The sequence below is a fragment of the Capra hircus genome, chromosome 3 (assembly GCF_001704415.2).
Source record: "Capra hircus breed San Clemente chromosome 3, ASM170441v1, whole genome shotgun sequence".
NCBI classification, from domain to species: domain Eukaryota; kingdom Metazoa; phylum Chordata; class Mammalia; order Artiodactyla; family Bovidae; genus Capra; species Capra hircus.
The window spans coordinates 76524301-76668479 of NC_030810.1; the positions used below are offsets into that span (position 1 = coordinate 76524301).

The 144179-nt window shown below is 38.4% G+C and overlaps 1 protein-coding gene across 1 annotated transcript; it reads left to right on the plus strand.

Moving 5' to 3' along the window:
- On the plus strand, positions 8361–59182 carry PLPPR4 (phospholipid phosphatase related 4). The gene is made up of 7 exons (XM_005678056.3): positions 8361–8776; positions 37840–38025; positions 44724–44853; positions 46985–47180; positions 48951–49008; positions 49741–49914; positions 55307–59182. Exons 1-7 carry the CDS (start codon positions 8699–8701, stop codon positions 56633–56635), a joined length of 2151 nt encoding a protein of 716 aa, XP_005678113.1. The 5' UTR covers positions 8361–8698; the 3' UTR covers positions 56636–59182.

Genomic DNA, 144179 nt, shown 5'->3' on the forward strand with positions numbered 1-144179 from the left:
CTCAAGATTCAAGTTCCTGCAAGCATAGCCCAGCTGTTTACCTTGGCTCACCATCCGCTTCCCAACTCCAGAGAAGACTGAGCGCCTTCATTCCAGGCCCAGTCCTGACCAGCAGGACAGTCCATCAGGAAAATTCAAGAAACAAGCTCAAGAAGAATGAACGACAGATCTTGGACAAACAGAAACAACAGATGTTCAATATAAGTCTACTCCATTTTTTAGGTGAGGAAACTTGAGTCGCTGAGGTAAAATGTTCTTCTCCACAGCCTCACTGTTAGTCAGTGATGAGGCCAGGACCAGAAAATTCCTTTACCATCTTCCAGGATGTTCCTCATTTCAGTACTTTTTCTCCTTTACAATCTGTATGTTCAGTTCTTTTAAACCTCTGTCTCTTAGGAAAATGAAATAAAATCTTACAGTGTCTCCTCAAAATACTGTGAAGTGAGCTGATTTCTGGGAAATACATTACTAAATGAAACACACCTTTTTATGATCTTAAAGATAAATGTCAGACAAATATTCTGAGGATGAATAGTTGCCAGGAAGCTGAAGAGGGGTTTGTATTTGGCTGTGGGCAACCAAAAAGGATATATAGAAAAGCTGCTTCATTCTTATCTCTGGAATCTGACAGTGTTAATGATGATGTCAAATGCATTTTCAGGCATATTTTTCCAAGTTATTTGTGCTGGGAAGTACACTGTCTTGTGAAATGTCAGAGTGCAGCTTTTTCAGTGGGAGCCATTTTTCATTTGAACGCACTGAAACAGGATTTTCATGGAAAATATTCAAGTTCTGCGAGGCACCTTAAATTATTTCTAATGCCACTGTAATTATGAGGACCTGCAGCTGGCATACCTGAAGCGATATTCAACATATGAGTTCTATCCTTGACCTACAGGTGGATTTACATGGTTTGAAGGTGTGATGGAGCATATTTTTCAGTTCAGGACCATCCTGTAGTAACCTCAATACTATAAGCAGGCTTGAATGTCGGCTCCTCCTAAGGTCTTCCTTGGCCATCATACTTAAGTTTCTCATAGCAATTATAACTGCATTCTAATGTTTCTTCAGTGGTGTATAGCACAAGATCTAATTCTATGTTTGCGAAGAGATGCCCTATGTGTAGCCCTTAAGATCCCAGAACTGAAGCAACCCACTGAGCTCAAAATCTCAGCTTCACTAATTACAGTCATTATACTCGTTGCACTTGCATAACCATAACTAACCTCTCCAACTCTCAGTTTCTTTTACTGAAAAAATGTGGGAGGGTGGTACCCATTCTTAAGGATGTGGTGAGAATTAAATGAGGTTAACATGTGCCAAGCACTTTTAACAGGGCCTCATCTGTGGTGAGCATCATGTAAGTGTTTTCTTATTGCTGTGATTAATGTATTATCTGTGTCTCTCTCCTCTCCACCTGCGTTAGACTGTGAGCTCTGTGAGGGCAGGAACCATATCTCTTCTCTCCAGCAGATATTCAGAAGGAAAAATACCTCTCACACGGTGGAGGGGCAATCAATATTTGTAGGTTGAACGGATAACTGTATAAATGGATGGGCCAATTTGATCATCTACCAATTGCATTCACACACATTTGAGCTAGAGAATGGTGCTAAATACTTTTCTCACTTTACAAGTTAGTAAACTGAAGCTTCAGTTCAGTTCAGTTCAGTTCAGTCATTCAGTCGTGTCCAACTCTTTGCGACCCCATGAATCTCAGCACGCCAGGCCTCCCTGTCCATCACCAACTCCCGGAGTTCACTCAAACTCACGACCATCGTGTTGGTGATGCCATCCAACCATCTCATCCTCTGTCGTCCCCTTCTTCTCCTGCCCCCAATCCCTCCCAGCATCAGAGTCTTTTCCAATGAGTCAGCTCTTCACATGAGGTGGTCAAAGTACTGGAGTTTCAGCTTTAGCATCAGTCCTTCCAAAGAAATCCCAGGGTTGATCTCCTTCAGAATGGACTGGTTGGATCTCCTTGCAGTCCAAGGGACTCTCAAGAGTCTTCTCCAACACCACAGTTCAAAAGCATCAATTCTTCAGCACTCAGCTTTCTTCACAGTCCAACTCTCACACCCATACATGACCACAGGAAAAACCATAGCCTTGACTAGATGGACCTTAGTCGGCAAAGTAATGTCTCTGCTTTTGAATATGCTATCTAGGTTGGTCATAACTTTCCTTCCAAGGAGTAAGTATCTTTTAATTTCATGGCTTAGAGTTATTAAATGACTTTCTCAAGAGCAGATTTCAAATGTAACAAGTCCTGGGCTTGAACTCAGTTCTTCTGAATCCAAATCTCTTTCTCTGCTGAATCAACCTTTTATTCATTTATTTATTTATTTTTCATCTCTGAATCTTGTCTTCAAGACTTTTCCAAAAAATAGGGGGAAAATTGTCCTGCTTATTGCTTTGTTTGAGCATCAAAAGTTTAAGTAGGTAAAATGCATTAAACTATTACCCTAATATAGGCATTATTACTCTGTTTAGTATTTAAGGGATTGCATGAGTAGCTTGATTGCTTAGTGAAATGATTTTACACAGGAAAGACTATTTTAAAAGAAGGGGGAGAGAAAGAAAAAGAAACTGGGTAAGAGAGTGAGAAAGAATTTGAAATAGGAATGGGCTTTGAATTCTGAAATATTTCTTGATCCCTGACCATGTGATCAGGTCAAGTTGGTCAAATAACCTAGTGAGGAAAGGAGAGTTCCTTTCTGATGTCTCAATATATTCCCTAAATTATTGAGGTGCGGTCAGGATGTGTCTCTAGTATTTTGACACATATTTTAGCTTCTGGCCAATGACATTAGGGAGCTATAGTTTTAGCCTTGTGTTTTATTTACCTTTATATATAAATGCTGAGTTTCCAGGATGATAAATTCAGGGAAGTTCTAACTTACTTTTCAATATCTACCAAGAATTGTAAATTCTGTCTAGATATTGAGAAAGTTGAAAAGAGACTACTCACACACACAAAGTAGCTTTGGTAGTAATGAGAAACACATCTGGTTAATAACATGATAATTAATAATGGAATAAATTAACATTATTGAACATTTAGTAGATGGGAGAAGCTGCTACATGATTTTATGTGCATCACTTAACAGACTCATCCATGTTTTTAAACAAATATTTACTGAAGATCTATTATTTTCCAGAAACAGTTCCACTAGCTAGACACATAATGATTTTTTTTTTAAGTGCTCAATATTATAGAGCTTACATTCTAGTGGGAGAGAAGGCAATGAAAAAGCTGGGCAATCAATACTTCATAAGCTATCAGATAATTATAAGTTCTATGAAGAAAAAGAAAATAATGTATAAGAATAAAGAATAATGGAGGCCTGGGATGATTAATTGGAGAAGGAAATGGCAACCCACCCCAGTATTCTTGCCTGGAAAACTCCATGGACAGAAGAGCCTAACAGGCTACCATCCCTGAGGTTGCAAAGAGTTCAAGTCCCTGAGATAGTACAAATAGTCCTTGAGATAGTACAAAGCTAGACTGGGATCGCCAAACCAATAAGGCACAAAGCACTGTGAATGAGGTCCATGAGTCAGGCAGGGTACCTGGGCTTTGAAGAAGAGGCTTGGATTTTCTCCTGAATGTGATGGAAAGCTCTTGCAGGGTTTGGGAAGAATGACAAAATTAGATTTACTTGTCAAAAGATCTTTCTGGTTGCTGCATGGGGACTTATTTGTAGGTTATAAGGGTAGCAAGGGAAGAAGCTGGTAGAACACTTGGAAGCTACGGAGCCAGTCCAGGAAGGAGACAGTGGTGCCTGTGAAGGATGGAGGTTGGAGGGAAGTAGTCAGGTTTGGAAGAAGGCAGAATTCTCTTCTGATTAATTTCATTCTCTGGTTAAAATTCAACTCCAGCTTCTTTGGCATTAGTGGTTGGGGCATAGACTAGGATTACTGTGATATTGAATGGTTTGCCTTGAGAGCAAACAGAGACCATTCTGCAAAAGTAGGAAGTCAAGAGATACTTGTAGTAATAGGCAAGTTTGGCCTTGGAGTACAAAATGAAGCAAAGCAAAGGCTAACAGAGCTTTGCCAAGAGAATGCACTGGTAATAGCAAACGTGCTCTTCCAACAACACAAGAGATGGCTTTACACATGGACATCACCAGATGGTCAATACCCAAATCAGATTGATATATTCTTTGCACCCAAAGAAGGAGAAGCTCTATACAGTCAGCAAAAACAAGAGCAGGAGCTGATTCTGACTCAGATCATGAATTGCTTATTGCCAAATTCAGACTTAAATTGAAGAAAGTAGGGGAAATCACTAGGCCATTCAAGTATGACCTAAATCAAATCCCTTATGATTATATAGTGGAAGTGACAAATAGATTCAAGGGATTAGATCTGATAGAGTGCCTGAAGAATGATGAACTGAGGCTCAGGATATAGTACAGGAGGCAGTAATCAAAATCATACCCAAGAAAAAGAAAGGCCAAAAGGAAAAATGGCCATCTGAGGAGGGCTGACAAATAGCTGAGAAAAGAAGAGAAGCAAAAGGCAAGGGAGAAAAGGAAAGACATACCCATCTGAATGCAGAGTTCCAAAGAATAGCAAGGAGAGATAAGAAAGCCTTCCTAAGTGAACAATGCAAAGAAATAGAGAAAAACAATAGAATGGGAAAGGCTAGAAACCTCTTCAAGAAAATTAGAGATACTGAGGCAATATTTCATGCAAAGATGGGCACAATAAAGGACAGAAATGGTATGGACCTAAGAGAAGCAGAAGATATTAAGAAGAGGTGGCAAGAATACACAGAAAAACTATACAAAAAAGATTTTCATGACCCAGATAACCATGATGGTGTGATCACTCACCTAGAGCTAGACATCCTGGAGCGTAAAGTCAAGTGGGCCTTAGGAAGCATCACTATGAACAAAGCTAGTGGGGGTGATGGAATTCCAGCTGAGTTATTTCAAATCTTTAAAGATGATGCTGTTAAAGTGCTGCATTCAATATGTCAGCAAACGGAAAACTCAGCAGTGGCCACAGGACTGGAAAAGGTCAGTTTTCATTCTAATCCCAAAGAAGGGCAGTGCCAAAGAATGTTCAAACAGTAGCACAATTGTAGTCATTTCACATGCTAGCAAAGTAATGCTCAAAATTCTCCAAGAGAGACTACAACAGTATGTGAACTGAGAACTTCCAGATGTTCAAGCTGGATTTAGAAAAGGCAGAGGAATCAGAGATCAAATTGCCAACATCTGTTGGATCATAGAAAAAGCAAGAGAATTCCAGGAAAACATCTACTTTTGCTTTATTGACTATGCTAAAGCCTTAGATAGTGTGGATCACAACAAACTGTGGGAAATTCTTCAAGTGATGGAAATACTAGACCACCTTACCTGCCTCCTGAGAAATCTGGATGCAGGTCTAAAAGCAACAGTTAGAACTGGATATGGAAAAACAGACTGGTTCAAAATTGGGAAAGTAGAACATCAAAGCTGTATATTGTCAACCTGCTTATTTAACTTATATACATAGTACATCATGCGAAATGCCTGGCTAGATGAAGCATAACCTGGAATCAAGATTGAGAGGAGAAATATCAATAACCTCAGATATGCAGATGACACCACCGTTATGGAAGAAAGCGAAGAGGAACTAAAGAACCTGTTGATGAAAGTGAAAGAGGAGAGTGAAAAAGCTGGTTTAAAACTCAACATTCAGAAAACTAAGATCATGGCATCCTGTCCCATCACTTCAAGGCAAATAGATGGGGAAACAATGGAAACAGTGAGAGACTTTATTTTCTTCGGTTCGAAAATCACTGCAGATGGTGACTGCAGCCATGAAATTAAAAGTCACTTGCTCCTTGGAAGAAAAGCCATGACAAAACTTGACTGTGTATTAAAAAGGAGAGACATTACTTTGCCAAGAAAGATCCACCTAGTCAAAGCTATGTGTTTCCAGTAGTCATGTATATATGTGAGAGATGGACCATAAAGAAGGCTAAGCACTGAAGAATTGATGCTTTTCAACTGTGGATTTGAAGAAGACTCTTGTGAGTCCCTTACACTGCAAGTCCAGGGACCAAACCAGTCAATCCTAAAGGAAATCAGTCCTAAATATTCACTGGAAGGACTGATGTTGAAGGTGAAGCTCCAATACTTTGGTCACCTGATGCGAAGAACTGACTCATTTGAAAAGACCCTGATGCTAAGAAAGATTGATGGTGGGAGGAGAAGGCAACGACAGAGGATGAGATGGATGGCACCACTGACTCAATGGACAAGCAAGCTCCGGGAGATGGTGAGGGACAGGGAAGCCTGGTATGCTGAAGTCCATGGGGTCTCAAAGAGTCAGACGCGACTGAGCAACTGAACAACAGAACTGAATGAAAGCAAGTTAAAGCCATTAGCTGAAAATGTCAAGGTTTGAAGAGACTAGAGGAGGTATGAGTTTGTCCTCAGAGAATAAGAAAGTGAATATACTAAGGCTATGTGAGAAGTAGTAGGGACTATTTGAAGTTTGTAGTCCTGAGTCTGATCTGGCACAAAACCACACGGTTGTGAGTTCTCCATCCACGTTCTGGTAAAGGCAGAGAATTGGGTGTAACTGTGCTGGGGTTTTGCCAGGTGAGTGTGGTGAACAAGAAGTAGGAACTGAGAGATTATACTTTTGAATTCTGGGACCTAAACCAGTAGGAGAAAGTAATGGTATGAGATGGCAGTGGCAGTGGCAGGTCAGAAATGTGGACATTGGTAGATCGGACTGTCCTGATGCTGCCAAAGAGCGCCTGGAGTGTGTGATGGACTGAGTATTTGTGGCCTCTCAAAATTCATATATTGAAACCTAACCCCCAAGATGACAGCATTTGGAGGTGTGATCTTTGAGGGGCAGTCAGATTTAGATGAGGTGATGAGGATGGTTTTTCTAGTAGTCATGTATGGATACGAGAGTTGGACCGTAAAAAAGGCTGAACACCGAAGAATTGATGCTTTCTAACTGTGGTGTTGGAGAAGACTCTTGAGAGTTCCTTGGACTGCAAGGAGATCCAACCAGTCAATCCTAAAGGAAATCAACCCTTAATAGTCATTGGAAGGACTGATGTTGAAGCTGAAGCTCCGATACTTAGGCCACCTGATGCAAAGAGCTGACTCATTTGAAAAGACCCTGATGCTGGGAAAGACTGAGGCAGGAAGAGAAGGGGGTGACAGAGGATGAGATGGTTGGATGGCATCACCGACTCAATGGACATGAGTTTGAGACAGCTCCAGGAAGATGGTGAAGGGCAGGGAAGCTTGGTGTGCCACATCCATGGGGTCAGAGAGAGTCTGACACGACTGAACAACTGAAAAATAACAACAAACTAGGGCAGTGCCCTCATGATGGATTAGTGCCCTCATAAGAAGAGATCAGAAAAGTAGCTCTCTTTTTCCTCTAGGTAAGCATACAGCCAAAAAGAGAATCCTCACCACAACCTGATCTTGCTGGCAGCCTGAACTGGCACTTCTAGCTTTCAGAATGGTGAGAAACTGTTGTTTAAACTACCCAGTCTATGCGTTTGCTTGTTTGTTTGTTTTACAGAAGCCCAAACTAAGACAGGCTAGCAATTGGAGTGAGTTGAAAAGTGCGGTGGGAATTGGCTCTCAGATGCTTAATGCGGAGACTTTGAAATGACCAGGGCCATGTAATCCTGGAAGTGGGTTATCTTACTTAGCATAACACAGTATTTTATATTTTTGAGTTTTTTCTCCTCTATATCATTTGACACCTCTGGGTTGCCAAAATAATCCTAAAGTTGAGACAAGCCAAGAACATCACCAATAAAGTGAAGGACTTAATTTAGATTGTCAATGGCTGCGAAGTGTCTCCTTTTACGGTGATGACTGTAACATTGACGTGGTTCCGGGGGTGCGATGATGAGGTAAGACCATAATATCTTGGCTTTGGGGCTATATGAGGATGCCCACACATCCGCCTTCACCAGTGCCTCACCATTCCCAGACAGGCAATAGTGAAAGTTTATCAGCAGATTAAGTCTGTGTCCTAGGGAGCCAGGGAGTCTCCTAGGCAGAGAATCCTCAGTCGGGGAAGTCATTCCTGGATGGCAGCCAGCTCTCAGTGAGTTCCCACCACGGCCTACTTTTCAGTATGGGATCTAAGTTTTAATCTCTCGCAGGTGGAGGTCGGTTTTCGCGCTGCGGGTCAGTGCGCAAGAGCTGAGCTTCCGCTCTCCAGCAATCCTGAAGTTAGAGTTCCTGGAGGGATCCAGGAGGCTTCCCGGGGGGCCGTGGGTGTCTGGTCTCCTCAGCCTCTCTGCTGCAGCATCCAGGGGTGCTTCCCCCTTTGCCGATTCTTGACGTCAAGCCCCGACCGCCACGAAGCCTCGCCAGGGCTGTGGAGAGCAGAGGGAGGGTGGCGGGGAGGGGAAGCCATTGCAGCAACAGCTTGGAGGAAGGAGCTGGACGTCTCCGCCGAGCAAAACCGGGGGTGGCAGCCAGAGTAGAGGAGGCGGAGGACCTGCTCGCTCTGGGAGCCGCTGGGTTGCTGCAAAGAGGGGCGGGGAGAGGCGGGGGCGCTGCCTGCACCGCGCTGGCTCCAGCGGTGCCCGCGGGGAATGTGACATCAGCGGCGCCGGGCGCTTGCGGCTGGAGGAGGCATCTCGCCTTGGCTGCGCTGTGCACACCTCGCCCCAGGGAGGACGCATCCCGGGCAGGCGGCAGGGATGTCGGCGAAGGAGAGGCCAAAGGGCAAAGTGATCAAGGACAGCGTGACCCTCCTGCCCTGCTTTTATTTCGTGGAGGTGAGTTGGCCCAGCGCCTTGGCGTAATGCAGATCCTCCGGGGGGCTCCAGAGCCAGTTCGGGTCCTGGGAGGTGTTGGAGGCGCCGAGACCGTGCTGGGTGCGCGCTGCTGCCCCCAAATGCCCCCACGCTCCCCTTTCCCCCTAGGTTTCTCGGGATCTCCCCGGAGTGTGCCTGTGAGTGCCCGCCAGCCAGGGCTGGTTGCCAGTAGCGTTGCCACTGCTAGGTGGCCTGCAGACGGGGAGATACCTGTGTGAGTGAGTGTGGGGCTAGTTCCCTGGCCCTCCTGGACTGCCCGTGTGCACAGCGTCGTCCCTGGCCCGAAAGGGCCATGATGCTGATATTTTGGGGTTTGTGTCCTCAATCTACGAATACCTGTCTAGAACTCTGTGAGCTTTCTCAGGGAGTTCAAATACACAGTCATGCCCTGGGTGTCTGAGGGCTGGGGATGTTTATATAGGATTACGAATATCGATTGCTTTATTACACAAAAACAAAAACAAAAAGCCCCTCCCCTATTAAAATTACTATGATGTTCATATCTGCTTCTAAAATTGGGCCCACATCTCTAGGTATCAATCTATTGGCTTTTTTCCATGGTTAACAAAAATTATATGCATATATACATGTATATGTATATTTATGCATATGTATACGTATGTATAATATTTTTAAAATAAATGACATCATCTGATTTTACATGTTTGTACATGTGCATTTATTCTGTGCTGAGCAGTATCACAGATAAGCAGTTAGCATGCAGATATATTCATAATGAGCGTCTAAGTTACCAAAATGCGGTATTTAAGGGAGGAACAATTTATGGGAGGGTTATAAAGATTGACAGGTCCAGTGATTCCATGCACTGTGGTCCATTGCATTAGGAAGACATTTTTAAGCAAGAGGTTTATTAAATCATAGGTAGAGAAGAGATGTGTTGGATATGTTTAGTGAAATCATATGTTTTTTAAGCATAAAACTATATTCTGTGTAATTAGAGCCTGGATTGCAGAGAGAAGTATAAGACCATTGCTGAATTATAAATATCCTTCCTTGGCTGTCTTTTCAGCCAAATATGGAGGTTTAGCACTTACAAGTACAGATAGTAGATTCTGTATCTGATGATTGTAAGGCTTATCTGTGTTGAGGTATAGTCACTGTTTTGAAACTTGGGAGAAGTGACATTGTCAGATTGTTTTTATAGATAACAGTATACCTGCAAGTTTCTGTTAGGTTTTGCAAATTTTTTAAAAAATGGTTTCAGGTTTAAGAAAGATGTACATGATTTGCATAAGTCTCAGAGAAATGATGGATGATTCCTTCATCCATGACCCATAGAAAAGAAGGGAAAAAATTGACCTGTTTATTTAAAATAATTAATTGATTCATTTATTTTTGTCCTTTCTCTTTTCACAAGGGATTTTGAGGCCACGGTTTAGATAATTTTGTTGAAAGCTTATGAAGAGTTTTCCCGAGGAAAAAAATGTGGGCACAGAAGATTCCATGATGAACAGGGTAAAGGGATAGAGAGATGAGATCCCTGCCTTCAAGTTAAATCCTGTCAGGCCACTTGTCGCATTGCTAATCCACTGTGGTTTTGTGCAAAAGCACGTTCATTCCCTTCTGGATCTATTACATCTGTCCAGGAGAAATCAGTTAATTGCTGGCTTCTGCCTCCAGGACAGAGCACACCTGAGGTCAGCTAGAATCTGACCACATTTAGATTGCAGCTGTATGGCTTCGAGGAAAACACTTTCATGAAAGAGGATGAAACCAGAGAATTAAGGATGTACCTTAAAAGAATCTATGTGTACACTTTTGAGGTGCCTTTAATAGGAGTACACTATCGTTTAATTTAAAATTTTAAAAGTAAAAATGCCTCAAAAGACATTTGAAATATGTTCTATAGGAACAAACATCTCACAAATGTTTGCTCTTTTCCATGAATGGAAACAGCCCAAAATCATTACCTTCACTTTGACCCATTCAGATACCCTCTATGGATTCCCTAGTAGGGGAAGCTATAGAACAATTGCTTGAAAACAATTCATGGAGCCTGGATGTGCACTTATGACATTATGTCTTGAGAGTAACAGATTTCAAAGGAGGAGCCACAGAACTGGATTGCAAATGATCGCTCTGAAATTCATATTCATGATGAACCACTAAAGAGCCTCTCAAAATTGGGAGGAGACATTAGTACACCGATTATTTAAAGAGTAATGGCACTTTGCTTTCCAGCATAGTTTCCCCAGACCTTAGTAATTAAAATGGAAGAACGAAATTAAGTGAGTCTTTCACCACATATCAACCCAAAGCACATATTCAAGTCTTTTCTGCTACGTCAGACAATAACGTCAGGAATAAAAAGGTAAAAAAAGCCCAGAAGTTGAGGAGAAAATGGGGCCTAAGAATTAAGTTAGGTTCCTACCATATCCCATACAAAAATAAATTCCAGATAGACCAATAATTTAAATTTTAAGAAATGGCTAAAAACTAAACAGTAACAATAGCATAACCATATATTTTTTTAGATTTTACAGTGTGAAAGACCTTTCTCAACATATAATTAAAGTCAGAAATAATATAGGAAAAGACTAACACATTTTCCTACCATCCCAAATAAAGTTTCTCTATAACAGAAGATAAATTTTAGAGAAAAAGTCTCTGGGTCTCAAGTCAGTGATACCATGGACAATTTAAACTTTGCCTTTCTTCTTGGAGTTCAGGCTGTTTTAAATTGCTATTCATGATAGGCATTAAATATGAAAAAACTAGGTCTTCCTTGGTAGCTCAGTTGGTAAAGAATCCACCTGCAATGCAGGAGACCTGGGTTCAATTCCTGGGTCAGGAAAATCCCCTGGAGAAATGAAAAGCTACACACTCCAGTATTCTCAGGCTTCCCTGGTGGCTCGTATGATAAAGAATCTGCCTGAAATGCAGGAGACCTGGGTTCGATCCCTAGGCTGGAAAGATCCCCTGGAGGAGGGCATGACAACCCACTCTAGTATTTTTGCCTGGAGCATCCCCATGGACAGAGCAGCCTGGGTCCCTGGGGTCACGAAGAGTCAGACACGGCTGAGCCATTAAGCACAGCACAGCACATGAAGAAACTAACTAGGGAAGTGAAGAACAACATTCATTCCAACCAGAAGGGGCTGAAATCAGGCTAAACTGAACTATGGCCAGAAAGCCTGGTCTGATAGACAGGCTGACCTGGTTCATATACCACCTGTTCTACATACTACTTGGATAATTCTGGCCAAGGTACTTCTCTCATCCTCAATTTCTACATATGTGATAAAAATTATATGATATGACATAAATATGTTTATTCATATGTACTAGAAATTATAATATCCATGTATCTTAGAAAATATTATGCAGTTAAAGCATGAAATATACCAGCTATCATACCTGAGCTAGAATATGCACTCAGGATGTATCAGGTGCTTTTGCATGGTGACAGGGTATAGAAATTATATCCTATATACAGGCTGAGGTACTCAGTCAGTAAAATCAAGTAATCATGTCTCAGGTGATGTCCAAACTTGATGGTAAGCAAATGGTAAATTAATGGATAGAATTCATTTTTTCTTACATTTTTGGTTTATGCTGCCAATTGTTTATGCTGATAAAGGGGTTTATGGTTGACAGTAATTAAATATACCAATATTACATGTTAATTTGAAAAACAAAAATGATTTCCAACATGGTACCTCACTTTATGAACATGTTTGACAATTCAATTTTGCACTGTTTAATTTGGGAAGGGAAAAGTCAAGTTATGAAAGGAACTTTAAAACAAGCATACCCTAGGCCTTATCAGGTTAAACAGAAAAGCAGGTGAAAAGGAACATTCCACTGAAGAAAAGGTTTCTCTTGCCTTTAAAGTTCCAAAGCCCTCTCCAAGTGATGGTTGTATCACTTACACTGCAATTGCAGCCAGCAGCACACCTCAAATTAATAAAAGGTGTTGTAGCTTAGGAACCCAATATTATACATGAGAAGGCTGGTTGTGTGCCTAATTCATTCCCTTTATGCAGTGCTTAACAATGGTTCCACCTGTGCTCAGACTCACAATTTTGTTCTCATTAGTCATCCTTTTCCAAGATATGAGTTCACATTGACTCAGTATCTACTATAAACAAATGACAAATTAACCTTGAAACCAAAAGTTGCAAGTTCTTAATAAATAAATGGGGAAAAGACTCTCTATTCTTTGAATGTGAAATAACTACCTGAAGCCAATTCAAAATATTTTAAACATGACAGGCTTGAAATCATATAGAAAATTTTCACTAATTGAATATTGTACTTAATGGATATGTTTCAGGATTTTGTTAATGCAGGTTAGTTACTATAGTTTAAATCAATATCTAGACATTGTGTTCAGGAGTAAAAGCCATCATTTCTCTGTTACTTTCCTGCCTGAAGAAGTTCAAAAGGCCTTTGTTTAAGCAAACAAAGATACCCTGGTTAGTTCAGTCTGAACATCATGCCTAGACATTATTGTGTCTTGACAGAACCTTAATATGTTTTTATGTTTTTCCTCACTGGAAAGTGTCCACTGTATCTTAATTGTAGCAAACATTAATTCATAAGATTTCTGTTTAGCTCAAGATCTATGTGAAAATTTTATAACTCACACGATCTTCCTGGGAAATATAGCTAGCTGATTTCCTTTTACATAAACTTTAGCATCAGCAGGAAGTACAAAATGACAACATTTCTGCATCGCACATACCAAAATAGTAGTTGTAGGATTTTTCCCTTTTCAGCGTGGCATAGGTGGTCCACTCAAAGAAGTAGAAACCCTACCAAGAGAGACAAGCTGACAAATCTTTCTTCCTTTTTTAAAGTTACAGTGCAGAGTCCTTTGGTGAAAAACGAAAAGGAAATAGAGACAATAATAGAGTCCTGGGTTTTAGAGACACTAAATGAGGACATTTCCACAAATACTGAAACCAGGTCTGAACATAGAACCAACTGTTAGGGAATCCTATACTATTCCTAGGTTGCTCTACTTTATGGTCAAGTCACTCATAGTAATCCCTGTCCTAGTAGGGAAAAAAATGGGTGCCTTCTACCAACCTTAAAGGGATGTTAATAATAATGATAATAAGGAATAGTCGATTTCAAGCCTCCTTTAGATTACAGACTCTATGTGTACATTATCTTTAATCCTGAGAACTACTTTAAATGGTAGTATGATTTGTATTTAGGTAGTATCAAGAAGGGGCTTCCCTGTAGCTCAGCTGGTAAAGGATCTGCCTGCAATGCAGGAAACCCCAGTTCAATTCCTGGGTCAGGAAGATCCCCTGGAGAAGGGATAGGCTGCCCACTCCAGGGTTCATGGGCTTCCCTGGTGGCTCAGACAGTAAAGAATCTGCCTGCAATGCAGGAGACCTGGGTTTGATCCCTCGGTTGGGAAGATCCCCTGGAGCAGGGCATGACAACCCACTCCAGTATTCTTGCCTGGAGAATCCCCATGGATAGAGGAGCGTGGCAGGCTACAGTCTGTGGGGTCACAGAGGGTCGGACACGACTGAGCGATAAAGCACAGCACAGCAAGAAGGCAGCATTATCCGTATTTTTTAAATCAATATATTGTAACTCAAAGAGCTAAATGTCTTTCTGGGGGCACAGCAGTTAAGTGAAGAGCCACGATTTGGGTGCTTGTCCATCTTCCTCTTGCATTACCATCACCCCCCGTCTACCTCACAATGACTCTAATAATGCTGACCTTAATGAGGGAGTGGGTTGGGGAGACCTCTCCTGTGACTTGGCTAGCTTTGTGATCTTGGAAGTCATGTGTGTGGATGATGTCTTGTGGGGGTTTTCTCTTCATTTAGCTACTGAACTTGGCTTTGATAGTGTTATCTTCTGCAGAGAGCAACTGGTTTAATTCTAACACAGATGTGTAGATGGCACAGGGGCTATCTACCCAAAAAGATGCTTCCTTTGGGAAAGCGCAAGTGGTACCTTTGAGACTCCTGTGAAGGAAGAGGGAACATGGAGCTTTGGGTAGACTGAGAGGGCAGAGTCGGAATTTTAAAAAAAAATTTAGAAAAATAGATTGTGTATGTCTATGAGAATAAAATCCCATGGATGGAGGAGCCTGGTAGGCTGCAGTCCATGGGGTCGCTAAGAGACTGAACGACTTCACTTTTACTTTTCACTTTCATGCATTGGAGAAGGAAATGGCAACCCACTCCAGTATTCTTGCCTGGAGAATCCCAGGGACAGAGGAGCCTAGTGGGCTGCCGTCTATGGGGTTGTGCAGAGTCAGACACGACTGAAGTGACTTAGCAGCTTAGCAGCATGAGAATGATAAAGCACAGAGGAAAGAATTCCTCATAGAAGAGAAATGGAGGGAGGTTAGACCAAGGAGGGTTAGGAGAAAAGGCACGTGAAGGCAATGGACATTGAATCTGTGAGCAAGCCACGGGGATTCCTTTAGGGGATTGAGTTGTCTAAATTGGCTTGTTAAATAAAAAGCATTAAGGGTGCAATTTTTAGTGTTTACTTTGGGAATCTGTTACAAATATTATCACAAAGATTTCTTCCCTTCATGTGTATACATCACAGGCTATTTCTCATGCAATGTATTAACAACAAAATGTAAGGAAATGTCTCATTGCTGAATTAGGTCTAATAAAGTCATGTACTCCCAGAACACTTGGTTTGAGTCTCCTATCACAAATGAGAAAACTGTGGCTTGAAAAGGCTAACTGAGTTACCTAAAAACACTGTGGTTAATATCAGACAAGAATACAGCCTGTCTCCCCACTGCTGTTCTAGTGCTCCTCTCTGATTATACTATTTCTAGAATTCCTTACATTACGGGGTTTCCCTCTGGATTATAACACAATATAGGTCATTATAATTCTACACATGAACAAACTGTGTTCACTTTTTGAACTTTATGTCTAAATACCTTTACATATTTCATATCACATTGCATTAGCAAGTTAAAGCAATTATGAATGGATCTTCTGCTTTTCCAAATTGTTAGGCTTGTTGAAAAGCATGTTTACAGCTAAAAATTATAAAATTGTAAGTGATGGTTTTATTTCTCATTGCCTAATTGTCTACTTATCATTTCGCAATGACTTCTCTGGACATGATGAGGTCTCTGACAGACAGGAAAGGAAAGTGGAAACACTGAAAGGAGTGAGGATATAATTTACAATATCAGTGACAAAATAACTGAATTTTCTTTACAGTTTGTTGTTTTTTAGTCTCTAAGATATGTCAGACTCTTTGCAACCCCATGGACTGCAGCAAGCCAGGCTTCCCTGTCCATCACCAACTCCCGGAACATACTCAAATTCATTTCCATTGAGTAGTGTTGCCATCCAACCATCTCATCCTCTGTCACCCCCTTCTCCTCCCACCTTCAATCTTTCCCAGCATCAGGGGCTTTTCAAATGAGTCAGTTCTTCTCATCAAGTGTACAAAGTATTTGAGTTCCACCTTCAGCATGAGTCCTTCCAATGAATATTCAGGACTGATTTCTTTTAGGATTAAATGGTTTGGTCCCTGGACTTGCAGTCCAAAGAACTCTCAAGAGTGTTTTCCAACACTATAGTTCAAAAGCATCAACTCTTCAGTGTTCAGCTTTCTTTATAGTTCAACTCTCACATCCAATCATAGCTTTGACTAGACAGACCTTTGTTGGCAAAGTAATGTCTGCTTTTTAATATGCTGTCTAGGTTGGTCATAGCTTTTCTTCCAAGGAGCAAGCATTTTTTAAGTTCATGGCTGCAGTCATCATCTGCAGTGGTTTTGGAGCCCAAGAAGATAAAGTCTCTCATGGTTTCATTGTTTCCCCATCTATTTGCCTTGTGGTGACGGGACCAGATGCCATGATCTTAGTTTTCAGAATATTGAGTTTTAAGCCAACTTTTTCACTTTCCTCTTTCACTTTCATCAAGGGGCTCTTTAGGTCTTCTTCGCTTTCTGCCATAAGGGTGGTGTCGTCTGCATATCTGAAGTTATTTATATTTCTCCCAGCAATCTTGATTCCAACTTGTGCTTCATCCGGCCTGGCATTTCGTATGATGTACCCTGCATGTAAGTTAAATAAGCAGGGTGACAATATACAGCCTTGATGTTCTCCTTTCCATTTGGAACCAGTCTGTTGTTCCATGTCCAGTTCTGACTGTTGCTTCCTGACCTGCATCCAGATTTCTCAGGAGGCAGGTAAGGTTGTCTGGTATTCCTACCTCTTTAAGTTTTCCACAGTTTGTTGTGATCCACAGTCAAAGGCTTTGATGTAGTCAATAAAGCAGATGTTTTTCTGGAACTCTCTTGCTTTTTGATGATCCATTGGATGTTGGCAATTTGATCTCTGGTTCCTCTGACTTTTCTAAATTCAACTTGAACATCTGGAAGTTCTCGGTTCACATACTCTTGAAGCCTGCCTTGGAGAATTTTGAGCATTACTTTGGTAGCATGTGAGATGAGTGCAATTGTGTGGTAGTTTAAGCATTCTTTGGCATTGCCTTTCTTTGGGATTGGAATGAAAACTGACCTTTTCCACTTCTGTGGCCACTGCTGAGTTTTCCAAGTGTGCTGGCACATTGAATGCAGCACTTTCACAGCATCATGATTTAGGATTTGAAATAGCTCAACTGTAATTTCATCACCTCCACTAGCTTTGTTCATAGTGATGCTTTTTAAAGTCCACTTGACTTCACATTCAGGATGTCTGGCTCTAGGTGAGTGATCACACCATCGTGGTTATCTCAGTCATGAAGATCTTCTTTGTATAGTTCATCTGTATATTCTTGCCACTTCATCTTAATATCTTCTGCTTCTGTTAGGTCCATGCCATTTCTGTCTTTTATTGTGCCCATATTTGCATGAAATAGTCCCTTGGTATCTCTAACTTTCTTCACGAGATCTCTAGTCTTTCCCATTCTATTGTTTTCCTGTTTCTTTGCATTGATCACTGAGAAAGGCTTTCTTATCTCTCTTTGCTAGTATTTGGAACTCTGCATTCAGATGGGTATATCTTTCCTTTTCTCCTTTGCCTTTTGCTTCCCTTCTTTTCACAGCTATTTGTAAGGCCTCCTCAGACAACCACTTTGCCTTTTTGCATTTCTTTTTCTTGGGATGGTCTTGATCACTGCCTGCTGTACAGTGGTGTCATGAACCTCCATCCATAGTTCCTCAGGTGCTCTGTCTATCAGATCTAGTCCCTTAAATCTATTTCTCACTTCCACTGTGTAATTGTAAGGGATATGATTAGGTCATACCTGTATGGTCTAGTGGTTTTCCCTGCTTCCTTCAATTTAAGGCTGAATTTGGCAAGGAGTTCATGATCTGAGCCACAGTCAGCTCCAAGTTTTATTTTTGCTGACTGTGTAGAGCTTCTCCATCTTTCGCTGCAAAGAATATAATCAGTCTGATTTCTGTGTTGGCCATCTGGTGATGTCCATGTGTAGAGTCTTCTCTTGTGTTTTTGGAAGAGGGTGTTTACTATGACCAGTGCATTCTCTTGACAAAACTCTGTTAGCCTTTGCCCTGCTTCATTTTGTACTCCAAGGCCAAATTGGCCTGTTACTGCAGGTATCTCTTGACATCCTACTTTTGCATTCCAGGCCCCTATAATGAAAAGGATGTCTTTTTTGGGTGTTAGTTCTAGAAGGTCTTGTAGGTCTTCATAGAACTGTTCAAGTTCAGCTTCTTTACCATTACCGGTTCCAGACATAGACTTGGCTTACTGAGATATTGAATGGTTTGCCTTGGAAATGAACAGAGATCATTCTGTCATTTTGGAGATTGTATCCAAGTACTGCATTCAGACTCTTTTGTTTACTATGATGGCTACTCCATTTTTTCTAAGGGATTCTTACCCACAGTAGTAGATATAATGGTCATCTGAGTTAAATTCACCCATTCCAGTCCATTTTAGTTCACTGATTCCTAAAATGTTCATATTCACTCTTGCCACCTCCTGTTTGACCACTTCCAATTTGCCTTGATTCATGGATCTAACATTCCAGGTTCCTATGCAATACTGCTCTTTACAACATCAGACTCTGTTTCCATCACCAGTCATGTCCATAACTGGGTTCTGTTTTTGCTTTGGCTCCATCTCTTCATTCTTTCTGGAGTCATTTCTCCGCTTATCTCCTGTAGCATACTGCGCACCTACTGAACTGGGGAGTTCATCTTTCAGTATCCTGTCTTTTTGCCTTTTCATGCTGTTCATGGGGTTCTCAAGGCAAGAATACTGAAGTGGTTTGTCATTCCCTTCTCCAGTGGACCTCGTTTTGTCAGAACTCTACACCAAGACCTGTCCATCTTGGATGACTCTACACTTCATAGCTCATAGTTTCATTGAGTTAGACAAGGTTGTGCTCCATGTGATCAGTTTGGTTAGTTTTCTGTGATTGTGGTTCATTCTGTCTGCCCTCTGATGGAGAAGGGTAAGAGGCTTGTGGAAGCTTCCTGATGAGAGAGACTGACTGAGGGGGAAACTGGTTCTTGTTCTGATGGTCAGGGCCATGCTCAGTAAACCTTTAATCCAATTTTCTATTGATGGGTGGGGCTGTGTTCCCTCCCTGTTGTTTGACCTGAGGCCAAACTATGGTGGAGGTAATGAAAATAATAGGACCTCCTTGGAGAGGTCCCATGCAGGCATGTCACACTCAGTACCCCTGATTCTGCAGCAGGCCACTGTTGACCCTTGCCTCCACCAGAGACTCGTGGACAATCACGGGCAAGTCTGGGTCAATCTCTTGTGAGATCATTGCTTCTTTTTCCTGGGTCCTGGTGCACCCAAGGTTCTGGTGTGCCCTCCAAGAGTCTGTTTCCCCATCCTGTATAAGTTCTGGCAGCTCTATGGTGGGTTTAATGGTGACCTCCTCCAAGAGGCCTTATACCATGCCCAGGTCAGCTGCACCCAGAGCCCCTGCCCCTGTGGCAGGCCACTGCTGACCTATACCTTCTCAGGAGACACTCAAACACAGTTCTGGTCAGTCTCTGTGGGGTATCTGGGTCCTTGTGCTCACAAGGGTTGTTTGAGCCCTCTGAGCATCTCTGGTGAGTAAGGGATTTTGATTCTAAATTCGATTTTACCCCTCCTATCGTCTTGCTGTAGCTACTTCTTTGCCCTTGGACGTGGAGTTTTTTGTTTTTTGTTTTTTTTGATGGGATCTAACATTCTCCATTTGATGGTTGTTCAGCAGCGAGCTGTAGTTTTGGAGTTCTCGCAGAAGATGAGTGCAATTCCTTCTACTTTGCCATCTTATGCCACAAAAAAACTGAATGCCAAGAAGGAACCCTTCCTACTCACACCTCCCAGGGACACCTTGGGCCTGGTTTTGAAATCAAGATGGCTTCTGTACATTCTGCTAAAACTGACATTAGGCCATTTAGGTACAAATTAAAGAGAAGAGGAAATAAAGGTAATAAAAATCAATGTATTTTCAGGAAAAGGTGAACAAGTTATCAGTACATTTAATGGACAGTTGTTTGTGAGTAATAACCATGGAAATATGTGGGGATGTATGGTCTACCACTTAATGTCCTCACCAAAGCCTGTGCTCTAGGAATGCTTTGGTGGTAAAATCATCATTTAATTAAGTTCTATTCATGCCTCAGAAACTGGGCCTTCATGGATGGTCTAAAAGAGACCATTCTTATATTAAAGATACTCCAAAATGGGTACCAAAGTAAAATAGCAGAGTGTATTCTGTTTGTACTTTTATGAAAATTCATTTATTCATTTAATAAATACTTATTGATTGTTTATTATATGCTAAAAAGTTAAATTAATGGAAATAATATGGAATCATTACTGGCATACCTTCTAATCTATAGTAGAATTTCAATAAAGTTCTATTGAATGGATGGAGTAAAATAGACTAATAGTTATGAACATAATTGTTTTTCTTAACTTTCTTTTCTCAGCCAGTGGTGACATTTGTATATGAAAAAGTTGTGATGAAGGTTAAGATTGAATCAATCTCTAAGATTTCTAAGTCCTCATTCTTAATTATATTTTTGCTCATTTATGATCTGGAGCATTCCTACAGATTATTTGAGATTTGCAGCTTCAAAGAGAGGCATATTTAAACAAAGAACTTGTAGTTTTAATTTTCATAGAAAATTATTTGATATAAAGTACACATGCCAGCAAAGGCATTTTTTTATTGTTGCTTTGGGAGAATAAATTATTAGAATTGTTAGTAATAAAATGTGTTTCTTTGTGAGAGATACTTTTATCCCATATTAGATTTTATTTCTTTTATATATTTTGTTCATAATTTGACTTTTTGGTGCATCATCTCACAATGAAACACATAACAATCATTCTTAATTTAATCATACCCTTAGGATGTCGGAAAATTAAAGTTATTAATGTCCCACATTAACAGCCCCCCTTCAATATCTCTTATTCATCAACCCCTTTTATAGACATATTCAAGTAAATAAGGTCTTAAGCAGCCTTGGAAAGATTTTAATCCTGAAGGTTGGCCTATAATGTGCATTTAAATATGATCTAAGAGTCAGACATGACTTAGCAACTGAGCAACAACAATTATATAGGAGACAAATTTGAAAAGACAGTGGCTAATGATATATTGCTGAATTATCATCTCCCAGAATAGATTAGATCCCTTCTCTGGATAACTTATGGATTGAATGAAATATATCAGGCACATGGTATACACTCAATAACCATTTGCTAGATAAACTAATTAGTTACTACATAATATAAAACATAAACTTTTATAGTCCTTAAATAAAATGGTTTATTTGTAACAGCGTGGATGTACCTAGACATTATCATTTTAAGTGAAGTAAGTAACAAAAGAAAGATAAATACCATATGACATCACTCATTTGTGGAGTCTAAAAAAAAATGTACAAATGAACTAATTTACAAAACAGAAATAGACTCATAGACCACAAACTTATGGTTACCAAAGGGGATAGCTGAGTGAAGGGAGATAAACTAGGAGTTCGGGATTATTAGATGCACACTACTATATATATAATCAACAACAAAGACCCACTGTATACAGGGGACTGTATTCAGTACCTTATAATAACCTACAATGGAAAGTAATCTGGAAAAGAACACACACACACACATATAATTGAGTCGCTTTGCTGTACACCTGAAACTAGCACCATATTATAAACTACCTATACTTCAATTTTAAAAATGGTTAAAGAAAGTGGTGGAAACTACATTTTGAATAAACTTTGAAGTTAGTATGACATGAAATGTTTTAAGGACAAATTTGATACTTAACTTGGTAAACAACTCAAAAGAAGTAGTTTACAAATACTGATGTCTCAAAGTCAATAATTATGTGTATATAACTTAAGATTGTCACATTAAATATCAAAATCAGAAATTTGTTTCTCTTATTCCATATCTCAAATAGAGAACTTTTAGTTAATTTTATTACTCTGACATCATTGAATATTTTTTCTACTTTTCCATTACCTCCTATTTCATTCGATGTTAAGACATATGTGTTGGATCCCAAAATACTATGTGTTCTTTTATTAAACTATTCAGGTCCAAATATATATGTTTTTTCTATATGAATAAAATAATTACACTAATAGTTAAAATGTTATTTGAAAGTGAAGGTGAAGTCAGTCAGTTGTGTCTGACTCTTCCTGACCCCATGGACTATATAGCCTGCCAGGCTCCTCCATCCATGAGGTTTCCCAGGCAAGAACTGGAGTGGGTTGCCATTTCTTTCTCCAGGGGATCTTCCTGACCCAGGGATTGAACACAGGTCTTCCGCATTGCAGACAGGCTCTTTACCATTTGAGCCACCAGGGAATCAAAAAATACTATTTAATCAAAAATTACTATTTAATCTGAGTTTAATGAAGATCTTACTTTTTTTAGGAGTACCACTCACAGCAGAAATTGTAGGATGACATTCATAGTATACAAAGAAAAAATGTGCATTATATTAATTTATTTTCTGCTATTTCTCAATTTCTGCTGGAGAGTAAGATCAGTGGTAAAAATTTTTAGCAAGAGGGAGTTGGCATACAAACATGAACTCAAATACTAGATTTCTTCATTTTATAATCTAGTTAACAAACTGTATAATGTTGTATAAACCATGTGATACTTCTGTGTTTCCGTTACCTCATCAGTAAGATGGGGATAGTAATAGTACCTTCATCAGATGGGTGTTTTGAAGATCAGATGAATTCAGAAATGTAAAAGTATGAACTTTAAATGATACCTGTCAAATATTAGTAGCACTAAGTTGTGATTTATGCTCATGTTTTTAAAAGACAGGTATATGTTCTATGGGCAAAAAAATTATAGCTGTCAAGGCTATGGTTTTTCCAGTGGTCATGTATGGATGTGAGAGTTGGACTATAAAGAAAGCTGAGTACCAAAGAATTGATGCTTTTGAACTGTGGTGTGGGAGAAGACTCTTGAGAGTCTATTGGATTGCAAGGAGATCCAACCAGTCCATCCTAAAGGAGATCAATCCTGGGTGTTGACTGGAAGGACTGATGTTGAAGCTGAACTCTAACACTTTGGCCACCTGATGAGAAGAGCTGACTCACTGGAAAAGACCCTGATGCTGGGAAGGATTGAGGGCAGGAGGAGAAGGGGCAACAGAGGATAAGATGGTTGGATGGCATCACCGACTCTGTGGACGTGGGCTGGGTAAACTCCGGGAGTTGGTGATGGACAGGGAGGCCTGGTATGCTGTGGTTCATGGGGTCACAAGGAGTCAGACATGACTGAATGACTGAACTGAACTGAAGAAAATATTTCAAAGCAGTTACTTTTAAGAATTGAAAGACGGGTCTCCAGCCTCAGGTCTTAGTCTCAAATTAGCTTTAAAGAACAAAATGCTTTCCAAGACAGTACATACACTTGTGTAATTATGTAAGAGGAGCAAATCAGAACCTGAGGTTAAAGCTGGTGACTACAAGCTTAGTTGAGTTCAGTTCAGTTCAGTCGCTCAGTCGAGTCCTACTCTTTGCGACCCCATAAATCGCAGCACGCCAGGCCTCCCTGTCCATCACCAACTCCCGGAGTTCACTCAGACTCACGTCCATCGAGTCCATGATGCCATCCAGCCATGTCATCCTCTGTCGTCCCCTTCTCCTTCTGCCCCCAATCCCTCCCAGCATCAGAGTCTTTTCCAATGAGTCATCACTTCGCATGAGGTGGCCAAAGTACTGGAGTTTCAGCTTTAGCATCATTCCTTCCAAAGAAATCCAAGGGCTGATCTCCTTCAGAATGGACTGGTTGGATCTCCTTGCAGTCCAAGGGACTCTCAAGAGTCTTCTCCAACACTACAGTTCAAAAGCATCAATTCTTTGGCACTCAGCCTTCTTCACAGTCCAACTCTCACATCCATACATGAGTACTGGAAAAACCATAGCCTTGACTAGACGGACCTTAGTCGGCAAAGTAATGTCTCCGCTTTTGAATATGCTATCTAGGTTGGTCATAACTTTCCTTCCAAGGAGTAAGCGTCTTTTAATTTCATGGCTGCAGTCACCATCTGCAGTGATTTTGGAGCCCAAAAAAATAAAGTCTGACACTGTTTCCACTGTTTCCCCATCTATTTCCCATGAAGTGATGGGACTGGATGCCATAATCTTCGTTTTCTGAATGTTGAGCTTTAAGACAACTTTTTCACTCTTCTCTTTCACTTTCATCAAGAGGCTTTTTAGTTCCTCTTCACTTTCTGCCATAAGGGTGGTGTCATCTGCGTATCTGAGTACCCCAATCTTCATGCTAGATCAATATTCAGGTGATAAAACCACCTGCATAATAAAAGAATCCTGCTTTGCAGACTTGTTCTTTACCAGCTGAGCCACAAGGGAAGCCCGAGGATACTGGAGTGGGTAGCCTATCCCTTCTGCAGTGAATCTTTCTGACCCAGGAATCGAACCAGGTCTCCTGCATTGCAGGCAGATTCTTTACCAAATGAGCTATCAGGGAACCCCAATAAAACAAGCACATACCATTATTTAAACTTTACTGTTAGATCACAGTGATTTTAACTAGTCTTTTTAGATCTGTAAAGATATAATTTATATTTGGGCATGAAGATATAAAGGGTCTTCCCTGGTGGCTGAGTGGTAAAGAATCCACCCGCCAAGCAGGAGACCCAGGTTCAATCACTGTCAGGAAGATCCCCTGGAGAAGGAAATGGCACCCCACTCCAGTACTCTTGCCTGGAGAATCCCATGGACAGAGGAGCCTGGCGGGCTACAGTCCACTGGATTGCAAACAGTCGGACACAACTTAGTGACAGACTTCACTTTTCATAAAGACATACAATACATTTTCCTCCTTAAACCTAACATATATATTAGATTTGTTCTCTCTTTCCTATCAATTACCATTATTATTAGAAGCACTCAATTTGAGTTTCTTGTGTTCTGTAATGTTGAAAAGAAATTATTAGAATTCTAGAAATTCACAGTAGGAGCATTTTCTACAGTAGAAGTAAACAAGGTCTTTTAACTCGGGGGTTTTTCTTTAGTCACATTAACTACACTTATAAGAACCATGTAAACATTGACATCTCTATTCAAATCATCCACATATGCATTAATTTGGTACATCAGGTTTACCCAGTATGGCAGGTCCTCCCGTAATACTAGGCCCTTTGGATAGAGAAGTGAATGGGATCATTTCCCTGCTCTTCACTGAGTAAGAGAGAAAAGCAAAGGAACAGCTGCCATCCCAAATGACAGTTGCTATGTCAGAGGCACTCACTGGGCCATCTCTGTGCAGTCAGAGAAAGTGATCCAAAGGAAACACGATAGGAAAGCATCTCGGGAGCTTGACATGTGCCAATTCCTGGTATCTTGTATTTGAGTCATTTGCTATGGAAAATAGAAGTGAAGATGAAAGCCAACCATGTCCAAGATATAATTAAAGTTCTTAAGATATTAAAAAAAAATTAGAGAAAACTGAACAGGAAAAAAAATAATCAGGACCTTAGAATACCATATAATTAAGAGCATGATTCAAAAGTTCCTGGCACCCCTTTGCTCTGGGTGTCATTAAACCTCTTGTACACATGGCCATCTTGAACTTCTGTCCTCTGATCTGGCATTTCCACTAAAGCCTGCGGCTATTCTTTCCTGAAAAGCACCAGAATAGTGCCAGATGGCCGTGGTGACATGTACCAAAGTGGCAGCAGGGTGTAATGGGACTCATGCTTCCAGGAATTTAACAGATTGGGTTCCTACAATTGGCCTGTACTTAGAATCCAGGCATGCTGTTCACCTTATCTTGAGCAGGGTCTTCATCTTAAAGTATATCTTAAATTCCCAGAAAACTTATGGGAAAATGTTTAAATAAAAAGTCAATATATTCTTTTTTTTTTTTTTTTTCAGGAAGAAATGCTCAGGTTTTTTTTTCTGAAACATAATGAAGAGAGCTCTAGTAAAGATAGATACCAGATTTGCTCGAAAGAAGCAGTTTTCATGTTTGAGTGATAAAAAATCGGCAGAGAAACTGTTAAGAGTATTTAAGCATTAAGAGCAAGGGGGGGCGTTTTCATACTGCACACTTCCTCTGCAACACCCTGTTCCCATTTGGGAATTTCAGCCATTGTAGCAATGTCGAGAAGGAAAGCAGTTTGAAACCCAGGAACAAAGCAGTTTAGAGCGTTTTTCCTACACTTAGGCACTTAGGCAGGAATCTGGGTGATCCCCTTTACCTGCTTTGTGACCACTGGCCAATTTATGTGACCTCTCTCAGTTTCCTCATCTGTAAATTGGCCATACCAATAGATGGTATATAGGGTTGCTAAACCGAATGCAGCAGTCTATCATAGAACTAGCCTAGTATCTTTCACCTAGGTCCTCAACACATTCTATGTACTACTAAGAAGCTGTCCATGTTTTCTGTTTGTTTAATAGTAATATCCTGATTTCTTTCAATTAAATTCGGCAAGCATTTTATTGGACACCCAAAATTTTCAAAGCACTGTGTGAATTACAAAGGTCTTACTTTGTAGTACCAGATCTTAAGACAAAGGCTGATAATAAATAACTACAATCCAAGGCAGACTAACAGGTCCTACAATAAAGATATACATAAGCACATGAGGCAAAATCTTCAGTTCTGAATGGAGACCATGAGGGAGGTTTCAGGGAGAAAAAAGTTATGTGATCTCAGTTTCTACGAGGATAGTTTTTATGGGAAGCAAATGTGAAAATGTAAATCAGAGGCTTGAACATGTCTGTCTGGGACATAAGTGTAAGGGGGTCATAAGTGTTTGTGGTTGAGCAAGTGAAGAGTAGGTACAGAGCACAATTAAACAAGAAAGGCAGATGGAAGTTGTAATATGAAAGATCATGTATAATACAAAAGGTTATTCTGGGAAATTTGCATTTTATTTTGTAATTAGTATGGAATCATGAAAGGCATGATTAGAGGTGAATTCCAGAAAAATTAGACTTGAAGTATTGTGGAGGATGAAACAAATTATAGAGAATAGAGGTAAAAAAAAAAATCTAATACCTTATATGTGGTAGTAAGAGTATAAAAGAAGTGTGAGGGATGATTTTTACATCATGACAGCACATAGAGAATTTTAGATCTAGATGACAATATTAGAAGCCCCCCATTTCAGTGATGACACATAAGGCCTAGAAAGTTTAAGTGACCTGCTCCAAATCCCAGAAGCTGTGTATGCGCTCAGTTCCTCGGTTGTGTCTGACTCTTTGGGACCCCATGGACTGTAGCCCACCAGACTCCTCTGTTCATGGGATTGTCCCAACAGGAATACTGGAGTGGGTGCCATTTCCTTCCCCAGGGGATCTTCCCAACCCAGGGACCAAAACTTCATCTCCTGCACTGCAGGTGGGTTCTTTACCACTGAGCCACCAGGGAAGTCCAAAAGCTAGTGGAATAACTGAGGGAAGAAACTGAATTTTTCTGGTCCTGAGGTCAGCATTGATTTCCCTCAGTCACACTGTCCTGTTTTAATTTGTATCAATGCATGTCATTGATATAAGCCACATCCATTCTATTTGTGAAAACTTGTTTAGATTTCTAGACCTTGAATATGTTATAGACACATTCTGACCTACTCGTAATGACGTTGCAAGTGTTAGTATGCTTTTCATGATCTATATTCTTGGGGTTCATTATAGTTAACCTAAATATGCTACAATTATGTTGAAGATAAACCATAAAGCCCTATACCATATTACTAGTTATTATTATTTTCAGTATTTAAATAAAATATTTATCTCTATTAACTATAAGGCAAAAATGCTAAGGAATATCATTAAAGGTTGCACTATAGGAAATGGAAAAGTCTATCACTGTGTGTTGACCTATGACCACATTCTTATTGGCCACCAGTTTTAATAAAATTACTTTCATCTGCTAATATTTCTTCCATTTTGAATTTCATTTGAATAGAATGTGTGTTTTAAGTTTCATATTTTGTATTACTGGGGGATACTTGAATTGATTCAGAGTCTGACATTTAAACTTTGTTATTAAATAAAAATGTTCTTTTTCTCTTAAATTATCTCTTGCATATAAGTGGTGTGAATATACTCAATTATATTCTTTGATTCTTGTGACATTATTTGTATCAAAACCAAGTTAATTTAAGTTTGAAGTTTCCTGTGCAAGTGGTGCTTTTCAAAACTAAAGGTAATGGTGTTCAAATCATCCTGTATCAATGACATGCAGCTTTCTCCCTGCAACTTTGGACTCTCTTTAGACCCAGATTGGCATCTTACTCTCTTCTTGCTATTTTGATAACTGAGAGGCATCTCAGTTTGAATATTTCCAAAACAAAGCCTTAGGTTCCTCCTAGTTAAGCTTCTCCCAGCCTTCCTCATCCTAGTAAATGACACCCCCTAGCCCAATCACTCAAGCCTCCAATCCTTAAAATCAACCTTTATTGTTTTCTTTTCAATAACCAGCTCATCAACAAGCCCTGTCATTTTTGTCTCTAGAGTCATATCCAGAATCTGCCAGCATCTCTTTGTCTCAGTGTTGTGTGCTATGTCTTATGCTAAGTCGCTTCGGTGGTGTCCACCTCTGTGCGACTCTATGGACTGTAGCTTGCCAGGCTCCGCTGTCCCTGGGATTTCCCAGGCAAGAACACTGGAGCAGGTTGCCATTTCCTCCTCCAGGGGATCTCCCCGACCCAGCGATAGAACCCATGTCTCCTGCATTTGCAGGTGGATTCTTTACCACTAGTGCTGCCTGGAAAGCCCTAGCACATGCTAGGCACTCAATAAGTATTTGTTGGGTTTTGAAGAGCCTTCTAATTTTCACCCTGCTTTTACCTTTGACCCATCACAATCATTCTCAACTCAACTGCCAGAGTGATCTTCCTAAAATATATTTTGAGTCTTACTACATCTCTGCTTAAACACTCCAAAGTTATTTCCAAATGTGCTTTGAATGAATAAAATATGAACGCCTGCCATGGACTTCAATGCTCTGCAAAGTCTGGTCCCAAATCCACCTCTCTGACTTTAGCTTTCCATTTGAATATACCTTTTATCTGGTTTTTATATGGTTAGTTCATTCTTGCCCACTCGAGTCTCTGTTTTAAAGATACTTACCTAGGTAGGTCTTCCTTGATCTAAAATAGCAATATAGGCAATTACCACAGCCCCCTGTCTTGTCTTATAATATGTGTTTTTGCTGATATTGTAATTTTTATTTTTTATCTGCATTCTTCAGAAAGAATGAAATCTTCATCAGATAAGGACTTTGTCTTTTACCACGTTGTATTCCCAGGATGTAGAACAATGCCTTGAACTAGTAGGCTTCAAAAGACATTTGTTGAATGAATAAATAAATGAGGCATGGATACAATGTATGTAACTGACCTTCTGTTACCATGATCCTACCAGTTTATGAATATCTCAGTGGACTCCAAATTTACCATGTCTGTGTAAAAGGAAAAGAATGGAATTGATAGGTCTCTAGGCTAAGAGCAAGTGAACTCCCTGAATGAGAAAAGTTTGTTATTATCAAGATGCTAAAAACAAGTAAGCTGTCTGACCTAGATAGAATGTCATGATAGATTCCATAAAATGTTTCACTAACATTGATGTACACCTTGTATCTGTCTTTTTCAAGTTGGCATTAGAAAAATCAATATTATCTAGTAAATGCCATCTTTTGAAATACATTTCTTTTGTTTGCTCTGTTCTCTAAACTATTATAATTTTTTCTCTAAAAATTGCCCTATTATTTTTCTCACAAGTCTTGTATCAGAGGATAATTATAAAAATCAATCTTTTCCTTTTGAAAACCACGTTCCCAATCTTCAGATAATTTCCCTTCTATGTATTGCTGCATAAAAATAGTGTGGTTCACACTTTTTCCTTTGCTCTGACATAACTAGAAAATAAAATTCTTAATACTTAACTATATAAGACTTTAAAAATCTCTTTTTAAATCTCATCTTAAATGCAATCAAAATATGTCTGTGTGATTTTATGTATATATACCATTTTATATATATATATCAATTCTATATCTATGCCAAAGTTAGCACATACTGTTAAATTTCTTACATTCGAAAGAAAATTATTGTTGTATACTTCAAGAGGTAAAAATAATCTTTGAAGATAAGTATGTTAGAAACAAACATTGCCATTTAACCCACTGCACTGTCCAGTAGTAAAATACAGTATAGGAAAATGATGTCTAAAATTACTTTTACCCCAAATATTTTAATAAGTATTTTGTTTAAATCTCTTTCATAAAAACCAAAATTGATATAAAAGGCAAAGAGTAAAAGATACCTTTTTAAAAAAGTCAGAGAAACAAATATCAAAAGGGAATGAAAATATGATTCTTATTTTGAAGACAGATGAAAGTCTTGAAACATGCTTCAATAGAACCATATAAAAGATATTAACATATGGATAGAAAGATATACAGATTAGAAAAACTGGAAAAATTAGCCATTTCAAGAAGGCTAATGTCTTAAAAGGCTAAACTGCATAATATTAATAATGAAGGAAATTATTTTCACACATATTTGTTTATAATATATATGCATATATATTTGAAAGACACTATGATATTATATTATTAGTTTAAATATTAAAGTGAATAAGCTTAGGCCCCATCTTAAGGATATTTTCATTGGAGAAGCAGAAGAAAGGCTATAAGTAATCTATACCAGATCACTGTAATAAAGAACAGTGTGTAGAAATTTCCAAAGACAAAGTAGTGGGAAATTAAGAAAGAGGAAATTACTCTCAAAAAGGATTACCAAGTAAGGTAAGTGGGAAAGGTTACATTTGAAAAGTGTATTATTATTAATATGTATAACAGCAACAACCATCTCAAACATGACTCCTGGTTAAAACATATATGTACAAGGTCTAAAATATGAACTAATGGCATCAAGGGGAGAATGTAGATCATCAAATCTGGTTAAATATTTGACATTCAAAATAATTGAGGGATTTTTTTTTAATTTATTGAAACCACATTTCTAAGATTATGTTTATGCTCAGTGAAAGTGAAGGTGAAGTCACTCAGTCGTGTCCGACTGTTTGCAACTCCATGGACTGTAGCCTACCGGCTCCTCTGTCCATGGGATTTTCTGAGCAAAGGCACTGGAGTGAGTTGCCATTCCCTTCTCCAGAGGATCTTCCTGACCCAGGGATCGAACCCAGGTCTACCTGCATTGCAGGCAAACGCTTTACTCTCTGAGCCACTAGGGAAGCTAGTGAAACTTACTGTTAACTACAGATTTGCAAATATAAACTCTTATTTAAACAGAACTGCAGGTTAAACAATACCCCCATTCATTGATGCTAACTGTATTTCAGAATACCAGACCACCTGACCTGCCCCTTGAGAAATCTGTATGCAGGTCAGGAAGCAACAGTTAGAACTAGACATGAAACAGCTGACTGGCTCCAAATAGGAAAAGGATTATGTCAAGGCTGTATAAGGTCACCCTGCTTATTTAACTTATATGCAGAGTACATCATGAGAAACGCTGGGCTGAAATACAAGCTGGAATCAAGATTGCTGAGAGAAATATCAATAACTTCAGATATGCAGATGACACCACCCTTATGGCAGAAAGCAAAGAAGAACTAAACCTCTTGATGAAAGTGAAAGAGGAGAGTGAAAAAGTTGGCTTAAAGCTCAACATTCAGAAAACTAAGATCATGGCATCTGGTCCCATCACTTCATGGCAAATAGGTGGGGAAACAGTGGAAACAGTGTCAGACTTTATTTTGGGGGGCTCCAAAATCACTTCAGATGGCAACTGCAGCCATGAAATTGAAATACTCTTCCTCCTTGGAAGAAAAGCAATGACCAACCGAGACAGCATATTAAAAAGCAGATATGTTGTTTTTTCCAATCCAAAAGAAAGGAAATGCCAAAAAATGCTCATCTCACATGCTAGTAGAGTAATGCTCAAAATTCTCCAAGCCAGGCTTCAGCAATACATGAACCATGAAATTCCAGATGTTCAAGCTGGTTTTATTAAAGGCAGAGGAACCAGTGATCAAATTGCCAACATCCACTGGATCATCAAAAAAGCAAGAGAGTTCCAGAAAAATATCTATTTCTGCTTTATTGACTATGTCAAAGCCTTTGACTGTGTGGATCACAACAAACTGTGGAAAATTCTGAAAGAGATGGGAATAGCAGACCACCTGACCTGCCTCTTGAGAAACCTATATGCAGGTCAGGAAACAACAGTTAGGGACATGGAACAACAGACTGGTTCCAAATAGGTAAAGGAGTCAAGGCTGTATATTGTCATCTTGCTTATTTAACTTATATGCTGAGTACATTATGAGAAATGCAGGGCTGGAGGAAGCATAAGCTAGAATCAAGATTGCCAGGAGAAATATCAATAACCTCAGATGTGCAGATGACACCATGCTTATGGCAGAAAGTGAAGAAGAACTAAAGAGCCTCTTGATGAAAGTAAAAGATAAAATGAAAAAGTTGGCTTAAAGCTCAACATTCAGAAAACTAAGATCATGGCAATTGGTCCTATCACTTCATGGCAAATAGATGGAGAAACAGTGGAAACAGTGGCTGACTTTATTTTTCTGGGCTCCAAAATCATTGCAGATGGTGACTGCAGCCATGAAATTAAAAGATGCTTACTCCTTGGAAGGAAAGTTATGACCAACCTAGACAGCATATTCAAAAGCAGAGACATTACTTTGTCAACAAAGTTCCATCTAGTCAAGGCTATAGTTTTTCCAGTAGTCATATATGGATGTGAGAGTTGGACTGTAAAGAAAGCTGAGAGCTGAAGAATTGATGCTTTTGAACTGTGGTGTTGGAGAAGACTCTTGAGAGTTCCTTGGACTGCAAGGAGATCCAACCAGTCAATCCTAAAGGAAATCAGTCCTGAATATTTATTGGAAGGACTGATGTTGAAACTGAAACTGCAATACTTTGGCCACCTGATGCAAAGAACTGATTCATTTAAAAAGACCCTGATGCTGGGAAAGATTGAAAGCGGGAGGAGAAGGGGACAACAGAGGGTGAGATTGTTGGATGGCATCATCTATTCAATGGACATGAGTTTTAGTAAATTGAGTTAACTCTGGGTGTTGGTGATGGACAGAGAGGCCTGGTGTGCATGGGGCAGCAAAAAGTTGGACAGGACTGAATGACTGAACTGAACTGAACTGATCCTAAAACTCTACTCCCATTTTTGGAAATGAAGCACAGAACTATGTTTAAGAAATAAGACCTTGTGGCTACAATTCGTGGATTCAAAATCCAACCACTTCTACTTGCTGGAGGATACTGAGCTTATCTATCTGAAAAGTATAAATAATTGTTTAGCATAAGTACCTCCCAAATAGTTAGCACTTCTGCTGTAATTGAAAGTTTTTAATTAGATGAATTAAAATTAATAAAGTTAATTAAAATTTCAAAAACAGAAAATTATCTGTCATATTGAGTACTATTTAAAGTATTTGTTGAATTTAAGATAGAATATATTTAACTTGATTTAAATGGAAAAATCTTAATTGTGCACAAAAACCATAAAGTGTTGATTTATTGGTCGAGTCTAGAAGCTACTACTTCTTACAGGGGAGGGAAATGGTGAGGAGGAATGACCAGATATTTAGAGTGGTCAAACGGTCATGGATTTTAATAAGAAAAATGTAAGTGTTTTTACAGGCTTTTGTTCTCTCTATTGAAAAACACCCAGGTGAAAAACAGAAAGACAATGCCAGATTAGTTTCATACATTCTTAATTTTTCCAATAAACTTAATTCTCACCTCATTACAAAAACTATATTGGGAATAGAAGACATAATACTGTCTTGTAAATTTATTTATTTTTAAACCAGATGACCGAAATTATGGATGGTCAATATTTTTTTAATGAAACTTGATCTGCTTTGTTAAATAAATATTGTATCCTCCACTAGTAAGTCAGCCTTAAGATAGAAAATTTTTTCAATGTTGTAGAAATCTGTGTCTTCAGATTCTGAAAGACCTGGCATTGGACATTATATTTGAAGTAGCTTTCTCTAGCTGAGAACAGGTGTCTAAGTAAGCTTATGATCTTTAATCACCAAGCCCATGTCTTGTTTGCCATATCACAGTAAGGACCCACATAGTTCCTGACACATTGTAGGTTGAACAAATGAATAATTCAATCTATGACACAAAGTCTAGAAAGTAAATTGTGCCTAGTTTAGATTTAGTAGACAAACTGGAGGACATCCAGTGAAATTAGAATTTCAGATAAACAATTTTTAACGTAAGTATCTCCCAAATATTACATGGGGACCACTCTAAAAGTGATTTATTGCCTATCTGAAATTCTAATTTCACTGAGTGATGTATTTTCATTTGCTGAATCTGGTAACTCTAGTCTAGTTATTGTAATGAATTAATATTTGCTTGTTTATTCAATTAGTCATTTATCAACAGGCATTTATTGTTTTATTAAATTATGAAATGATATATTGCATGCCTACCATGTGCCAGGAATAATTCTATACCTTGTGGACTCAGCAATAAATAACACTGGCAGACTCTCACTTCATGGAGCATGTATTTCAGTGGGAGATGAGGGGAGAAGAAAAATAAATAAGTGAAGTATTAAATCAACAAGACAATTTCAGTTAATGATAAACATCATGAAGAAATGAAATGAGATGATAAGGGTAGAGGGAAAGATGGATCAATGACTAATGATGATACAGAAGTCATCATTAAATAAGGAAAAGCCATTCAGACAAAGAGCTGGGGGAGAGCACAAGAGAAAGAAGAAACAGCACATGCAAAAACCCTAGGCAGAAATGAATTTGACTGCTACAGGGTAAGAGTGAAGACCATAGGACTACATCAAACTAAAAAGCTTCTACATAGCAAAGGAAACCATCAAAAAATGAGAAGATAGCCAATCAGATGTAGTGAAAGTGAAAGTCACTCAGTCGTGTCTGACTCTTTGCGACCCCATGGACTGTATCGTCTATGGAATTCTCCAGGCCAGAATACTAGAGTGGGTAGCCTTTCCTTTCTCCAGGGGATCTTCTCAACCCAGAGATCGAACCCAGGTCTCCACATTGCAGTCAGATTCTTAACTGACTGAGCTATAAGGGAAGCCCAATCAGATGTAAAAAAGTATGTATAGATCATTTACCTATTATAATGGCATCACCAACTCAGTGGACATGAACTTGGGCAAACTCCAGGAGATAGTGAGGGACAGGGAGGCCTGGTGTGCTGCAGTCCATGGGGTTGCAAAGGGTCAGAAAAGACTTAGCGACTGAACGACAAAATCTATTATAATTAGGGCCAATGTCCAAAGTACATACAAGGGACTCATACTACCTAATAGGGCCTTCTCCAGTGACTCAGTAGTAAAGGATCCACCTGCAATACAGGATACGTGTGTTTGATCTTTGGGTTGGGAAGATCCCCTGGAGAAGGAAATGGCAACCCACTTTAGTATTCTAGCCTGGAAAATCCAATGGACAGAAGCTAGCATGTTGGGCTACGGTCCATGGGATTGCAAAGAGTCAGGGACAATTTAGCAACTAAACAACCACAACAACTTAATAGCAAAAAAAAAAAAAAAAAAAAAACCTCCCACAAAACAAGAAAACCCAAGCAATTTGATTATAAAATGAGCAGAGGATCTGAATAGACAGTTTTCCAAAGAAGATATACAATGGGCAATAGATATAGGAAAAGATGCTCAATATCACTACTTATGAAGGAAATGTAAATCAAAACCACGTGAGGTACCACCTCACACCTTAGAATGGTTATCCTCAAAAAGACAAGAAATAACAAGTATTGACGTGGATGTGGTGGAAAGGGAACCATTGTGCACTGTTTGGGTGTGGAAATTTGTGCATCCACTATGGAAAACAGTAGTTTTCTAAAAAAATTAAAAATAAGAGTGTCATATGATCCTGTGGTTCCACTTCCAGGTATTTATCTAAAGAAAACTAAAACACCAACTGGAAAAGATATATGCCCCACTGTGTTCACTGCAGCAGAGTTTGCAGTAATCAAGACATGGATTCAACCTAAGTGTCCAATGATGGATGAAGAAGTAAAGAAAATGTGGTACATATATAGTATGGAATATTATCCAGCCTTCAAAAAGAAGGAAGTACTGACATTTGAGACAATATGGATGGATTTTTAAGGCATTATGCCAAGTGAAATAAGTCAGCCAGAGAAAGATAAATATCATATGATTTCACTTATATGTAGAATCAAAGAAACAACAGCAATAAAAAAATCAAATTCATAGAAAAAGAGAACAGATTGGTGGTTGCCAGAGGTGGGGAATGACAATGGGCAAGATGGGTAAAGGGGGTCGAAAGTCACAGATGCTCAGTTATAAGATAAATAAGTCCTGGGGATGTAATGTTCATATGGAGACTATAGGTAATAATACTGTATTGTATGTTTAAAAGTTGCTAAGAGAGTTGATTTTAAAAGCACTAATCATAAAAAAGAAATTGTTATGTGTAGTGATGGATGTTGACTAAATTGATTGTGGTGATCATTTTGTAATATGTATAAAAATATTAAATCCTATGTTGCATACCTGAAATTAATATAATGTTATATGTTGATATATGTCAATTATTTCTCAATTAAAAGGGGAGACCCATTGGCTTATAGTGGTTAGGGGGCTGGTTGTTACTGCTGCTGTTTAGTCACTAAGTTGTGTCCGACTCTTTGCTACCCCATAGTCTGTAGCCCTTCAGTCTCCTCTGTCCATGGGGTTCTCCAGGCAAAAATGCTGGAATGAGTTGCCATTTGCTTCTCCAGGGGATCTTCCTGACCCAGGGATGGAAGCCGCCTCCCCTGCTTGACAGGCACAGATCTTACCACAGATCCACCTGTAAAGTCCAAGGGGACTGGTAGTGGTAGTTTAGTCACTAAGTCGTGTCCAACTCTTGCAACCCTGTGGACTGTAGCCTGCCAGGCTCCTCTGTCCATGGGATTCTCAAGGCAAGAATACTGGAGTGGGTTGCCATTTCCTTCTCCAGGGGGTCTTTCTGACCCAGGAATCAAACCCAGGTCTCCTGCACTGTAGGCAGATTCTACAGTGAGGGGCTGGGGAATAGTATAAATATGGTATAAAAAGATGTAAGAAACTGAAGCAAGAGCCAGATCATGCATTCAATGGTGTGAAATTTGAATTTTATTCAAGCAAAATGGGACCCACTGGAGTAGCTAAAATCAGGATCAATATGACCTAAAATAAAATATTTTCAGAATATTTAGGATGCTGGGTAGAAATTGGATAGGTGGGATGGGGAGGGTAAGTGTGAAAGTGGAGCAGCATTTAAAAGTTATCCAAGAGCAAAGGTGAGGCATGCCGTGGGTTCAGAGAAGGCTGGTGAAAGAGGTGGATGAATTGGAGTTTATTTTGAAGGCAGAAGCAATAGTAAGTATGAATGATTTTAATTCTGAGATCAGAGAGGAGTGGTAAGAGAAAATGGAAAACACTTGTGTTTCTAATTTCAAGATGTACTGACTCTATGTATGACCTGTGTAGAAAAATAAATTGATCTTCTCTGTCCTTCATTCTCAGTTGCCTATATTGGCATCATCGGTGGTTAGCCTGTATTTCCTTGAACTCACGGATGTCTTCAAACCCGTGCACTCTGGATTCAGCTGCTATGACCGGAGTCTTAGCATGCCATACATTGAACCCACCCAGGAGGCAATTCCTTTCCTCATGTTGCTTAGCTTGGCTTTTGCTGGACCTGCAATCACGGTAAGAATTGCCCCCAAATTGTGTTTGTCGGCCCCAGAAGACTAAGAATGACCACATTTATGTAATAAATGAGGTGTCCCTGGTGGCTCAGATGGTGAAAAATCTGTCTGCAATGCAGGAGACCTGGGTTTCATCCCTGGGTTGGGAAGATCCCCTGGAGTCGGGAATGGCAACCCATTCCAGTATTCTTGCCTGGAGAATTCCATGGACAGAGGGGCCTGGTGGGCTGCTGTCCATGGGCTTGCACAGAGTCGGAAGGACTGTGTGACTAATTTTCATTTTCATGTGATAAATGGGTTCAAAGCAAACAATAAATTTCTGATATACTTTCTCATTAATGTATTTTTCATGTGTTCATGGAGAAGGAAATGGCAACCCACTCCAGTACTCTTACCTGGAAAATCCCATGGACGAGGAGCCTGGTAGGCTACAGTCCGTGGAGTCACAAAGTCAGACATGACTGAGTGACTTCACTTTCACTATTGTGCAGAGTAACAGTATTTTCTGGTCATTTCTCTAATGACTCACCAAAAAATCTATTATCATCCAGTTATTTGACAAAAACAAAAAGTATACATGTTTTAAATCCATGAAACTGGAACCGATTATACAGAGTGAAGTAAGCCAGAAAGAAAAACACCAATACAGTATACTAACACATATATATGGAATTTAGAAAGATGGCAATGACGACCCTGTATGCAAGACAGGAAAAAAGACACAGATGTGTATAACGGACTTTTGGACTCAGAGGGAGAGGGAGAGGGTGGGATGATTTGGGAGAATGGCATTCTAACATGTATACTATCATGTAAGAATTGAATCGCCATTCTATGTCTGACGCAGGATACAACATGCTTGGGGCTGGTGCATGGGGATGACCCACAGAAATGTTATGGGGAGGGAGGTGGGAGGGGGGTTCATGTTTGGGAATGCATGAAAGAATTAAAGATTTTAAAATTAAAAAAATAAAAAACTAAAAATTAAAAAAATAGAAATAAAAATAAATAAATCTAGTAGACCAGAAAGCATTTCTCCTAATTGGAATATAATGCAGAAATTTATTGTAATTAATATATTTGAAGTACAATTGTAAAATACAAATGCTTGTGACTCTACTGAAGAGACTATGATAATATTTCATCCATTACATAATTTCTTTTTTATATACCCAGAAGTCTTTCTTCCCTGGGTCTTAGACTAAGTGGCTAGGAGAACACATCTGATTGTGGCTTTTCCTGCCAGCATCATTTATTTCACACTGATCCCTTTGCTGACAGTTACAGGTCCTGGGGCCAATGACTTTGGCCTCATCATTGTGTTCCTGCTTTTCTGACTCCCTCATTTCTCGTAATTCTCAGTATGCAATTAAGGATGCTTTCTGGGGGATTCTGAGTCAACACTTTCTTTCTTGAGCCTTGAGAAGTGAAAGAACAAGTTTTCTATGACTACCTCTACCAAGTTGACCTGGGGAACCCAGTGCCAACTCCTTCAGCAAAAACTGCCTGAATTCCCAGGTTGCCCCTGGGCCTCCATAAGCTGTTGCATGCCTCTTTATGGGAGGAGAGGCAAACTAGGGAAATATTTACACTGCTGGGTCCCTGATCTTCCCCTTATCATTCAGGATATTCCAAGATGTCAGTGATTCTTTTCTTCCACACTTCCTTCATGGATTTTGAGTAAACAACTTGATGGTAAAACAAATCTTGACTTTATGGACATCAAGTAACTGTCTTTTACACCTTATTCGCTAAACATACATCTTCTCTGAATTTCTAATTTCATTTTCCCTTGTTTTAAAGGCTTTTCCCAAAACATTGGTTCTATAGTGTCTGTGTGTCACTATAGTCCTAGAATAGGGGTCACCAACCCCAGGGCCATGGACCAGTACCAGTCCATGGCCCATTAGGAACCAAGCGAAGCTTCATCTGCATTTACAGCCACTCCCCATCACTCACATTACCCTCTGAGCTTCACCTCCTGTCAGATCATTGGCAACATTAGGTTCTCATAGAAGTATGAACCCTACTGTGAACTGTGCACGTGAGGGATCTAGGTTGCTCACTTCTTATGAGAATCTAATGCCTGATGATCTGAGGTGCAGCTGAGGTGGTGAGGCAAGCGGGGTGGGAGTGGCTGCCACTGTCATCACCCCCAAACCTAGTTGCAGGAAAACAAGCTAGGGCCCCCACTGATTCTACAGTATGTTGAGGTATATAGTTATTTCATTATACACCACAATGTAACAATAATAGAAATAAAGTGCACAATAAATGTGCTTGAATCATCTTGGAACCATCCCCCCACCCCCATCTGTGGAAAAATTGTCTTCCACAAAACCAGTCTGTGGTGCCAAAAAGGTTGGGGACTGCTATGCCAGAACCATGATCCTGTCTCTAAACTTTCTACATATGTTACTGCTCCAACTTCTTTCCCTACTCTTTCTGAAAGTGAAAATAACAGACTCTAATTCCCGACTTTCAAGGTTGCCATTTTCTTTTTTTCTTTTTGGTAGTATTAATCTGTTCCAAAATGGAATGGTGGGGGAGACAGAGAGGCAGGATGAATGCTTCCTTTGAAAATCACTTTCATAGTCCATTTGTGTAAGGAGAGTTGCTTCTTATTTTCACCCGTTCATATGAAGAGAAGGCAAAGCAAAACAAAAGACCACACATGGGTAGTATTCTTTAAAAGGAAGTTTCTAATTCTTTACAAAAGGAAGATCAACTGATTTTTTTATACAGGCATTTACATATAAATCATTTGATGTTTGCTTCTCAGGTTTAAAAAATTTTTTTTTACTTATTTAGTTATTTTTGGCTGTGCTTGGTCTTTGTTGCTATGTTCTGGCTTTCTTTAGTTGGAGCAAGCAAGCGGGGGCTACTCTTCATTGTGGTATGCGGGCTTCTCCTTGTGGTGGCTTCTCTTATTGCAGAGCACAGGCTCTGGAGTACACGAGCTTCAGTAGTTGTGGTACATGGGCTCAGTTGCTTCATGGCATATGGGATCTTCCCAGACCAGGGATCAAACCAGTGTCCCCTGAATTGCAAGGTGGACTCATAAGCACTGGACCAACAAGGAAGCCCCTCAGATATTTTTTTTGATGCTGTGAAAGATATTTTAAAAATTACCTGCCTTTGTACTGTTACACAAGAAATTGTAAAACTTCTTTTGTGTCTGTGAAATGCATATTCTTATTTTTTGAAACTGTCTTTAAATTTTCATCTTTAACGTTAACTTTTAACTTACTTTTAAGTGATAATGAAACAAGCATTTTTGTTTAGTCCTTTGGAGATTCTCAGGGAAAATAGCACAGAATATTGAGGCTTATCATAAACCTTTCCAAAATCTATCTGAATAGAAAACATGCGTATGTTCTCTTCCCTGGAAGTAAAGGGATTAAAGGGTAAGCACATCCAGTTTTATAGAAGAATTATATTTAAATTTCTTATTGTTTCTGGGAGGTAACCTTAGCTTTACGAGAGTATATACTCTCCTTTAAGTGGCTTTTCCAAGGGCAGTGTCCATATAATAATAAGCAATGTATTTCCTCTCTGCATCTCCCCTGAAGCAGTCACTTTAGAATCTCTTTCAAAAACCTGTCCATGATACTGACATGCACAAAATGGTATTGTTTCTTTTCAGGATTGTGTACGGCATAAACAGAATATTGTGGGAAGATACTTGTCATATACTGTTTTCTATTTCCAAATGACAACAGCAACAAATAATTTTGTTGTCAACACCTAATCCTTTAAACCATATTGCATCACAACAGCATGTCATTCAGAATGGGGAGACAAGCAGGCATATTTGAAAATACATCAGGAAACATCTATCCTTTCCCTGAGGAGAATTCTATCTTTAAAGCAAATTAAATCATTTTGAAAATGCATACAGTGACATGTAGGTCAAGGTTAAATGAATAGTAGTGTGAAGAGAAAATTAATGTGCTCCTTTGAGAGTGGGAGAGTTGGATGATGTCAAAGTACTGACAAGAAACCTCCATCCATAATCAAACCAGGGTGTGAAAGCACTCTCCTGACATATGAGTTTTGAGCTTATTAAGCAAAAAATGAAAACTCTTGAAATTTCAAGGTCACTTGAGATAATGACTGCTGTGTTATATGACAAGAAGCAATTCCCTAATGACACTAAACAAATAAATTCTTACATACTTTAGCATTCAAGGATAATATGTGAATCACTATTTACATGTGTAATTAAACAGAAACAAAATTATTCACAGAATTATTATTAAAGAAATGGAAATGAAATGAGTCTCTCAGTGCATTTCAGGACACATTTCAGAAATGAGTGGTTAATTTTCTTGAAATGATGAATTTGGGATAACCGTGATATTATTCTACTTGCATGGTGCAGCATGTCACATCTGTCTGTGCAGAATATTATAGAATCTTTCGTGTTTCTATGTCTAACTTGAGGTGATGATGTATTATGGTATTTTTCAAAAAGTATAATTAACTTAGTATTCAATGATCTGAAAAAAAATTCCTTCTGATTATTTATATAATTATCCATACAGGAGTTTATCAGTGTATGCCACAAGATTTTCACACTTGTAAGGTTATTGGTAGAATTTTATTAAGAAAATTGTTTTTATACAAGTAAAGGTTCTTTATAATTGTACACACACCATATGGAACTAAATATGTCAGACAGAACATTTGAAGCATAAGGTCATAGACTTAGTCATGAGTTTTTAAAATCATAAATTTAAGAACTTTATAAAATAAATGTTAAATAGGTGTTGAGAACTGGGGACTTTCCCTTGGAAAATATATTTCAGTTCCCAGTCACTGTGATAATCTTTAAAGTGACATGATCACTTATATCTAAGGGACTGCCTGTTCCCAGGTTTTCAGTTCCACATTTTTAGCCATACTGATTCTAATTTCATAATAATCTCTGAGGCACAGTAACCCCAAATATTTGATTTTTTTTGCGTTAAACAAAACACGTTATTCCAAGTCTTACTTTTCTTAATAACTACCAGCCCAAATGCCCAAGGTAATGAGCCAATCAGAGTCCCACAGTGAAGGTAACAAAAGCAAACCCACAATGCAGGGCACTGTGCTAGACAGAATAAAAGGTGAGACAAAAAAGATGGTTTCCCCACAGAGGGTCACAGTCAAGTGAGAAATAATCAAGCTATGCTAGAGAGAAGGACAAGATACCAAGGGAGCCACATGGAAGAGGGCATAATTCAGTTTAGGAGATAGTAAGAGATTTCAAGGGAAAGTTCTTGAAGGAAATGATGCCTAAATGTATTGAGTTTTTCACTGATGTCCTGTGCCTTAGAATCCAACAGGAAGTGTGCTGCTCCTTATTATAAGTACGGTCCTCTGTTTACTGAAAACACATTTTCTAAATATTTCATTCTTAAGACGTATTACTCACTGGTAGTGGTGGTGGTATAGTTGCTAAGTTGTGTCTGATTCTTGGGCCCCATGGATTATAGCCCACCAGACTCCTTTGTCCATGGGATTTCCCAGGCAACTGGAGTGGGTTGCCATTTCCTTCTCCAGGAGACCTTCCCTACCCAGGGATTGAACCCATGTCTCCTACATTGTAGGCAGTCTCCTGCATTGCAGGAGGATTCTTTACCGCCGAACCACCATCACTCAGCATTACTCAGTATGAATGGATAACTCTTCAGAAATTAACCACATCAAATTCTGTTTCAGTTGTCCTGGAGCATTTTCATCCAAATGTTACTGCTTACCTAGATAGATTCTCTTATAATCTACATTCTCCAATAAGATAGTTACTAGCCACATGCGGCTATTTCATTTTAAATCTGATTGATTTACATTTTAAATTGCAGTAGCAAAAAAATTTCAAGTGCTCAATAGCCAACAGTGCTATTTCAAGTGCTCAATAGCCAACAGTGCTATTTCAAGTGCTCAATAGCCAACAGTGCTATTTCAAGTGCTCAATGGTGGCTGCCATACTGGACAAAGCAGAAAATATGTCCATCATCACAGAAAATTTTAGCAGATAGCTCTGCTTTGGACTGAACCTTTCTACTTTCACGTCTGCTTTACATGGGTGATCCTCCTGCCCAATCCCAAATTTTATTGGAATAATATGCTAATAAAATATTCCTGATTCTAACTCTGGTACTTATTTTATTCTCTCCTCGGGCATCTTGTTTTCATGGTTTTAAGGATAAAATGACAAGACTCTAAGCGTCAGAGCAGAATCAGTCACCATGTGATTAATCAGCTAAGTAACACTGGGTATTGTTGGGCATAGGGCCAAAGTCTGGGTGCTGCAACCACATTGCAATGCCAGGATACTATCACAATTTTGACCAGTATGTAGGAGCACAGAAGATCCAACAACGCTAGTTACAATGCCCTGATTATTTCTCACTGCTTCTGCAAATACTCAGGAGAAATCCTCCCATCTCTAAAGTGCCTACAAAAGGTACATCTTTACTTAATTTAATTGATGGCATGTTAAGAGATAACTTCCCCTGTAGGAGGAAATGGCAACTCACTCCAGTATTCTTGCCTGGAAAATCCCATGAACAGAGGAGCCTAGCAGGCTACAGTACATGGGGTCTCAAAGGAGTCAGACATGACTAAGCAACTGAGCATACATATGTAAGATAACTTATATAATTCATCTGCACACTTTGAATCTATTTTGAATACCCTCTTTCTTCGCAGATTATGGTAGGGGAAGGAATCCTCTACTGTTGCCTGTCCAAAAGAAGGAATGGGGTTGGCCTGGAGCCCAACATTAACGCCGGAGGCTGCAACTTCAACTCGTTCCTTAGGAGAGCCGTCAGATTCGTTGGTGGGTGTGGGAAACCACAAAGAAAGAAAATGTTTTTCAAATAGAAATGTTATATTTAATTACAGATATTGTCTTTAAAGCTGTAATTTAGATGTATAATGTCAGGTACATGATGAATTTTACATTATACAAAAAAAAAAACTGTTAAAACACCCTAATTTAAGTTTTGTATCCACAATGTGTTATTTATAGTTATAGTCCTTGTTTTGAGAGCCAGTATGCCATGCATTTCAGTTTATTTTTGTCTTAGCTCTGGTAGAATCATGAATTTACTTTAAAATGGTTTCTTGGGTCTGGGTTCATTTTTTAAAATGGAGAATAAATATCAGCAGACCAATATAAATGGATAACCCTTCAGAAATTACTTTAGCCGCATCAGTGATTCCATTTCAATTGTCCTGTGGTGTTTTTATCCAGAAGTTACTGTCCATGGAAATGTCACCATGCAGCACAGCATCAAGGCTATTTTTCCTTGGTTATATCATCTAACTCTACCTCCTATTTTTATTGGACCTACAGAATATCCATAGGCCTGTATCAGAGTCAAATGAGCATCTAAACCCTCATCTCTTCTGATTAGCATGTGACTATCTTAATATTATTTGAGTCACAGACCTTTCTTTTTAACTGAATTGAAAAGTCAAGCCACAGTACATCACACCACTGTGAATGTTTTAATTCATTCCCAGTAAATCAGTAAAAAGTTATTTTCACCTGTAACCTCTCAGTTCAAAGGAATAGGTAGCTTCATTTAATACCTAATAGAAAATTAAGTACCATCGTCTCTTCCACTGGGAAAAAAATCTGGTCTAAATCATGCCCTAGGCTCTGCCCCACTAAGAAAGGCACATTTTTGCTCCACAAAGGCTGTACAGCAAGAATAATCCCCCTACCAGGATCATGGACTAAGACCAAGAAGTAAAACTTTAGGACATCTAGCTGATCTTGGAGGAAGTTTTCCTAATGTAACACAATGCTGTGGCAAAGGGGCATATAACTTCTCTGAAAACCTCATGACTGTGAGGATGCTCCATCTTATCCTGGAGAACCCAGGCCCAGAGTCAACCACACCCATGCCCTGGGGGTCTAGAGATGGGTAGGTTTCCTCACTTACTCATACCCCTCCCCAAGATCTTACATGCTGCTAGGAATTAGAATATAGAAATAAAGGTCCAGGGTCACGAATCTGAGGTAAGTAGGTGGAGAAAGAACTGGGAGAGCGGTTATTAGGTGATAACAAGCAGAGAAGGAAAATGCAAAAGGGGCCAGGCCAGAAGGAGAACACTGTCGGGTTACCTGGCTGCCTGTCACAGTGATTTCTATGAGCAAATCTTGAATCAGAATCCAGAATCTCAAGTCAGAATGACTCCGGGGTGTAGAGGGAGCAGGCAGGCTAGACTCCCAAGGATAAGACCAGGCAAGGAACTCGAAGCAAGAATGGAGTTTGAATGAACAAGCCTGCATCAGGGTTTGTCAGTTTAAGGCTGCAAACTGGTCCCGGAAGAGAAAAGAAATAACTTTATCAAGAGGTTTAAGAATGTCATTTCTGTATTCCAAAACGAAGGAAGCCTCCCACAGCCTGGTACTTGTATGATTATTGTTTTCACCATAGGGCTGGCTTGCTGTCTTCTCTGTTTTAATTAGCATTCCTGGTATGCTAGTCATCTCTACATAGTCATACCAGAAACCAATCCCGTAGGGTTTGCCTACTGTGGCTGGGGAGAGGAACCACTGGGGAGAGAGCCCTGGAAGCACAATTCTGCTAAACAGTTTACAGTGATTTTGAATTTTGCTTCATTCGCCATATTAAATCCTTTTTGAATCACACAGTTGTCACCTTAACATGTTCCAGGTATCTGTCAAGTGACCTACAGTTAATAATATTAAGAATTGGCCTGATATAACCAAACAGACAAAAATCCTTCAAATGACGACTTTGGAGATACTCATTGCCTTCAGCATCTGTTTGGAAGTTTAGAAATTTTCTTTACTATCTTCCTGAAATAAACTCAGAGAAAATGATCACAGTAGATGTCAAGGTTGTCGTGTTAGTGTGTAATACGCAAGATTGATGATGGCACCACATTGGCATCAAGTGCTCACTTGGTAACAGGTTTCCTTTCCCTTATAGGTGTTCATGTCTTTGGACTCTGCTCTACAGCTCTTATCACAGACATCATCCAGCTCTCCACAGGCTACCAGGCACCATACTTTCTGACTGTGTGCAAGCCAAACTATACCTCTCTGAATGTGTCTTGCAAAGAGAATTCCTACATTGTAGAAGACATTTGCTCAGGATCTGACCTTACAGTTATCAACAGCGGCAGGTTAGAAATGGAGATTATGAAGACTTCCATGTTGGTGTTTTTATTGTTCATTAATAGCTTGGGATATCATCATAGGCATACCCTTTTCAATCACAATGACTTGGATTTTATTTTTCTTTTCAATTCAGTGATCTCTTTAGGGATGATACCATAGAAACCCATGATGGCTCATTCCAACCCCTCCTCTCTCTCCAAATTTCAGCCCCGTATTCATTCCGCTCATCTTCATATCACCAAACCCCAGTCATGTTCTATGATCTCCTCTATACTAATTATGGGTTTAGAAAGAAAGAAAGTGAAGTCACTCAGTTGTGTCCAACTCTTTGAGACCCCTTGGACTGTAGCCCACCAGGCTCCTCCATCCATGGAATTTTCTAGGCAAGAGTGCTGGGGTGGGTTGCCATTTCCTTCTCCAGGGGCTCTTCCTAACCCAGGGATTGAATTATGGGTTTAGGTTATCACAAATTGGTTTATTTTAGATGTTTATAGTTAATCACGGCTTATCATCAGTATGTGTCGTGTAGTGACTTAAGTAGAAGACTTAATGATATTTCCAGCTCCATTACATATTTTATTAAAAGAGGAATCATATGCATTTTCCTTTTGGTAGAGTTTTAAAAGAAATAGCATCTAGGATTGCATGTGTCTCCTCTGAATAAACCCAGAAAGTCTGTACATACAGCTCCTGACCTTGCATTTCAGAAAATAAAAACCAAAAAGCTCAAGAAACTACCAAAGCATTAAACTGTTTTCAATCAATTAAAAAAAAAAGAAAGAAACTTAGATGGCAAGAGAAGTTCAAAAGAAATAAATTACAGAAGGGTGAAGGCAGCAAAAGACTGATATAAGAATTTTATTTTTCATTCAGTCAGTTCCCAAAGATTGGTTTAAGAGTCAAAAATAATTTAAATACACTTGAAGAATCAGAACCTGATATTATATAATTATATACATATGGTCCATTCAATTAATTTTGAACTTACATTTAAGACCTATATTCTATATTCTTTCTCAATTTTTCTATATTATCTTATCTGTGTTGAATAATAGTCCTTTTTATTGGGTACTGAAAAATTAGGAGGTCATTAATAAAACTGAATTTTTTCCCAATTTTTATTCATTAAAAGATCTCTGTTCTCCTTCTGTCTATCTTTCACTGTCCGCTGTTCTACCTCTCCCACCTTGCTTCTTATTTAACAAAACAATATACTTTGTGATTCTTGAGATAATAGCCATTTTAAAGTGGGATAGAGAAACATTTTGCTAAAATTAGATTTTTTTCCCATGCTTTCTAAAGTGTAAAAAACACTCCTAGACCCACTACTGCGAGAATGTAATTATTCTTTTAAATATTTATGTAAATGAAGCCATATATTTAGGAGCATAAAGAAAGTTTAAAAGCATTAAAATCTTAGGTTTTATAGGCTTTTACTTTAACCTGACGTAATTATAATACCAATAAACAGTTATAATGCTTTCCACCCCATTTCTACTTTCAACCAGCGTTCTGATGGTGTAAAGAAGTGATCCCTTAGAAAGCTAACACTTTATATTGGAAAGTATATCACTACTCTTCTTTAATACTAGTGATGATTAACAGTGTTTATTTTATCACTCAGATCTTTCTTCAGAAAACCAAACAGAAATTAAAGTTATTGCTTATTACCTTGCGGCTTTTTAGTTGAACATTTTAACCACTCAGTGTTCTTGAGATAATTGTTAGCAGTGTATCAGAAAAAGAAGGCATAATTTGACTTCTTCCTTTGGCAGAAAATCATTCCCTTCTCAACATGCGACCCTTGCTGCCTTTGCAGCTGTGTACGTTTCGGTAAGTAACTGGGTCTTTTTCATCAAACTGTGTCCTAGAGAAAATCAGAGAAATGAGTGTTGTCTCCAAACACTAATTAGATTATATTATAGCTGGGTAATAACAGAAGAGTATAATGGCATAAAAAATAGAATTTAGATGCTACTATAAACAATATAATAGATAATTTTTGACACAGTCATAGTATTCATTTAGCCTCATATCTCTTTAATGTGATAATATACTTCATGAGAGAGTACTGTGAACTACATGAATGTTAAAAACTGTAAAACTGAAAGAATTGTGTTAAGTATATACATACACAGCACACACTTTCATTTCAGTCATTATGTAACAGCAAATGCTAAGTGAGTGTAACTTGATAAATGCTCTGCAATGAATTGTCACCATATCTTATTAATATAATAGTTTATTAGATTTTATGTGAAAAAAAATGGATTGAAATTAAATGACAAGTAACATAGAGACTAACCAGTTATCTGGCTAATTCTACTGCTTTAATTTTTTTCCAACTTTTCTGTAATCACATAAGTGGCCTGTTATTTATTTGATGAATTTTGTCAGGCATTCCTTTTTTTTCAGGTACAGAAATTAGCCATAGCAGGGGGAAAGGAATAGTAAAATTGACATCAAGTGTATCATAGATTTGAGTTTACCTTTTTGTTTGATTGTAATTGAATGGAAAAAATGACCTTTTAAACATACTTACCCCAGTTCTTTCATTTTTTAAAGATGTACTTCAATTCCACACTAACGGATTCCTCTAAGCTTCTGAAACCTCTCTTGGTCTTCACCTTTATCATCTGTGGAATCATCTGTGGGCTAACACGGATAACTCAGTATAAGAATCACCCAGTTGATGTCTACTGTGGCTTTTTAATAGGAGGAGGAATTGCTCTGTACTTGGTAAATAATTTACTATTATTCAACAAAGCACAGTTTAAAAAGGGAAATATGCGCAAAATGTCTTGCACTGTAATAATTTACTTCCAATATAGTTTATATCTATGAGAAAATCGCTGACTCCTTCTCCATTCTAAGCCAAAACATATATTCTACTTTCAGTAAAATAATTTATTAAACTCATACATTGGGCCAGAAAAGGTGATTTTAGAAAGATTATCACATTTTCCCTTATCACTCTCCCACCAAAAAAACGTCAAGGACTACTATTACTAGTATAATTTTATAGATGAGGAAAGTAAGTTAAAGAGAGTAGAAGTGTAATGGAAAAATTATATACTTTGCCCAGTAACACAAATGTGGCACCTGGATATAACTATAATCCAGCTAATATTTAATTTTTTGTGTATGTTTATGCTCAGTCACATCTGACTCTTTGCGACCCTGTGAACTATAGCCTGCTAGGCTCCTCTGTCCATGGGATTTCCTAGGCAAGAATACTGGCTTGAGTTGCCATTTCCTTCTCCAGGGTATCTTCCCAACCCAGGAACTGATCCCACGTTTCTTGCCACCTGCATTGGCAGGTGGATTCTTTACCACTGTGCCACCTGAGAAGTCCCATTGAATTCTTTAGCAACCTTCATTTCCAAACCTGATCTTCCTTTAAGGGAAATATCTTCAGCATAAAGGAACTGAAATTGTCCGTTTCATTCATGCATTCATTACCTTTACATTTATTCAAAATCTGATCTGTGCCAGGTACTATACTGAGCATCACAGCACTGATAAATAGATACATCATTTATGAGTTTACAGTGCAAAGATTAAGAAAAGTTTAAATGGTTAAAACATGTTAAATGACAAAGTAGGGTATAAACAAAGTACTTTGAGGATAGCAAACTGCCTAAGGAAGCTAAGGAAGGCTTCACAGAGTTATACTCATGTTTTTAAAACATGTGAGTTTCTTAGGGTAAAGAAAGGAGGGCATTCAAGCTGAAGAAACTATATATGCAAAAAGATGGACTTATGAATGATCAAGTCTTTGTGGAGGGTGAAGGAGCAAAAGGAATGAGAGATAATGGCCAGGTTTCTAGTTTGGAAGACCAGCAAATGGTGACTTCATTAGCTGACTGATGGATGTGTACAAGCTCAATTTAAAGATCAATAGGCAGTTGAATAGTTGGGTCTGGAGCTTAAAGAAGCAATGACTGGTGGAAGATAGATTTGGAAATCACGGACATTATAGGTGGAAATACCATTATAGTTATGGGAATATATAAAATTGCCAGGTCCTAAGAATAAAAGGAGCCAGGAAATCACCAATATGCAAGCAGCATGCAGAGGAAAAGGCAATAATGAAAGAAACTAAGAGGATCTACAGAGAAATGAAAATTAACTGTCTGTTGGAGCAGCTCTAAATCTGTGATCTTAGAATACTTGTGAAAAGCATTAATAAAAATGCGTACAAAAACAGGAAATGTACTAAAGTGAGCAATGATTTATTTTTTTCATTTTTATATACTAGTGGCATAGTCAGGATTGTCACTTCAGATCTCATACTTCCTACTCATACTTTCTTCATTGAAGGAGAAAGCCATCGAAGAAAATGCATGCCAGGAACTGTGCATTAGCCTGGGTTGTCCTGGGAGTGTTCATCGGCAGCAAGTGCTACAGAATAAGACAGAACTGTCACTCTCCAGTTCATGCATTGCTTTTCTACCTGTCTGATTTTCATGGTGTCTTGGAGTCCCAAGGGTTTGGTCTCGAATCTCAGTTCTTCTGCTATTTGGCCAATTTTGCAGCCATATAGAAGCCTGATTCTTCATCTATAAAATGAAGATAATAACTATTTGCCTTATATCATACCAAGGAATAAAACAACTGTATTTATTATGACAAGTTCTGGGCACTGAATTTTGAACAATGTAGGTAGAGGTTATAGCTGTGAAAAGAAGAGAAGTGAAAAGCAAAGGAGAAAAGGAAAGATATACCCATCTGAGTGCAGAGTTCCAAAGAACAGCAAGGAGAGATAAGAAAGCCTATCTCAGTGCAAAGAAATAGAGGAAAACAACAGAATGGGAAAGACTAGAGATCTCTTCAAGAAAGTTAGAGATATCAAGGGAACATTTCATGCAAAGATGGGCTCGATAAAGGATAGAAATGGTATGGACCTAAGAGAAGCAGAAGATATTAAGATGAGGAGGCAAGAATATACAGACGAACTATACAAAAAAGATCTTGACGACCCAGATAATCATGATAGTGTGATCACTCACCTAGAGCCAGACGTCCTGGAATGCGAAGTCAAGTGGGCTTTAGGAAGCATCACTATGAACAAAGCTAGTGGAGGTGATGGAATTCTAGTTGAGCTATTTCAGTTCCTAAAAGATGATGCTGTGAAAGTGCTGCACTCAATATGCCAGCAAATTTGGAAAACTCAGCAGTGGCCACAGGACTGGAAAAGGTCAGTTTTCATTCCAATCCCAAGAAAGGCAATGCCAAAGAATGCTCAAACTACCGCACAATTGCACTCATCTCACACACTAGCAAAGTAATGCTCAAAATTCAACAAGCCAGGCTTCAGCAATACATGAACCATGAATTTCCAGATGTTCAAGCTGGTTTTAGAAAAGGCAGAGGAACCTGTGTATAACGGACTTTTGGACTCAGAGGGAGAGGGAGAGGGTGGGATGATTTGGGAGAATGGGAATTATAACATGTATACTGTCATGTAAGAATTGAATCGCCAGTCCATGTCTGACATAGGGTGCAGCTTGCTTGGGGCTGGTGCATGGGGATGACCCAGAGAGATGTTGTGGGGAGGGAGGTGGGAGGGGGGTTCATGTTTGGGAACGCATGTAAGAATTAAAGATTTTAAAATTTAAAAAAAATAAAAAATTTAAATTAAAAAAAAAAAAAAAGGCAGAGGAACCAGAGATCAAATCCAACATCCGCTGGATCATGGAAAAAGCAAAAGATTTATAGAAAAACATCTATTTCTGCTTTATTGACTATGCCAAAGCCTTTGACTGTATGGAACACAATAAACTGTGGAAAATTCTGAAAGAGTTGGGAATACCAGACCACTGGACCTGCCTTTTGAGAAATCTGTATGCAGGTCAGGAAGCAACAGTTAGAACTAGATATGGAACAACAGACTGGTTCCAAATAGGAAAAGGAGTACGTCAAGGCTGTATATTGTCACCCTGCTTATTTAACTTAAATACAGAGTACATCATGAGACATGCTGGGCTGGAAGAAACACAAGCTGGAATCAAGATTGCTGGGAGGAATATCAATAACCTCAGATATGCAGATGACACCACCCTTATGGCAGAAGTGAAGAGGAACTAAAAAGCCTCCTGATAAAAGTGAAAGAGGAGAGTAAAAAAGTTGGCTTAAAACTCAACATTCAGAAAACTAAGATCATGCCATCTGGTCCCATCACTTCATGGCAAATAGATGGGGAAACAGTGTCAGACTTTATTTTGGGGGGCTCCAAAATCACTGCAGATGGTGACTGCAGCCATGATAGCATATTAAAAGGCAGAGACATTATTTGCCAGCAAAGGTCCATCTAGTCAAGGCTATGGTTTTTCCAGTAGTCATGTATGAATGTGAGAGTTTGACTATAAAGAAAGCTGAGTGCTGAAGAATTGATGCTTTTGAAGTGTGGTGTTGGAGAAGACTCTTGAGAGTCCCTTGGACAGCAAGGAGATACAACCAGTTCATCCTGAAGGAAATCAGTCCTGAGTATTCATTAGAAGGACTGATGTTGAAGCTGAAACTAGTACTTTAGTCACCTGATGCAAGGAACTGACTCATTGGAAAAGACCCTGATGCTGGGAAAGATTGAAGGCAGGAGGAGAAGGGGACAACAGAGGATGACATGGTTGAATGGCATCACCGACTCATTGGACATGAGTTTGAGTAAACTCTGGGAGTTGGTGATGGACAGGGAGGCCTGGCATGCTGCCATCCATGGGGTCACAAAGAGTTGGACATGACTGAGCGACAGAACTGAACTGAGCTGATGTGCAGTCTGGTGGAAGATGGTCCTAGACTTATGAATTTAAATACAATTATTAATGTAACATGAGGTAGAGACTGTTTACTCTGAAAACTTTTGTAGTGAGAGCATAGATAGGTATTATTTAGAAGAAGGTTTTAGACAGGAATTAAAATACTTGGAGAGGGAGAAGCCTGACTTTATTCTGCTCCTGTTTACACTCTGCCCTGAAATTATTAGTTTATCCATTCTAAGCTAATGCCCTTGTTCACTGTTAGGCACTCTACATAATATCACATCGGTGGAATTCCTTTGGCTTGACTAAAAATTAGACAGTGGGTCCCTTCTGTTGAGATTAACACTCAAATAGTTATCTGCTTCTGGGTCTTATCTCTAAACTGAGCATCTCAAAAACTGAAAATTCAGCAGGGTTAAGACCTTCTACATTTAAAAAGTTAAAAAATTCTGAATCTGATCTTTAACCTTTATCAGATTTTCACCCCCCATATCTAAAAAAAAAAAAAAAAAAAAAAGATCACCTGAGTATGAAGACAAGATTAAATAAAAATAAGCTCAAGTTTAGTGTAATAATACTGAGTTGATCAAATATTACCTTCAAAATTTAAGATAAGGTTTTAGTTGGAAAAGAATTTACAACCCAATATAGGGACAGTTTCTACCCTCTTTTCCCAGAACAGTCTTTAAATGCTGCACACATAGGGCTGAGCTCCATGTCAGCTGTGAAGATGTGTGTCTCTGACCTCAATACAAAACCTATGTCATATTTTATGAATGATTTGTTGTTCTGTATTTCCACATGCAGGTATGATTGAATGGTGTGATTTCAATCACACCATCATGAGGTATGATTGAAAATGGAAGGTAAAATACATCAGTTAAGCCATCTGAGGTGTCATTCAACAAGCAGTTCATAAATCCAGAAAAATGAATTGCTTTGAAAAAAACAGAAGATGGTTGATTCACGTTGTTGCATGGCAGACACCAACACAACATTGTAAAGCAATTTCCATCTAATTGAAAAATAAAATTTAAAAAGAAAAACAGAGGAATGCCCTTATTTCTCTCATTGTCTGACCTCTCTTCTCAAAACAGAGGATCAGATTGTCCAAAACATCTGGTGGGATGGAGAAAGGAGAGAAAATCCAACTAATAATGAAAAATAATGGACTTTATAGTTCTGAAGAGTTAGTTATATAACTTACAACTATTTCCTGAGTAATTGCACTTTCAGTTTTGGCTATTTGTGTTAGTCAGTGGTGTACAGTGAACCCATCTTTATGTGCCTCACTACATCCTCCAATGCAAACTCTCAGTAACCATGTCTCCTAGTGCCTGATGGATGTTTATTGTTTCTCCCAACACTAGGGTCTGTATGCTGTGGGGAACTTTCTGCCTAGTGAAGAGAGTGTGTTTCAGCACAGAGAAGCCCTCAGGTCTCTGGCAGACCTCAATCAAGACCCCAGCCGAGTTTTATCTGCTAAAAACGGTAGCAGCACTGACGGAATTGCTCACACTGAAGGCATCCTTAACCGAAACCATAGAGATGCTAGCTCCTTGACCAACCTCAAAAGGGCAAATGCAGACGTAGAAATCATCACTCCGCGGAGCCCCATGGGGAAGGAGAACATGGTTACCTTCAGCAATACCTTGCCTAGAGCCAACACCCCATCCGTGGAAGACCCTGTGAGAAGAAACGCCACCATTCATGCCTCGATGGATTCTGCTAGATCCAAGCAGCTCCTCACCCAGTGGAAGAATAAGAATGAAAGCCGGAAGCTGTCTCTGCAGGTTATAGAGACCGAGCCGGGACAGTCACCACCCAGATCCATTGAAATGAGATCAAGCTCGGAGCCGTCCAGGGTGGGGGTCAATGGAGACCACCACGCTCCCAGCAGCAATCAGTACCTCAAGATCCAGCCTAGCACCGTCCCTGGGTGTAACAATAGCATGCCTGGGGGACCAAGAGTGTCCATTCAATCCCGCCCCGGGTCCTCACAGTTAGTACACATCCCTGAAGAGACGCAGGAAAACATAAGCACCTCCCCCAAAAGCAGCTCTGCTCGGGCCAAGTGGCTAAAAGCCGCGGAGAAGACAGTGGCTTGTAACAGAAGCAACAGCCAGCCGCGCATCATGCAAGTCATAGCCATGTCCAAGCAGCAGGGTGTCCTCCAAAGCAGCCCCAAGAACACTGAAGGCAGCACGGTCTCCTGCACCGGCTCCATCCGCTACAAAACGCTGACAGACCACGAACCCAGTGGGATCGTGAGGGTTGAGGCCCACCCGGAGAACAACAGGCCCATCATACAGATCCCGTCCACCGAAGGCGAAGGCAGTGGCTCCTGGAAATGGAAAGCCCCTGAAAAGGGCAGCCTTCGCCAAACGTACGAGCTCAACGATCTCAACAGGGACTCAGAAAGCTGTGAGTCTCTGAAAGACAGTTTTGGTTCTGGAGATCGAAAGAGAAGCAACATTGACAACAGTGAGCATCACCACCACGGAATCACCACCATCCGCGTCACCCCGGTAGAGGGCAGCGAAATCGGTTCGGAGACTCTGTCCGTTTCTTCCTCCCGCGACTCCACCCTGCGGAGAAAGGGCAACATCATTTTAATCCCTGAAAGAAGCAACAGCCCCGAAAACACGAGGAATATCTTCTACAAGGGAACCTCCCCCACACGGGCTTATAAGGATTGAGTGATAGTCATTCAAATCACTTGAGTCACCCCAAGAGACAACGTGTTGATTCTACCAGTGCTCTGTTCCAGCGAATCGGGAACCTTCTCACCAAACTAGATTATCCACCATCAGCCCGCGCGCGACTCACTAACTCTCGAGAACTATTCCACCCAAGCTTGTAGACTTCACATCAAGGGAAGGGAAAAGCACAATGCAAGAACCTAACTCATGTGATAATGTGAAGACTCTTCCTAAGACCTACCTTCAAACGCAAAACGTTTGCAGAGGGCAATATCAAAAGAAAGCGGTTTCCTTCAGTGTATACTATTGTACTTCCTGAATGTGCCAACTTTAGGGTTCTTTCTTTATAATTAGCTGTGGGAATCCAGAACACACGTTTTCCCTGCAGCAGAGGCCATGCAGTATTATATATTCTTTTTGCAGAATCTGCACCAAAAGCTCAATATGGGTGGTGCTGATTATTATAGTACATATATGGTGTAAACTCTCAATTTCTATTTAGCTGTGAAATAGTGGTGTGCAATTCCTTGTCAAAGAAATGCTACTGTTATTAAGAAGATGTTGGCTTCTTTGTGTTAGAATAGGACACCCTGCAGCTTCTCTGTAGTGGCTCTGTCACAGTCAAAAAATGAAAGGATTTTGTGCATTTCTTCAAAATTTTGCTTTCTTCAACAACAAAAATTTATAAGGATATTTTCAGTGAAAGGGAATAACCAGTACTTTTCTGCATAGCTTTTTGCTGCTTACTTTTTATTTCAAGTTACTGCTAATGAAAAATCTGTTTTTAGTGAGTAAATATGCATAATTAAAAACATTATTTTAGAGTTTTTGAAATTGATGTTGATCATATTTTACATTTTACGGCTTCTCCTTTATTTATTGATTTAAATTTTTATGTTATAGATATGTTCTATTTTTAATGAAGAAATAACAGTTGATATTCCTTCAGCAAAATATAATGCTGTGAATTTATAAACAAGAAATATGAACCAAAACTTAACATTGTGGGTTACACTGCCAGCAGTGTTGATCATATGTTAACCTTAGATGTTTCCAGCCAGCTGGCTTAAATTTCTAATTTAAGTAATCCAAACTTTTCATTTTGTTCCAGATTATTAACATTTTTTGATATCCTGATAACCAGTTAGATTCACAGTGGTTGGGTTTTACCATCTTCTCTAAAATATTTTGTTATTTGTATACTAACAGGATGAATCTGAAAGAAAATGAAAATTGATAAGTAAAAATATCTCACAGTGTACATTAAGAATGTATTTCTTCAAAATAGATAGGCACAGTTTTTGTGCTCAACATACAAATAACAGTTTTTGCTACCTATCCTGAATGAAGCCTTCAACTTAAATCAATGGAAACCAGTATTGCCAATAAGAAGAAAGTAAAAGCGAAATATTTTGAGGTGTTTTTCCAACTTAAAATTTTAAGTATGAAGAAATATTTGGTTCTTGTAATTTCACATTTAACCTTTTTGCACCATTTCTTAAGAATTCTGATGTACATCTCATGATTGCCACGGGGACAAAAGGTAACAACAATGCTGGTTAATCTGATCTCAGTTCAATTTTCACTGAGAACAGAAATAGTTGTTTAGAGATGAGTAGTACCACATTCTTAATCAACTTCTACTGGAAAAGGGCAGAGCTTTCTAGAGTAACCAACCTCCTACGGCATTAGGGATTTAGCTGAAACCATCAGAATCGAAAACTCTGGCAATAAAATACAGATTCAACTATATCCCTTCTGGCAATTTCCTTCTCAGAGAGGGGAGTGGGAGTAAAATGTTGCCTTCCCCACTTCTCACCACCACCACCATTATGACACTCCTACTGGCTTTTGCCAATTTACAGAGAGAAAGGTGGATTGGTTTTCGTGCTCTGAAGAAAAAAAAAGCTGCAGCATTTCAGGTGCAGTATGATATTTCCTAATCTTTCCTATTTCTTAACAAAAGATTTTAAAGTACTTCTGTAGTCATTGAAGTTTTTTTTTCTTTACATGAATATTGATATATTCTTTTTCTACTCAAAGTGCCAAAGGCTACAGTTTTTAATGACTTAAATTGTACCACATTGTTAAGGAAATATATAATGATAGTCACTAGAACTCAGACCTCTGCATGTGTATTTGATAACACATCTTTTGTAAACAAAAGATTACAAAGAATTATTTGTTTACATTCCACTGGTACCTTAATTTAAAACAAATGAGAATAACAGGTGGTATCTCTTCTTAGTGTTCTATTTATCTTATTTGCTAATGAGAGCACTTCTTCCTTTGTTAGGCTGTGCTTTATTGATAAAACCAAGTATTGAATAAAGAGAGTTAATTATCTTTTTAAAGTAAATAAAATTATGAAGATATATATGATATATATAAAGTATTGTGTTTAATAAAATGTTATGCAATGTTTTCCAAACTGATAAAGTTTGTAAAGTGCTATAATGTATTTTGTTAAGTACAGATCAGAGCTATTGTGTGAGTATATTGTGCTAACATCATAGAAATAAAGATTAGATTTCTTCATCAAAATTGGAGCATTTTGGTCTTTTACTTCAGATAGAGTATGAAGTGATAATACTTTATAGGAACACAGCTGAAAAAATTAGAATGACTCAGAACTGATTATAATTAGAAGAAAGAGTATTGCACTAAGAAAGAAAAGCTTCTCAAACTATGATATAATGTTTCCTTATTGTTTAGAATTTTGGTTTTATGCTTCTTAAAGTTCTTTTAAATTTATTTAGAGCTAGATTTTTCACATATCAATGTTACAGAGTATTGAAAAAGAAAATATGAAAGAATCATTTGTGTAAGTACCCCTTATACTATGATTGGATAAGTAACCCTGATCCTGATACATTTCTCATGAGGTATCAGGTGAGTGGTTTCTGGGTTATACACATAAGAAGTTATCATTAGAGCCATATCATTTATGCCTTTTACAGGTCAAGTCTTTACTTGATATCTATGGGTTACTTCATATTCAAATTCAAATGGAATATGGAAATTCATTATTCAGAAAGCAATTTAATTAAAATAATTGAAGGAAATCAAAAGGAAATGGTTTAATCTAAAAGGGAAATGTGGCCTGGAAAATGGGTAATGGTTTGTTTGTGACTGAGTGTTTCATTTTCTCTGCTTATTAAATGTCTCCTGTCTTTATTCTGTAGAAAGTTTCTACTATGCTCTAAGAACAAATGCTACAGTTTGAAGGAAATGTAGATTTCAGTCATAGTATATGATATTATAGGCTTCCCTGGTGACTCAGATGGTAAAGAATTTGCCTGCAGTGTGGGAGACCTGGGTTTGATCCCTGCATTGGGAAGATCCCCTGGAGGAAGGCATGGCAACTCACTCCAGTATTCTTACCTGGAAAATCCCCATGGACAGAGGAACCTGGTGGGCTACAGTCCATGGGGTCTCAAAGAGCTGGACATGACTGAGCAACTTCACTTTCACTTTTCACTTTCGTGCATTGGAGAAGGAAATGGCAACCCACTCTAGTGTTCTTGCCTGGAGAATCCCAGGGACGGAGGAGGCTGGTGGGCTGCTGTCTATGGGGTCGCACAGAGTCAGACACGACTGAAGCGACTTAGCAGCAGCAGCAGCAGAGTGACTAAGCACAGCACATATGATATTACAAATGAGACCCAATAATGGGAGATTCCCAGTGACAATGCTTCCTAATAGTTAAAAAAGAAAAAAAGAAACAGAAGAAAACAAAATGTTTAGATGGATCCTCTGATACAGAAATGACTCTCATTTCACTGGCCATACAATTATCAATAAAATTCCCTAACTGCTAGTATTTATTCACTATCATCAATGAGAAGGAGGGGCAATCTGAGCAAAGCTATAGTTCTGCCACCAATTCTATTTAACAAACTTATTGAGTGTTCATTTTGTCTCCTTTACTCCTTCTTCATTAAGATTTTCAGTCATAGCCTAAGAGAAAAACATATCTAAACTCTAGGGTTAGATTTTAAAAGTAATACAGTTGACAAGTAGGTGAATGAGTTTAAAGAAGAAAAAACTATGAAATCATATTCATGTATAATCTCATTTTCTCTCAATCACCTCCTGACACTTTACACCTGGCTACTAACTGGTTCTATTCCTGGGTTGGGGGTTGGGAAGATCCCCTGGAGAAGGAAATGGCAACCCATTCAGTATTCTTGCCTGGAGAATTCCATGGACAGAGGAGCCTGGAGGGCTACAGTCCATGTGTTGGCAAAGAGTTGAGCATGACTGAGTGACTAACACACACACACAAACACATTAACTTATAGAAAGAAAGCTAGACATTCTCTATAAGAGGAATTTTCCCCCCACAAACTCCCTTGTTGTAGTTTGTACCTTCTAGCCTATGATATCCTTCTGAAGAAAGATATGTAGTTTTGAGTATTAGGTAAACCTATTTCACTCCATCTCTAGCCCAGTCTTTCCCATTTTGCATCTAAATTAAATAATCACAGATATTTCTGGAGGTATGTGTGTTTGTGTTAGTCATTCAGTTGTGTCTGACTCTCTGCGTCCCCATAGACTGTAGCCCAATAGGCTCTTCTGTCAATGGGACTTACCAGGCAAGAATACTGGAATGCGTTGCCATTTCCTTCTCCAGGGGATCTTCCCAACCCAGGAATTGAACCCCCTTATCCTGCATTGCAGGTAGATTCTTTACTATCTGAGCCACCAAAGCATAAAAAGAGGCATTAAAAAAAATCAAAATAAGTCAAAAACTTAAATGTAAAATGTAAACCTAAAACATATAGGAGAAAATATTTAGGATATAGAACAAAGACTAGCTGCTAGTCCTTGGTTAGATATGTGTTTGCAAATTTTTTTTTTTCAGTCTGTAGTTTATCCATCATCCTTTGAATAGAGTCTTTCAAAGAGCAAAGTTATTATTTTTGATGAGGTTCAATTTATCTTTTCTCTTTATGAGTTATTTTTTGAAAGTCAGATCTAGACTATATAAAAAAAATCCTCAAAACTCAACAGTAAAATCTTCAATAACAGTAAACAGAAGAGACTAAAAGAGAAAAAATAGTAAAATAAAAATGGACAAAGACATGAACAGATATTTCAAAGAGGATATATAGATAACAAGCATGTGAATAGATGTTCAAAACTACTAGTCATTTCAGAAATACAAATTAAAATCACAATGAAATATTACTACATACCTATAAGGATGAAATTTAAAAAATGTTAATACCAAACACTAACAAGAATGTGGACAAACTGCATCACTGACACATTGCTGGTGGGAATATAAAATAGTATAACCTCTTTTTAAAACAGTTTGGCAATTTCTTTTAAAAAAAAAACTAAACTTACATTTATATTTCCCAGGATTTGTACTCTTGGGTATTTATCCACAGAAATAAAAATTTATGTCCACAAGAAAAATGGTACCCATGTATTCATCTCAGTTTTATTAATAATAACCCCAAACTGAAAAAAATCCTGATGTCCTTCCTTGAGTGAGTTGTTAAACAAACTGTTATATAACCATATCATAGACTACTATTCAGCAATAAAAAGAAATGAACTATGATACATGCAACTGAATGAATCTCCAGAGTGCTATGCTGAATGAAAAAGCCGAAAGGTTACACCTGTATGATTCCATCTCACACAACACAGATAGGAGCAGTCCATGGCTAGAGAAGTTGTTTTATCATCTTTAATATATGGCTTCCAAAGTTGCTCTAGTTGACATGATTTCCCAGAATGATTGGGGTTGGGAAGGAGGAAGTCAAGGATAAGCAGCTTTGTCTTGAATAAAATGACACTGAAGTTGTATCTGTCATGTATAATCCACCCAATGGGAGCAAACTGGATTATCCTGTGGCAAAAGATGCCAGAGAATGTAGTCTCTTGGTCAGAGAACTTATTACCAACTAAAACTTTGTGTCTTCTCTAACCAGATGGCAAAGAATCAGAATGGTTTCTAAATGAGAACAATCAGTCTCTGTCATACAGCTTCAAGACTCTTCATAGTACAACCTATAGGCCCTTATAAGCCACTACTTTTCCATACAAGCCTATTGTGCAACAGGCTTCACTTCTACATTTGTGAGTGTATTTGGCTGTATGCCTGTGCTTTATTTTTAACTCTCCTTCCAGAAAGTCTTTGCATTCATTTTTAAATCTCTTTTGCCCTTCAAGACTAAATTTCAATTTTTCCCTATACAACTTTAGAACTAGAAGGGATTTCCAATATCTCACATCCTTTTAGGTATAATAGCCTAATTATCCATGTCTCAAGAAAAGTAAGACACATAAGTGACTTACTCAGAGTCACACAACTGGTAGGTTCCAGGAGGGTATTGAGAGCAGGAAACAACTACCTTCTGTTCATTTTGTAATTCCTACCGTTTAGCACATCACCTACCACATAGGTTAGACACTAAGAAAACATTCACAATGAATGAATGTTTGAATGAATGAATGAAATATTATGACACCAGAGTTGGTACCTTTTTCAAAAAGGTCAAGTGATCTCTCTCTTTTGAGAATGTTTGTAGAGCTGTGTTTTTCATGACCAATCTATTCACACTTATATAATTTGTACAATTAATCACCAATTAATAAGACATTGAATATTTACTACACACTAGACTGTAAGCTCCTTATATGCAGCACCTAACACAATAAATGATCAACAAATATAAGAATATTTGAAAGAGTACAGTATGTTCTACCTACTATGTGTGAAAAATTCATGAAAATAAGTAAATAGAATTTATTATATAAAGGAGAAAATATGAAGGGTCTTGGAACAGAAAGAAAGAGTTGTTCATTTGATTGCTCTCAGAAGTTCCACAGTTCTCAGAAATCCCTTCACGATTTTGAAGCCAAATTTATTTATATTTTTCTCTTTTTTCTTATTTGAAGCATCTTTTAAAAATGTTGACATGGTGTAAGCCAGATTTCTTGGAACAAGCTGTCTTCTCACAATAGATGTGATTTTGCAACAGTTGTTTGTTCAAATGTTCCCACCTCCACAGTAATTTCTGTAGAGGCAAGTGCCAATGAAGAATACTTATTATACTTAAGCTATCACTAAAATGTGAAAGTTGTTCAGTCCTTTCTGACTCTTGGTGACCCCATGGACTAGTTTTCCAAGCCAGAATACTGGAGTGGGTAGCTTTTTCCCTTCTCCAGTGTATCTTCCCAACCTAGGAATCAAACCAGGGTCTCCTGCATTGCAGGTGGATTCTTCACCACCTGAGGTATCAGGGAAGCCCCATGTGTTTTTCATGGCCAATGTAGTCACACTTATATAATTTGTACAATTAATCACCAATTAATAAGACATTAAATATTTACTGCACACTAAGTTTTAAACTCTTTATATGCACCAGGACCCAGAGACCTAACAGAGACTGAGCCAGAACGGTGTTTGAGTATCTCCTGCAGAGGTATGAGTCAATAGTGGCCTGCTGCGGGGGCAGGGGCTCTGGGTGCAGCAGACCCAGGTATGGCAAAAGCCTTCTTGGAGGAGGTCACCATTAACCTCACCATAGAGTCCCAGAACTTACATAGGACTGGGGAAACAGACTCCTGGAGAGCACAAACAAAACCTTGTATGCACCAGGACCCAGGAGAAAGGAGCAGTGACCTCACAAAAGACTGACCCAGATTGCCCATGAGTGTCCAGGAGTCTCCAGTGGAGGCATGGGTTGGTGGTAGCCTGCTACAGGGTCAGGGGAACTGAGTGTGGGAGTGTGCATGGGACCTTTTGAAGGAGGTCTCCATTATCTTCATTACCTCCACCATAGTTTGGCCTCAGATCAAACAACAGGGAGGGAACACACCCCCACCCATCAACAGAAAATTGGATTAAGGACTTACAGAGCATGGTCTCACCCATCCCATCACAACAAGACCCAGTTTCCCCCTCAGTCAGTCTGTCCCATCAGGAGGCTTCCATAAGCCTCTTGTTCTTATCCATCAGAGGGCAGACAGAAGAAAAACCACAAACACAGAAAACTAACCAAACTGATCACATGGACCGCAGCCTTGTCTAACTCAATGAAACTATGAGCATGCTGTGTGAAAGTGAAGTCGCTCAGTCGTGTCCGACTCTTTGCGACCCCATGAATCACAGCACACCAGGCCTCCGTGTCCATCACCAACTCCCAGAGTTCACTCAGACTCACGTCCATCGAATCAGTGATGCCATTCAGCCATCTCATCCTCGGTCATCCCCTTCTCCTCCTGCCCCCAATCCCTCCCAGCATCACAGTCTTTTTTAATGAGTCAAATCTTCGCATGAGGCGGCCAAAGTACTGGAGCTTCAGCTTTAGCATCATTCCTTCCAAAGAAATCCCAGGGCTGATCTCCTTCAGAATGGACTGGTTGGATCTCCTTGCAGTCCAAGGGACTCTCAAGAGCCTTCTCCAACACCACAGTTCAAACGCATAAATTCTTCGGTGCTCAGCCTTCTTCACAGTTCAACTCTCACATCCATACACGACCACAGGAAAAACCATAGCCTTGACTAGACGGACCTTAGTTGGCAAAGTAATGTCTCTGCTTTTGAATATGCTATCTAGGTTGGTCATAACTTTTCTTCTAAGGAGTAAGCGTCTTCAATTTCATGGCTGCAGTCACCATCTGCAGTGATTTTGGAGCCCCAAAAAATAAGGTTTGGCACTGTTTCCACTGTTTCCCCATCTGTTTCCCATGGAGTGATGGGACCGGATGCCATGATCTTCGTTTTCTGAATGTTGAGTTTTAAGCCATCTTTTTCGCTCTCCTCTTTCACTTTCATCAAGAGGCTTTTTAGTTCCTCTTCACTTTCTGCCATAAGGATGGTATCATCTGCATATCTGAGGTTATTAATATTTCTCCCAGCAATCTTGGTTCCAGCTTGTGTTTCTTCAGTCCAGCATTTCTCATGATGTACTCTGCATAGAAGTTAAATAAGCAGGGTGACAATATACAGCCTTGAGGTACTCCTTTTCCTATTTGGAACTAGTCTGTTGTGCCATGTCCAGTTCTCACTGTTGCTTCCTGACCTGCATACAGATTTCTCAAGAGGCAGGTTAGGTGGTCTGGTATTCCCATCTCTTTCAGAGATTTCCACAGTTTATTGTGATCCACACAGTCAAAGGCTTTGGCATAGTCAATAAAGCAGAAATAGATGTTTTTCTGGAACTCTTTTGCTTTTGTGATGATCCAGCGGATGTTGGCAATTTGATCTCTGGTTCCTCTGGCTTTTCTAAAACCAGCTTGAACATCAGAGAGTTCACGGTTCACGTATTGCTGAAGACTGGCTTGGAGAAATTTGAAAATTACTTTACTAGCGTGTGAGATGAGTGCAACTGTACATTAGTTTGAGCATTCTTTGGCATTGCCTTTCTTTAGGATTGGAATGAAAACTGACCTTTTCCAGTCCTGTGGCCACTGCTGAGTTTTCCAAACTTGCTGGCATATTGAGTGCAGCAACTTTCACAGCATTATCTTTCAGGATTTGAAACAGCTCAACTGGAATTCCATCACCTCCACTAGCTTTGTCCGTAGTGATGCTTTCTAAGGCCCACTTGACTTCACATTCCAAGATGTCTGGCTCTAGATTAGTGATCACATAATCATGATTATCTGGTCATGAAGATGGTGGAGAGGTCTGACAAAATGTGGTCCACTGGAGAAGGGAATGGCAAGCCACTTCAGTATTCTTGCCTTGAGAACCCCATGAACAGTATGAAAAGGCAAAATGATAGGATACTGAATGAGGAACTCCCCAGGTCATTAGATGCCCAATATGCTACTGGAGATCAGTGGAAAAATAACTCCAGAAAGAATGAATGGATGGAGCCAAAGCAAAAACAATACCCAGTTGTGGATGTGACTGGTGATAGAAGCAAGATCCGATGCTGTAAAGAGCAATATTGCATAGGAACCTGGAATGTCAGGTCTATGAATCAAGGCAAATTGGAAGTGGTCAAACAAAAGATGGCAAGGTTGAACGTCGACATTCTAGGAATCAGCGAAATAAAATGGACTGGAATGGGTGAATTTAACTCAGGTGACCATTATATCTACTACTGCGGGCAGGAATCCCTCAGAAGAAATGGAGTAGCCATCATGGTCAACAAAAGAGTCCGAAATGCAGTACTTGGATGCAATCTCAAAAATGACAGAATGATCTCTGTTCGTCTCCAAGGCAAACCATTCAATATCACAGTAATCCAAGTCTATGCCCCAACCAGTAACGCTGAAGAAACTGAAGTTGAATGGTTTTATGAAGACCTACAAGACCTTTTAGAACTAACACCCCAAAAAAGATGTCCTTTTAATTGTAGGGGACTGGAATGCAAAAGTAGGAAGTCAAGAAACACCTGGAGTAACAGACAAATTTGGCCTTGGAATGCGGAATGAAGCAGGGCAAGGACTAATAGAGTTTTGCCAAGAGAACGCACTAGTCATAGCAAACACCCTCTTCCAACAACACAAGAGAAGACTCTATACATGGACATCACCAGATGGTCAACACCGAAATCAGATAGATTATATTCTTTGCAGCCAACGATGGAGAAGCTCTATACAGTCAACAAAAACAAGACTGGGAACTGACTGTGGTTCAGATCATCAACTCCTTATTGCCAAATTCAGACTTAAATTGAAGAAAGTAGGGAAAACCGCTAGACCATTTAGGTATGACCTAAAGCAAATCCCTTATGATTATACAGTGGAAGTGAGATAGATTTAAGGGTCTAGATCTGATAGATAGAGTGCCTGATGAACTATGGACTGAGGTTTGTGACATTGTACAGGAGACAGGGGTCAAGACCATCCCCATGGAAAAGAAATGCAAAAAAGCAAAATGGCTGTCTGGGGAGGCCTTACAAATAGCTGTGAAAAGAAGAGAAGTGAAAAGCAAAGGAGAAAAGGAAAGATATAAACATCTGAATGCAGAGTTCCAAAGAATAGAAAGAAGAGATAAGAAAGCCTTCTTCAGCAATCAGTGCAAAGAAATAGAGGAAAAGAACAGAATGGGAAAGACTAGAGATCTCTTCAAGAAAATTAGAGATACCAAGGGAACATATCATTCAAAGATGGGCTCGATAAAGGACAGAAATGGTCTGGACCTAACAGAAGCAGAAGATATTAAGAAGAGGTGGCAAGAATACACGGAAGAACTGTACAAAAAAGATCTTGACGACCCAGATAATAATGATGATGTGATCACTCATCTCTCCTAGAACTCCAGAAACAAATAAACAACTGACTAGTTGATTGATATCTCTACTTACGTATCTATCAGTTCAGTTCAGTTCAGTCGCTCAGTCGTGTCCGACTCTTTGCGACCCCATGAATCGCAGCACGCCAGGCCTCGCTGTGTATCACCAACTCCTGGAGTTCACTCAGACTTGCGTTCATCGAGTCAGTGATGCCATCCAGCCATTTCATCCTCAGTCATCCCTTTCTTCTCCTGCCCCCAATCCCTCCCAGCATCAAAGTCTTTTCCAATGAGTCAACTCTTTTCATGAGGTGGCCAAAGTACTGGAGTTTCAGCTTTAGCATCATTCCTTCCAAAGAAATCCCAGGGTTGATCTCCTTCAAAATGGACTGGTTGGATCTCCTTGCAGTCCACGGGACTCTCAAGAGTCTTCTCCAACACCACAGTTCAAAAGCATCAATTCTTCAGTGCTCAGCCTTCTTCACAGTCCAACTCTCACATCCATACTTGACTACTGGAAAAACCATTGCCTTGACTTAGACGGACTTTAGTCAGCAAAGTAATGTCTCTGGTCTTGAATATGTTATCTAGGTTGGTCATAACTTTTCTTCCAAGGAGTAAGAAATGCAGAAAAGCAAAATGGCTGCCTGGGAAACCTTACAAATAGCTATGGAAAGAAGAGAAGTGAAAAGCCAAGGAGAAAAGGAAAGATATAAGCATATGAATGTAGAGTTCCAAAGAATAGCAAAAAGAGATAAGAAAGCCTTCTTCAGCGATCAATGCAAAGAAATAGAGGAAAACAACAGAACGAGAAAGACTAGAGATCTCTTCAAGAAAATCAGAGATACCAAGGGAACATTTCATGCGAAGATGGGCTTAGTAAAGGACAGAAATGGTAGGGACCTAACAGAAGCAGAGGATATTAAGAAGAGATGGCAAAAATACACAGAAGAACTGTACAAAAAAGATCTTCACGACCCAGATAATCATGATGGTGTGATTACTCATCTAGAATCAGACATCTTGGAAGGTGAAGTCAAGTGGGTCTTAGAAATCATCACTACGAACAAAGCTAGTGGAGGTGATATAATTCCAGTAGAGCTATTTCAAATCCTGAAAGATGAAGCTGTGAAAGTGCTACACTCATGCCAGCAAATTTGGAAAACTCAGCAGTGGCTCCAGGATTGGAAAAGGTCAGTTTTCATTCCAATCCCAAAGAAAGGCAATGCCAAATAATGCTCAAACTACGTGTCTATAATTGTCTCAAATTTAACATTTTCAGAATACATTTTCTGATTTATATTTCCTAATTTATTTCTCCATCTTTGTAGTAACAAACTGTGTTTCCCCCACTACAACTTAAAGCAAAGCAAAAAAACATAAGCTAAGCTATATTTTGGTAAAAGCTATAGATATTTTTTTTAATCTAAGCCATATATTTCATTCCTTTTTCTTTTCAGTCATTATGCCATTTCCACAAGTGGTGAAAAGTAAACACAACCTGTGAAAAATGGAGAACACTGAGTATAACCCTGGCTCAATTACTCACCAATTCTGTGATCCTGAGCAACTCTTCTACCCTTTCTGAGAATTCTGCTTTTATTTTGTTAAATATAAATATATTAAAAGAATGGTTTGTTGGACACATTAAAAAGATCATACACCATGACCAAGTGGGCATTATCCCAGGGATGCAAGGATTCTTCAATATCCGCAAATCAATGTAATACACCATATTAACAAACTGAAAAATAAAAGCCATATGATCTTCTAAATAGATGCAGAGAATGCCTCTGACAAAATCCAACATCCATTTATGATAAAAACTCTCCAGAAAGCAGGAATAGAAAGAACATATCTCAACATAATAAAAGCTATATATGACAAACCCATAGGAAACATTATCCTCAATAGTGAAAAATTGAAAGCATTTCCCCTAAAGTCAGGAACAAGACAAGGGTGCCCACTTTCACTACTACTATTCAACATAGTTTTAGAAGTTTTGGCCACAGCAATCAGAGCAGAAAAAGAAATAAAAGGAATCCAAATTGGAAAAGAAGAAACAAAACACTCACTGTTTGCAGATGACATGATCCTCTACATAGAAAACTCTAAAGACTCCACCAGAAAATTACTATAGCTAATCAATGAATATAGTAAAGTTGCAGGATATAAAATCAACACCCAGAAGTCCCTTGCATTCCTATACACTTATAATGAGAAAATAGAAAGAGGAATTAAGGAAACAACTCAATTCACCATTGCAACGAAAAGAATAAAATACTTAGGAATATATCTACCTAAAAAGAAACTAAAGACCTATATATAGAAAACTATAAAACACTGGTGAAAGAAATCAAAGAGGACACTAATAGATGGGGAAATATACTGTGTTCATGGATTGGAAGAAGCAAGATAGTGAAAATGAGTATACTACTCAAAGCAATCTATAGACTCAATGCAATACCTATCAAGCTACCAATGGTATTTTTCACAGAACTAGAACAAATAATTCCACAATTTGTATGGAAATACAAAAAATCTCGAATAGCCAAAGCAATCTTGAGAAAGAAAAATGGAACTGGAGGAATCAACCTGCCTGACTTCAGGCTCTACTACAAAGCCACAGTCATCAAGACAGTATGGGACTGGCACAAAGACAGAAATCTAGATCAATGGAACAAAATAGAAAGCCCAGAGATAAATCCATGCACCTATGGACACCTTATGTTTGACAAAGGAGGCAAGAATATACAATGGAGAAAAGACAATCTCTTTAACAAGTGGTGATGGGAAAACTGGTCAACCACTTGTAAAAGAATGAAACTTGAAACTTTCTAACATCATACACAGAAATAAACTCAAAACGGATTAAAGATCTAAACATAAGACCGGAAACTATAAAACTCCTAGAGGAGAACATAGGCAAAACACTCTGCAGCATACATCACAGCAGGATCCTCTATGACCCACCTCCCACAATATTGGAAATGAAAGCAAAAATAAATAAATGGGACCTAATTAAACTTAAAAGCTTCTGCACAACAAAGGAAACTATAAGCAAGGTGAAAAGACAGGCTTCAGAATGGGAGAAAATAATAGCAAATGAAGCAACTGACAAACAACTAATCTCAAAAATATACAAGCAACTTATGCAGCTCAATTTCAGAAAAATAAACGACCCAATCAAAAAATGGGCCAAAGAACTAAATAGACATTTCTCCAAAGAAGACATACAGATGGCTAACAAACACATAAAAAGATGCTCAACATCACTCATTATCAGAGAAATGCAAATCAAAACCACAATGAGGTCCCATTCACACCAGTCAGAATGGCTGCGATCCAAAAGTCTACAAGCAATAAATGCTGGAGAGGGTGTGGAAAAAAGGGAACCCTCTTACACGGTTGGTGGGAATGCAAACTAGTACAGCCACTATGGAGAACAGTGTGAAGATTCCTTAAAAAACTGGAACTAGAACTGCCTTATGACCCAGCAATCCCACTGCTGGGCATACACACCAAGGAAACCAGAATTGAAAGAGACACGTGTACCTCAATGTTCATCGCAGCACTGTTTATAATAGCCAGGACATGGAAGCAACCTAGATGTCCATCAGCAGATGAATGGATAAGAAAGCTGTGGTACATATACACAATGGAGTATTACTCAGCCATTAAAAAGAATACATTTGAATCAGTTCTAATGAGGTGGATGAAACTGGAGCCTATTATACAGAGTGAAGTAAGCCAGAAAGAAAAACAGCAATACAGTATACTAACGCATACATATGGAATTTAGAAAGATGGTAATGATAACCCTGTATGCAAGACAGCAAAAGAGACACAGATGTATAGAACAGTCTTTTGGACTCTGTGGGAGAGGGAGAGGTGGGATGATTTGGGAGAATGGCATTGAAACATGTATAATATTATATATGAAATGAATCGTCAGTCCAGGTTCGATGCAGGATACAGGATGCTTGGGGCTGGTGCACTGGGATGACCCAGAGGAATGTATGGGGAGTGGGGTGGGAGGGGGGTTCAGGATGGAGAACATGTGTACACCTGTTGAGGATTCATGTTGATGTATAGCAAAACCAATATAATATTGTAAATTAATTAGCCTCCAATTAAAATAAATAAATATATATATTTTTAAAAAGAATCGATTGTTGGGAGAATTAAATAAGATTATAAATCATATCCCAGCTGTCACTTTTGTGATCATTTTTCAGCATCATGTGGTAGTATTTTTAGGAAATAAAGGCAGATTGTTATCAGTTCTTGTCTTTGTGTGTGTGTGTGTTTTAATTAATTTATTTTTTATTGAAGAATAATTGCTTTACAGAATTTTGCTGTTTTCTGTCAAACCTCAACATGAATCAGCCATAGTTTTTAAAATAATTTTTGTTGGAATATAGTTCTCTCAGGTCATATCTTGAGTTATCCACCCACCAGTTGCTTCTCAGCCTATTGTGCTGATGTAAACTTACATCTCTGCTTGTCACCATCAAGGATGATTAGACATGGTGGCTTAATACAACACTGTTCTTTTCACTTAGGTTTAATGGGAGGAAGAGTGAGGAGAGGCAGCTTGTTATGGCTCCATTCTTTTGTTCTCCACACCATCACATGAATTATATTGATATAACCAAGTAACCATAGGAACTTATAAACATGGAAGATTAAAAATATTAAAGCTTTTGTGCTAAATATTAATTTCCTATAATTAAAGAAAGAAGAATCTAGGAAGTTAAATTCTTCATAAAGGTCCTTAATTCATTGCCTTAGTTTCTCACTGTGCTTTGATTTCTTTATTATTGAAACAGTTTTTCTTTTTTCTAGTCTCCATTGACCAAATCTCTCATGTATTACTGACATGGGCCAGTTTTAGCTGATTCCGCCTATCTTTTCTTAAGCTCTAAGTGTTAGAATAATGTCCTAGGAAGCGAGGTTCTGGGAGGGTGTGGAGAGGACTTTGGCTGCCCAAGTGCCACCAAGAAATTTAAATTTGGACCCTTTGAGATTTTCCCATCAAGTGAGTTGTAGATAGGACCATTGATTCTTTCACCAATTAACTACTGAATTCTCTCTATTTCTAATATGAACATTTCTGTTTCCTTCCTTTCTTACCTCAGCACTGATATCTCATTTTTCATTCTCATATTTTCTTATAATTCTTTGAATTTTTATATCTCTTCTTCTTGGGAAGAATTTTTGTATTTCTTGGTATTTAAGAATAAGTGTTCATTAGTTTTGTGATATTATTTTCCTTGGTTTAGTCTTCATGCTCAGTCATGTCTGACTCTTTGTGACCCCATGGACTGTAGCCCACTAGGCTCCTCTGTCCATGGGAATCTTCAGGTAAGAATACTGGAGTGAGTTGTCAGTTACTACTCCAGGGGATCTTCCCAACCCAGGGATCGAACCCACGTCTCCTGCTTCTCCTGCATTGGCAAGTGGATTCTTTACCACTGTACCTGGGAAGCCCAATGAATAGGATATTTGATATTTATTAAAGTAATGATAAATTCACTGTTCAAATATTAAATACATATATTTATATAGTAACAAAGAAAATGTCATTTAGAGCAGGACTTTAAGAAATATAAAATCCAGCCATAAGGCAATGTTGGTTTAATTGGACTAATGTTAATCACTGCATAAGTCAGCACTTAGGGGAGAACATAGTGCAGACTCCATTTTGCACCAGTAAGGAATTTCTTTCCCAGCCCCCTAGAGCCATTATCTTAACAATCTTAATTATACATTTTAATAAGTACCCAGGTGATAATTATGCACCTAAACTTGGAAAACATTCCATTGGGCAGTATTCATCAGAAGAGGAACTATGTTTTTCCATTGTATTTCGAGTGCCAACTAAAGTACATTGGTGGGGCGAAGAGAATCCTCTCCCCTGGCCGCGGTGTGTGGGCTGGGGTTGGTGCGGACTCCTGGCTTGGCCGCACTGGGCCACACTTGTCCTGCAGGGGCTTTTGTGTCCGCCTTTGGCTTGGCTTTGTGTGCGCGGGTTTCCGCTAATTCTAAAAAATAAAAAAAATTAAAAATAAAAATAAAGTACATTGGTGTTGGAGAAACTCAAAAGCATCCATATGAATTTATTAAATTCTCCTGACAATTTAGGTGTTATTGTTTCATTTGAAAAATGAGAGACAAAAACTTTAAGAAGTTAGAAGACTCTGTCAAACTCACTTCTTAGTGAGTTTGTTAATCTGACAGGCCAGATTTTGGGATTGCAACTATGTATGTGATGGTGTGCCACAAGAATCTGACTTTTTTTCCTTCTTGGTGAGTATCTGGCTCAAAAATGTCCAACTCATTCAGTCTGGAGGACACATTTAGATTTGGAGATAAGTGGAGCAAGAAATTTAATCCTTCAAAATCCCATCAAGGGAAATTAGCTTGGAAAATTCCTTATCAATAACAAAAAAAAGTATTGCTTCATTCGATAATTGACCTTTGAACAGAGGCCTTGTTTTGAGTTCTGTTTCTCATTTATTTTTGGTTAAAAAAAAATACCACAGTTTGTTTAGAATCCTTTAGAAGCAGTCTTGAGGGAAAAACATAAGAGACTCTTTCAAAATCCAAGATGATCCAGATCAGGATTCTTATCTCTAAACTGAGTTTTTTTATTGATTTCTAACATTTTGTTAACTGACAGACACCAGGAGTACCACAGGAGCCTCCACATTCATGCTGTCTCGGAGCTGAGATGTTCCCAGTGAGTAATCATCACCTTTCAGCTCTGTTATCCATATCCTGACCGCTTCCACACATGGCTTGCAAGGCTCTAGAGCATCATCAGTGGGTAGCCACAGTAACAAATCAGAGAAATTTTTCCAGTTCTTGTGGTCTAGATTGTTAAACATATATAAATCTATGGTATGTGGGTTTGTGCATGTCTGTACATAGCCTCTAAGAGAAAGCATATGGCTGTTAGTATGTTAGTGGAAGCTTCTAAGTAGTGATGGTATGAATATTTCATGTTTCCTCCTGGCTATTGCTTCTGTAACCTGTTTCTAAAGGGATAAAAAGAGAGAGAAGAGGACAAAAGAGGTCAGTTTCCATAGGAACGAATATAACCATGGAAAAAAACCTGTTAAAGCTAGAGTTTTGCCTGAAGTTAAACTGAACTCACACCACCAGAGTGTTATGAGCAACACATTTACCTAATTCACTTGCATTTTCAAAAGTCATATCTAAAACCTTCCATAGTGATAGACTACCATACAAAAATTAACTATCTGGTCTCTGAAAACAAAAATACTTTAAATCAGTATATTAACTATATTTTTAAAAATTTTGGTTGGTACTATTTGAATATGGAGGAAAAAGCCAGCTAAAGCACAAATATTCTAGGAGAAATTTAAAGTATTACAGAATAATAACTTTGTCTGAAATATTAACTTTGTAGTACATCTAACTGTAAACACACTAAGAACTTAACAGAAAGCCTGAAGAATCAAAAAATAATAACAAAGTAATAAATAACTTTTAAAAGTTTTCTAAATTTACAAGCTGAATTAATAGCAAAAAATTCAATTTAAAAGAAAAATTGTTAACTTACAAACAACTCCCAATAATCAATATAAGAAAGCAAATCTGACCTATATTTATATTTTAAAGGTCCAGGGGAAAATTTTCATTTTAGAAAAATAATTCTCATGTGAACTCTAAAATTTCTGCTTATAGCTTTTGAAGAGGAATTTTTAAAATACTGACAACAGATAAGTCCTGGATCTCAGAATTATCTTTGAATTCTTCTTCCCTCTCTCTCTATGCCCAACTCATCATAAAACTCTGTCTTCTGTCAATTCTCATCCATGATCCATGACATCACTCTAGCCCTTCTTTACCCCAGTTGCTCTAGGTCCCCACTTTGCAAGCTTCCAATGTTCCAAAATTCCTTTTTGTAGTTACTTGTCCACACTCCCAGTCCTAATGAGGTGGTTTACCATTTGTTTGTCTCACAGGCCTGGTTAAGTGATTTTGAAATATAATGTAAATGACTAATGAAGAGGTCTGTGTGTTATACTTCCTACCCAGGGCAATCTGAATTTAAAAGGGAGATTTATAATCTCCCAAAAATAATGTGTTGATTGAAATCATTTAGAAATGGGAGAAACATATTTTTATTTAAGTAAACAAATAAATATTCATAGGAAACTAAATATATGATGCTAGAATTTCAGCAATAACACAGCTGTAGACTGCAATAGTCTCAATTTGCATACTTTTAGCAACTAACTCCTTCATATACAATCATCAGCTCTGCAACAAAACTTTGGAAACTTAGAAGCAACCTGATGTGTTCTTTACCACCTCTACTACATCCTAAATTTATAGCACCATCTACCCTTAAAATGGAGACACAGTGAGGCTGAAAACAAGAAGCTGTTTAAGAATCAGCAGAGTCATCAAATAATCTTCTTTAACATCCATTCCCAACCTCTGCAGAAGACTGAACATTTGTCTTTGAGATGGTAAGACAGAAGCTTATTTGAGAAGGTTAAGAAGTCTGTCCCTTGGAAGCACACACCACAGATGGGGGCAGAAATCCATATTAAAAGCTGAGTTAAGTCAAAGTCTATAGATCATATACTGAATTTTGAAAACCCAACTTTTTCCCTCATTGGGATCTCAGAAATGATGACAGATAGACTAATAATCTCCAGGTCAAAGACTGAAAAATTCATTTTGCAAAATCTGACTGGCACAAGAGAAGAGAACTAAAGGTACTGATAATCAGCCCAGCCAGATGAACCAAGCCAGAGATCAATGACTCAAGACTTAAAAATTAACAGGGCTAGAGGGAGAAATCAACAAATCCACATTCACAGGTAGTAATTTTAACATCTATTTCTTTGTAATTGATAGAACAAGCAAAAAACAAAAAAAAAAAATCAGTAACAACATTGACATTTTGAATTAACATTGCCAAACTTGACCTAACTAACGTTTACTCATTATACAAAACTGCAGAATATACTTTTTAAGTGTACTGTGAAATGCTCACTAAGACAGACCTAATGTTGGGCCATAAAACAAATCAGGATAAATCTTTAAAAACTGAAATTATGTGTTTTCATATCACAGTTGCATTTAATTTAAAAAAATCAGTAAGATATCTAGAACATCTACAAATATTTAGAAATTAACTTCTAAGTAACTGATGGAGCAAAGAATAAACCACAGGGAAATTAGAAAATATTTCCTATTAAATGCTAATAAAAACATAATAGACCAAAACTAGCAGGATGTAGCTAAAGTAGTGCTGATGCAGTACTTATAAAGAAATTTATGGCTTAAGATGTTCATATTTAACTGCAAAGCCAATTATCTAAAACAAGGCTCTCTGCTAGATACCAGAATACAATGGTAACAAAAATACAGTCCCTGTCCTGATGGTGAATACAGATGGCAAACGCTGCCATATACTATCATGAATAACCACCATCAGGGTATTCATGAAAATGCAGAGTCATTAATATGTACACCAAATTACAGATTTCCTTCTTGAAGCAAGTTCGTTGTTGCAGTATGCCCTTCACAACAAGGAGATCCATGTGGCTACAAACCATGTGCAGAAGCCTTCAATTTCATTACATATTAGGAAGGTGCTAATTAGAAACAATGAGAATTCATTACACACACCCAAAAAAACAGCTAGATGAAAGGGACAGAAAATGCCAAGTGTTTCAAAGACATGGAACAACCAGAACCTTCATCTACTGTTGGTGGGAATTTAAAGTGGTTCAAGGCTGTATATTGTCACCCTGCTTATTTAACTTATATGCAGAGTGCATCATGAGAAACGCTGGACTGGAAGAAACACAAGCTGGAATCAAGATTGCTGGGAGAAATATCAATAACCTCAGATATGAAGATGACACCACCCTTATGGCAGAAAGTGAAGAGGAACTAAAAAGCCTCTAATGAAAGTGAAAGAGGAGAGCGAAAAAACTGGCTTAAAGCTCAACATTCAGAAAACGAAAATCATGGCGTCCGGTCCCATCACTTAATGGGAAATAGATGGGGAAACAGTGGAAGCAGTGTCAGACTTTATTTTTGGGGGCTCCAAAATCACTGCATATGGTGACTGCAGCCATGAAATTAAAAGACACTTACTCCTTGGAAGAAAAGTTATGACTAACCTATATAGTATATTCAAAAGCAGAGACATTACTTTGCCAACAAAGGTCCGTCTAGTCAAGGCTATGGTTTTTCCTGTGGTCGTGTATGGATGTGAGAGTTGGGCTGTGAAGAAGGCTGAGTGCTGAAGAATTGATGCTTTAGAACTATGGAGTTGGAGAAGACTCTTGAGAGTCCCTTGTACTGCAAGGAGATCCAACCAGTCCATTCTGAAGGAGATCAGCCCTGGGATTTCTTTGGAAGGAATGATGCTAAAGCTGAAGCTCCAGCACTTTGACCACCTCATGTGAAGAGATGACTCATTGGAAAAGACTCTGATGTTCGGAGGGATTGGCGGCAGGAGGAGAAGGGGACAACTGAGGATGAGATGGCTGGATGGCATCATGGACTCGATGGGTGTGAGTCTGAGTGAACTCCATGAGATGGTGATGGACAGGGAGGCCTGGCGTGCTGCGATTCATGGGGTCGCAAAGAGTCGGACACGACTGAACTGAACTGAACTGAAGCACTTTGAAGAGCTGTTTGGCTCTTCAAAGTGATAGCTATAATTGAATACGCATGTAACCCAGGACTCAGCAGTTTACTTCCTTAGTGAATGATAAGTAGAAAATTACCCTTGTGTAAGGAGAGCCAGACCCTTCAGCTAACCATCCAATCAATAGCTGCCTAATCCCACCAAGCATTTTACCAGCCCTGCTCCTAATATGCCCACAGTACTCCAAAAATAGTCAGGGGGCATAAAACCCCCCACCCACCAACTGACAGGACTTTCCCTACTCTAGCACTTGCAAACAGCTCACATTCTCTTGTACTGAAGTAACTTTTGGTGGCCATTGGACTCATTAACTCCTCTTATATATTCCATGAATGTGCTCAGTCCATGGGGTCACAAAGAGTTGGAGGCTACTTTAGTAAAGAAATGCTCAAAGTTCTCCAAGCCAGGCTTCAACAGTATGTGAACCACGAACTTCCAGATGTTCAAGCTGGATTTAGAAAAGTCAGAGGAACCAGAGATCCAATTGCCAACATCTGTTGGATCATCAAAAAAGCAAGAGAGTTCCAGAAAAGCATCTACTTCTGTTTTATTCACTATGTCAAAGCCTTTGACTGTGTTGATCACAACAAAGTGCGGAAAATTCTTCAAGAGATGGGAATACCAGATCACCTGACCTGCCTCTTGAGAAATCTGTATGCAGGCCAGGAAGCAACAGTTAACACTGGACGTGGAACAACAGACTGGTTCCAAATCAGGAAAGGAGTACACCAAGGCTGTATACTGTCACTCTGCTTGTTTAAATTATATGCAGAGAACATCATGAGAAATGCTGGGTTGGATGAAGCACAAGCTGGAATCAAGATTGCTGGAAGAAATATCAATAACTCAGATATGCAGATGACACTACCCTTATGGCAGAAAGTGAAGAAAAACTAAAGAGCCTCTTGATGAAAGTGAAAGAGGAAAATGAAGAAGTTGGCTTAAAACTCAACATTCAGAAAACTAAGATCATGACATCTGGTCCCGTCACTTCATGGCAAATAGATGGGGAAACAGCAGAAACAGTGAGGGACTTTATTTTGGGGGGGCTCCAAAATCACTGCAGATGGTGACTGCAGCCATGAGATTAAAAGACACTCGCTCTTTGGAAGAAAAGTTATGACCAACCTAGACAGCATATTCAAAAGCAGAGACATTACTTTGCCAACAAAGGTCCGTCTAGTCAAAGCTATGTTTTTTCCAGTAGTAATCTATGGTTGTGACAGTTGGACTAAAGAGAAAGCTGAGCACAGAAGAATTGATGCTTTTGAACTGTGGATTCTTTATAGGGTTCCTTGGACAGAAAGGAGATCCAACCAGTCCCTTCTAAAGGAAATCGGTCCTGAATATTCATTGGAAGGACTGATGCTGAAGCTGAAACTCCAATACTTGGGCCACCTGATGTGAAGAAATGAGTCATTGGAAAAGACCCTGATGCTGACCAAGATTGAAGGCGGGAGGAGAAGGGGATGACAGAGGGTGAGAAAGTTGGATGTCATCACCAACTCAATGGACATGAGTTTGAGTAAGCTCTGGGAGTTGGTGATGGACATGGGAAGCCTGGCGTGCTGCACTTCATGGGGTCACAAAGAGTCGGATGTGACTGAGTGACTGAACTGAGCTGAACTGAACTAGTGACTAAAACAACAACAATGCTGTGTATCTATCCATCTGTCTTAGGTACCTACCTATCACATCTTCTTCATTCAGTCATCTCTTTATGGATACTTTGTTTCTACATTTTGATAACTGTAAATAATGTGTCTTTTAGCAGGGGAGAGCAGATATCTCTCCAGTAGCATATTCTCATTTCCACTGCACATATTCCCTGAGGCAGGGTTGCTGAATCGTACAATAGTACTATTTTCAATTTTTTGAGGAAACTTCATGCTGTTTCCCTACTGGTTTCAATAATTTACATTCCTAAAACAGTGCACAAGTGTTCCCTTTCTCCCCATCCTCACCAGTACCTCTTATCCCTTATCTTTTGGTGATGACCATTCTAACAGGTGTGAGGTACTATCTCATAGTGGTTTTGATTTGCGTTTCCCTGATAATCAGTGATGTTGAGCCTCTTTCCAAGTATCTGTCGGAATGTTGCTTAGTCGCTCAGTTATGTCTGATTTTTTGCAGCTCCATGGACTATCACCCACCAGGCTGGTCTGCCATGGACTTTTCCAGGCAAAAATATTGGAGTGGGGTGCCAGTTCCTACTCCAGGGCCATCTTCCCAACCAAAGGCTTGAACCCACATCTATTGTATCTGCTGCACTGGCAGCCAGATTCTTTATCACTACCACCACCTCAGATCCATCAATACGCACATCTAACTATACTAGGCTGAATTATGGGAGGAATATGCACAGTAAAGCATCTTGCTATATAACCTGCAGCTGTCAATCAAGTCTGTCAGTCAACAACTCCCTTGGATTATGCAAATGACTGGATTATGCAAATGACTGCCTTGAGTTTGTACCCTGGTCCTCTAGGGCCATTTGCCTCCCTTGGCGTGGCCCACCTCTCTCTTGTGTTCTCTCTGTTTTCTTTGTGTGTGCTCAGTTGCCTCCAACTCTCTGCAACCTAGTCTTTCCTTAGGTAATAAATTTTCTTGCAGTGGGTAAGACTTTAGATTCTTCTTTTCGTCCTTACTGTAAACCAAGACTCACAGAAGGAAGGATCTCTAGACTCTCCTTCCACTAACAGTGAACACCCTCCAAAAATGTTTATTAATATGTTGATAAAAACTGTGTATGTACAATCATATTTGGAGTAGCTCTATTTGGAAAAAAACAGATAAAAACCACCTGTCAACAGTAGAACAAATTTAAAAGAAAAAACTGACATAGCCACACACTATACAGCAATGACTATGAAAAAATGCAAATGCATGTAAAAGTTGACTGAATATCATAAATGTAATGTTAAATAAAAGGAACCCCATAGATAAAGTGGTATCAACAGAGTGATCCTACTTCTATAAATTTCATATCAGATAAAGCTATTTCATAATAGTAAAAGTAAGAATAATGGTTTGCCTTGGAAGTGATGGGTGGTGACTGCTAAGGGGTATAAAGCTAGCTTTGGGATGCTGGCAATATACTGTTCCTCAACTTGTATAATGTTAACATTTGAGGGTTCACTTGGTGAAAGTTCTTTCATAGAATTTTGTTCACACATCTTGTCTATCTGTAATATTCAAAGTAAACTCAAATAAAAACAGAAGAGATATTTTCCTTTATTTTTAATTTGATTCATAAAAGTCATCATATGACTGTCTTATTATTAGGGTTTCTTATGCTAAGAGTTGACAACCACTGTTCTTTTTCTCATTACACTTAGTTAGAATGGCCAACACTTAGTTTGTTCTCATAGTTACCATGTACTAATTGGATGTTAAAATGAATGGGAGACCGTAGCGTTTTCAAATAGCAAGTTTACTATTTCATTAAGAGAATTATTTTTGAAGTGAACTAACTCTGAAATCTCCCTGTCCTCCAATATAATCCTTTTTGAATTACAAAGGGAACCACAGATATAGAGATGATACCACTCTAATGCCAGAAAGATGAGAGGGACTAAAGAGCGATGAGAGTGAAAAAGCTGGCTTAAAACTCAACATCCAAAAAACTAAGATTATGTCATTTTGTCCTATCACTTCAAGGCAAATAGATGGGGAATAAACGGAAAGAGTGGCAAATTTTATTTTCTTGGGTTCCAAAATCACTGTGGATGATGACTGGAGCCAGTGAAAATAAAAGACACTTGCTCCTTGGAAGAAAAGCTATGCCATACCTAGACAGCATATTAAAATCAGACATCACTTTGCTGACAAAAGTCCATATAGTCAAAGCTGTGGTTTTTCCAGTGGTTATGTATGGATGTGAGAGCTGGACCATAAAGAAGGCTGAGCTCCAAAGAACTGATGCTTTCAAATTGTGGTTCATTAGTGCACCAAATAGGTCAGCTGAAAACACCTATGCAATAATTGCATTAATTTGAAAGCATCAGTTTTCCTAAGCTTCAGGATCAAACCCGCGTCTCTTACATCTCCTACACTGACAAGCAGGTTTGTTGTGTTTTTTTTGTTTGTTTTTTTTTTGCCACTGGTACCACCTGGGAAGACTTTGAGTCAAGATATTTCCCTGCCAAATCAAAATGATTTGGAAATTGCACTTGAAATATGTCTAATATTGGAAATTAAGACAGCGGAATAATAGTCATTTGTCTTAGTATATAGACCTCTCAAAGTACATTAGAGTTTTATATTTTCTGGTTTCTTAAAATAACTGATTTCTTGATGGCATCTTAAAATAAGAGTATGCCAACCTTTGTTACAGTTGCACAAATTTATACTGGTAGATAAACCATAATTGTTTTCCCTTTTATAAACATCCTTTGAAAAAAATTCTATTTTGCTTTTTTCTAATAATTATGAGGCATTTTATGTTTTAATGCTTTCTATTCATAATACATCTTTACTTACACTTTTATTGTTTCTGAATTGATTACTGTTTTAGTTTCTATGGTAACTCTGCCAGTTGCCTACCTATAAATAGATATTTTGTAACAGCAGGCTTATGAAAGTTCATTTCTTGAATATCCTCCTGCAAAAAGAATTGCTAGAAAAATAACATATGAAGCAAACGTTTAAGGAAACAGATATCTTATACATGTCAGGGTGTAAAAATAGAAGACTAAAATTAAAAATTCATGTAGGTGCAGGTTGGCAAGTACACAGTGAGAAGAGAGAATACATGAGTATTTAAAAAGAAAAATGTACAGTTGGGATATATGTTTTATTTTAGCCACACTAAAAATTTCATGATACTTAAAAAAATAATATTTATTAACCACATATGAACTATCTAGCTTCCATTTCTTTCACTGGCATCTTAACACTACTCTTTAATGTGACTTTGTGGAAACTCTCTTGTATGAATATTATCCTTTAGAACATATTGAAAGTTTGAAAGTTTAATTGCTCAGTCGTGTCTGACTCTTTGTGACCCCATGGATTGTAGACTACCAGCCACCTCCATCCACTCTGGATTTTCCAGACCAGAGTCCTGGAGTGGGTTGCCATTTCCTCCTCCATTTAGAACATATATATATATATATATATATATATATATATATATACACACACACAATATCTCCCATTCTATTCTTTATCTTTTAACTTTATTTGTATTGTGGCTGTATTTGCCATACAGTTATAGTTAAATATGTCAGTTTTCTTCTGTGGCATGTGATTTTGTGTCTGACTTAGGAAGTCTTTCCTACTACAATATTATATTGATAAAAAACATCCCCACACATTTCTTTTCTTTTTTAAATAGTCTTTAAATGTATTATGCTTTTAATTGATCCAAAATTTCTTGTTTGTTTAGTGCGAGATAGTAATTTTTTTATATAAAGGCAGTTGGATTTCAGCACTTATCCTTTCCCTGATAATTTTAAGTATTCTATTTATTACATATTAAATTTCAAAGGTACATAGATCTACTTTTGGTCCCTGTACTATAGCTCCTTCATTTGTTTTTCTGTCCCCACAACGACAGTTCTTAAATAGCATGTTTTAATATAAATAAGTGTGTTTCAAATATGTTAGTATTCTGTTTATTTGCTCTTTTATATGAGCCTAAAATCAGCTTGAAGTTCCATAAAATCCCCATTACTATTAGCATTTAGTCTATTATTTAATTAAGGAACAATTTACATCTATATAACCTTTTATTTTCCCATTCAGAGACAGAGGAAGTGTCTACAAACGTAGGCACTCTGCTTGGTTTTATGTTCAACAATACAGTGACATGTTATTCCCTGTTCAGATAGAATTGTGTAGTTTTGTGCTTTTGTACATAAACTACAACAATGTTAGCATGCTTATCTTGCATTTTATCATTCAACTATACTCTGTTTTTAGTTCTATTTGCTTTTTTGTTTCATATATATTTAAAGGCATGTTAAGATATGCTTTCCTTTACTACCACATATCTTACAAAACTTGTAAACCAATTTTTATAGCTCTCAAGATTTTTGTATGCTTTTAAAAATTAAAGTACCATAATCTTGGAGAAAAACAAAATTGTACATACACATAAATGCACATGAGTCTGTACATAGTGCCCCAATTAATATGTATCTAGAGACAGTAGGAACTGTAATTCTGCAAAATAAGTAACATTTCACTCTTTCATATAAAAATATTAATTTCAATGTTTTCCTAGATTTAAAGTGCATTATAAATGTTCACATGATATAATCACCAATGAATTGTGAACTCCTCAAATTGTATGGCTCCACCTAGCCATGTTAGTACCCCAGGCCCACCTAGAGCACTCATTCCACATTGTTGGATAAATTGACCATTCCTTACTACCTAATTATTTTTGGTCATCAAAGAAAGCCACAGTTTGACTGAAGTCTATGCTTACGAAATTTTACTCCACTTTGAAAGAATTGTATTTTCTTTTGCTACATTTTGTCTTATTCCTAAATGCTTTTTACATACCAGATTATTGTGCATTCAACTGAAAAAACAAAAAAAGGTTTTCACTTTAATCAGAATCATCAAAGGGCTACCTGTAAGTGTCTCACATAAGGAAACAAAAATAGCAAAAGTGGCTATACTAAAAATAATCTAATTTTCTAGAAAAAGTTTTTAAGCAAAACATTAATATCATTTGAATACTGCTCATTGTCCTTTTCTTCTGCATTTTGATTGTAAACATCATTAGCATTATCCTTTCTGGCTAGATTCATGATACAAATCAATAAATTGTATTTCCTGTGCTCTTTTAATATACAGAAAACATGTTAGCATAGACAAGTATAAATTACTCCTAACAGTTAAGACTCACATTAATCACTTCTTTTGAGGTTTCTTCAGGGAATGATTGTAATAGCATGAAAGAGCTGCAGTATAGTATTGATTTTATTGCAAGCAGTACAATATTCTATTAATGGATGCATTTTTGCATTCGTTTCAGTGGAGACTGTGTATGTCAGATATTTAATGTCTGTTAGACATTTAAACTGCTCTCTATTTAAAAGGATAAGTTGACCTTATCAGATGCCTATTAAGTGAAGTAACTATCTTGTAATAATCAAAATATCTTCTATTATAACAGAAATGAGATTCAATTACATCATACAGGTATTATTTATGAGGTGGAGTAGATTATGATTAAATACATACTTCTGGTGCTAAGGAAACTGAGCAATTTCTTTAAATGGTTATATTTGGTATGCCTACAACAAACAATACATTTAAAACACATAATTGTTATAAGTATGGGAAGGAAAACATAGATTCAAAAGTCAAATATCAGCAAAGTTCCCATTTCCTGATATGTTCAAAGAAGTGGAATGTATCCAAAGCAGAACTTATTCCATTTATATCACTGTTAATGGTATTTGTTTGAATATGTTATCAGAAAAGCAATAATTTAAGAAATGGGTGGTGATGCTAAAAAACAGATCTTAGTATCTGAGAGGAAATGGCTAATTCTATTAACTAGGATTAAGATCATGGCATCCGGTCCCATAACTTCATGGCAAATAGAAGGGAAAATAGTGGATACAGTGACACATTTTATTTTCTTGGGCTCCAAAATCACTGCAAACATGAAATTTAAAAATGCTTTCTCTTTGGAAGGAAAGTTTTGACACATGTAGATAACATTAAAAAACAGAGACATCACTTTGCCAACAAAGGTCCACATAGTCAAAGCTATGGTTTTCCCAGTAGCCATGTACGGATTTCAGATTTAGACCATAAAGAAGGCTGAGCACCAAAGAACTGACGCTTTCAAATTGTGGTGCTGGAAAAATCTCTTGAGAGTCCCTTGGACAGCAAAGCTTTTGTGTCTTGACTATTCTTGTCTTAGAACCCCACGAACGGTATGAAAAGGCAAAAAGATAAGACACGGAAAGATGAACTCACCAGGTCAGTAGGTGCTCAATATGCTACGGGAGATCAGTGGAAAAATAACTCCAGAAAAATGAAGAGATGGAGCCAAAGCAAAAACAACACCCAGGTGTGGATGTGACTGGTGATGGAAGTAAAGTCCAATGTTGTAAAGAGCAATATTGTATAGGAACCTGGATGTTAGGTCCATGAATCAAGACAAATGGGAACTGCTCAAACAGGAGATGGCAAGAGTGAACATTGACATTTTAGAAATCAGCAAACTAAAATGGACTGGAATGGGTGAATTTAACTCAGATGACCATTATATCTACTACTGTGGGCAAAACCCCCTTAGAAGTGAAGTAGCCATCATAGTATACAAAAGACTCTGAAATTCAGTACTTGGATGCAATCTCCAAAATGACAGAATGATCTCTGTTCATTTTCAAGACAAATCATTCAATATCACAGTAATCCAAATCTATGCCCCAACCTGTAATGCTGAAGAAGCTGAAATTGAGCAGTTCTGTGAAGACCTACAAGACCTTCTAGAACTAACACCCAAGAAAGATGTCCTTTTCATTATAGGGGACTGGAATGCAAAAGTAGGAAGTCAAGAGATACCTGGAGTTACATGTAAATGTGGCCTCGGAGTACAAAACATAGCAGGTCAAAGGCTAACATAGTTTTGCCAAGAGAACACACTGGTCATAGCAAACACCTTCTTCCAACAACACAAGAGAAGACTCTATACATGGACATCACCAGATGGTCAGTACTGAAATCAGATTGATTATACTCTTTGCAGCCAAAGATGGAGAAGCTCTATACAGTCAGCAAAAATGAGACAGGGAGCTGACTGTGGCTCAGATCATGAACTCCTTATTGCCAAATTCAGCCTTAAATTGAAGAAAGTAGGGAAAACTACTAGACCATACATGTATGACCTAAATCATATCCATTACAAGTATACAGTGGAAGTGATAAATAGATTCAAGGGATTAGGTCTGATAGATAGAGTGCCTGTAGAACAATGGATGAAAGTTCCTATCATTGTACAGGAGGCAGTGATCAAGACCACCTCCATGAAAAAGAAATGAAAAAAGGCAAAATGGTTGTCTGAGGAGGCCTTACAAATAGCTGAGAAAAGAAGAGAAGTGAAAGCCAAAGGAGAAAAGAAAGACGTAACATAAAAAGGAAAGACAAAACTCTGCATTGGAATGCAGAGTTCCAAAGAATAGCAAGGAGCGATGACACCTTCCTCAGTGATCAGTGCAAAGAAATAGAGGAAAGCACTAGAATGGGAAAGACTAGAGATCTCTTCAAGAAAATTAGAGACACCAACGGAACATTTCAAGCAAAGATGGGCACAATAAAAGACAGAAAAGGTATGGACCTAACCAAAGCAGAAAATATTAAGAAGAGGTAGCAAGAATACACAGAAGAGCTATACAAAAAAGATCTTTGTGATCCAGATAACCACCATGGTGTGATCCCTCACCTAGAGCCAGACATCCTGGAGAGCAAAGTTAAGTGGGCAAAGCTAGTGGAGGTGATGGAATTCCAGTGGAGCTATTTCAAATCCTGAAAGATGATGCTGTGAAAGTGCTGCACTCAATATGCCAGCAAATTGGGAAAACTCAGCAGTGGCCACAGGACTGGAAAAGGTCAGTTTTCATTCCAATCCCAAAGAAAGGCAATGCCAAAGAATGCTCAAACTACCACACAATTGCACTCATCTCACATGCTAGTAAAGTAATGTTCAAAATTCTCCAAGCCAGGCTTCAGCAATACATGAACCGTGAACTCCCTGATGTTCAAGCTGGTGTTAGAAAAGGCAGAGTAACCAGAGATCAAATTGCCAACATCTACTGGATCATCGAAAAAGCAAGAGAGTTCCAGAAAAACATCTATTTCTGCTTTATTGACTATGCCAAAGCCTTTGACTGTGTGGATCACAATAAACTGTTGAAAATTCTGAAAGAGATGGGAATACCAGATCACCTGACCTCCCTCCTGAGAAATCTGTATGCAGGTTAAGGAGCAACACTTAGAACTGGACATGGAACAACAGACTGGTTCCAAATCGGGAAAGGAGTACATTAAGGTTGTATATTGTCACCCTGCTTATTTAACTTATATGCAGAATGCAACATGTGAAATAGCAGGCTGCATTAAGTGCAAGCTGGAATCAAGATTGCCGGAAGAAAATACTTCAGATACACAGATGACACCATCCTTATGGCAGAAAGCGAAGAACTAAAGAGCCTTCTGATAAAAGTGAAAGAGGAGAGTTAAAAATTAGGCTTAAAACTCAACATTCAGAAAACTAAGATCATGGCATCTGGTCCCATCACTACATGGCAAATAGATGGGGAAACAATGGAAACAGTGCCAGACTTGACTTTATTTTTTGAGGCTCCAAAATCACTGAAGACGGTGTCTGTAGCCATGAAGTTAAAAGATGCTTGCTCCTTGGAAGAAAAGCTATGATCAACCTAGACAGCATATTTAAAAGCAGAGACATTATTTTGCCAACACAGGCCCACCTAGTCAAAGCTATGGTTTTTCCAGTAGTCATGTATGGATGTAAGAGTTAGGACTATAAGGAAAGCTGAGCACTGTAGAATTGATGTTTTTGAACTGTGGTGTTGGAGAAGACTCTTGAGAGTCCCTTGGACTCTCAAGAAGATCCAATCAGTCAATTCTAAAGGAAATCAGTCCTGAATATTCATTGGAAGAAGTGATGCTGAAACTGAAACTCCAGTACTTTGGCCACCTGATGGGAAGAATTGACTCATTTGAAAAGACCCTGATGCTGGGAAAGATTGAGGGCAGGAGGAGAAGGGGATGACAGAGGATGAGATGGTTCAGTGACATCACCGGCTCGATGGAGATGAGTTTAAGTAAGCTCCAGGAGTTGGTGATGGACAGGGAAGCCTGGTGTGCTGCAGTCTATGGGACTGCAGAGTTGGCCCAACTGAGCCACTAAACTGAACTGAACTGATCCTATGAATATAGATGACTTTTGACCTTTGTGATCTCCAAGTAGGAAGTACAGAAGACAGGCTACAAGGTCAGACTTCACCTTTTAACCTTGATTAGTACAGTGCGCCATAATGTTTCCTTCTGCTCTGCTTTATTTATTCCCATCACAATACTCAGATGGTCTTTTCACTCACCCACTCTCTTTGAGTTAGGGTCCTCAGACTGCTCCCTTCTCTCAAGATGTTCCCAACTTTCTCGAAAAGAGAGATCTTCTGACTCTGGTTGGGAAATGTGGTTTCTTCCTCTGCCAACATGTAGACTCGCTCAGCCAGCTTTGCTGAACACATCTTTGAGATTCCAAATTTCTCATGGAATACAGCATTGGTTACACCGTGTGAACTTTGACTCATTCTAAATTCTATTTTGGATCTCTTCACATGGCTCATACACCTCTGTTTTTAAGATTGGTTTCCAACCTGTGCATTACTTTTGTCTCTATGTTCTCCCACCCTCAACTGCCAAGGTCTTTCTCCATTCTTTCTATTCCCTTAAAATCAACAAGGATTCACTGAGCAACTTACTATGTACCGGAAATGTACTTAATACAAACACAAGGTCCTTGTCCAAAAAACAGACTTTTCAAAACTTATGCTTCCTTCAAAACATTCTGAAATTCAGTTTATGCATGTTTGAAGGACTGGTATAACAGAGAAAGAAATGGAGAGATGTTAATCTGTAATTTTCTTTTTTTAACAGTATGTCTATCCAATACTCAAGGACTGGAATTTGAGACTGATAAATCATTCATGCTCATCCAGAAAAGATTTGGGGTGAATTATTTTTAGATTACTTGGAAGAAGGGGAACTTAAATGCAAATTTTGTTTAGACATTAAATGCATAATCTAAAATTATATCTGATTTTACTTCATTTTGAGCTACTACTGTTGAATCTGAGTCTGCAGATTGTGTAAGCCTCTGGGACCACTGAGATTAATTACATATAAGGGAAAATCAGAAGCTGCCTATGTCAAAAAGCTCCAGTAATGATAATAATCTGTAAATGTAACAGAAGAGTCTAAAAATAATACAGATTTTAGAAATGAAAACAATAAAATTAACATCCAAAGAAAAAATGGAAAACCTAACAGTAAGAGGTTCACAGAAAAGCAAACAAAATAAGGCAAATCTCTTTCTGACCCTCATCAGATAGAAGGTATGAGACAGTCTTAGATTACTGTGTAGCTCGTATTGAGTATGAGTGTTCAAGGTATTTTCACCTGCGTAAATGAGAGAATTTGAAACAAAGAATATCTTTATATCTGAAGCACTTTTTTAAAGGAATTTCACATTTCTCATGACATCCTTACAAGAATTTTAAAAGGAGGTCCTATGTCTTACTGTTCATCTTATAGGATATGGAAAGAAAAACGAACTGGGAAATGGTTTGAGGGAGAATGGAGACAATCTTCTCTGACCTCACAACAGTAACTGCAGGAGGCCTAGCTGTAATATAATTGCAGTAAAGCCTTTGGTAGGACCAAAGGCAAATGAAATATTGTTATAGATCAGAGGACCCTTTGAACTAAGTGTTCTACACGAACTCTATACACACTTGTTCATAAGGAGTGCCTAATATTTGCCTAACTAATATACATTTCTCTAGTTTACTGTGTGCTTTTATGCACAGACCTATTTGATCTCTCAACAGGTCTGTGAGGAAGGAGACATTTGCCACTTTTTCAGCAAAAGAAAACAGAACTCAGACAGGCTAGGTGTCTTAGTCAAAGCCACTCTAGTACCAAGTAGCAGGCAAATCCGGGGACCTGAACTTCAAATTCATGCATTTTACTACTTTGACAGGGACTGGAAGGAAAACACAGAAGATACTTTGTTAGGTATACAGCCCTGTGAACACATGATCTATTTAATTTTGTTTATTGGTGTCTAGTTGATTCACAATGTTGCATCAGTTTCAGGTGTACAGTCAAGGGAATTAGTTATACATATACATATTCCTTCTCTCGCTCTTTTTTTTTTAGATTATTTTTCCCATATTGACCATTACAGACTATTGAGTAGAGTCCCCTGTTCTAGAGATTGTCATACTAAGTGAAGTAAGACAGACAGAGAAAGATATATATCATGTTTATCACTTATATGAGGCATCTTAAAAAAAAGATGCAAATGAACTTATTTACGAAACAGAAGTAGAGTCACAGAGGTAGAAAACAAGCTTATGGTTACCAGAGGGTAAAGTAGGAGGGATAAACTGGGAGGTTGAGATTGACTATACACACTATTATATATGAAATAGATAATAAGAGCCTGCTGTGCAACATGACTTATTAATTATTTCTTAAGTCAAGTAGTCATGAGATTAATTTTCTTAGTATCACAATAATGAAAGTAACTGAGTCTATAGTTTGAATTCTTCTTTTCTCGTGACTATATTGTTGTTTTGTTATTTAAGCAACAGTGCTAAAGCAAGGTTAAACAATATACTTAGAATTGACAAACTGAGAGTCCCTTGGACTGGAAGGAGATCCAACCAGTCCATCCTATAGGAAATCAGTCCTGAATATTCATTGGAAGGACTGATGCTGAAGCTGAAACTCCAATACGACTAACAGGTATACCCTTGTCATATCCTACCTTTAATTAACATTTGAAAGGACCTGTTTATATGTGTTGGATATTAACCCCTTATCAGTCATATCATTTGCAAATATTTTCCGTCATTGAGTAGGTTGCCTTTTTGTTTTGTTGATAAAGCTTTTAAGTTTAATTAGGTCCCATTTGTTCATATTTGCTTTAATTTCTTTTTCTTTAGGAAATCTGATTACAAACTTTAAAAAGTTTCAATAAGATCTAACAGCAGTGCTAAACCCTATGGGATTAAAATTATTTGAGTAGCAGTAGCATATATCAACATTATGCAAATAAACACTAAGATTTTCACCTTACTCCTAAACACTAAAGAGGATCAGTTTAAAGTATGAACATATTTTGAAACAATTTGGTTTTCAAAAAGTAATTTTTACTGTAGGAACTACATTTTGATTAAATGTCTTCTCATTTTTTAAATATCAAACAATAGCTAGATGACAGCTTATAGAATATGAGTGAGAGTCAAGAAGGATCAAAGAAGATGTGGTTTCTCAATGCCATACAGACTCACACTTAGATTCCCAGGGGCTGCAAAGTGCTTTTCTTCTTAGGCCTGGCACATGATTAAAAATCAATAACCTAAAGGCTTTAGCAAAAGAAGGACCTTAGCTCAGAATGAGCAAGGTCTACTTCTCCTTTTTCCTCAAACTCAGCTTACAGTTTCCCCGGTCTTCATCAGCCTCCAGTAGACCACACATAGGTGCCATTCATATTCTGCCTCCTATGGTCTATAATGTCTGATGAATTATAATGACCAATGATTTTTTAAATTTGTATCTATAGTTTCTGAAGATAAAAATATCAAATGCATTAAATTTACTCCATTAGCACAAACATGCAGAAAGAATAAGGGTCATAAATGCAAAAGAGTTCTGTGATGAATAATAAAAGGAAAAGTTTGTGGGAATGCAAGAAGGGACATGTTACCATGCATTAATTAGCTCATTTAAGCAGTAAGTTATTTTAATGTACATTTAGAACAGTTAAAAGTATATTGCTCTTCATTCTGACCTAAATCCAAATGACTTTGGAAAGTTATTATAGCTAATAAAAAGAAAATTACTTCCCATCCAGCAATGAGAAATGACTTAACTGCCAAATAGGGTAATGGTCTCTAAGGGTATTTTATTTCATCCCTTATCCTCCTTAGTTTCTTTTTCTTTTTTTTAAACCATATTCGGGACTTCTTTTCACAACATTCTTATTAATTTCACTGACCCTTTTAGTGAAAGTTTCCAATTATTTTACTCTTGATTATTCCATGCTGTGTATTCTGCTGCTTTGTTGATATTTACTTACATTTTAAAATCATCAATAAAACCTCTTGAAAGCAATGTTTGTGGAATACACTTTTCTCAGGTAGTTAACATGTTCAGATCCTGCTATTTTCTTCAAAGATGCATAATAACAATCAAAAGGAAGAACTGCAGCTTCTTTAAATCCTTGACGGTAAGGGCTACTGGAGGTTCCAGCCCAATATATCTTTCGGTAAATACAACTATTTATAAGCAGAATATGGTGGCCTGCCAACTTCTCCTCTAGGTGGAGATTAATAAATCAGGTTTACTTGAATCCAAAATTTCTAAGATGGGAGGCTGAGAAAGAGAATAGAAAAGCCAATTTATCTTATTCTCAAGTGCATTAGTTTTTCAGTCTGCCAAAGGCAACTCAAAGTCTAAAGAAAAAAATTCAATAAACGTCAGTTAAACTCCTACTCTCTGCCAGGATCCTTTCTGGGAAACATGGTATTTAGTTTGCTAACATTAACACGCAAGTGGCAGGCAATGTAAAGTCAGAAGAATGCAGGAATTAAAACATCATGCTACGGATACAGGAAGAGACCAATGGATTACTGTAACAGAATACAGTCCAGAAGTGGACCCACAGATGGATAAATGTTCAATAATTGATAATGGCAGTTAATATAACTCAGCAGGGAGAGGATAGACACATATCGAATTTTGTCTCAAATTGAGAGAAAAAAATTAAGTTGAATCTCTACTTTACAGCATTGGCAAAAAGCAGTTCCACACGGATTAAAGCTATATAGGTAATAGTCAAATCTTCAAACACATTATAAGAAAAATTATATTCTGCATTATAGGAACATTATAGAAACCCATGCTTATAACTTCAGATAGAAGAAGCTTTTAGAAACAATATAGAAACACAGAAGCTGTAAAGGAAACATTTGAAATTTTGACTACACCAAAATTTAAACTTCAAAAAGTAGAAAACAGCTATAGATTGGGTCTCCTCAACTTGATCAAGAATATCCATTAAAAGATTATAGTTAACATCATACTTAATGATGAGAAACTTGAAGCTTTCAGGCTAAGACCAGGAACAAAGCAAGGATCTCTCCTTTCACCATCTGTTTTTAACATTGTCCTGGAGATACTGTTGCTGTTTAGTTGCTATGTCGTGTCCTACTCTTTTGCGACCCCATGGACTGTAGTCCCCATGGCTCCTCTGTCCATGGGATTCTCCAGGCAAGAACACTGAAGTGGGTTGCCATTTCCTTCTCCAGAAATACTAGCTAATGTCAAAGGATGAGAAAGCAATGCAAAAGGCAAATAGATAAGCATACAGAAAGATAGAACACTTTGTTACAGATGACATGATGACCTATTAGAAAACATACAAGGATTGGAGTGAGTGCATTCTCAGTCACCAAGCTCCTCTGTCCATGGAATTTTCCAGGCAAGAATACTGGAGTGGGTTGCCATTTCCTCCTCAAGGGGCTCTTCCTGACCCAGGGATTGAACCTACGTCTCTCATCTTGCCAAGCAGATTCTTAACTGCACAACTGCTTCCCTGGTGGCTCAGCGGTAAAGAATTCACCTGCCAATGGGTTTGATCCCTGTGTCAGGAAGATTCCCTGAAAAAGGAAATGGTGACCCACTCCAGTACTTTTGCCTGAAAATTCCCATGGACAGAGGAGCCTGGTGGGCTACATCCATGGACTCACTCTTTTGAGTCAGACATTGCTTAGTGACTAAACAACAACATACAAGGATGAACGACAACAACAACAAAACCCTCCTGCAACTAATAAGGAAATATAGCAAGCTTTCAGGATGCAAGATTAATATAGAGAAGCCAAAGGCTTTCCTATATACCAGGAATAAGTAAATGGGATTTGAAATTTAAAAATATAATACTATTCCAACAGATACATGGAAAGATGCTCAACATTACGAATTATCAGAGACATGCAAATCAAAACCACCATGAGATAGCACCTCACACCAGTTAGAATAATATTACCGAAAGACAAGTGATAAGAAGCGCTGATGAGGATATAGAGAAAAGGGAACATTCTTGCACTGTTTGTAGGAATGTTAATTAGTGTAACCACTTAGTCACGCATCATTTACAGCTGTCAAGATACAGAAACAACCAAAGTATCATACAGATGAATGGAAAAAAATAAAAGATGTGATAGGTAGGTAGTTATGTAGATACATCTATAGATGCATAGATAGATACGCAGCATTCTTACTACTGTTTTAGTTGCTAAGTCATGTCCAGCTCTTTTGCAACCCCAAGCACTGTAGCCTGCCAGGCTCCTCTGACCATGAGATTTTCCAAGCCAAAATACTAGAATGGGTTGCCATTTCTTTCTCGAGGGGTTTTCCTGACCCAGGGATCGAACCTGGATCTCCTGCACTGGCAGGTGGATTCTTTACAGCTGAGCCACCAGGTGAGCCCAGATGCACAGCATAGATAGATTTTTTAAAGCTATAGATTAGGCAAATGTACTGTCAACTTATAAAACGATGATAGTCACTGAGTCATGTCTGACTCTTGCGACCCCATGGACTGTAGCCCGCCAGACTCCTCTGTCCATGGGATTCTTCAGGCAAGAATACTGGAGTGGGTTGCCATTCTCTTCTTCAGGGGATTTTCCTGACCCAGGGATCAAACCCACGTCTCCTGCTTTGCTGCTGCTGCTGCTGCTAAGTCTCTTCAGTCATGTCCGACTCTGTGAAACAACGGCAGCCCACCAGGCTCCTCCGTCCCTGAGATTCTCCAGGCAATAACACTGGAGTGGGTTGCCATTTCCTTCTCCAATGCAGGAAAGTGAAAAGTGAAAGTGAAGTCCCTCAGTCGTGTCCGACTCTTCACGACCCCATAGACTGCAGCCTACAAGATCCTCCACCCATGGGATTTTCCAGGCACGAGAACTGGAGTGGGGTGCCATTGCCTTCTCCCTCCTGCTTTGCAGGCAGACTCTTTACCATCTGAGCCACCAGAGATGGCAACTGCAACAGAGAGAGATTAATATACAGAATAGATCAACTGAAAATGACAATAATAAATTTTTCAGTCTTCATGATGAGAAAAGAATTATTTACCACAACAGATACAGAGCTCATCAAATCAACTTTAAAATAATTGAAAATTAGAAAACACCTCAACATGTAATACTATATCACATGTTGAGTTTTGGGTGTATTAGCTATTGTCATACACTACTGGTAAGAGTGAAAATTGGCACAGTTCTTTCAGGCAATAATTTCTAAGTACTGTTAGAAGTCAAAATATACTTTTAACCATTCTATGCTGTCATTCAGCAATTGGACTCTTCAGCACCTTTTCTAAAGAAATACCTACCCACGTGTAGAGGGCATATACAATGACTTTCTTCATAACTTTGTCTGTGACACTGAAAATGAAAACAATCTAAGTCCAATTAACAAAAGAATGATTATGTAAAATCATGCAGTGTAGCTCTTGAAAAAAAAATATGATATATCAGTATTTACACAGTGTGAAACAATCTCCAAGTTGTACTATAAAGCATAATTGCAAGTTGTATATCAATGCATTTACAGTACCATTTATTTTATAAACTAGTTACATAAAATTATAGACTATGTATATATATGCAATAAGCACATAGAAAAAATTAACAATGATAACTGAAACTATTATTTTATCTGACTTTAAAAATAGTTGTGATAATGCATTTATTTAATATTTCTATAATTAAAACATGCAATGTTTAAAATACTAAATGATTATAAACACAGGAATTTGAAAATGATATACTAATATGAAGTTATCAGTGCCATCTTGAAAATTACACTAAAGGAAATAAAACTATTTCTATTCAAATGTGGCTTTTACTATGCCAATAACTAGAATTCAAAGATCTGTATACTCAAAGCTATGGTTTTTCCAGTAGTTATGTCAGGATGTAACAGTTGGTCCATAAAGAAGGCTAAGTACCAAAGAATTGATGCTTTCTAACTGTGGTGCTGGATAAGATGTTTGAAAGTCCCTTGGAATGCAAGGAGATCAAACCAGTCAATCCTACAGGAAATCAATCCTGAATATTCATTGGAAAGACGGATGCTGAAGCTCCAATACTTTGGCCACCTAATGTAAACAGCCAGCTCACTGAAATGACCCTGATGCTGGGAAAGATTGAAGGCAAAAGGAGAAGAGGGCAGCAGAGGATGAGATGGTTAAATAGCATCTCTGAGTCAATGGATATGAATTTGAACAAACTCCAGGAGACAGTGGGGACAGGAAAGCCTGGCAAGCTGCAATTCTTGGGGTTGCCAAGAGTTGGACATGACCTAGTAACTGAACAACAATAGCAATGCTTTCTAATATTGACTAATAATACTATTTAGAAGACATTTCAATAGCTAACTCTTCTTATTTTCCATTTGATTTTTATAATACTTATCATACTATGAAATTTCCTGTGGAAGACTGTCTTGGCTCATCATCTCTACCATTAAACCAAAGATCTTCTGCATGCCATATATAAGAAGGTATGCTACTTCATTTTCAAGGAATTATTTGTATTTTGTTCTAATGTTAAGTGAAATTTGTAGACATTTTCCTTAAACAGTATAGCAAGCACTTAAATCTCTAGAATATAATCCTTAATTAATTCTGTTATTAATTATATATAAATATTAATTCTATTATCTCTTTCACCTAGAAGTTTTATAACTCTTTTATAGTTCCAGCCCTTTTTCAAAAGTCCTAGGATATGATACATCAGCTCAGTAGCTCAGTTGTGTCTGACTCTTTGTGACCCCATGGATTGCTGCACACCAGGCTTCCCTGTCCATCACCAACTCCAGGAGCCTGCTCAAACTCATGTCCATTGAGTTGGTGTTGCCATCCAACCAGCTGATCCTCTGTCGTCCTCTTCTCCTCTTGCCTTCAATCTTTCCCAATATAAAGGTTTTTTCCAATGAGTCAGTTCTTCCCATCAGTGAAGTTGCTCAGTTGTATTCGACTCATGGACTGTAGCCTACCAGTCTCCTTCATCCATGGAATTTTCCAGGCAAGAGTACTGGAGTGGGCTGCCAGTTCCTTCTCCAGAGGATCTTCCCAAAATATTGGAGTTTTACCTTCAGCATCAGACCTTCCAGTGAATATTCAGGACTGATTTCCTTTGGGATGGACTGGTTGGATCTCCGTGCAGTCCAAGGGACTCTCAAGAGTCTTCTCCAACACCACAGTTCAAAAGCATCAATTCTTCAGTGCTTAGCTTTCTTTATAGTCCAACTCTCACATCCATACATGACTACTGGAAAAACCATAGCTTTGACTAGATGGACCTTTGTCAGTAATGTCTCTGCTTTTTAATATGCTGTCCAATTTGGGCATAGCTTTTCTTCCAAGAAGCAAGCATCTTTTAATTTCATGGTTGCAGTCACCATCTGCAGTGACTTTTAGAGCCCAAGAAAATAAAGCATGTCACTGTTTCCACTGTTTCCCCATCTATTTGCCATGGAGTAATGGGACTGTATGCCATGATCTTTGCTTTTTGAATCTTGAGTTTTAAGCCAACTTTTTCACTCTCCTCTTTCACTCTCATCAAGAGGCTCTTTAGCTGTATTTTGCTTTCTGCCATAAGGGTGGTGTCATCTGCATATCTGAGATTATTGATAGTTCTTCCGGCAATCTTGATTTCAGCTTATGCTTCATCCAGCCTGGCATTTTTCATGATGTACTCTGCTTATAAGTTAAATAAGCAGGGTGACAATACACAGCCTGATGTACTCCTTTCCTAATTTGGAACCAGTCTGTTGTTCCATGTCCACTTCTAACTTGCTTTTTGACCTGCATACAGATTTCTCAGGAGGCAGGTAGAGTGGTCTGGTAGTCCCATTTATTAAGAATTTTCCACAGTTTGTTGTGATCCTCATAGTCAAAGGCTTTGGCATAGTCAATAAAGCAGAGGCAAATGTTTTTTATGGAACGCTCCTGATTTTTCAATTATTCAATGGATGTTGGCAATTGGATCTCTGGCTCCTCTGCCTTTTCTGAATCCAGCTGAACATTTGGAAGTTCATGGTTCACATCCTTTTGAAGCCTAACTTGGAGAATGTTGAGCATTACTTTGCTAGCGTGTGAGATGAGTGCAATTGTGCGGTAGTTTGAGCATTCTTTGGCATCGCCTTTCTTTGGGATTGGAATGAAAACTGACCTTTTCCAGTCCTGTGGCCACTGCTGAGTTTTCCAAATTTGCTGGCAAATTGATTGAAGCACTTTAACAGCCTCATCTTATATGATACTTACTCAGTAAATAATTTGGGATGAATGGGTTGATGGATGGATGGATGAATGGATGATTGATACCTGGATGCTTTTGAAAAGCAATATAGAAATAAATATATCTTATCTTAATCTTCCATTCCAAACTGTTCCTTACATTCCTTATAAGAACCATAAAGGCATCCCATTCCAATGAAATAGTTTTATTTCTTCACTAGAAGATATTAGGGACCGTGGTGCAGAGATGCTTGATGAGCACGTAATGCTTAAGTAGGCTATTCGGTACCTCTATACACTCTTCATTACAAGATTAAATATCCCCACCTTGGAAAACAGATGCCTATATTGTAATTTCCCTAACCAATAAAAAAACTCTAGCCTTTGTATGATGTTTTGCCACATGAAAACTAATCTTACATATACACATATATTACTGGGAAAACCTCTTTTTTAAAATTGCAAACCACTTCCCTACCCAACCCTCATCTCCCAACCTTGCTTTATCTTTTTCCCCATGTCACCTATCACCTTCTAGCCTGTTATATAATTTACTTATTTTTTGTTTATTGTCTGTCTCTTCTCTATCTCCCTCCCCACAAACCACCCACATCTATATATTTACTAAATATAAGCTCTACAAGAAAAAGGAATTTTATTTCCTTCATGTCTGAATCACCAGTGCCTAAAACAAGCTTTCACTTAATAAAATGTTATTGAATAAATGAATGAATATAGTCTTTATGGTATTTTTACACTGCTTGAATGGATGAAATTTGAGAATGAGAGTGTGGCTTTTTTAATATTATAGGACACCTCCAATGTTCTGTTTTATTGATGATGTAATTGTTTGGCAAATCAGTTGCAGTTGGCTTAATAATTATAATAATCTTCAAGTCCTACACAGATACAGACAGTTCTCTCAGATTCTAAGAGAAGCAGTTCTTTACCTTGAATCAAGCTGTTTCATTTCACTTTAGATTTGTCTGCATGACTTGGGGCTCATCACAGATTGAAATTGAGGGTAGAAGTCGGAAACTACACTGTATACAGTGAATGTTGCTTTTTATTCAGTCGTGTCTGACTCTTTGTGACCCCATGGATGTAGCCCTCGAGGTTCCTCTGTCCATGGAATTTTCCAGGCAAGAATACTGGAGCAGGTTGCCATTTCCTCCTCTAGGGGATCTTCCTGACCCAGGGATCCGTTGAACCTGAATCTCCTGCATCTACCTCACTGGCAGGCAGATTCTTTACCACTGAGTAACCTGGGAAAGAGCCACCGATTTCCACTGAAGAATTTTCAAAATGAAGATAAATCTATTTGCAAAGGAATTTATATAACATGACATGTAGTCAATACTATCAAGTTGTTCTGCCCCATGAAATGCTTTTACAGCATCCTTTGGATAACCAGATCTGTTTATTGGCATTATTCCACAGTAAAACTGATTCACATTCTCTAAGTATATGATGTCTATGTAGGAGAGAAATTTGAACTTTCCATTTAGGCTGGCTCAGACTTGGATTCGATCCCTGGGTTTGGAAGATCCCCTGGAGAAGGAAAAGGCTACCCACTCCAGTATTCTGGCCTGGAGAATTCCATGGACTGTATAGTCCATGGAGTTGCAAAGAGTCGGAAACAACTGAGCAACTTCCACTCACTCGCTCACTCAGAACAACATGGAGGAACTAAGGTGAGAAGTCAGCTGGCCTGTTCTGTCCTTCTTCCCTCGCCCTCATTCCGTCTCTGCTCCCCACCAGTCTGCCGCTCCCAATTTTGCTTTCATTATGTCTCTAGCAGTGTTAGGGGTGAGCTGAGGTAGAGAAAAGGAGACATTTTTTAAAAAATATCTTTTGTTACTAAACACTTCTCTAGGATATCATCATTTTCTGAGCGGCAGGTCTCCTAGTGTTATCCACCCCATCCCAACCACACTCACCAAGTGGCCGATGTATAAGTTCTTCAGGAAGATATACAGAAGTCTCCACAATGCACAGTTGGCTGATATAAAGGATACTCTGTAGCTCCATCTCCCCCATTTTCTTTCTCACTTCTTGGTTTTCGGAGTTCTACCTCAGCAGGCAGAACTCTGCCATCAGGTATTCACAAGATAGCTGCAGCCCAGCTTCTTCCACAGAGTCGGTCTGATCCCTCTGTCCTCGCCACACCAAGCATTGAGAATCCACCTCCTACCTCTTCTCTTTCCCCTGTTCTACTTAGTACGGGGAAAAGAGCAACAAGCTTACTGTCTCTGCAGATATTCAGCCATGACCTGCGCTAGCTGCCTGCTTTCTTTATGAAAGAGGCAGCATAGTCAGGAAAGACACAGATGCAGGTGCCACCCTGCTTCAGTTTAAATCCCAGTGCCTCTAGTTACCACCCTTGTGACACTTTTAAAATTTCTCGGTAACTCAGACACCCAGTCGGTAAAATCGAGATAAAATAATTCCTAACATGTAGGGTTATTATGATGATTGAATAAATTAATACTTGTACTACTTTTAAAATGTGTGTGCTCAATCATTCAGTAGTGTCTGGCCCTTTACGACCCCATGGACTATAGCCCACCACATTCTGTCCATGAGATTTTCCAGGCAGGAATACTGCCTGGAAATACAGGTTACCATTCCCTTTTCCAGGAGATCTTCCCAACCCAGGGATCGAACCCGCATCTCCTGCCTTTTCTGCATTGGCAGGCAGATTCTTTACCACCAGCACCACCTGGGAAGCCATTTTTATAATAATATCTGATAAAAGTACCAATCAATATGTTTTCAACCCTAGTTTCTAGTAGTGGTTGTTTTAAAGAAACTCTGTTTTAGATCAGGGGAATGTGACTTCCATCCCTCCCTACTCTTGCCAAGGGTACGTGGAAAAGGTTTACCACTCTCCTTTTAGGCAGAAGACCTCTCTGACACTGCTGCCTGTTTCTAAACACCATCTTCTCCCACCTGAACACCTATAATAGCACCCTCAGCCAACCCGTCACCATCCTACAATCCAACTTCCCTCCTACAACTAGGACAATTTCCTTAAAACAGAGTTAGCATATTTTTTTCTATAACGGGTTAAACAACAAATATTTTAGGTTTTGTAAGTCTGGAGGCAAAATATTATCTAGGTATTTTATAACAAGAGAGATGACAAAATTTCACAAAATTTTTACTGACAGAATTCAAACTATAATATTTGAAAACAATTTTTTAATACAGGTACATACTTGAAAGTAGTTATTTGAAGGAGAATAACATCTTCTTCGGAGAAGGCAATGGCACCCCACTCCAGTACTCTTGCCTGGAAAATCCCATGGATGGAGGAGCCTGGTGGGCTGCAGTCCATGGGGTCGCTAAGAGTCGGACACAAATGAGCGACTTCACTTTCACTTTTCACCTTCATGCATTGGAGAAGGACATAGCAACCCACTCCAGTATTCTTGCCTGGAGAATCCCAGGGATGGGGGAGCCTGGTGGGCTGCTGTCTATGGGGTCGCACAGAGTCAGACACGACTGAAGCGACTTAGCAGCAGCAGCAGCAACATCTTCTTAATTTGGATTTAAGTTAGTATTTTATACCATTAAATTCATTGAAAATGTTTATTCTTGAAAGCTGATCTGGAATGGAATGTTACATATTCCATCTTTGAAAATTTCTTTTCACAGAAATTGATATTGAAATGACTACCCAATAAATGTATTTAAAGGACCCACATATTTTTCTTCTTTCAATATTCAGTGATATCTATAGAAAGGACAAATCAGAGAAACTCAACAGTAAACAGGCCTATTTCTGCATTTATCAATGTCTCAGGGAAGAGTTTGCGGCAGTGGCCACAATGGGACTCACTAGCATAACTCCCACTCAGCTCAAGATAAAACATAGTACCCAATTGTTCAGGTGTTTTTAAGAGTCATTACTGTACATTTTATGATTTCAAGTCATTGAAGATTTGGAGTAACATGTCAAGATACAAGAAAAGAACATTAAAGCAAGCATTATGCACACCTGCTATTATTTACAATATTCAACAATTCTGTTTTCAAAGTATTTCTATTAAAGTGTCATAGATAGATGATAGGACCAAAAGAGGTTGCAGAAACTATCAAAACATCAAAACCAGAATCAACTGGTTTCAGAAATCTCCTCTTGAAGCTGGAAACTTGAGTAAAAATAATAGAAAATTTTCTTAATCAAAATATATTCATAGTATGTTTGTAAAATGAAGGAAATATGTTTGAATATATGTTAGAATATAATGAAAATATTAGACTAAATTTTGCAATCTTTCATTATATAAGCCAAGGTTTTTTAAAAAAAAATCCTTCTTTCTCTCCTTTTACTTTCAAATAATTTCTTACAAAAATGTTAAAGCACAACATTTAATGATTCTACTTTAAATGTACCATTCAGCAATGATTTGATAAATCAACTATATTTTAATGGGGTGTGTAGGCTCACTTGGAGTTGACCAGTATTCACTGAGTTGGGGAGATGCAGTGTCTGTCTTTGGAAAGAGCCACTGTGCATGGAAACAGAGAGATGGTCCAGTCTTTGCAGCTCTGGCCAGGAAAGCCCCTCAGTTTCACACTGAGGCTCTTTAGCTGGTAACTCTTGTCACTTGTTCATAAAGAACCAGTGAAACCAACTGTGAGGACGGTCAAGATCCCAAACATTAGATTCTGCAGAAGGTGTCTTGTTGTCCCTATGAACTTTCTCAGCAATTGACTTTCCTCTGAGGCCATGACATGAGGTCAGGCAAAACCAGGGGGGTGTGCAGAATGGCTTTTCCCAAATCTAAGCCAAAATAGAATTGAGGACTTTGTAAAGGTATCTGTTGGGCTTGCTTCTTGGCTAAAGTCAATTTGATCTAGACCTTGAGGAAACCAGAGTGTATGTTAATTTCCATTAATAGAAGTGAGGAGAAATGCTTACAAAAACAGTACCATGCATGCGTGCTAATTCGCTTCAGCCGGGTCTGACTCTGCGACCCTAAATACTGTAGCCTGCCAGGCTCCTCTGTCCCTGGGATTCTCTAGGCAAGACTGCAGCAGGTTGCCGTGCATTTCTCCAGGAGATCTCCCCAAACCAGGAATCGAACCCATGACTCTTATATCTCCTGCACTGACAGGCCGGTTATTTACCACCAGCACCACCTAGGAAGCTCACTTTCCTCAAAATCCACATACTTCTTCCTTCCTCTATCTCCACTGTTTCTTATTAATCATCTGAAAGGAAACCCCCCCTCCCCCCGCAGCTGACAGTGTCCTCTAGCCAGGAGATGATTCTATTCTCTGTAGATCACCCTTCTATTTGAAAAGCAAAACCAACTATCACCCACTGCAGAGCCATTCTGCTATTTTTAGTGTATGCTCTGTGCTTCTGCAGTGATGAGTCAGGATTCTCTTTTAAAATATACTTAGCATTCCATAGAAGAAAGATATACATATTCAATGTTGCTACCATTTTAAACACCAAGTAAAGAATTGCTTCTTTGCTTAGCTGCCCCCAGCCGCTTAGAGCTGTTTGGACTTCATCTTCACCACCACCTCCCATGCTACTGTTCACTTCACTGTGTGTTCATTTATACTTTTTAAATACAATTTTCAAAGGTTATACTCCCTTTCAGTTATTATGAAATATTGGCTATATTCCCCATAATGTTCAATACATCCTTGTAGCCTATCTTGCACTCAATATTGTGTACCTTCCACTCCCTCACCCCTGTATTGCCTCCCATCTCTAACCACTGGTTTGTTCTCTGTATGTGTGAGTCTGCTTCTTTTGGGGTTATATTCATTAGTTGATTGGATTTTTAAGAATCTACCATATACACGTGCTCAGTAATTGTGGTGCACGGGCTTAGTTGCCCTGTGCCACGTGATATATTCCTGGATCAGGGATCAAACTTGTGTCTCCTGCACTGGCAGGTGGATTCTTTACCACTGAGCCACCAGGGAAGCTCACAATGGACAAGCTTTAAGTTCTTTCCTTGCAGTCTGAGTTGTCCTAGGCAAAAGATAGTTTAGAACCAAACCTGGGATGTTCCCAGACTGTTAGACTATTTATAACACAGACCAGATCTAAGGGAAGGTGATGAAGTGGTGTTGTCTCTGCACATAAACCTCATGTGAGTCAGCTTCAGTCCCTGCTACATGCCCATCTTCTCATTTATCCTTCACTACAGCACTATGCGCGAAGGGGTATCATCTTTGCTCATGAATGGGGACACCAAGACACCTTGACATGCCAAAAACAGCACACTTCACAATGGGAAGATGTGGACTTGCAGTTCGAAAAGAGTAAAAGAAAGACACCATCTATCTGGTGTCAATATTACCAACATTATTAACTAGAAAGTATCTAAAACAAGAATTGACAAAGACCTTAGCAAATACCTAGATATAGTATAGTGTCTTCTTCTCATCACTAACCTAATGTTCTTAAGGTAAATGCATTCTTTTTTCAGCATACTCTTGGCATGTAGAATATACATCAATATTTTCTTAAGCATAACACTATTTATAGTGGTATCCATAGAAGTTTATACTTTTCCCATGGGACAGAAGATGGTAATCTTTTATTCATGCTGAGGAATCTGTGCACATTTACAACATCTATGCTAGAAGCTGTTTGGGGGAAAGCCCAGATAAAATTAAATCATCTTTCAAATAATTAATTGCAATTTCAGCCTTTCAAGACATATGCCCAACAAAAGACCCAAATGCTTTCATTTGCATCTTTAAAATGTATTTAAGTGCCACATGCCTTAACTAACAAGATCACTCAGTTTAAGACGGGGATGATCCAGAGAGATGATATAGGGTGGGAGGTGGGAGGGTGGTTCAGGATCGGGAACTCATGTACACCCAGGACAGATTCATGTCAATGTATGGCAAAACCAATACAGTATTGTAAAGCAAAATAAAGTAAAAACGAAAATTTTTTTTAAAAAAAAACTGTAATCTAAAACTTAACATTAGTAGGTCCTCTCAGTCCCATACTATTGTTGAGGTTCAGAAGCCCATTAACTCTTATCACCAGAGATTCCCCATGTGAAATATGGAAAGGATATCATATGATTGTTGTCTACTTCAAAGATTCACATGCAAAGATTAATGAAGCTGTTCCAATTCCTTAAATTAAGAAACAAAAATATTCCATTCTTTTTATACTTGGAATCTTTAACGCACTTCAAGGAAACAAAATGCTCTTTGAAATAATTTATTTATTCTTTACTTAAAAGAAAATTTCACTTGCAGGTTAAAAGTCAGCATATAAATACAACTCTCTGAGTCCTTTCCAATATGAAACATGGGATTGGGGAGATCGTTTTCCTTGGCATGCAAAGAGTCTGAGCTCAAAGAAAGGATTCTGTATTCACTTCTTTTAATTAAATTATATGTTTTGAGCTGTCTTCTGCTATCTTGTACTTGGCAAGAATATATCTAATATTAACTTTCAATTTGGGGCAAAATATTGTTTTTTTCCATATTTTTATCTGTGCTTCACTTTCTGTACAAACAAGCATATGGCTTAAAACCTAGCATTTACACGTCACCCTTACTCAATCCAATCCATCATCTGCTGCCCTATTTCTCTTGTCCTGGTCTTTCCCTATCTCCACCAGACCATGGGAGTAAAGAGCCTTTGGCCTTGTCCCACGCTCACTAACAATAATCCCTTTCATTGTTGGGTCCAGGGCCCACCTTATCACAGGGCTCCCCTGACTTTATTATTTCTCCATTCATTTTTCAGCAACATAACCGCTTTCTCTTTTCAACAATTGATTATACTCATGATTTCTGCCACTGCATCGAACATGAATTTCTTTAAGCAAATAGTTTTAGATTTTGAAAAACTTTCAATTCCTCAGTAAATTCCTAATGAGCATACTACTGCCACTCACCTTCACCTGACAAACAAATGTGTCATCATTAACTGTGACTCAAGGAAGTGAAAACTATTGAAGCAAAACGAGCCTTTTAAATATCACTTGATTGGTGTCAAGTTCAGCAGCATTGAACGCTGGCATCCCAAATAAAATACCCCAAGGCTAGCTAATGGGAGTAGCTATTTGTACAGCACACAACCCCTGCCTTGACTCTGCTTCTTCCTGAATACTAGACCTGCCATAAATAACCTGGGGTCTCCTGTTATCAGATAAAGCCAAAAATAGAAGCTTGAGTGTAAATTATAGACTCAATTTTCTACTTTTCTTCTGACTAAATTTTCTTCAGGATGCTGACCCTGAAGCCATAAAATCTTGGCATCTATTGTTTCACACTGAAAAGCATTGTTTTTCTCTTATATACTGAAGTAGTTCATGATCTTAAAATATAGCAGATTTAGTGAAAAGGCAACAGCTTTCTATTATTTTTTACCATTTGTTACAACAAGGTCGCAGAGACATAGCACAACTAACCTGTATTGGTTTACCAATTTGGTTTGTCTTGTGTTACATACAAGAAGGCTTTCAGAGACATAAATTGCTTTTTCCTCAATCTTTCTTTTTCTTAGTGCTTAATGGAGACTGACAAGCATAGGCATCCAGGTCTATCTTGCCAAAGAGCTGCTTGGACCAAAAGCTACTTATTCTTTCTGGGCTTCCCTGGTTCTTTCTAATTCCAAACAGTTTACCAAGAATACAATGTAGCAAGACAGTGTCTCTCCCCAGAGACTTGGCATTTAACTAGATTAGAATCCCAAGGCAAATTAAGTATTTCATGGCCTGGAGGTTTTATTCAGCTCTTGTTAATTAACTAGTCAGTAGGTTGATTACAAGTTTAGTTTTCTTAGGAAAAAAGAGAAAATCAACTTCTGATTTTTCCTATTTTGTCATATGTGAACTTTAGAAAAAAACTGATAAACTACTGAAACCGATCTGAATACTAACCTCCTAAAATATCTGCATACTGAATAATGAATGCCAAGGTTAGGACTCACGCTATACATTGGTGGATTAAGTATATGGTGTGATCTAAGGAGCTGTACAAGTTCTCTCATCAGCCAACAAATCCTCTCGCCAGCCCTCTGTGATCCTGCTTATTATGCATGCATGCTAAGTCCCTTCAGTCATGTCCGATTCCTTGTGACCCTATGAGATTCTCCAGGCAAGAATACTGGAGTGGGTTGTCTTGCCCTCTTCCAGGGGATCTTCTTGACCCAGGGATCCAACTTATGCCTCTTATGTCTCATGCATTGGCAGGTGGGTTTTTTTCACCACTAGTGCCCTGGGGAAATCCTTGCCTGTTATAGTTAGATGTATATTATAGGCTCTATATGCTTGACACTTTGAGGTGCAGCACAAACATGTTGGTTCTTGAAAATAATTTTAACTATCATGAAGGTATAGTCTCTTAAACTGATGGAGTGGTTCATGTCTGTGAATTTCCTATTGCATGCTAGAGAGCAAAACGGAGGACATTAACATATGCTCTCTCTTGTGACAAACCCACAAGGCTACTCTCAATATCACATTTTGGGGCGCTCAGCTGTGGGTTGGTAAGGAAGAATGATAGAGGTTGAAAATTTTCCCCAAAATTCAAGAAGGCAGTTTATGAGTGATAATGAGACTGAACCATGAAAGGAACTAATATATACATACATAGCAGAGCTATTATATTTAATCCCTTTCTCTAAAGTATATTTCTTTTTCCTTCATTCAACAAAATTTCCTGAGTGACAACTATGTAGCAGAAAGTGCTGAAGGCAGTGAAGATTCAGCAGTGATGTGATGTAATTTCCTTGTTAGAATTATCACTCTGGATCCCATGCAGAGCAGAGACATCAGTGCGACAAAGTTGAAAGCAGAGAGGTGAGTTAGGAATCTATTCCAACAGTCCAGGAGAGAAATGACAATGGCTTGAAGAATGATAGTAGTCATAAAGGTAATTCAGGATATAGTTTGAAGGTAGAGCTAACAGGACTTGCTGATGGATTGGAAGAAATGTAGAAGAGGCCTGAGCAGGTGGAGGAAGGAAAGTGATATTTACAAAGATGGAAATACTAAGGGAGTTTGGGGACAGAATCAAGAGTGCTGTTTTCCTTATAAGTTTTGATATGGAGTAGATAGTTAAATATGGGCTTCCAAGGTGGTGCAGCTGTTGTAGCCACGTGTTCCAGGAAACAAACTCACTCAGAAAGACAATGCAGATAGTGGAGTTCAGTTTATTACATCGGTGGGCCCAAGGCAGAGTCTCCTCTTAGCCAAGGACCCCGACCAGTTTTTGTGAAAACCTTATATACCCTAAGCGTACATGCAGAAAACCACCTCCCCAAATTCCCTGAAACTAGTCTGAACAAAGGAAAAAGAAAGATACACAGTTAACCCATGATTCAAATGCCTTAAGCTTAGGTAGTGTAACAGTGGGCAATTATCAATAGGCCTGTGGTCATACCCCAATAAGCATAATAGAATGTATGATTCTATTCAGTTACACAGATAATTAGGGTATTCTTTTAGGCAACAGAGAGCCCTGGGTCTCTTCCTTCTGGGGGCCTGGTTTTCCAGTTGGTATGTCATTTCCATAGATACTGGGCATATAGTTCAAAGTCCACAGTCTGGCCCAAGATGGAGTCCTGCTTTCAAGATAGAGCCTGTTCTGTTTCCTCTTTCACAGTGGCAAAGAATTTGCCTACCAGTACAAGAGATGACGGTTTGATTCCTGGGTTGAGAAGACCCCCTGCAGAGGGAAATGGCAACCCAAGTCAGTATTTTTGCCTGGAAAATCCCATGGGCAAAGGAGCCTGTTAGGCTGCAGTGCATGGTGTCACAAAGTGTTAAACATGACTGATCAAATGAGCACACACAGAGACAGTTAAATATATGAGACAGGAATTCAGAGAAGAGGACTGTTTGGAAATATGAAGGTGGAAAATAATGGTAGATGGATGGTATTCAAAGATGGATGTCTAGATGCGATCAACTAGGAAATGAAGTTAGAAAAAGAGGAAATTTCAAATTACGGGCACTCTAAAACCTGAAATTCAGGGAGAAGAGGAATAGAAAAGGAGACTGGAAAAGCCTATCTAAGGAGATAGTTGTGAGAACAAGAAGAGGTTACTGTCCCGAAAAATGAGTCGAAAAAGGATTTCAGGAAAAGGGGGTGATCAACAGTGTTGAATGAAGCAGAAAGTAGAGCAAAGTGAGAAATTCAATTTGACTATTGATTTGGGTGCATTAAGTCACCAGGAAGGTTGACTTTGACAACAGCAACTTCAGTAAAACGCTGGAGGTGAAAGCCTGATTGTGATGGACACTCAGTGAGTGAGAAGCGAAGTAGTGAAAAGTGAAGCAGGAGATGCAGACACAAGGCTCCCAACATGTTTATTAAGAGAACAAAGATGTGAGGCAGAAACTGGATAGGAGCTTTGGGCCAAGCGAATCTTCTGTTCTTTGTTGATCTGGGCTTAAAGAGGTTGGGATTCTTCAAATGGAGAAAAGGAGCATTGACCTGGAAAAAGAGGAACAAGAATATCTACCCTGCCTCCAGCTGGGGCCAGTGCAGGAGAAAACAATCACTCATTGAGAAGGTTATGGGGGGGATGTCGTGTCCTCAGGGAACTGAGAGCTTCTGCTGCCACATGCAGCTGAAGGGAACGTTGAGAGAAGAGGCTGAGAGTGCAGAAGATTCTGCTAGTGACCGAACATGAGCTTCAGAGGGCACAGGGAAAGGAACTGGCAGGTTGGACAACAGAGAGGTCAAACTGTGAGTCATAAGATGATGAGCAAAGCTTACAGAATATTTGAGAGGGACTTCCCTGGAAGTTCAGAAATTAGGGCTCTGCATTTCCACTAAAATGGGTTGGATTTCAAATAGAGGTTGGATACCTGGTTAGGGAACTAGAATCCCATGTGCCACTGGTGTGACCAAAAATATAAAAAAATTAAAATGGTCTAGCCCTTAGATGATCAGCTTCAACAGAAAAACAAAATTGAGAAAGTCTGAACTTCTGTTGAGTACAGTCCATAGGAGTATAGAAAATGCTGATATTATGTGACATTATGTTCCTTGCTTTACCACTTCCAGGCTGCCTTGGGTGTTTACTTTATGATATTTTGTATTTTAAATAAACTGAGGTGAGGATGATAGAGGTGGAAATATGATCTACAATGTGGCATGGCCAGGGTGCCAGCTGGCACTGAGGATTTGCAGTATGTTTGTTTCGGATTTAGGAGAGGGAAGTAGTTAAAAGGAGGGCTGAGTTTCTTCTGAGGCTGGAATTCATAGGGTTCAACCAGACAAAGGCTGTAAAGGGGTCTGCTTCCTTGGTTACCCTTAAGGCAGAAAGAACCTCACATTTTTTTCCTCTTAGCCATCTACCTTTTCTAAAATTAGGCAGAGGGGTAAGAAAGTAGACATTGAAGAATCAAGAGAAATCTGAAGAAAATAAAAACATAAACTTTAATATTCCCAGTTATTTTAACTCATTTTCCTTTACTGAAAATAATTATCCACTTGAATTTTCCCATGTTTTATCCTATTTTAAAAGACTTTTCTGCTTTTAGAATATGAAGAAGGAATTTGTTTATACTTAACACCTTAATGAATTTTTAAACTTATTTATTTCATATTTCTTTTGCCCTTCAATTTATCTTTTTCACTTGATTCCATTCCCTACTTCAAGTAGAGTGACTGGAATCATAAAGTTGTATCAGTGATTTGGATAAGAGAAGTATAATACATATAAGAATGAAGTCAAGAAATAGATGACTCACAGTAGATCACTAGTTTATGGACAATGAATCTAAAACAGAAAGAAATCAATGCTACCTTTTCTAGTTGGAATCCTCTGAAGATTTCATGTATGCATCATTTCTCTGAGTTTTATTATGTATAATTTGATGATAACTTTCTTGTCTCTGGGGTGCTTGAATGTCTCTACAGTCATGCTTACTAGATATTGTTTAAAATCCCTCAGGTTACATTTTTTCCTGATGTTATGGAGACTATTTTTTTTTCTAGTTACTAGGTTGCTCACTGAAATGACATGATAAATCTATGTGCATTTCTCTTAAAGCAAAGGTTAATGTTGAATGTTAATAAACTGTCTTTTTACTCAGACGTGCAATTTGTTTCCAGTAGCATCCTGGTGCTATTAGGAAAAACAACCATACATCATTACCTCAAGCTCATCTCCTTTTCTGTATTACTAAATGGAGTTGCAACTTGCATAGTTTAGATCAATAGACACTTGCACCTATGGCAGATTGTTAGTATTTTTTACCTGGGCTAAATGTTGACAGCACATGTTTAAAAATCATGGGTAAGAAAGAGAGGCTGGATATTAATTTTCCATTTTCCCCAAATCTTAGGTATGCAGCAACAACAAACCCTGCAAGGAGCTGATATGTCAGCTTCAAATGTTTAAAGAAAGGTGTACCAACTCAGTACAGCCAGAAAGATCAATGTGACTCAGCAGCCTCCTAACCTTATCTCCCCTCAGAGAAAAATTATAAACAAAGAAGATAAATATGCCATACCCTCCACCTAAACACCATTGAAAACATACTCCCAACTAATTGTAAAAAAAGCTGATGAAAATGTATGTGAGAAATACAGGCAGATATCCAAAGCAACCTTCAAGAATTTATCTCATACTCATCTACAACTTAATTTTATTAAGTGTTCCCTTAATAAGGCACAAAAATCCACCAAGGGCTGTCATAGTGACCTTATTAAATGGGAGAAAGCTTAAGGGGAGAAAAGGCAATTTACAAAGCAAAAGTAAAAATAAATATGAGAGAATCTTAACAGGAAGTTAAATTCTGGTAAGTGAGCAGAGAATTATGAGAAGTGAAATACAAAGATCTCCAAAGAAAGTGTCTCCCAGCTACACCCCTCACCCTAGAAACTCCAGGAATAAGGCACACAAAAGTCACTTAGTGTTTTCCCCTCTCTGAATTGTAGAGGAGTGAAATAGATTTTAGAGGGAGAAGATGAAATGAGAATGAAAATACAAATCTGATCCTCACTCTCTATAGAAGCTAAGGTTCAGGGCTGCATCCTGCATTGGAAAAGGTAGGAAGTTTGACATTTTGTGCCTGAGAAAGTGCCTATGAGCACCAAACTAGTACAGACAGCTGTTGGAACAGGGACAAATACCCACTTTATATCAAAACGGAAGGTCTTAATAAAACCATTTGTGTTATAAATGAATAAGAAACAACAAAGTTTCCATTCCAAAAACGTCAACTTTTTTTAAAAAGTAGAAATAAAGAAGCACATTATTTAAAGAATGAATATAGAGCCTTCAGTTCAGTTCAGTTCAATCACTCAGTCGTATCTGACTCTTTGCGACCCCATGAATCGCAGCATACCAGGCCTCCCTGTCCATCACCAACTCCCGGGGTTCACTCAGACTCACGTCCATTGAGTCCATGATGACATCCAGCCATCTCATCCTCAGTCGTCCCCTTCTCCTTCTGCCACCAAGCCGTCCCATCATCAAAATCTTTTCCAATGAGTCAACTCTTCGCATGAGGTGGCGAAGTACTGGAGTTTCAGCTTTAGCATCATTCCTTCCAAAGAAATCCCAGGGCTGATCTCTTTCAGAATGGACTGGTTGGATCTTGCAGTCCAAGTGATTCTCAAGGGTCTTCTCCAACACCACAGTTCAAAAGCATCAATTCTTCAGCGCTCAGCTTTCTTCACAGTCCAACTCTCACATCCATACATGACCACTGGAAAAACCATAGCCTTGGCTAGACGGACCTTAGTTGGCAAAGTAATGTCTCTGCTTTTCAATATGCTATCTAGGTTGGTCAAAACTTTTCTTCCAAGGAGTAAGCATCTTTTAATTTCATGGCTGCAGTAACCATCTGCAGTCATTTTGGAGCCCCCCAAAATAAAGTCTGACACTGTTTCCACTGTTTCCCCATCTATTTCCCATGAAGTGATGGGACCAGATGCCATGATCTTCGTTTTCTGAATGTTGAGCTTTAAGCCAACTTTTTCACTCTCCTCTTTCACTTTCATCAAGAGGCTTTTTAGTTCCTCTTCACTTTCTGCCATAAGGGTGGTGTCATCTGCATATCTGAGGTTATTGATATTTCTCCCGGCAATCTTGATTCCAGCTTGTGTTTCCTCCAGTCCAGCGATTCTCATGATGTACTCTGCATAGAAGTTAAATAAGCAGGGTGACAATATACAGCCTTGACGTACTCATTTTCCTATTTGGAACCAGTCTGTTGTTCCATGTCCAGTTCTAACTGTTGCTTCCTGACCTGTATACAGATTTCTCAAGAGACAGGTCAGGTGGTCTGGTATTCCCATCTCTCTCAGAATTTTCCACAGTTTATTGTGACCCACACAGTCAAAGGCTTTGGCATAGTCAATAAAGCAGAAATAGATGTTTTTCTGGGACTCTCTTGCTTTTTCCATGATCCAGCAGATGTTGGCAATTTGATCTCTGGTTACTCTGCCTTTTCTAAAACCAGCTTGAACATCAGGGAGTTCACGGTTCACATATTGTTGAAGCCTGGCTTGGAGAATTTTGAGCATTACTTTACTAGCATGTGAGATGAGTGCAATTTGTTCGGTAGTTTGAGCATTCTTTGGCATTGCCTTTCTTTGGAATTGGAATGAAAACTGACCTTTTCCAGTCCTGTGACCACTGCTGAGTTTTCCAAATTGGCTGGCATATTGAGTGCAGCACTTTCACAGCATCATCTTTCAGGATTTGAAATAGCTCAACTGGAATTCCATCACCTCCACTAGCTTTGTTCGTAGTGATGCTTTCTAAGGCCCACTTGACTTCACATTCCAGGATGTCTGGCTCTAGATGAGTGATCACACCATCGTGATTATCTGGGTCATGAAGATCTTTTTTGTACAGTTCTTCTGTGTATTCTTGCCATCTCTTCTTAATATCTTCTGCTTCTGTTAGGTCCATACCATTTCTGTCCTTTATCAAGCCCATCTTTGCATGAAATGTTCCCTTGGTATCTCTAATTTTCTTGAAGAGATCTCTAGTCTTTCCCATTCTGTTGTTTTCCTCTATTTCTTTGCATTGATCACTGAAGAAGGCTTTCTTATCTCTTCTTCTATTCTTTGGAACTCTGCATTCAGATGCCTATATCTTTCCTTTCCTCCTTGGCTTTTCGCTTCTCTTCTTTTCACAGCTATTTGTAAGGCCTCCCCAGACAGCCATTTTGCTTTTTTGCATTTCTTTTCCATGGGGATGATCTTGATCCCTGTCTCTTGTACAATGTCACGAAGCTCATTCCATAGTTCATCAGGCACTCTATCTATCAGATCTAGGCCCTTAAATCTATTTCTCACTTCCACTGTGTAATCATAAGGGATTTGATTGAGGTCATACCTGAATGGTCTAGCGGTTTTCCCTACTTTCTTCAATTTAAGTCTGAATTTTACAATAATGAGTTCATGATCTGAGCTAACCACATGCAATTAATCAGTTTCAAAAAGTAAATGAAAATCTCCATATACCTGAAGAATTTTTTTGAAGGTGATGGCTATGTTCAATTCAGTATGGATAACACAAGAATGTACATATGTCCAAATTCACTAAATTGTGTGTGTTAATCGTATGAAGTTTTCCCCAGATTTATTGAAAAATCATTGATGTACATCTCTGTGTGAATTTAAGACATACAGCAGGATGGTTTGATTTATCCACATTGTGAAATGATTACCTCAACAAGTTCAGCTAACATCCATCTTCTCACAGAGATACAATATAAAGAAAAGAAAGAAAAAAAGGAAAGACAATTTCTCCTTGTGATGAGACCTCTCAGGATTTACTCCCTTAACAACTTTTCTCTGTATAATAGAGCAATGTAGCCATAGTCATCATGCTATACATTTTATCCCCAATATTTACTTATCTTGTAATGGAAAGTTTTCACCTTGTGATCACCTTTCTTCAAATCCCCCTGCTCCCACTCATTACTAACCACAAGTATGATCTCTCTTTCTGTGACTTTGATTTTTAGATTCCTCATATAAGTAAGATCATACAGTAGTTGGCTTTCTTTGTCTGACATATTTCACCTCACACAATATCTTAAAGGATAGACATGTCATCACAAATGGTAGGATTTCCTCAATTTTTTATGGCTGAATAATATTCCAGTGTTTATATATACTACAACTTCTTTATTCATTCATCCACTGATGGTCAATTCTATTTCCATGTCTTGACTACGGAAAACAAATGCTGCTATGAACATGGGGGTGCATATATTTTTTCAAGTTAAAGTTTTTGTTTCCTTTGGATATATGCCCAGAAGTAGAATTAAAGTAGTTCTATTTTTAACTTTTTGAAGATGTATCATACAATTTTTCATAGTGACTAAGCTAATTTATAATCCCATCAACAGAGAGATCTACACAAGTATCTGTTACCTCTTGTCTTTTTATTGACAGTCATTCTAATAGGCATAAGGTACTGTCTCACTGTGGTTTAATCTGTATTTCCCTAATGATTAGTGATACTGAGCATCTTTTCATGTATCTATCGGCTTTTCACATATCTTTTTTGAGGAAATGTCTATTCATGTCCTTTGCCTTTTTTCAATTGGGTTATTTGGGTTTTCTTTCTATTGAGTTTAATGAGCTCTTTATATATTTTGTATATTAGCCCATTATCAGATATATGGTTGGCAAATATTTTTTCCCCATTCCATAGTTTGTGTTGATGGTTTATTTTGCTTTGTGTTGATGGTTTATTTTGCTTTGTAGTGGCTTTTTAATTTGATATAGTCCCACTTGCTTATTTTTAATTTTGTTACTTGTGCTTTAGAATTCATATCCAAAAAAAATGATTACCAAGACTCTGAAGAAATTTTAAAATCACTTCTAAATATCTCAGTGGTGAAAAAAGTTCACAGAAATTTAAAAGAAAAACTTTGGGATAAATAATAATGGAAATGTTACATATCAAAATTTGATTTTAAAAATGATATGAAAAAAGGCTTTACAAATTAAAATAGTTATATTTAGAAAAGAAAACCAGAAATTCATGAGTAGTAATCTACAATAATTGGGAACTTCAGTGGTGGTCCAGTGGTTAAGAATTCATCTTGCAATGCAGGGAATGAGGGTTCAATCCCTGGTCAGGGAACTAAGTCCCACATACTGAGGGGCAACCAAGCCCAAATAATGCAATGAAAAGATCCCACATGCTGCAACTAAGATAAAATGCAGCTAAAAATAAACAAAATATTTTTTAAAATAATTTAACTGTGGCTAATGAGAAAGATGTTATAAAAATAACATAAATTTAAGGTTAATTACAAATATTAACTAAAACCTCATAAAAATTTGGAAAAATGAGGTCTAAGGTAGGCAATCCTGCCTTCTTCCATGAGAGAGAGGTTGATTCTATTTTCCAATATACCTTTCTTCTGCTAATGTATATAGGAATTTATACAGGATAAATTATTTTCTGATAACATCATAATTTAGTCAACAGTTTACAAAATGTCAAGATGTGGCTATAACTGTACTAGTGTAGAAATGGACATTACCCAAAAATAGATGTAAAAACAGATGAGATTTGGTGCTTCTCCTTTGAGGATAGAATAAGTAGATTTTTTATTTGTGCAAAAGATAGCTGAATTATATTAAGTGCATTGTTCTTGCTTTTATGTTCTTGTCATTCTTGTTTGAAAGTTTAAGTGTGGGAAAAGTTTGAGTGGTTGTGGAGCAGCCAAAACAAGTATTAATTGACTCATTTTATGCCCATCCCAACTCACCTCCAGTTTGCCTTCCTGGTTTTCTGAAAGCCTGAAACCCTGCCATCTGGGCTTCAAGTAGGTGATCTATGCTCTGTATCTATACCAGACTTGGGCTCAGTATTAGGGAGAAAAAAGGAGAAAGAAGCTGTTTTTTCTTTATCAGGTATGATGGTTAGTTTTTTGTACCAAATTGGTTAGCCTATGGTGCCCACTTTGGTTAAATATCAGTCTAGATGTTGCTATGAAGACAGTTTTTAGATGTGATTAGGATTTATAACCAACAGACTTCAAGTAAAACAGAATCATCTCTCCATGATGTGAGTGAGCTTCATTCAGTCATTTGAAGGTCTTAAGAGCAAAAACTGAGGTTTCCCAAGGAAGAAGCAATTTGGCATCAAGATAACAACATAGAGATCCAAGTGTAGATTTCAGATCCATACTGCACCATCAACTCCTACATAAATTTCTAGACTTCCAATTTGCCTTATAGATATCAAACTCACCAGCTCCCACAGTTCCACATTCACATAAGCCAAGTCCATAAACATTGAGAGAGAGAGGTATACCATGGCAGGTGTGGTGTTTTAACTTTAATAGTCCAAGATGTGCATAAGTGGGAATAGGGACCCTTAACATAAGTGGGTATTTGGCCCCTTATACGGAAGTGCATAAGATGTGCATAAGTGGGTACTGAGACCCTTAACATTTCAGCCACATCAAACTTCTTAGAGTCTCCAGATGCCTCTGTACGTATCATTTCTTCTTTCTAAAATAACCATCATCTCATATTTCTCCATGTCACCTGAAGGGCTCCATCCCACACTCAACTATAACTTTCTCTAGTTAAAATCATTTTTGAAACTCTAACCAGTTAAACACTCCCTTCTGTGTGTGCACAGAGTACTTTTCTCCATACCTCTACCATGGAATGTATCTTATTATTGCAATAATTAACTTATATACCTATGAATTCCTCTCTTACCATACCCTGGCTTCCCTGGTGGCTCAGAAGGTAAAGAATCTGCTACAATGCAGGAGATACGGGTCAGGAAGATATTGGGTCAGGAAGATCCCCTGGAGAAGGGCATGGTAACCCATTCCAGTATTCTCGCCTGGAGAATTCCATGGACAGAGGGGCCTGGTGGGCTACAGTTCATGGGAATACAAAGATTTGGACACAACTGAGTGACTAACACTTTCACTTTTGTTGCCAAACCCACTAGCACACGAGCTTGCAAATGACAGAGAATTTATGCTGTTTATTTTTTTGTGTTTTTTACACCAAAAATCTTACTTGGGAAATAAAAGGTTTTTACTGCTTTGTTGAATTAATGAATGACTGATTGATTTAATTTATGTAACAACCTCTGTGTTCACACATCCCAGTTTCTCTCAGTCTAGGCCTTCTTGTTGGCTCCATAGCAACAAAGCACTTAAGTCATCTTCTCAGCTATTATTCTCTTTCAGTGGCACTCACCAGCAGAAGGAGTCACACCTCCAAGCCTTCAAAGAAAATGTAGAGGTAAAGAGCTTACTGAATTGAAGTTGTTTATGTTAATCAAATGCTTATAGAAATATATAAAGAATAATATGACTTGAAAACAATCCTACATTGCCCCTCCATCAGCTTTCCTCTGCCGATTTCTAACTAGTTACCAAAATCAAAGGCTTCAGAATCAACCTGAACTCAAAATATACCTTCATTACAAACTAAGCTGCAGAGATCTTTAGAAAGTTACCTAACTTCTCCAAGTCTCACTTGGGAAACACATCTTAGAAATACTTACCTAAACAAAATTTTGTGCTTATTAAGCATATAAAATAATGATCATAGTATCTGGGATGTTATAAGCACTAAATAATTGTTAACCATATAAATTGTTATTTTAATATATTAATCAAGAAAGAATTTGTGGAAATTAATGCCTGTGAAGAGAGATTTTTACCGTCTATTGCTACATCTTTAAAGTATAAGTGTACTCAATCACTTCAGTCATATCCAACTCCTTTGCAACCCGATGGGCTGTAACCCAATGGGCTCCTCCATCCATGGGATTCTCTGGGCAATAATAAAGGAGTGGGTTGCATCACCCTTCTCCAGGGGATCTTCTTGATCCAGGGATCAAACCCACATCTCCTGCATTGCAGGCAGATTCTGTACTGCTGAGCCAGCATGGGAAACCCCTTTAAAGTGCATATTCTTATTATTTGTACATGAAAATTATAACTATTTCTTAACTATATGCAATAACAAAATATTGTGATGGGTAATAACAAGGCCAAAGGATAAAGCTTTTTCATTTGTTGACTTCATATTTATTACCTCTCCTCTGAGGACAGAAGTTCTGTATTTCATTAACTCATAATGTTTTTGATTGGTTGGTGAATGGTCTTATGCTCCCTCTTTACTAATAAATTTATCTACAAAATCTCATAGTCACTTGCTTGAAAAATAGACATTAAAAGACAATGGCTATTCCTTAAAGAAAAAGCTAACCAGACTTTGATCTACAAACTTATCTTTGACGTACAATATATTGGAATCAGTGAGCCATATGATTCTTCTGTGCCTAGCCACCATCTTCCCTAAAAGTAAGGGAAGCCAAATGATTGATTACATCATTTTCAGCCTACAATTTTTAATAAAATTAGGAACCTCAAGATATCTCAATCTCCTCAACATCTAAAAAACAGCCTCATGCAGTCATTTGTCATATTTGCAATTTTAAACTAAGTGTGAATTAACTTGACTACTATGTTTGTAGTATCCATTTTATCTTCCTTCTGACCATGTAAAGTTAAAAATGCACCCTTGAAAGAAATTATGGCATAAAGTATGAAGACATCCTTTTGTTGGTTTGAAAACTCAGGAGATTCCCCGATGAAATCTGAAATTGACCCCATCCATGGAGGGCAAGAAAAAATGGAAGGAAGATGTAGATCACTACAGATTGGTAGGTGGTAGGTTTATCAAGCAAAGGAATTTACCTAAGAGGCTTGTCTTGTACCACTACAAAATGAATAGATCTCTACATTGCCCTCCAGAATTTTAAAAGAGTAGGTAGAAGTCTTAACTAGGTTCAGTTACATATTCAGTCCTGATGACATCAGCCACACATTCTTCTCTCGAGGTTGCCCCCGTGAAAACGGCTCCAAGTGCAGTAACTAAACGTAACTCCAGGCACCAGGAAGGGGATGAGGAACTTCTGATCACCCAGGTACAACTCATAGGTCAACCAGTAGTCCCTGCCTCTTGATGGCCTCCTCCAACATCATCCCTCCAAGAAACAGATAAACAAAATTAATTCCTCCCAAAGAAGACATTTTATGAATAACTTGAGTAAATTAAAAGCAATTAGAAATCAAGCAACCACTACATCAAAGGCTAGTGATGTTTACTTTTTCTTTCAGCTTATCTATAAGACATAACATCAGTGTTCCATGATGATTGGTTGGCGTATTTGTCCTCCTTCTGCCCTTTTTCTTTAGCTCCCTTCAATTAAACTTCATTTTTAAAGTCTAGTGACCATTCAAATGGAATACGGAGAAGGGATGAGAATAATTGGTATGTCTTTCAAACTATGCAGATTCCCAGGAAAGAAAAGTATGGGGAACAAGAACAATCTGAAGACCTTTTATTTAGTACATATTAAATAGAATAGTTGTAATTATATATAATCATAACCCATAAAATAACCTCATGACAGTTTTACAGATAACATAACTAATGCTCAGAGAGATAAAATCATTTGCCTGAATTTGCGCAGGTTATAAATAGCAGAGCTAAGATTCAAACCAAATAGAGCTGATTCCAAATCTCACACTCATTCCAGACTGGCTCCCTTTAATGAATCCATTGTACCCAGTGATGGATACAATGAGAATTATCTTTCAAATCTGAGAAATTAATAATTTTAAGTGGACAACAATGTATTTCAAGCCTCACATGTCTTGACATAAGCCAGATAATCTAAATGTGTAAGGTCTGCTGAGCAGTTTTGGGGAATGAAAGAAGCATATTAAAACACCCATATACAATTCATAATACTCCTCAAGACATCTATATGTAGTGCACTTATGTTAAAATCTACTTGTCTTTATTTGAGTACTTGTCATTACTCAAAAAAAAAATTCTCTCCAATGTCAGTACATGGTAACATGCCCATTATTATCTAAGAAATATTGACAAAACAGAACATGCTGATTATTGGGCTAAGCTCTGGAGATGCATGAGGGAACAAAACCAGACATGATCATATCCTCAAAGAGCTTAGAGCCCAATAAAGAAGACTTTTTAGTAATTAAACAAATTTAAAATTATAATTATGGTTAGTTTCATAAAAGAGAGCTCCATGGTGCTATGGAGAGTAGAGTAAGAGGTCATGGTCACAGGTGGCTAAGCTGAAATTTAAAGGAAGAATAAAATTTATCAAGTGACAAGGAGACCAAGGAGTTTTTCAGACAAGAGATCAAGTATAAAAGTTTAGCATAGGAGGGAGAGAGCTTGGTTAAGTGTGAGGGACTGAAAGAAATCAATGGCACTAAAGAGATGAGAGTGGGGTGAAGGAATGATGGGAAGCGAGATGGGCCAGACCACTTAGGGACTTGTAACCAATGTTTAATCATTTATTTTTGAACCTTGCTGTAATTTAAAAACACTGGAGGTTTTTAAGTGTTAGAATGGCATAATCCAGTTTGCATTTCAGAAAGACAGATCTGGCTGCAGTATACACAAGGAATTGGAGAGGGTCCAAGGATGAAACAGACAACCAGTAAATGGCTATTTTACTAGTGCTCTCTCCTAGATAATAGATCGTGGGAGCTGAGGTTAAGGCAGGGGGTAGTAGAAGGAGAACATATTTAAGAGATGTTCAAAGGTATTTAGGTGCTGGGTTAAATGTGGAGGAAAGAAAGCAGGAAATATAAAGACATAAGTTTTTGGCCAAAAATTGTGTGGATGATGGGAGTTAAATTGTTATTTGTTGGTATTAAAATTGAGCAAGCTGAACATGTGGGTCTTCATCTATTAGGAAAGTAATATGAGCCATAATTTGGGAGAAGTTTCTTAGGATGCAAAGCTAGAATATGGATGTTTCACATTTTGGGGGGAAGCAACAAACATTTATTCATGTATCTGGTATAAAATGAATTCTATCATTTTCAAGTTGGCTTCACTGACGATCCTTTGAGTATATTTAGTTCAGGTCTCATGTCTCTGCTCAGTGACCTCCGTTGCCTTAAGATAAACCTTTCTCATTATTGTCCCTGTTACTCCAAATTATAGAACAGTTCAACTTGCTTTGTCCTAAAAAGTCGGCTGAAGAATGAAGGGGCACTAACAAGACATGAAATATTTTCTCTAAATTAGAGAGGAATTATTCAGATTATAGTTAAATAAAACTTTCCAGTTGAGGTACCAATCATTAAACATCATGTTTCTCTCTCTCATTTCAAGAATGTTAGGGTAACTTAAGGCCTAACACATAGTTATCCTTCAATAGAAAATATTATCCAGATATAATTGTGTCATTTAAAAATGACTCTCTTTTACCAGTAACCTTTTAAATACCTATTATGTAATCTTTCTATCTCTTGTCATATCTATCTGTATGAATATATGAATGTATATATATATAATATATATCACATTGATGGGATAAGCCATTTCTTATAATTGAATAGTTGAAATTAACTTTTAAGGCTACTAATTTGAAAATTTTATCTCCCACTGTATTAAAGTTTCAGATTTCTCCCTACCATTTTTCCCTGTTATTCAAAGGAAGAAAAATTTCTATAGGAAAGAATGAAAAATATTCTCTTTGACATTCCTCTAGGGAAGAAAGAAAAGGCAAACCAAGAAGTCTATAAAATATTAAATAATTTTGGTTTATCTCCAATTTTTACTATTTCTTAAGAGACTCAGAGGAAAGGCAGTTTCAAGCATTTGAGCTATTTTTAAGAAAAATGAATTTTTAAAAAATCCTAAGTATTATTCACATAATAGGATGAGCTTTCCATAAAGCTCCAGGGTAAAGCAAGATTAGGTTACATCTTGCATTCACTGTGTTTATCACCATAAAGCATTTTTCACACACTAGCAGACTCAGATACTCTATGAGGTAGTCTCTGAGATATTCCATGAAATCAAGCACCAAGGACTGTCTATAAACAAGGAAAGCCTGCATTAAAAGCTACTAGCTACAGGGACTTCCTTGGTGGACCAGTGGTTAAGCCTCTGTGAGCCCAATGTAGGGGCATGGGTTCCATCCCTGATCAGGGAAATAAGATCATGCAAGTCACAAAGTTATAATAAGTTGTAAGTGTTGTTCAGTTGTGTCCAACTCTTCGCGATTCCATGGACTGTAGCCTGCCAGGCTCCTCTGCCCATGGGATTCTCCAGGCAAGAATACTGGAGTGGGTTGCCATTCCTTTCTTCAGGGGATCTTCCCTATCCAGGGATCGAACCCAGGTCTCTTGAATTGCAGGTGGATTCTTTATTTTCTGAGCCACTAGGGAAGCCCCAAATCCACAAGGCATGACCTAAATAAATAAAGTTTAAAAAAAAAAAAAAACTACTAGCCATATATCATTTTCAAGAAATCCCAGCAATTTTCATTAACCCTTATCAGATGCTATTGTTAGCAGTTAGATCTGCTGACTCCTCTACCTTCACCTTCTATTGAAGTTTTGCCGCTCTCAATCATTCACTTATTGTTTAATCATTCATTTAACATTTTCAGCTAATGTTTTCTTTACACATATGATGGGACAGCCATACACGAGATTCTGAATGAAAAAGACACAGACACAATCCCTGAGCTCAGAGAGCAACAGATGATAAACAAAGCACTGCACATACTAAGGGTAGAGGCCATGTGAGAGGTACCTGTGGATTCATGGGCCAGAAAGTGGTCATCTGCTCTGTGGAACATGACCTGACTATTGAAGGATGAGTTGAGTTGCTCCAGCTTTAAATGGGGAAAGGTAGAGTGAAATGATGAGATTCTCATTTACAACAGACCAGTCGCTCAGCAGTGTACAGATGACTGTGGTACAGCAAGTGGAGGGAGCACAACTAGGAGAAAAATATCCTCATGAAATCACAACTAGGATAATGAGAAAGGAAATACTAATTTTACTTGGATACATCTTAACAGAATAGACTGTTTAATATGTTGATCTAGTCAACTGAAGAAGCAGGATCTCTATCTTAATGTCTCGGCAGAGGCTGGCTTTCATCTCTCCTTATGAAGTATTAATATGACATTGTGGAGGCTCATGGCAGGGAGCATAGGAGATAAAAGGAAAACAGGCAAACTCAAGTGACAAAGCATTTCAACCGCATGGCCATTTCCTGGATGAATGGGTTTATTCAACCTGGCAAAACTCACCCAGGCAGGTAACACAGAGAGCTCATCAGATCCCTATTGGAAGCTGCTGTCAAAAATCTGAAACACCTGTGGACTGCAACCAAACTGAATTCCAAATCAGTCGGAAGTAGCTGTTTGGTTTAAATACCTTTGTGTGGATTCACATACTGCAGAAAACGAGCTTTTTTTGCCAGCTCAAGAAATACTGCCATATCCAGACAGCTGAGGGCCACAATAGGGAAAAATCAAGGTATTCAAAGCAAATCTTCACATTCATATCACAGTACCAACACCATAAAAGATGCTGAATAGGGCAGTGCAGTCTGTAAACTTTTCACACGAGTATCTTGTTTCCCTTCATTTGTTTTCATCTACTTTCAGAGATAGTTGGGGATGATGGTGGTGGTGGGTACAGTGGTCTGTATGGGGTTGTGTCCCCTGTTTGTTGCAATATGAGAATCAGATATTTCAGAAAGACTGGGTGGTATCATGGGAAGAATACTGGTTTGGGGAGTTGGATGAACCTTGTCTGAATTCTGCTGCTGCACTTCATCTTTATAGGGACTAAGGTAATTTTTGTAGCTTCCATTTTCTCTCTGTAAATTGAGATTAACTTCTTAGGGTTGAGAAAAGGGTTAAATGCAATGATAAATAAAAAGGCAAATGAGAGGAGACCAGTAGAAGCAGCTTTCCTTCCTACTATAAGTTTTAAATGACAGAAACAATCTATATTTGCAGAATAAAAATTTTCATATTTCATGTCTTTTTAACCTTTTACATTTTGTGCTTGCATAGCTAATTGTTTGAATTGACTAACATAGCTCCTTTCACACCCACTCATGCGCACCCTATGACACAAACCTACGCACACATTATGTGTACTCGGAGTAACTGGTGTTCCCTTGACACATCTCACACTTTGTTCTTTTGCTCTTACTGTTCTATCTGGAAAGCTCTTTCATCAATCTTCATCTAGTAAACCTTACTCATTTTTTAAGGGGCAACTCAGATTTCACCTTCTCAGTGAAACTTGCCATATCAGGCTGAATTCACCACTCTTGTCTCTGTGTTTGAATAGCACTTTGTCTAAAGGCTGTTACTGCATTTAAAACATCATTCAAAACATCATTCAGTTCTGGATGTATCTTTCTCTCTTGCAAGATAGTGAGGCATTAGACAGCTTGCTTGCATAGCACCAAACTTAGAACATGGAGAAGACTAAATAAAAGAGTGTCAACTGCTTTTAAAAAGTTAATTCTTACATGGAAAACTACCAAACCCACATTTATTGCCCCTTTTTCATAACTTGGCCATTCAGTTACAGGAAACATTAACGTTATACCTTTATACCTAATTTGTTTCTTTAATTTTCCTCAAGAACAAGTAGAATATAAGTAGTTAAACTTAGATGCAGTCTATAAATTATATATTTATTAGTGCTTAGCATTATGCACTTTAAAGATTTTCTATAATATTGTTTGTTGGGGTTATTAAGATAAGAGAGTGTACCCTTACAATTTTTCATGTGGCTGTGGCTTTTTTCCTATTTTCTGATAGTTTCATTCCAACTCCTAAAGTATCTTAAGGGTTACTTAGGATTCCTTTTACAATTGCAAGTAAATTAGTAATAAATTCATTATGGAAAATAATGTACAGAAAAGCAAAATGAGAAGTCACTCGTAATTCCAGATCCTAGAAAACTAGTCTGATTATTTTGTTACATATTTTTCTAGATACTTCCAAGAGAAAATGTATTAAATATAATTTTTTTAAATGGGGTTGTGATATACATGCTATTATATAACTGGTTTTTGTCACATAATAATATACCATGAATATATACATTGTTCTTGTTTAGTCACTAAGTCATATCCAACTCTTTTTCAACCCCACAGACTGCTAACTGCCAAGCTTCTCTGTCTGTGGGATTTCCCAGGCAAGGATATTGGATGGAGTGTATTGCCATTCCCTTCTCCAGGGGATCTTCCCAACCCAGGGACTGAACCTGCATCTCCTGCTTTGGCAGTCAGATTCTTTACCACTGAGTCACCAGGGAAGCCCAAATGCATACATTACACGTACATATAAACATTATAGGAATTTACCAAAGTGATATTTAGTCAATCTCTTATTTTTAAAATTTTAGAATACCTTCTATTTTTTCTATCATTAAATAGACTGCAATATTGCATTGAATGCTTCATTGAAAAAACGCTGCAATGAATTTTTCTGTAACTATATCTATGCAGTATTTGAACTAAATTTTTGAGCTTTCCAGCATTTCATGTTCGTTGTGATTTCCATAATGACCCTGATTTTTAACTTACGAAATGCTATTAATTATAAGAAGCTTGGACCCTGAAATTAGCATCACAGGTGAGATGTTTAATAATATTAAGCATGTGATGTACAACTCCTAACCTTTTTTTTCTTTATTTATAATTAAAAACTAGTGCCAGTTATTAATGTTATAATTAACTTTGACAGTTCATTTTTAAAATATCTAATTTCAACCTGGTCTTTATCTTTGCAATGGGTAATAAAAGTTATTTAAGTAATGGTAACATAGAAGTTAATTTTTATTATCTAACATGCATAGGGCTTACTCAGAATGTTTTGCCTATGTTTTTCTGTTTCTATTGATTAATATTTAGTGTTTACTCTAAAATACAATTAGTTTTAAGATAGCTGTATCATTGAAAAAATAATCTCTTAACTGTGATTCTGAAACTATCCATATTTTAAGCTCTATCCTTTAAATCACTATTTTTTACACTCTGATTCTTAATCATTCACAAAGAACACAATGATTGTGTTAGAACTGACTTTATTCCTGGACATGAATTAGCTGAATAAAGACTATGCTCATTTTAATACTTTCAGTTCATAAAAATGACTGATCTCTGTTGCCACTCTGAGAACCCAGAAATACATGTCAGGCAGCTGAAGAGAGCACAGTACCTTAAGAAAGCCAATAAGATATGGCAGAAAGTAAGGGCTTCCCTGGTAGCTCAGAGGTTAAAGCATCTGCCTACAATGCAGGAGAGCTGGGTTTGATCCCTGGATTGGGAAGATGCCCTGGAGAAGGAAACAGCAACCCACTCCAGTATTCTAGTATTCTTGCCTGGAAAATCCCATGGAGAGAGGAGCCTGTAATTACAAATTACACATTTAAAGAAACTAACTCAGGGCTTGGAACAATGTTGTTAAAATGGTAGTTCTCTAGTTAACTCTCTTGTCCTACATTGCAAAAAAAAAAAAACACACAAAAAACAAAACAGGCAAATGTACACATTTCTAGACATATGCATTGGGGTTCTTAGAAAGTCAATGGATATCAATTATGTCCCTATTGTCCGCCTGAGTCCTGAACCTTTTGAGAGACAGACACTGCTGTAAAAATTTTGGAAATAAAAGGTTTTATTACTGATGAAGTTGCTTGGAGAACAGCTTAGCTTTGCCTGCAGGACTTTCTTGGCCAGACTGGCTGCTATGGATGATGGCAGGAGAACCCTGGGGCCCACAAAAGCAAAACTTGCTTGCAAAGCCTCCCTCCAGCCAAACTAGAGTGAAGTTCCTCAAAGCCCTCTTCTCGACTAGATCTGGATTTTGGTCCCTGTCCTTGCCAGGACTGCATAGCCTAGTTTTAGCACAAATTCTGTTAAGTCAGTTTAGAGAGAATCACCACCTATAGTATTTGACCACCCTACATCTCTGATCAAATTCCTCATCCTTCACCCTTCCTCAGATGATTATCTGACCCTCCTGGCCTCCCTTCAGTGAGACTCTATCAGGATTACTAACAGAAACTCATAGATATAATAAGAGAATTTCCTCCCCTTGATGTCTCTTCTTAGTAATTTTCTATCCACTGATCCCTTTACCTTAGCTCCTTAGCTATAAATCCCCATTTGTTCTTGTTTTAGTCAGAGATGAACCTGATCTCTCTTCCTATTGTGACAGACTTGACACCTCTCACAATTGCTCTAAATAAATCTTCTGTACTATTTTAACAAGGGCTAGAACAGCTTTTTCTTTAATATTGCCCCACTCAATTTAGAAAGTGGCAGAGGAAAAAAGACGAGAATATACTCTCTCTGCAGTCAGGCCAAACCCAAAAGGAGAGCCAGGAATAAGCGTAATGAGCATGCACATCTAATTTTTCCTCTGATGCACATTGAGGTTCACGCATGTTCTTTTGCCCCTGCTACCCTTAATATTCAATTAGGACAAATATTGAACATGCAGCTTCAGTTAGGTGTCTAAGTATTCCCCATGGACCTATCAATGACCCTACCATTGAGAAGAGGAAATAGCAAATGAAAAACATAATCCTTATTATTGAGAAAATCATTAAGCAATCAATTGCTGCTAAATAAACAATAATAAATTAACCTAAAATTAACTTTCTGAGCACCTACTATGTGCCAAGAACAGCATTTTACGACAACTTGAAAGTGTGAGACTTGGTCCCTGGTGTCAAAGAGATCAAGATCTCAAATCTGACCCTCACATGTCTAGAATTCTAGGAGATCAGTCCTTGGTGATAACACCAAGGATCTGAATATAAGTAAAATGAGACATCAGGGGACAGATAATGGTTCCATAGGTAAAGAAATCAAGTGCCCCCTGGGTATACACACTGCAGCTCCGTCTATGGCTCCAAACTGGCTTCACTTACTCATGCCCTGAAATCTAAGTCATCAATGACTTCTCCCTCCTTCTCCCCATACCAAATCTATTAGCAAATCCTATTTCTCATTCCTCCAAAGTCAGTTCTGAATCAGTCTACTTTTTGCCCCCTCGACTGTTATCGCTATTCCATGGCACCACTGTCTGGACCTCTGAGTCAGCCATTTACTATTTCAGGGACTTTCTCCCTTATTTGTTCAACACAGAGATATTCTGAAAATGTGTATAAGACTTTCTCACTTTCCTGTGACACCTATTTCCATATTAGATGCTGCTGCAGCTGCTAAGTCGCATCAGTCATGTCTGACTCTGTGTGACCCCATAGACGGCAAGCCCACCAGGCTCCCATGTCCCTGGGATTCTCCAGGCAAGAACACTGGAGTGGGTTGCCATTTCCTTCTCCAACGCATGAAAGTAATAAGTGAAAGTGAAGTCGCTCAGTTGTATCCAATTCTTAGCAGCCCCATGGACTGCAGCCTACCAGGCTCCTCCATCCATGCTGGAGTGGGGTACCATCGCCTTCTCCTCCATCAGTTCAGTTCAGAAGCTCAGTCGTGTCTGACTCTTTGCGACCCCATGAATTGCAGCATGCCAGGCCTCCCTGTTCATCACCAACTCCCGAGTTCACCCAAACCCATGTCCATCGAGTCAGTGATGCCATCCAGCCATCTCATCCTCTGTTGGCCCCTTCTCCTTCTGCCCCTAATCCCTCCCAGCATCACAGTCTTTTCCAATGAGTCAACTCTTTACATGAGGTGGCCAAAGTACTGGAGTTTCAGCTTTAGCATCAGTCCTTCCAATGAACACCCAGGACTGATTCCCTTTAGGATGGACTGATTGGATCTCCTTGCAGTCAAAGGAACTCTCAAGAGTCTTCTCCAACACCACACTTCAAAAGCATCAATGTTTTGGTGCTCAGCTTTCTTCACAGTCCAACTCTCACATCCATACATTACCACTGAAAAAACCATAGTCTTGACTAGATGGACCTTTGTTGGCAAAGTAATGTCTCTGTTTTTCAATATGCCATCTAGGTTGGTCATAACTTTCCTTCCAAGGAGTAAGCGTCTTTTAATTTCATGGCTGCAGTCACCATCTGCAGTGATTTGGGAGCCAAAAAAATAAAGTCTGACACTGTTTCCACTGTTTCCTCATCTATTTCCCATGAAGTGATGGGACCAGATGCCATGATCTTAGTTTTCTGAATGTTGAGCTTTAAGCCAACTTTTTAACTCTCCTCTTTCACTTTCATCAAGAGGCTTTTTGGTTCCTCTTCACTTTCTACCATAAGGGTGGTGTCATCTGCATATCTGAGGTTATTGATATCTCTCCCGGCAATCTTGATTCCAGCTTGTGCTTCTTCCAGTCCAGCGTTTCTCACGTAGTACTCTGCATAGAAGTTAAATAAGCCAGGTGACAATATATAGCTTTGACGTACTCCTTTTCCTATTTGGAACCAGTCTGTTGTGCCATGTCCACTTCTAACTGTTGCTTCCTGACCTGCATACAGATTTCTCAAGAGGCAGGTCAGGTGGTCTGGCATTCCCATCTCTTGAAGAATTTTCCACAGTATATTGTGATCCACACAGTGAGTTGGGAAAATCTAAATCAATAAAATATAATAGCAGCTTCCCTATGTCTGGCCCCACACACTTCACATCTTCACATGCCTCGCCCCCCACAACTTCTGCCTCCTGCAGGTTTCCCTTCATTTCTTAAACATGCTAGGCTCTTTGGTGCACTCAGGGATTTAGCACACATGATTCCCTCTGCTTGGATGTTTTCTCATTCTACATCTGGCTAAATTAGCTATTCTTTGAGTTTCCCTATAGAGGCCTGCCCTATATAATGGTCTAAATTAGCTACTTTTGTTTTACTCTCTTGTAATATCCCTGTAGATTCTTTTTCCTAGTGCTTATTCATCTTGAATTTATATTTTTATTCATGTGATTTTTATTTGGTATCTAGATTATAGGTACTTTGAGATCGATGTTTGCTCTACTATTTTCCTAATACAATGCTGTGCTTCCCTCATAGCTCAGTCGGTAAAGAATCTGTCTGCCAATGCAGGAGACCTGGGTTTGAGTCCTAGGTTGGGAAGATCCCTTGGAGAAGGAAATGGCAACCCACTCCAGTACTCTTGCCTGGAAAATCCCATGGACGGAGGAGCCTGGTAGGCTACAGTCCATGGGGTCGCAAAGAGGCAGACGTAACTGAACGACTTCACTCACTCACCCACTGAGCCTGAGCTCTGGAGCCCAGAAGATGCAACTTCTGAGGCCACACGTGCTAGAGCCAGTGCTCCACGAGAAGAGAAGCCCCTGAAATGAGAAGCCCTCTCACTGCAACTAGAGAAAGCCTGTGAGCAGCAACAAAGATCTAGCACAGCCAAAAATAATAAATTTTTTTTAAAAAAAGGTAAGAGAAAACAACACAAATGTTTATGATCCTCAGTCATCAAGAAAAGACTAAATTATTTTGATATAGGTGTTTAATATAGAAGGTATATAAGAAAAACACACAAAAAAAGAAAAACAACACAGATTTAGAGATGAGTAGAGTAAATACGTGTGGGAATTATAGACATCTGCATTAAATGGAGTAAAGTATTCATATTATAGCAATAAGTTTGACTAGATGGCTCACTCAGTACTGAAGCATCCACCTGCCAATGCAGGAGACATTGGAGATGCAGGTTCAATCCCTGGGTCGGGCAGATTCCTGGGAGAAGGAAATGGCAACCCACTCCAGCATTTTTTCTTGCCTGGAGAATCCCCAGGGACAGAAGAGCCTGGCTGACTACAGTCCATGGGGTCACAAATAGTTGACAGACTAACAACTAAATAACAAAACAGTGACAACGAAAGATGAGTCTGCACCAGAATATCTGTGAATGTGGGAGTGGGGGGAGCAAATGTTTAAAGCCTGGTGGTGCAAGACTCAGGTTTGTGCATTTCACTGCAATAGGAATCCCAGCAATTTCATGTGCAACAGGAACTATCTCTTATTCCCTGAATTACCTCCCCTAAAACATGACACAGTTTTGAGGAAGATGTCTTTCCTGATTCAAAATGCTTAATCCCACAATAGGTGAAGATTGAATGAATATGGTTTTGTGGATTTTTTTTTCCCTCCAAATATTTTTCCAAATATCCTCCAAATATTTTTCCTCCAAATAATACCAAGGTCTTCAGTAAGTATGCACAGGCAATAAGGTTGCATGCTGCCACTACAGAAATCACCCAAGTTCTAAATTCTCCTGTTGATTCAGATATTTAAAGGCTAGCACCTTCCCCAGGTTCAAATGCAAACTCAGCATCCCACATGCCAGATTGCTCGCCAGAAGAATCCCAGTGGGAGCTAACCTGCCCATCACACAAAAGGTCTTAAATGGGTTTTAGCAGTTTTTTGTTCCTCTGGGTCTGAGAAACATAAATAAACAAAATTCCTTTTCAGACAAAAAAGATTATTCCACTTAAAAAAAATTGTCCAAGACAATTAATTAAATAATCATTTAGTGGTAATATGGAGCATGAAAACGTTTATATAAATCAACAGTATGATCAGTGGCTTCAATATAAGTTTGTTTTTGACATTTACAAAACATACAACTGTGCAATGGGAAATAATGAGCTTATTGTTAGGGAAAATGTTCAGTAAGTTATTAAATTAGAACAATGAGTTAAGAATGAAATTTAATGGGGATAAATGATAAGGATTAAATATATAGAGTGGGGATATATTCAGTAATAATGTGGTATCTTTATATGGCAGTGATAGATAACAACTCTGTTTATCATAGCGATTATTTTGTAATGCATAGAAATATCAAATCACTATACTGTACACCAGGAACTAACATCATGTTATAGGTCAATTACTGTACTTCAAAAAACAAACTCTTAGGAAAAAAAGATTTTATCTGTGTTTACCAGAGGCGAAGGATTAGGGTATGTGTTGGATGTAGGTGGTCAAAATGTAGAAACTATTTTATTAAAATAAGAAAAGAGAATTATCAATGGATAATTAACTACTTTTATCCTAAAACTACAGGATAAAAGTTAAGGGGGCTAAGAGGATATTTAGATAATATCAAAGCATTTGCCCAGAGGATACACATTAATTCAAAAGACAAAATAATAATTTTAAAAGGAAAAAACTAGCAGACATCACCTTAACATGATACAAATGTTAAAATGATCAAAGTCTGTATCTGCAATAATGAAGCTAATTGATGGCATGTGCCTCGATGTAAAGCATTAAGAATTTATCATCAGATCTGTGGCACTCCCACAAAAGTGCATAAGCTGAATCTAAACCTGAGGAACCACAAACCTGAATAAACAGTCCACCAGATAACAGACAGTATTCTTTAAAATTATCAATTTCATGAAAGACAAAGACAAAGGGAAGTTCTAAATTAAAGATTTTGAATATGTGATCACCAAATGTAACACATGGCCTTGTATTTTTGGTTTTGTTTTGTATTTTGACCAAATAGGGCATTACTTGTATAAAATCTGAGTAAAGACAAATATCAATAAATTGCATAGCTTTTATAAAATATAATATGTAATATAATAGATACAATCATATTATATTCATGTTAATTTCTTGATTTTCGTAATGGTACTATATAAGAGAAATACATACTAAAATATTTATAAAGTGAAATTGCCTCTACTATTATATAGTTCAGGCAAAACAAAAAAGAGCAGTAATTATACCATATTTGATCATTGAAAGGACTTCTCATACTCCAGAGAGTGTATTCACAGAAGACTTGAAAGGACACGGAATATGGTGCAGCTGGACAAAGGAAGCACAGGCCCACATCAAAGAGATCTGAGACCTCCGGTTGCCTCTCCCAGGGTCCTTCTCAATCTCTAGAACACACTTCATCTTCAGATCAGGAATCACTAAGATTACACAAGACATCTCAGTCTCAGTGGAACCACAGTCTCATTGGATGTGGGATTTTTAATATCTCTCTGATCACAAGCCCAAAAGCAGGTTGCATGACCAGTCTCTACTGCAGAAACCAAAGCACGTACTAAAGCCAGGTGTAAACCATCAATCTGTACATCTTCCAAAACCAAGGCTGATCAAGTGCTAAGTTTGCTGCCTGATGTTTTGCAGATCCTAGTATGTTTCACTAGTTAGCATTTTTCATTCAGGTTTTGCCAAGAGTCAGCAGGCCCCTGCTATCTCAAAGACAGGCACAGAATTGAAACAGGATGACTAAGATTAGACCATTACTTACATAGCACAATCCCTAATGCTTGGTTAAGCACTCTGAGTTATAAACTACTTGTCATGGTTCTTTTTGCATCATTCAACAGTTATAGAACAAAAAAAGTAGAAAGATACATACCAAAATATAAAATCATTTGTATTTTCCAAAGAGGGGTAGATATTACTTTAAAGAAACATTTCAGATTAGCCACTATTTCAACCCAGACTTATTTATCACTTTAACCACCTACTAACTGAAGTCTTTTACCTCCTTCCACCATTAAATGTGAACTTTATGAAAAATGTCTATACACTGATTTAACGTAACAGTTAAGTGGATTATTAACAAAATCTCTTCTTTCTCTGGCCATTCAGCTTTCATCAGAAGAACAGCTTGTGGGACTTTTAATTCATTCTCCCAATAATTTTGATCACTCATATCGATAGAGTGGTAAAATAAAACCAAACTCATCAGTTACACCAGTATTACACCAAAATGAAGCTAAATTGTGTGCTAGTCTAAGATCTTTACAAAATTAATCTGTTAGAATCACCAGTTGTATTTTCTCAATTTTCTCAACAAATCACTCATTTCACGCTTGTTGTGGGTTAGAGTATAAGTCTGGAGAAGGCAATGGCACCCCACTCCAGTACTCTTGCCTGGAAAATCCTATGGACGGAGGGGCCTGGTAGGCTGCAGTCCATGGGGTCCCTAAGAATTGGATACGACTGAGTGATTTCACTTTCACTTTTCACTTTCATGCATTGGAGAAAGGAATGGCAACCCACTCCAGTGTTCTTGTTTGGAGAATCCCAGGGACGGGGGAGCCTGGTGGGCTGCCGTCTATGGGGTCGCACAGAGTTGGACACGACTGAAGAGAATTAGCAGCAGCAGCAGCAGCAGAGTCTAAGTCACAAGTTTAATCTCTTGTGAGCAGAGTTATGTGCCCTTCTTCATGTTAATGTTGCACTGACTTGGATTCCCAATGAACTTTATCCTTATATAACATCTATCATTCCCCACTAGTGAAATCCTGCTGCTGTTGCTGCTTAGTTGCTAAGCCATGTCCAACTCTGTACAACCCTATGGCTTCTCTGTCCATGGGATTTTCAAGTCAAGAATATTGCTGCTGCTGCTGCTGCTGCTGCTGCTAAGTGGCATCAGTCGTGTCCGACTCTGTACTACCCCATAGACAGCAGCCCACAAGGCTCCCCCGTGCCTGGGATTCTCCAGGTAAGAACACTGGAGTGGGTTGCCATTTCCTTCTCCAATGCATGAAAGTGAAAAGTGAAAGTGAAGTCGCTCAGTCATGTCTGACCCTCAACAACCCCATGGACTGCAGCCTTCCAGGCTCCTCTGTCCATGGGATTTTCCAGGTAAAAGTACTGGAGTGGGCTGCCATTGCAAGAATACTAGTCATGTTTAATAGGTTTCCAGTCCCAACAAATTGTACTTTTAAGTGGGGCTGGTATAACGGTTAATTTTATGTGTCAATTCAAATGTACCAAACATTTGTTAAAATATTACTCTTTGTGTGTCTGTGAGGGGGCTCTGGATGAGATGAATATTTGAATCAGTAGAATGAGTAAAGCAGATTGCCCTCCCTAATGTCACTGGGTCTTATCCAGTCAGTTAAAGGAAGACCTGAATAGAACAAAAAAGGCGATCCTCATGTGAGTAAGGGGGAATTTTTTATCTGCCTACCAATGCAGAAGACGCAGGAGACATGGGTTCAATCCCTGGATCGGGAAGACCCCCTGGAGAAGGAAATGGTAACCTGCTCCAGTGTTCTTGCCTGGAAAATTCCATGGACAGAGGAGCCTGCCAGGCTAGAGTCCACAGGGTCACCAAGAGTCGGATACCACTGAACATGCATGCACATACTGCCTTTCCTGCCTGAATGCCTTCAAGTTAGGAGGCTATCTTTTTCTCTGCCTTGGTACTAATTTATTCACTCTTCCTGGATTTCCCTTGCAGATCTTCAAACTGGAATTACACCCCTGGCTCTCCTGAGTCTCCCATTTACCAAATGTAGACTGTGGGACTCGTCAACCACTATAATTGCATGAGCCAGATCCATGTTTTATATTACATATCATCTTGGAGAAGGCAATGGCACCCCAATCCAGTACTCTTGCCTGGAGAATCCATGGACGGAGGAGCCTGGTAGGCTGCAGACCATGGGGTCGCTAAGAGTCGGACACGACTGAATGACTTCACTTTCACTTTTCACTTTCATGCGTTAGAAAAGGAAATGGCAACCCACTCCAGTGTTCTTGCCTGGAGAATCCCAGGGATGGAGGAGCCCTGGTGGGCTGCCGTCTATGGGCTCACACAAGTCGGACACGACTGAAGCGACTTAGCAGCAGCAGCATGTATCATCTCACTGGTCCTATTTCTCTGGAGAACTCTGACAAACACATTTAGGTTTTGTTTGTGCATGTTGTCTTGGAAGTCAGAGAGACCGTTAGTATATCACACATGCATTCCTTGGCTTTGGGTGACAAGATCTTAGGATATTTTCCTTGATCTACCTGTTTCCATCCACAGAAACACACTTAATAGCCCCTCTGGGGAAACAGTGGAAAGAGTGTCAGACTTTATTTTGGGAGGGGGCTCCAAAATCACTACAGATGGTGACTGCAGCCATGAAATTAAAAGAGGCTTACTCCTTGGAAGAAAAGTTATGACCAACCTAGATAGCATATTCAAAAGCAGAGACATTACTTTGCCAACTAAGGTCCGTCTAGTCAAGGCTATGGTTTTCCAGTGGTCATGTATGGATGTGAGAGTTGGACTGTGAAGAAGGCTGAGCACCAAAGAATTGATGCTTTTGAACTGTGGTGTTGGAGAAGACTCTTGAGAGTCCCTTGGACTGCAAGGAGATCCAACCAGTCCATTCTGAAGGAGATCAGCCCTGGGATTTCTTTGGAAGGAATGATGCTAAAGCTGAAACGCCAGTACTTTGGCCACCTCATGCAAATAGTTGACTCACTGGAAAAGACTCTGATGCTGGGAGGGATTGGGGGCAGGAGGAGAAGGGGATGACTGAGGATGAGATGGCTGGATGGCATCACCGACTCGATGGACGTGAGTCTGAGTGAACTCCGGGAGTTGGTGATGGATAGGGAGGCCTGGCGTGCTGTGATTCATGAGGTCTCAAAGAGTCGGACACGACTGAGCGACTGAACTGAAGGTAAGTATGCGTACTCATTGCTATCTATGTCCCTAGCAAGTTGTCTAGCTACTGTGTTCACTTTATCCATTTTTTTCTAAAGCTGTGCTGTCTGATGCCATCTTTGTACTTCCTTCTGAAATAGTATCACTTCAGCACGCAATACAGCAAATACAAATTTTCCTCAGTCTGTCTCTCTTCATTAAAGGTAGATGTAACTTGTCCTAGGACATGGACACATACCAACTTCTGTCCATATTATTTGGAATGTTTTGGCCAATGTTGATTTTCCCACTAAATATTTTGTTGCCATTGAGGACTCAGTGTTAGAGTACAATTTAAGTATGCGTGACTCTAAGATGTTGAATTACTCAGGATAGTGTCACACGGTTAGTTGGAGACAACCAACTAGACACCCCTAGGTGTTTTTGGTGGAAATCAGGGCTCTGAGGAGTCTGCATGTGGACCCACAAAGGCATCCTTAAACCGATTTCGGTTTGTTTTCTTTACCTTTATCATTGGTCTCCATTTACAAATACATGTCTACAGCATGAGAGAACCTGATAAAGCATGACATTTTCTGTCCACTGATTCCAAGAACCCTTTTCGACAGATTATCACTTGGGTTAACAGCTACCTGTGGCCCATGGCTTTGTTGTAAAACCATGTCTTTTGCACACATTCAGGAAGCAACAATTTACACGTTACCTTCTGAAAAGAGGCCTCTGTAAAATGCTTATATATAACATGTAAAATGGAAAACAAAAGACAAAGCAACATAAGAATTATTCCAAGTGCTCATCTCAGAGGCCTCGAAGTGTCACCGAGATATATCACATAGCTGACCTCGCATAAATGCTTTTTAAATCTACTAGGACCCATCCTGGACCTTCAGCTCCAGATAAAGCAGTGTGTTTTGGTGGGCAAATAGCTTCACTATTATGGGGTTCAGAACCAGTTTTCTGGAGTTTGCAAACTGTGCAGTCCCTCAGGGCTCTGAATTTGGAACAGACCTACATTTCGTTTAGTTTTAAGCTGACTTGAAATTCTTATTTATTTAAAAAAAATGTTTTTATTGGGGGATAATTGCTTTATAATATTGTAATGGTCTCTGTGGTACATCAACATAAATCAGTCATAATTATATATATATTTAAATTATATAATATATAATAATTATATATAATATTATATATATATAAAGCTTAATTATTTTTTAGCAAGGAACTCTGCACTCCAATTTGCACTGAGCTCTGCAAATTACATAATCTGTCTTGTACCTGTGTAAATACAGCTAAAAGATGATTTCATTCTCTTGCTCTCAGCCTCTCACAAAATAGCAAGATAATGTGACCTTGCCATTGTAGCTTTATTCATTTGTAACTTCCTTTCCATCAACAATTATTTCCCCTTTTTTCCATTTGTCATTAATTTTAACCTAGATCCTCTGCCATGGGGTAGTACAAGCAGGTTCAATGAGAGGAATGAGCCTTGATGCTGGCAGTGATATAAATAGAGTCAATGCTTCATCCTTCATCCAGTTCCACTCATAGGGCTGGAAAAGGAACATTTATAGGACGGTTTCATCCACTAGGTAAGAAAGAGGGAGACAACATTAATCTCAGCTTAGGCAAGAAGGAAACACTCACGGCACCAGCCCTCCTCAGATTTGAACAGTTGTATTTAGAAATGGTATCATAGCGTCATGTTTGGCAACTGATCTTTCCTCTGAAACTCATGAATGTGATATAATTCTCAGTACTATATGATCAGCCAAAAAAAAAAAAGGAAAGTAAAAGCAAAACGGAGGTTTATGTTAAGTTCTTAGGTCACACCCTACCCCTCTTCCTTATCTTCTGCAAAATGTCTCAACAGTCTGTCCAATGGTGATCCCTCTTTACTTTCTTTTGCTTTGTTAATTTTTATTGGGATATAGGCTGTTTACATTATTCTGTTAGTTTCTTCTGTACAGCAGAGTGAATCTGTTATACATATACATATACCCACTCTTCTTAGATTCTTTTCCCAGTCCATTACAGAGTATTGAGTCGAGTTCCCTGTGCTGTACAGTAGGTCTTTATTAGATATCTGTTTTATATAAATATAATAATGTACATGTATCTGTCCCAATCTTCTAAGTTATCCCTTCCCCCTCCTTACCCTGTGGTAACCATAAGTCTATTTTCTATACCTGTACCTCTATTTCTGTTTGGTAGATAAGTTCATTTACTATAAAACTCTTAGAGGAAAATATAGGCAGAACACATAAACTACAGCAAGATCTTTTCTGATCCACCTCCTACCACAATGAAAATAAAAACAAAAATAAACAAATGGGACCTAATTAAACTTAAAAGTTTTGAGCAGCAAAAGAAATCATAAACAAAATGAATAGACAACTTTCAGAATGGGAGAAAATATTTGCAAATGAAGCAGACAATAAAGAATTAATCCCCAAAATATCTCCAAAATATACAAACAGCTCATGCAGCTTGATATCACAACAAACAAATACCCCAGTCAAAAAATGGATAGAAGATCTAAATAGACATCTTTCTGAAGAAGACATACAGATGGCACGTGAAAGGATGCTCAACACCATTGTTAGGGAAATGCAAATCAAAACTGCAATGAAGTATCACCTCACTCCAGTCAGAATGGCCCTTATCAAAAAATCTACAAAAAAGAAATCCTCTTTACTTTCACACTGATTGAGTTTTAACACACATTGACTTAATCTTGCAAGCCAGCCATTCATTCTTTATTTTGCTTCAGTTTAGTAAGCAGATGTTTTCATTGCCCATTTCTACCTTCACTTAGTCCACTACTTTGTGGATAGTAAGGTAGATAATAATTTTATTGTATATGATACATTTAACCCATGGTTCTATTATACCTGCAGCCACATGGCCTCTGTGACTACAAAAACAAGATCTCAATAAATCGCAGGGAACCCCAGAATACCCCAGACAAACTCAACATTTTGATATAAACTGAAAGATTTATCACAATATATGTATAATTTCAATATATGAGTATTTTAACATAATGAATTATAAGTTAAGAACCTTGTTTTTAACTACTTTTTCTTTTTCTCTGTCTTGATATATTATTGATTGAATAGCACATCCTAAAAAGAACACTCAAACATTACAAATTCTAAAATGTTAAAATTACTTGTGAAAATAATTTAAAATACTTGTTAAAATTTTAAAATAAATAAAATTACTACAGATTCCAAACAATTTTATTTAAGGTAGTTTAAAATATAAAATAAAATAGACACCACTTCACCACCAAAGAAAATTCTTAACTTTCATTTATGCAACATATGCAAAGTCTGGGCTAGATAATGAGACACTGAAATTAATAAATCATGATCCTTGATACTTCAGCCACACATTTCCAAGTAAATCAAATGTATGAAATCAGGAAGCAGTTACAAGGCCAAGGTTTCTTCACCACCTCAAACACAAAATAAGAATAAGAAAATCGATTGATTTCTGTCCTGAGAAATCAGCACAATGTATTATCAAAGCAGACATTTGCAAATTTCACCTTAAGAAATGTACTCATCTCCAGGCCAGTAAAATTTAGACTACAGTCTTATTTAAGTAGACTAAAATCAGAAACAATGTGCCAATTAGATAAGAGGTAGGTCAGCCACTTAAATATATAGAGAAAAAGAGTCGTATAGAGAGAGAAAAAAGGCAGGCAAAGATTGGTAGTGCTTGTATAAATACTATCCAGGAAGAGTTTTATCAGGCTTATAGGTATATATGCTCTGCCTGAAGTCACACCCCTGATGCTCAGGTTGCTGTGACCAGTCAAAGCTTAATGCCATAAAATATTGAAACTATACAATGTACATAAATCCCTTTGTTCTGATTCCATGATTATCAAGCATCTCCCTGATAATTTGGTTTTCAGCATTGTTTATCTATGGGGAGTAAATGTGCTTATCAGATAAATGTGAATGTCAAATTGGCTGCATAGATTTTTCTCATTTTAAATTAACAAAATTGCCTCTGTGAGGTTTCTTAGTGTGAGTTAGCATCTTTATGTCCAATCATTCTTATTAACTGAGATACGACTGAGGCTAGTTTCTGAGCACACAAGGCTAAGAGTCTGATCTCTATCTGTGGTGAGGTCACCAGGCAAATAAATAAATACTATTGATACCTTGGGGCCATCTGTCTATGTGACCATTTGGCCATCCATATAAAAACACATCTTCATTCTCATTGTATGTGTTCCTAAATCTTCTAAAGTAATAGGGGCTTTATCAGAGAAACACAGGAAGCACGCTAACTGCACAGAGTACATCACAGAGGATGAGAAAGGAAGAGCTAACCCTTCAGCTGAGGCTTAACCTTGGGCAATGGAAGGAAGAATACTTCAGAAAGAAGAAATTTCCATTGCAGAGAGCTTTCCCACCCATGTGGGAAAACATGAGCAGAGCAGAGTTTGGAAAGTCTAAAATATCAAGCATGCTTTAGGGAAGGATGAGATAACGCTGGAAAAGTATTGAATGACAAAATTATGAGGCATTTTGTACATTTTCCCTATCAATTATACAACATATTCAGTGCCTACAAGGTATGAGGCTCTATAATAGACTTTCATCATTAAATGGAGGTTTGGTATTTAGAATGAAGTTGCATGTGTCCTCAGACACTTCAGTTGTGTCTGACTTTGTGATACTGTGGACCACAGCCCACCAGGCTCCTCTGTCTATGGGATTTTCCCAGCAAGAATGCTGGAGTGGGTTGTTATGCCCTCCTCCAGGGATCTTCCCAACCCAGGGATTGAATCAGTGTCTCCTGCACGTACTGCATTGCAGTCAGATTCTTTACCACTGAGCCACCAGGGAAGCCCTGGAGTGAAGTTAAGGGAGACCAAAACAGTTTAATCAGGGAACTGATGGTTTTTTCAGAAAGACATTCAATGTTAAGAACAATGTGCAGCAGAGAGTTTACATAGCAGGCTTAAGACTGGTATTCATAGAAAGGCCTACGTGCATGGTTGGCTGTTGGTCAGTGTCTGGGAACCTGGGCCTCAGGATGATTCTCAACATCCTCTAACTGATTAGAAGGACTCGTTGTGCCTAAACTGTTTATACAGACAAGATGGTTTATGCAGAACAGAAGCCTTCCCTCTGGGGGGGTGGGGTGGGGAGGAATATGGATATGCACTAGGCTAATGGAGAAGGCAATGGCAACCCACTCCAGTATTCTTGCCTGGAAAATCCCATGGAGAGGAGCCTGGTAGGCTACAGTCCATGCGGTCGTGAAGAGTTTGACACGACTGAACGACTTCACTTTCATGCATTGGAGAAGGAAAT

What these genes read in the sequence shown, in the direction of transcription:
- PLPPR4 (XM_005678056.3), top strand. Translation starts at nt 8,699, where the DNA reads ATGTCGGCGAAGGAGAGGCCAAAGGGCAAAGTGATCAAGGACAGCGTG. An exon ending in CCTGCTTTTATTTCGTGGAG is followed by an intron (nt 8,777 to 37,839) that starts GTGAGTTGGCCC and finishes CTTCATTCTCAG; the next exon opens with TTGCCTATATTGGCATCATC. An exon ending in GAGAGCCGTCAGATTCGTTG is followed by an intron (nt 44,854 to 46,984) that starts GTGGGTGTGGGA and finishes TTTCCCTTATAG; the next exon opens with GTGTTCATGTCTTTGGACTC.